The 143,735-nt window shown below is 42.5% G+C and overlaps 7 protein-coding genes, 2 long non-coding RNA genes and 4 other non-coding genes across 19 annotated transcripts; 7 read left to right on the top strand and 6 right to left on the bottom strand.

Annotated features, from left to right (window-relative positions):
- The first annotated feature begins 637 nt into the window (after nucleotides 1-637).
- trnar-acg (transfer RNA arginine (anticodon ACG)) lies at nucleotides 638-710 on the top strand. The gene has a single exon. It is a non-coding gene; the product is annotated as a tRNA-Arg (tRNA).
- A 6,561-nt stretch (nucleotides 711-7,271) lies between these two features.
- LOC125718551 (U6 spliceosomal RNA) lies at nucleotides 7,272-7,378 on the bottom strand. Its single transcript, XR_007384851.1, has one exon. It is a non-coding gene; the product is annotated as a U6 spliceosomal RNA (small nuclear RNA).
- A 2,103-nt stretch (nucleotides 7,379-9,481) lies between these two features.
- On the top strand, nucleotides 9,482-9,554 carry trnar-acg (transfer RNA arginine (anticodon ACG)). The gene has a single exon. It is a non-coding gene; the product is annotated as a tRNA-Arg (tRNA).
- LOC125717754 (uncharacterized) lies at nucleotides 9,540-12,987 on the top strand. The gene is made up of 2 exons (XR_007384606.1): nucleotides 9,540-9,864; nucleotides 12,350-12,987. It is a non-coding gene; the product is annotated as an uncharacterized LOC125717754 (long non-coding RNA).
- Nucleotides 9,641-9,712, top strand: trnae-uuc (transfer RNA glutamic acid (anticodon UUC)). The gene has a single exon. It is a non-coding gene; the product is annotated as a tRNA-Glu (tRNA).
- Nucleotides 12,988-14,221: 1,234 nt separating the features above from the next.
- Nucleotides 14,222-28,487, bottom strand: rhot2 (ras homolog family member T2). The gene is made up of 19 exons (XM_048990988.1): nucleotides 28,275-28,487; nucleotides 27,600-27,658; nucleotides 26,411-26,492; nucleotides 25,569-25,612; nucleotides 24,167-24,220; nucleotides 22,680-22,732; nucleotides 22,333-22,441; nucleotides 21,738-21,839; nucleotides 21,294-21,392; nucleotides 19,823-19,931; nucleotides 18,699-18,819; nucleotides 18,460-18,544; nucleotides 18,215-18,360; nucleotides 17,944-18,044; nucleotides 17,075-17,205; nucleotides 16,299-16,379; nucleotides 16,100-16,219; nucleotides 15,344-15,543; nucleotides 14,222-15,144 (listed from the first exon to the last, which is right to left on the bottom strand). Exons 1-19 carry the CDS (start codon nucleotides 28,309-28,311, stop codon nucleotides 15,027-15,029), a joined length of 1,851 nt encoding a protein of 616 aa, XP_048846945.1. The 5' UTR covers nucleotides 28,312-28,487; the 3' UTR covers nucleotides 14,222-15,026.
- Nucleotides 28,488-33,092: 4,605 nt separating this feature from the next.
- nlrc3 (NLR family, CARD domain containing 3) lies at nucleotides 33,093-52,703 on the bottom strand. Of its 5 annotated transcripts, none has more exons than XM_048990983.1 (20): nucleotides 52,235-52,703; nucleotides 52,092-52,149; nucleotides 47,398-47,565; nucleotides 46,599-46,859; nucleotides 44,618-46,352; nucleotides 43,539-43,625; nucleotides 41,035-41,118; nucleotides 40,833-40,916; nucleotides 40,534-40,617; nucleotides 39,386-39,469; nucleotides 38,992-39,075; nucleotides 38,800-38,883; nucleotides 38,610-38,693; nucleotides 36,596-36,679; nucleotides 36,397-36,480; nucleotides 35,290-35,373; nucleotides 34,427-34,510; nucleotides 34,038-34,121; nucleotides 33,692-33,775; nucleotides 33,093-33,340 (listed from the first exon to the last, which is right to left on the bottom strand). In XM_048990983.1, the coding sequence occupies exons 3-20, from the start codon at nucleotides 47,519-47,521 to the stop codon at nucleotides 33,250-33,252; spliced, it is 3,390 nt and encodes a 1,129-aa protein (XP_048846940.1). In that variant the 5' UTR covers nucleotides 47,522-47,565; nucleotides 52,092-52,149; nucleotides 52,235-52,703; the 3' UTR covers nucleotides 33,093-33,249. The 5 variants fall into 5 exon arrangements, 4 of the variants coding, with proteins under 4 accessions (XP_048846940.1, XP_048846941.1, XP_048846939.1 ...); XM_048990984.1 differs by having other exon boundaries at nucleotides 47,398-47,561; XM_048990982.1 differs by having other exon boundaries at nucleotides 52,092-52,703.
- A 12,910-nt stretch (nucleotides 52,704-65,613) lies between these two features.
- On the top strand, nucleotides 65,614-68,907 carry igfals (insulin-like growth factor binding protein, acid labile subunit). Its single transcript, XM_048990989.1, has 2 exons — nucleotides 65,614-65,756; nucleotides 66,337-68,907. The coding sequence occupies exon 2, from the start codon at nucleotides 66,363-66,365 to the stop codon at nucleotides 68,163-68,165; it is 1,803 nt and encodes a 600-aa protein (XP_048846946.1). The 5' UTR covers nucleotides 65,614-65,756; nucleotides 66,337-66,362; the 3' UTR covers nucleotides 68,166-68,907.
- A 2,005-nt stretch (nucleotides 68,908-70,912) lies between these two features.
- Nucleotides 70,913-75,337, top strand: LOC125717755 (uncharacterized). Its single transcript, XR_007384607.1, has 3 exons — nucleotides 70,913-70,975; nucleotides 72,807-72,993; nucleotides 75,115-75,337. It is a non-coding gene; the product is annotated as an uncharacterized LOC125717755 (long non-coding RNA).
- Nucleotides 75,338-75,841: 504 nt separating this feature from the next.
- unkl (unk like zinc finger) lies at nucleotides 75,842-96,261 on the bottom strand. Of its 2 annotated transcripts, XM_048990986.1 has the most exons (16): nucleotides 95,904-96,261; nucleotides 94,845-95,054; nucleotides 89,762-89,938; nucleotides 87,615-87,748; nucleotides 87,398-87,533; nucleotides 86,417-86,534; nucleotides 86,185-86,269; nucleotides 85,626-85,792; nucleotides 84,763-84,951; nucleotides 84,533-84,592; nucleotides 82,900-83,077; nucleotides 82,086-82,178; nucleotides 81,418-81,651; nucleotides 81,101-81,297; nucleotides 80,675-80,932; nucleotides 75,842-80,414 (listed from the first exon to the last, which is right to left on the bottom strand). In XM_048990986.1, exons 1-16 carry the CDS (start codon nucleotides 95,966-95,968, stop codon nucleotides 80,259-80,261), a joined length of 2,457 nt encoding a protein of 818 aa, XP_048846943.1. In that variant the 5' UTR covers nucleotides 95,969-96,261; the 3' UTR covers nucleotides 75,842-80,258. The 2 variants fall into 2 exon arrangements, with proteins under 2 accessions (XP_048846943.1, XP_048846944.1); XM_048990987.1 differs by lacking the exon at nucleotides 84,533-84,592.
- Nucleotides 96,262-96,340: 79 nt separating this feature from the next.
- On the top strand, nucleotides 96,341-98,915 carry LOC125717751 (histone H3.3A-like). Its single transcript, XM_048991002.1, has 4 exons — nucleotides 96,341-96,511; nucleotides 97,509-97,648; nucleotides 97,727-97,880; nucleotides 98,460-98,915. Exons 2-4 carry the CDS (start codon nucleotides 97,521-97,523, stop codon nucleotides 98,586-98,588), a joined length of 411 nt encoding a protein of 136 aa, XP_048846959.1. The 5' UTR covers nucleotides 96,341-96,511; nucleotides 97,509-97,520; the 3' UTR covers nucleotides 98,589-98,915.
- Nucleotides 98,916-109,756: 10,841 nt separating this feature from the next.
- Nucleotides 109,757-116,412, bottom strand: gper1 (G protein-coupled estrogen receptor 1). 2 transcript variants are annotated; one of them, XM_048990995.1, is made up of 2 exons: nucleotides 116,233-116,412; nucleotides 109,757-111,718 (listed from the first exon to the last, which is right to left on the bottom strand). In XM_048990995.1, the coding sequence occupies exon 2, from the start codon at nucleotides 111,325-111,327 to the stop codon at nucleotides 110,218-110,220; it is 1,110 nt and encodes a 369-aa protein (XP_048846952.1). In that variant the 5' UTR covers nucleotides 111,328-111,718; nucleotides 116,233-116,412; the 3' UTR covers nucleotides 109,757-110,217. The 2 variants fall into 2 exon arrangements, with proteins under 2 accessions (XP_048846952.1, XP_048846953.1); XM_048990996.1 differs by lacking the exon at nucleotides 116,233-116,412 and adding an exon at nucleotides 113,296-113,433.
- Nucleotides 116,413-127,315: 10,903 nt separating this feature from the next.
- Nucleotides 127,316-137,034, bottom strand: LOC125717748 (probable G-protein coupled receptor 146). The gene is made up of 2 exons (XM_048990997.1): nucleotides 136,826-137,034; nucleotides 127,316-129,844 (listed from the first exon to the last, which is right to left on the bottom strand). Exon 2 carries the CDS (start codon nucleotides 129,800-129,802, stop codon nucleotides 128,804-128,806), a length of 999 nt encoding a protein of 332 aa, XP_048846954.1. The 5' UTR covers nucleotides 129,803-129,844; nucleotides 136,826-137,034; the 3' UTR covers nucleotides 127,316-128,803.
- Nucleotides 137,035-143,735: the final 6,701 nt, after the last annotated feature.

Genomic DNA, 143,735 nt, shown 5'->3' with positions numbered 1-143,735 from the left:
CTTGACAAAATGAACTTTCCCTATGGAATGACATTTGTTTTGTTCACGAAATGCAATTGTGCAGAAAAAAAAATATCTTACCCGTGGTGAAACAGTCAAAAAAAAAGACCAAGAATACGAGAGATTTTGCTCAAATTTAGCAATTTTTCGGCCATAAATGTGTGCATTGTCTAGGATGATGGATGTGAAGCCAAGAACGTCACCGATGCGAAGGGAATGTCCCTGCTGCCGTGGCCTTCATTCACACCAGCGCATCAGCGGGCAGGCGGGTCCTTATCGCACTGGCCAAACACACGGGATCAGTCGCCTCACATGGCCAATCGGTGGAGACCATTGTAAGACATTTCATTGTAACACTTCTTCACCTGGCCAATAGGTGGCTGAAACATTTGTTGCACTAAAGCCGAAAGGAGGCAACCAGAAGGAACAAAGATGACAGACAGACTCGGGAAGCATTCTGTATTTTCAAACTGTAAAATTTACTTTTAGTTGATTTTCCATCCGTCATTCTCATAAGCATTATTGCTACTTTAAAAGATGACATTTCTTGTGACATTATTTGATACAGAGAGGAAGAAGCTGTTTTTAGCATTTAACCCTTTGCTCTTTGTCTCACTTCCTGAGCTCTTCTCCCAGTGGGCCAGTGGCGCAATGGATAACGCGTCTGACTACGAATTAGAAGATTCTAGGTTCGACTCCTGGCTGGCTCGGCCATGTTTTTCATTTGCTCTGCTGCCGTCTGCTTTAGCCGCTCCATGCTACCAACAGCTTAGCATCCTCGCATCAACTGCAGGCACGGAGCTCACAAGAGGCACGCGGCATTGTGTCCTATATGGTCTAGCGGTTAGAATTCCAGGTTTTCACCCAGCCGGCCTGTGTTCGACTCCCGGTATGGGAATTGCACTTATTGGTGTCTGCGGCCTTATAGCTAATCGTGTCCCTATGCTATGGCAGTAAAAATGCTCTTCCTGAGAAGTCTAACAATCTTGCTGGAAATACTGACGCGTCATTAGATACAACTCAGGTGGACCTCTCACTTGGCTGTCACCTTACACGTATTTTTGCCACACTTTGGTGTCAATTTCTATGACATTTTTAGTATTTTTAAGCCAAGCTAATGAAAAATCTCAGCATCAATTCTCTTCAGTCGTAGGTCGTGGTGTCGAGCCAGGTTACCCCTGAATAACACTGTCCCCGACAATTCAGATCAGACACACAAAATGAAATAAATTACTTGACAAAATGAGCTTTCCCTATGGAATGACATTTGTTTTGTTCACGAAATGCAATTTCTGCAGAAAAAAAATATCTTACCCGTGGTGAAACAGCCAAAATAAAACACCCAGAATACGTGAGATTTTGCTCAAATTTAGCAGTTTTTCGGCCATAAATGTGTGCATTGTCTAGGATGCTGGATGCAAAGCCAAGAACGTCACCGATGCGAAGGGAATGTCCCTGCTGCCGTGGCCTTCATTCACACCAGCGCGTCAGCGGGCGGGTGGGTCCTTGTCGCACTGGCCAACCACACGGGACCAGTTGCCTCACTTGGCCAATCGGTCGAGACCATTGTAAAACATTTCATTGAAACACTTCTTCACCTGGCCAATAGGGGGCTGAAACATTTGTTGCACTAAAACCGAAAGGAGGCAACCAGAAGGAACAAAGATGACAGACAGACTCGGGAAGCATTCTGTATTTTCAAACTGTAAAATTTACTTTTAGTTGATTTTCCATCCGTCATTCTCATAAGCATTATTGCTACTTTAAAAGATGACATTTCTTGTGACATTATTTGATACAGAGAGGAAGAAGCTGTTTTTAAGAAATACCTGAAAATCATCAGAAGTGTGAAATCGACACAAGAAAGATCTGGATGCAAATGCCTTTAATCCTTTGCTCTTTGTGTCACTTGTTGAGCCCCGCACTGGACAGAACTGGAACAATGCAGAGATTATGATAAGGCATATTTTCCAAGCGTCACGTATGTTCCAAGTCTTTCACAGTTTTGTTTTAGTTGACTTTCTATTGATTGTTTTTATATTAATGATTTCAGTTATACCTTGAAGATAAATTTTACTCCTCCTACGGTTTCCTTCTTTTTCAGTGATGTGCGCATCATAATTATGACAGGGATAGAACATGAGTCTAATTTTTCCTGAACAGGTCCATGGAACAAACTTATAGAATTTTCAATAGCGAAATTATCAGAATATTGTAAAGCATGTGTAGAATAATCACTGCTAAATATGGTCTTTGAGGAAATAAAGCATTTGTAGTCAATTATGTAATAAGAGAAACAGGGGAAGCAGGGGGGTATTACTTGAAGCAGGTGTTCTCAGTCAGCTGGATTTACTTAATATGTGCATGTGTACAGCAGAGGAATATGCGTGTGTACAGCACAGGGACATGCGTGTGTACAGCACAGGAACATGCGTGTGTACAGCACAGGAACATGCGTGTGTACAGCAAAGGAATATGTGTGTGTGCACCACAGGAATATGTGTGTGTACAGCACAGGGACATGTGTGTGTGCAGCACAGGAACATGCGTGTGTACAGCAAAGGGATATGTGTGTGTACAGCAGAGGAATATGCGTGTGTACAGCACAGGGACATGCGTGTGTACAGCACAGGAACATGCGTGTGTACAGCAAAGGGATATGTGTGTGTACAGCAAAGGAATATGTGTGTGTGCACCACAGGAATATGTGTGTGTACAGCACAGGGACATGTGTGTGTGCAGCACAGGAACATGCGTGTGTACAGCAAAGGGATATGTGTGTGTACAGCAGAGGAATATGCGTGTGTACAGCACAGGGACATGCGTGTGTACAGCACAGGAACATGCGTGTGTACAGCAAAGGGATATGTGTGTGTACAGCAAAGGAATATGTGTGTGTGCACCACAGGAATATGTGTGTGTACAGCACAGGGACATGCGTGTGTACAGCACAGGGACATGCGTGTGTACAGCAAAGGGACATGCGTGTGTACAGCAAAGGGACATGCGTGTGTGCAGCACAGGGACATGCGTGTGTGCAGAACAGGGAAATGTGTGTGTACAGCACAGGGACATGCGTGTGTGCAGCACAGGAGTATCTTCATGTTGTTCAAATTTTATATTCGTTACTAGAATAGCCAGAAATAGAGAGAAAAAATAAATTTCTATTCGCCACACGCTGTATTAGTGTTATTGCACTAGCTAGCTATCTTAATCATTCAGGAGTTGGATTAAACCATTACAGACCTGTTACATCAGTAAAAAAAAAATACAAATTTATGTTTTCATAGGTACTCAAGATAATTTCATTAATCGTCTCGCCTGTGATAAGCAACAAAATGCCGACTACAGGTCACTCAGATATTCAAAATGAATAAATGAAGTTACAGGTTATGTAGCTGTAGGCCCGCCTCACCTCCGATGGATCAGTCTACGGTAGGATTTCAGCAAGTGTAATGCGCGTCCACGCGAATCAACTCGGGGCCAGAATGATAAAATAAGGTGGTGTGGGGGACAGTATGATCGGCGCACCCTGAATGGCAAGGCTTTTTCAGCTAACCATCTTCACAAACACGATGACCAGCAGCTCCTTAAACAAGAAAACCAACGTTAACAGCGAGGTATAACAGGCCCCACCTTGTTTTAAACTTTTGCTGCGCAACATCTTCATGGCGCCAGGGAGGATGAGTGGCTAATGGGGGTGTGCGGGGAATTACTTTGAACACTTCGGATGCAAAGCCAAGGATGGAATTAATCGGAAAAACTACTATTAAAACAAGGTAAGCCAGCTTTTTATACTTGTATATAAAATTTTGCTGTTTTAGAGACTTAATTGGCGGTGGCGTTGGGAAGGCTGGTGACGTGTCGCCGTCGTTCAGCCGATCAAAACAAGATTTATATCAATTTTCCAAAGGGTCCGAGCTTATAAAATATAAAATAATGTGTTTGACTGGGAACACATCAGCAGTCTTCACACTGCTTTTCATAAGGGAATGTCACGTTGACATGTCTGTCAGCCCTAGTTTAACAACTCGAGTTTGTTTATCCGTGTAATTAAAAAACAGTTTTGTGTTTGGCTGGCATCTCCTAACTATCTGGATTATACCTAGACTATGTTTGGGCATTTTTGTGCAAGTGTTTTAAGCGTTTTATTTCACGAAGGGCCGATCGTTTGTTCTATTTCCATATATGGGGCCCGGTGCTGGCCCTCGCCTTGAAGCACAGTTGTTGTCTAAGTAGTTTAAATTTCTTTGCTTCTGGGGCTATTATTGTTGCAAAATTAGTATAAAATGTGTGCCGAGAGTTGTGTAATGGTATCTCAATTCGTGTGTGCGTTATTAGATTTGTAAATTTGCGTACGAATCTCTAAGTACCTGCTGGGATTTGCGAATGTGTACAACAATCTGCAAATGTGTATTCAGAATCCGCGCAGTCAGATTTGTAATAGTGGATGCGATTGGGTTTCAGTTGTCTGCTCTTTGTTTTATTCTTTCCTTCGGGTTTGTAAACATGTATATATATAAAAAAAAAACTCTGAAAGCGTAATTAGTAAGTTTTTCTTTGAACAAAATGCGCGATAAGGTGACGAAAATGGCCGCTTTGGTTATATATATATATATACCCCAGTTTAGAGTAAACTAAACAGACAAATCTTCACATGCATTTGGATCAAAAATCCCGTGTGAAACGGCAGTTAATCAAGAGGACCGCCTGAATGATATCTGATATATCATCTGATATATCTGATAAGTATCTGTATTTTCAGCAGTGTTAATTTTGTTGACGAAAAATATTCGCCATGGTTATCATCAACGACCTTTATTTTCAGAATAAAAAGAGAGGATAACTAAATAAAAATTATTTCGCGAGGCCTAAGACTGTGACGAAGGGTATTGACACTTTCGTCAACGAATAAAAACGAGACGAAAATGTTTGCCGGAGACGAGATACAATGAGAACTAATGTAGTTCGCATACAGGAGTATTCAACTAAAATTTGAAGTTAGAGAAGTTTTCTTGAAGCAAAGGTCTGGAAGATCATAATGTCTAACTATTTAGTATGATATATATTTAAGTAGCCTATTAGTTGTATGAGCACTGCATCTAATCAATAACTGACTGGCAAATCAATTCAGTACAATTCAAAAAGTTTTCGACAATATTTGTCATGTGACGTAGAACTGAACATATATGTATAAAGTTTTCTCATTTACTAAATAAAAGTAGGGCTGCATTTCAAAATAAGAGAAAATGAATAAAATGTGGAAATTGTGCATGTTTAAATAAAGTGCATCACTTAAGCCGTAAAACCCAAATACCGTCGTGTTTGTGTCATATATGTTAGTGTTCATGGAATTAAGTATTGGTTTCGATAACCCAACAACAGTAATACAACTACAGTCTCGCTTTAATATAAATACATACAAACTTATCACTTCGATCGCTATTAGAGTAGGATATGGGCGGTCATATTATTTCGAAAAGATATAAAACGTGACATGTTTTTCTCATATTAGCTTTATATGTGTCGGAGTAACAACGCAAACGGAATGACGAGCCGTTTCAGGCGAAAACAGCGGATTTTACTTTTTATTCCAAATAAAACGTGGGGTTACCAACTTCAGCCAGGTGGCTGGAGTGAGATTTAAATTTCGAGTTGTCTGCACACAAATGTAACCGTTCTTACCTTGTAAATAGTATGTTTCTGTATTTAACCGTGTAAATTCCCATTTGACGTAGCCAATTTTAGGCTTATAATGGAATATTACCGATTTGCCGTAAGATTTCCTGAATGCGTGAGTGCCAGATGCTTGAGATTTGGCAACCCTGAAAACGTACATTTTTTTTTGTTTCACCTGAGTTGATTTATATAACAAATAACATCACTTTATACAGTTGTTAAAAAGCGGAAACTTCAACGAACATGAAAGCACAAATAAACTACGTCTTCAAATACCCATCCATCCATCCATTTTCCAAACCGCTTATCCTACTGGGTCGCGGGGGGTTCGGAGCCTATCCCGGAAGCAATGGGCACGAGGCAGGGAACAACCCTGGATGGGGGGCCAGCCCATCGCAGGGCACACTCACACACACACACACGCATGCGCACCCACGGGCAATTTAGCAACTCCAATTAGCCACGGAAACCCCACGGGAGAACATGCAAATTCCACGCACAGACTCGAACCCGGGTCCCAGAGGTGTGAGGCAACAGTGCTAACCACCATGCCGCCCCCGTCTTCAAATATTTATTTAAATATTTCCCTTTTAATATTCAGAGAGAACAGGCCTGGTGGCATTATAGCCTACGCATTTTGAAGTGATTTAATTTTGCACTAATGGCACTACAGATTTTACAGTTCTCAGTTTCCGGGGTAAATAAACACAAGTTTGTGTTTCAAATAGGAGAGAAATCTGTGTATTTGTGTACTGCACAGTCAGACCTTAATACCATCCGTTAACATTGCTTTCATTTCATCTTGGTGAATATAGTGACTTTCAGAAATCGAAGGGAAACTTTAAACATTATACTTCGCACTTTTAATTTTAGACGACTAAATCAACTGAAGTTTTAGTCCACTGTAATCATATTTAGTCAACTAAAACTAAAATTATGATTGAAACTAAATGAGCAAATTAGCAAAACTTTTCAGGAAGAGTTTTATGTTTTCTCATTGGAGGCATATTGGAAACTAGCAGGCTGCAGACGTGAAAACCTGCCTTTGCCATACCGGGAGCGGAACCCGGCCCGCCAGGCTACAGGGATGTCTGCTTTCGTCAGCTGGCTGACATGCGATTTTCATTGCGGATAAATCTGCTTTACATGCATGTAAGAGTTTTATTACCTTGTAAACAGTCTGTTGGGTTTGAAAGCTGCCCCAGTGCTTTTGATGTAGCTAATTTGGGGCTTAAAGTGGAAGAATATATATTTACCATAACACTTCTTGCAACGGCGTGAAAGTCGGAAAGCGTGAGTGTCACGCCAAATGCGTGCAAGGTCGCCACCCTGTGGATGAATCAGGAATCGCTGGACTGTATGGAAGCTCCGCGCCTCTAAACACGTGACCCAAAGCGGAAACAATAGAAACGCCTTAGCATCCAGATGTTTGTGTCGATCTCACATTTAAGATGATTTTCAAGTATTTCTTAAAAGGAACTTGTTCCTCTCTGTTTTAAATAAAATCAGAAAGAAAGTCACGTGTTTAGGTCGCAAAAATGCCGATGAGAACGAAGGATGGGAAATCGACTAAAATTAAATGCGGCAGTGTCAAAAATATGGAACGCTTCACGAATTTGCGTGTCATCCTTGCGCAGGGGCCATGCTAATCTTCTCTGTATCGTTCCAATTTTAGTATATGTGCTGCCGAAGCGAGCACGATGATGAAGACCTGTCAAGTTCCTTAAGTACGTCATACCCAGCGACACTTTCCCACTGATGGGTGGTCGCGTACAGCTTTTGCTACTACTATAACATCGATTTCCACTTCAGTTTTACCAGCCACTGATTTTTATGTATCATTTAACACCATTTTACATTACATTTTCCAATAAAATTAATTGTTTTATTATAGGCCTATTGCTTATTCTTTTCATTATTTTCCTCAAGGCAGATCTAATGTGGCTTGGTGACATCTATGCAAATGTACATCCTCTGTAAAGTACCATATTGGGTGACAGGGAAACGAATTCAGTGACGCTTCTCTGTTCACTTCCGGTTTCCGGTTTCGGGTTCATACAATAGGGCTGTAATATGTAGTGGAATAAGCATTTTCATTATTTTCCTCAAGGCAGATCTAATGTGGCTTGGTGACATCTATGCAAATGTAAATCCTCTGTAAAGTACCATATTGGGTGACAGGGAAACGAATTCAGGGACGCTTTTCTGTTCACTTCCGGTTTCCGGTTGGGGGTTCATACAATAGTGGAATATGTAGTGGAATAAGCATTTGATCTTTGAAAAGAAGTAAATCACTGGAGATCGTTCATCCAGCCTGCTTTATTCCCAGAGTGGGGATGCGAAGTGTTACAAAGTGTGTTTGCCACTTTTACATATTGTAAATGTATTTTTTTTTTTGCACTGTTAATTTTATTTCTCTGGAGCACACGTTGCATTTAGTGCGTGCTTTCCCTAATAGAGCGAGAAGAATATTTGTCAGGAAAACGCATGCACAAGTTTCCCAATACTGAGGGCAATTATTGATCCCCAGCACTCTTTATGGCGAGCTGTGAGGAAGTCACCGTCGGCTTGAGTGGTGCTGATCGCTCCCTGCTGGTGTGTGTTGGATTCGGGTGGACCTGTTTTTCAAACATTCTGTTTTTGCTAGCATGAGCATGGAACATATATACGAATATTACATTTCTTTTTGACCTTCAGCAATTTTCCTCTGACTGCTGTCAAAAAGTCCTTTATTTGTCATGTGTATGATGAACCGATTCAGTGATACATTGAAATGCCAAGGTTTATTGACACAGATAAAATGTAAAATATATACAAACAATATAACATAAAAGATCAAAGTCTAAATAGTGCCTCCAAGCCTAAGAAATATGTAGTTACACGGTCGTCTGCTGTTGGCTTCATTGTACCGTAGATAAAAAGACTGGGAAAACAGTTAAATTAACTAGAAACATCGGATTTGACTTTGGAGTTTTTCGTAATGGGGCTGAATGTCATTTCATTTGTTACAGTCAAAGCTCATAGCCACACGAAACCAACACACAAACGTCACTTCGTGCCTTTGTCGGGCATCCAGTACATCAGGCTGAAAAAGATTCAAATTTGAATAACTCCCAGCAACCTACACTGGAGTTGCCTTTATGGATTAATAAAAACATGTAAAAGAATAATAAAAAAAAATCGATAGATTGTTAAATATAAATACGGGATTTGGGTAAATCTTGGGTTAAAATCGACGAGATTTCACTTCCTTTGCCGGTCCCGAGGATGACACGCAAATTCGTGATGCATTCTTTATTCTGCAAATCGCATCTCATAAAAGCCGAGCATTGTTATTCGACACCAAAAGAGCTGGTTTGTGTGATTGGCCAGTGAAAGGGTCAGAAAATGCCTTTTTCCAAGACTGCACGGGATGAATATGTTTTGAAAGCACAAGTACTCCTCAGCTGCTTGCCTTATGTTGACCAGTAGTTTGTTTCTCAACACAGTTTCAGAGTCGATTTTCCAGTTTTTGCATTCTTAGCATAAGCATTATTGCCAATCTCTGTGGTTACAGTTTTTAAATATACTTCCTACCACAGCAAGCCACCAATTTCTACATGCTAGTCGATCTGGCTTTGAGCTTTTAATCTTATTTGTACCATATAAAACGTGACATTCCTTGTGCCATTCTTTGACAGCGGGAGGAACTCGCTGTTTTAAGAAATAAATTCAGCTGAAGTATGAAATTTGGACACTAGATGGTGTTAGAGCATTTCAATTAGTTTGCTCTTTGTGTCACGTGTTGAGCGCCTCACCCAGTGGGCCAGTGGCGCAATGGATAACGCGTCTGACTACGGATCAGAAGATTCTAGGTTCGACTCCTGGCTGGCTCGGCCATGTTTTAGTCTGATGCCGTCTGCGTTATTCGACGGTGACTTCCGCGTATCAACTGCAGTAACGGAGTTTGTGGCTTTGTGTGTCCCATATGGTCTAGCGGTTAGGATTCCTGGTTTTCACCCAGGCGGCCCGGGTTCGACTCCCGGTATGGGAATTGTAGCTTTTGACCTGGAGGAAGCGACTTCAGTCGTAGATAGGGCTGGGTACTGAACCTCATTACTTTTGTGGTGCCGACCGCAATGCTCCATTCCTAGCAGGGATCCAAAAACGTATTTTCTTTCGGTGTGAAATTCCGATAAGCAAACAGTAAGTCTCAGCGTCTGTGAGCTAGTAAGCATGCAGTATAATTCTGTAAAGATCTGCAGTCGCTGGTGCTTGGTTGTCTTACGTAATATGTCATATAGACCGAAGGAAAAAACATGTGCCTAGAGAGAAACTTGTGAACTGGTTCACGTGTGCGTGTTGTTTTTGTTTGTCACGTAGTGTAAAAAATGTCCAAGAAATCAAAAGTAGTGGCTCCTCATGGTTCCAGGCGGCGGCTATTTTTGGAGACAGTGCAACTTAATTTTATAAGCAGGCTCTCGGAGGCACTACTGTGGAGGGGCTTACAGTGATAAACCGATTGCATGGAAGTTACACGGGAGTGCAGAAAAAAAAAGACGGGATAGGTGGTATTATTTTATACCTAAATGAGACTAAATACCTTATGGGATAATGTTACATGTTTTTTTTTTTTTTTATCCTGTGGAAAATTAAATCGATCTGCCCGATTTATTTATGAATTATAAACATGTCTCAAGTCTCACGCATTGACTGAGAGACACACGCATTTCACACGCTCCCGGAAGTAATGGAGCGTGCCCAAGGTGTCCCGTTAAATAGAATGAATGGACGTGGCGCTGGCGTTACGCTCTAAACTCCGCCCCTGACGTAATCTCTCCTTTTAAAGGCGAAGCCGCTTCGCTTCCACTGCGCGGCAGGAGCGACTGCTCTCTGTAACTTCATTTTTCTTACCTTTTAACCTAGGTTTAAGCAGACTGAGAAAAAATAGCATTATTTCTTTATTATGATATGTTACAATCAAACCATAAGTTAAGATGAATAACCTGTGTGGCACCTGTGTGCTTTGGGTTTGCAGTAATATCATTGCTACAGTCTGGCTACTATGCAGGACTGTGTGCTTCAGCAAAGTACCTGAAAAAGAACAGGAACGATATAAATCAACTAAAGCTATAAGTATCTGAGCAATGGGGGATAATTGGCACACCTCCTCATGTGAAGGTACCTTTTTTGTTGATTTCGTCCACGGTGCTACGGTTTTCTTAGTGGCCCTAAAGTGTCTGCTGATGCAACGCTCGTGGAGCGTGTAGATTACGGCCGTGTGTTCCTGCTCGGAGCGGGTGCTGGGGCTGGGGCTCGTAACACAGCAAGGGAAACGTGTGACTCGTCCGGTGTCAAAGCAAGGCTGCGGATGTCTTCATAAATGGAGTAAGCCACTTTGGACTTACAAGCCTGGGAAAGAAAAATGTTTTGAATTTCTTCTGAATTTCATCATACAATAGACATATTGATCCAAACTAATCAACTTCAGTTCCTTAAATTTTCATACTCGTATGAAATATAAGCACAACACAGCTGCTGTGAGTATGTTATCAGTACAACTAGCCGTACAGGCACATAAATGACCTGGTTTACTGCTAACTATTCGCCTGACATTACCTGCAAATCACTGATAATGGATTTTGGTGCTTTCTATACAAGTCAATAAACTGCAAGACATATTTTGCCTGGCAGCCTTTATGAAGCATTGTACAATATTATTTGAACAGAAGAACATAAGAAATGTACATAAGAGGAGGCCATTCGGCCCATCAAACTCATTTGGGGAGAACTAGCATTTGTTTAGAAACTGTTATTAGTGTTCAGGGAAGATGTATTCAGTGGAAGGTTGCACACTTACACTTATTTGTGGCTTGATCTTAAAAATATGTATATACCAGAGTATCTATATTGTGATATATGTCATTATTGAGATGGCATAAAGGGATCTGAGATTTTGGTCATATCGCACATATGTGCTCACAGAAAGCCTTTGTATGCTTTGCTTAATTCTTTTGCAGGTTTATTGGTTTCATAATAAGTCACTTGACAGGCAGTTGACCTTTGCACATATCTACTGCATAGACATTTTTATTGGTGTGTGTGTGTGTGTGTGTATATGTATATATACTTTTTGACTCTGTTCTGTTCTTCCCATTTTGCTATTGATTGCAATTGTAGTAACTGGCTTCGAATTGGATACTAAACACAAATGTCTGGTGTTTCATGTTATTACAAAGGTGTTACTAATTGAAGTGCCCCCAGTGGGACTGCTTAACAGTGAGCTTTTCTTAACTCACAGCAGCCCTTTGAGAGCTATAATTTGGGCTTCGATTTTATTACTACTTAAAACTTGTGTTTTACTTAATGTTTTACTTAAAAGCACTGGTCGTTTTTAATGTGGTAATACTGTTTCTAAACAAATGAATAAAGTCCCTTTTTTAAAAACCAAAATCAGTGTTATAATGTTCTGTGACCGATTTTAATTAAGAAGCCAAATTTGTACAGAATTCAGAGAGCCTATACAACACTTAATGGTTTTTAAAGAATATTAGTGTGATACACTTGAAAATATGTAACATGAACAAAAGGAAACACCTGTCCTTGCTTTATTTCTGCTTGCTTTACTAATTGTGTATGTCGTGTTTAATAATAAACAATATCATATTTTTTCTTTGTTCATTCACTTTAGAGACTGTGAGGACATCGGCATCCGAGACAGCAGAGGACTGAATGCCTGCTTCCGTAGGCATATAAAATGGCAGGTTCTGAAGACAAAGTCCGTCTGCGTTTCAAGGCACCTGTAGCATGTGCCTTAATACTGGATCAACTGGGAAAAGCAGAAGAGGAAGACCCATTGTCACCAAACCTCAAGCGAAGCGGAGACCAAAGCACCCCCCGAGATCAGGTTTGCCCCTGGGAACCACTGGGCCCAGCTCAGCAAAGCCAGACATGCCAACTGATGCCATCATGGTGGGTGTACAAGAAAAAGGAAGTACATCTGCTCGCAGTGCTGTGAGCCTTTGTACCCCGGAAGAAGTTCTCACAGAAATACAATAGAGCATCGTAACTCTTGGGGCTTTATTTTGAATTAATTTGAAGTGTTGTTTGCACTATTTTAATTGACATGCGTATGATTTTTTAGGCTTAACTTTTTATAAATAAATTTGATATTTGGTTTGCTGTTAAATAGTAGCACTAAAACTGGCAATAAAATGAGCATCACGCTGCTTATATTCTGAAGCTGCTTTAACTGTCATTTGAAGAGTTCGTTTTCACCTATAAGTGCATTAATGGTGTGGTGTTTTGAATAAAATTTCAGCTTATGTATTTGATTGTGTTTGTGTTTATTTCATTAGAGATTTTATGTATTGTAGTAATGCTATTATATTTTTATTTCACAAATGAATACTGGAAGTTCAATTGTTTCCATTTGCATAACATTGAAAATATTTTTAAATGATTTTTTTTTTCTCGGAAAGAAGCAAAAAAAAAAAAATTGAGGGGATCATAATTCATGCATGAAGGGGCTAGACCTGGGGTGCCCGACTGCAGTCCTGGAGGGCCGGAGCCCTGGTTAGCTTAGTTCTTTCCCTGTTCCCTGTGTGGTAATTAACACAAGTTGTTGAATCAGGTGTGTTATATGAGGGGAAGCCCAAAAATGTCCAGGACTGGACTTGAAGCTGACTGAAGTCCCTGGGAGTGCCCTGATGCTGCTTTGTGTAGGGAGGGTAAGGTGAGGTCTGTCAGCAGCCGCAGTGCTGGCAGTTAAGGCCAGGTGCTCTGTCTGAAGCTAAGCAGGTTTGAGTCTGGCCAGTGCTTGGATGGGGGCCCAGTTGGCTCTGTGAGGATCTGGGTGTGGTAGAGATCCTTTGTTGTATAGCCTCTTCCAGGTCCTTAGTTAAAGGTTAGTTGGTACCTTTTGGAAAAAGTAATGGTGAGGTCCTGACCAAAATCTGGCCATCTATTTACTCAGGCTACTTGGGGAGGGGGGTTGTCTGGAAGCCTATATACAGTGCGCAGACTACCTGGCAGTGGAGGCCCCACACGCAAGGAACTATGGGGGATTGGAACCCTGATCCCTGGGGGGTGCGAGGCAGTGGTACTAACTGCTGTGCCACCCAACCACCTCCCTCCTACCATCCTCTATATCTAAATGATGAATTTGCTTTTCTTTAGGCTGCAGATGGTGATGGGAGTGATGCCCATTCTCAGTGATCACAGGTGCAATTGCTCAGCAGCTGCAGTTCAGGCCGGACAGTCTGAGTGAAACTAAGCAGGCTGGGGCCTGGCCAGTGTCTGGATGGGAGACCGGTTGGGTTGTTGGTCTGTGTGGATCCCAGTGTGAGGGAGATGCTTTACTGTAAGGCCTCTTTTCTGGTCCTTAAGGATCACCTGGTACCTTCTGGGGAAAAAAATAGGGGTGATGTCCTGACTAAAATCTGGCAACCTATTTACTCAGGCCACACAGTGGTGGTGGCTGTAGGGACTCCCCATTGGTTCTGTCAAACACTTTCGCACTATATAAATGTAACATTCATTCAAGGTACGATATACTGAATCATAATTTAGAAATATATATTTATTTTGAATAGCCAATAGAGAACTTTAGTCTGTGTACAATGGAACAGGACATTCGTCGTTCATATTTTAAACTCCGTTCATTTAAATAAAATTAAATGTTGGAAAAGGGCCCAGGAGACCTATTTCATTAAAACAAGTTTTCTGGTTTTAAGGCTAAACTTATAAAGACATGGATGTCATACCTGCAACAACCTCTTAGAAAATAATGGGAAAATTACAACCAAGATTTAAGAACACAGTTTGTGAGACTATGCTGTGTGTCTGACAGCTCTCACCCAGGGCTCCAAGCGAGCATCCATCAGGTTGCCGTAAGACACGTAACAGAACAGACTTACAACAACGCAATCGTCAAATATGCCGAAATTGACTGAATGCTGAGTAAAACAGATCACTTCTGTACATATCCCAACACACAATTCAACATTCTTTATCATCACGACAATGGACTTCATGGCATGAATATTGCTTCCAGTTTGTGTACCGTGAAGTGAAGAAAAAACCAACTGGAAGCTCTACAGGTCAGCGAACCATGCGTCTGTGACCGGAGGCGATAATCAAATATGAATGCATTTCTTCCTTATTCTGCCTCATGGTAATGTCTGTAAAAACCCATGCGATACCTTTCCGCTAAAGGTTGCCTAGTATTTCCAGCTTTCTACTGTAAGGTCAAAGCAGACAGCAGATGTGAACTAGGGCTGGCTTTGAAGACCACTCCTTCTGGGAAGCTGCCGCCTTGCTTTGCTACGTCCGCTCCTGAGAAGCAGCGCTCGACTTCACGCGGCGTTTTATTTATGCTTGATGAAAGCTCTGTAGAGGGTGATGCCCAGGACTGAAAGAACAGCTGCTCCTAGTGTCACTCTCAGCCAGAACGAGGTGCTTGTCATGTCAGAGCCGTTGAGATGTCTAAGAGAAACGCAAAAAGAGCTAATGAGCCACCAGTCCAAGCGATCCAAATCATATGGGCTATGAGAGGAACCACAGATGCAAGGTCATATTAAAACAATACTCATGTGGAAGGAACCAGACAATGAATAAGAGACATTAGTGGGATTATACAGATACAATCTATTAATAAACAGGTAAATTAAAGAAGCAGGTTTACGGGAACATGGCAGCCCAGGCCAGCTTGGAGTAGACCGGCACGTTCAGCGAGTCCTGGACAATACAGGAGAACGGCAGAGGAGGGGGCAGCCGGTGCCTGTAGCAGAATTCTGAGGGTGAAATTCCCTGCTGCGTGTTCTCAGGGAGGTCCGACTTGGAGGCCACCACCAAGCAGGGAATGCTGGAGTTCATGTAGTGTTCCTAAAGGAGCCGGGGGGGGGGGGGGGGGGGGGGGGGGAAGGGAGACAAATTGCAGTCACATATTTTTATAAAGTTGAGTTTCCCCTTGTGAGGACTGACAAATGGTCCCCACATCATCAAAATAAAAGGCTTTTTATCACATTGTGGAAACAAATTGGTCCCTACAATGTAATATATACATAACCCAAACACACACATGCTGTTGTGTACAGCAGTGAACAGATGAGTTTCAACTGCCGATGTCTGTTATAAAATTCATACATTTTAAATAGTATCTATAAACACCATAAAAGAAATGTTTATGTCTGACAGGAATCATATCCTACAGGGCAAGTGAGGAAGACTCAGATCAGTGAATTCTTTATGCACTGGAATGTTACAATCCCCTGATCATACGGAGCGATTGCTCGTGGGCACGGCTGTTTAGTTCAGCTACGGTTCATTCTGACAGTATGAGTGGTGCCCTTCCAGATATTGATGCTAATTAAGAGGAATTATTCCATCAGTAATAACCAAAACAGAAATGCCACCGAATATAAGCCAGTCAAAGACTCACCTTGTAGATACTGGCGCAGTAGCTGAAGGACTTGGGGTTACTGACGTCGTACATGAAACAGGCCACGTCACACGCAGCATCTGAGGGCTTGAATTCTCTCTCCGCGTTCATCTCGTTCAGCTGCGGAGGCAAGACGCGCTGTGACACTCGCATCTCTCTGGTTCACGCTGTGGCTGATGTTTTCACCAAGTATACCTACGATCAAGTACTTCTCCTGGTTGTTAACGTGGACAGTGCTGATGGTGTAGCAGCAAGAGGCACCTGCATCGCTCGTTTGTCTCTGGGATGCAAACCGAAAACACCAAGAGATGAGAGCAGAAGCACAAAACAGGCAGCAGATACGACCTTTTTGCAGATCACAATTCTGTTGCAGATTTTGAGGTATAATTGATTCAATAATGCGGTTCAGCAGCAATTGGCTTTTTAAAAATGGTCTATATATTCAAAGTGTGTTTGATGCTACAAATCATTTATTCAATGTGCATTTACATCTAGCTAGGGCCTTTTGCTCATCTACTAAATAGCTGATATATGGGTATTATTATGTAATATAATTCCATCAATTTCAAATGCTTTCTGCACTTGGACGCCTCACGTAAGCGTACAGTTTTCCATTTCACAGAAGCAAAATGAACGTAATCACCCTTTTAACAAATTTTATCCACCAAAAATATCTTATCTTTTCCTGTATGTTTGCGTTCTTTTCATTTGTTTCTCCCTAGTTTGCTGAAATTTAATTTTCCATCTTCCTTAAGGGAGAAACTAAACAAGAGATGACATCACTGTATACTGGGCTAAGCTTTCACTTTTCAGTAGAACAAATATGAAACCTTCATGTACAAAACTCGTGGCATTTATGTAGAAGAGAATTACAGTAAAACCAAAATAACAGGCTTTCATTCACTGACCAGAGGAAAGTATAGACAAGCAGACACCCTCTAGCCTGTCACGCTTATGGGAACAGGGGCCGCTCACCGATAAGCCGTGACCCAGGAAGGTCTGCAGGAAGGCAGTCTTGCCTGCACCATGACACCCAAAGACCTTGCAGAGGAACACACTTCTCTGGGTCTGTCCCTTCTCTAGGTCTATGGTCTTCTCCCTCGTCACTGCAGAAGCACAGAGACTAATACATCACCCTAGAAAATCAACTTCAAATAAACATGACTTAACGTTTGACTCAAATGTAAAATGAATTTGGCAAATATTTAAGGCTCTTGACAATAATGATGAATTGAATCTTTCAGTAGCAAAAAGAAATATGTTCATCGTGGTACAGATGCGCCTCTACTTATGAAACTTCAGACACACGAACGAAAAGGACTAAGTCCAAATTGTGTTCACTGGGCTCCCGTTTCCTGTCCATAATTTTTTTCTTCTGAGCGCCAATTCCACCTAGTACGACTTCTGACCACTACTCCCACCGCATATTTTTCAAACAAACATTTATGAAGATTCAGACTCCACATGCTTTTCTTCTGCTTACTGATGCAGTTAATCAATTCCTGCATTCCACCGATTTCTGATTAATGAACACAGAACTTTCTGAAGGCCTGTTAAGGACCAACTATTTCACTGTTCTTTTCCATCTCCAGCTATTTAGCGCTGCAGTATATTCTTTTTGCAGGTTCCAGGCTTTTTCAACTGACAGCTAATGCAGGAAGTCATTAAAAAAAGGCAAAAATATTGAATTCACTTAATACCTTGTTTTTTTATGGAATTATGCAAAATGATGCTTGCGAAAGAATCACTGACCCTTTACCTACTGTAATGACTAATCCATAGGTACTACATACAATTGTAGCAGAATCTTTCATGTGACACATGAGTGAAACAGGAAGAAATACCCATCAATGCTGCAATCTGTGAGTCCTGGTCTGTGAGCACGGGGTAACCAAGGTAACCAAGATATCCCAGACAGCAACGGACATCCAGGTATGCGGTCAGCCTGCAAAAGAGATCCGCCGTAAACACCCTCAAGAAACCAACTAAAAAAGTACAAGCATGAATATACTGATGACTGTCTGAAGATGAAAGGATGTGAAAAGCTAATCATCTAGAATGGTATATTTCTGAAATGGAGCCGGCAGGCAGTTTCAGACATACGTTTCTACTTACATCCACTGACACAAGTAGCCATGTAAGGGTATGTAGCCGTCACTGTTAACAGGGACTGCTGCGTAGACATCGGGACCCCATGGCATGTGGGGACACACAGCGAACAGCTTCTTCAGCTCAGCTGGGGACAGCGCTCTGTCCTTATCCTAGTCAAAGCAAAAGACGAGGACAAGCATCAACCGCGTGACCCGCAGACTGACCTTGTACCAGTTGCGTTTTGCACAGACAGAGATCCGCAGTCGCACCTCGTCGTACTTCTCAAACAACTTCTGCAGGAACTGCTGGCCATGGTGGTTAAGCTCTGTCGTGCAGGCCGGTGGAACATGGAGTCTGGCCCAAAAGGAAGCAGATGCATCTACCGTTATGCAGAGATCTTAGACCTTCGCGCTAATTCATTTCACTGAAGGGAATCTGTGATTTATGCTGCAGTGACCATCACCGAGTCAAAAAAGGTGAACATTTTTAAGCAAGGCGGTAGTCATACTGAGGATAGAGATAGTCATCTGTCAGATCTAACGTGTCGTCATAGCCAAACTTCCTGAGAATGGTCCACGTGGTCTCATGTCGGCCCCTCTGGATGAAAAGCGTGTTGAGGAAGAGGAAGCCTGAGGAGCACAGAGGAGAGGAATGGGTGACAGATCTTTGTCAGCACAGAAAATAGCAGGTAGGTTTGTCACAAAGGATGGAACTTCTGATCACTCAACAATCAACAATAATCTGCCGCGTCAAAAAGCTGCACCCATCTTACATTTAGAAGGAAATCAGCCAAATGCCACACAAATAGGTAGCCATACCATCGCTACTGCTGCTAGCTGTCACATTAACATCACATATTTGGCTAACTTTGGTTACATAGTCTTAGAAGTAATTTTTGAAGTAAACAATCAGTCCCCCCCCCCTCCCACCCAAAAAAAAAAAAAAAAAAGTAGGACAGTTCAATTTACATTAAAACGACCTTACTGTGTCCAGTAAGAGGTGAATTAGGGTTGGGCGATATATCGATTTTATATTTCGCACGCGCAATAATCACCAGGGCTACAGATCAAAGGCGAAGCATTTTTCGATACTATACGGGCATTTATTTACGCCCAATATTTGGTAAGCAGATTAGTAGTACAGCTAAAATATTAATGAGATGCGTTTGTGACACCCAAAACTTAGCAATCTTTATTAAATTCGGTTAGCAGAGCACACCACATCATGCTCTTTGGTATACCTTAGCGCGATTTGCACCGAAATGTTACTGAAGAAAGGAACAGCTCAGCAGCCACGATATCTTTTAAAAGAGGAGATCTTGCGGATAAACAAGGTAAAAAGACATCGGTGGTGTGGTGGCACTTTTTGCAATTTAAAGTCAAGTAACGTTTATTAAACATAAGGATATGCCGAATTTGGTAACATTTGGGTGCCATAAAATGCCTCATTAATATTTTGGCTGTATTGAATCGTCACATTTATCTTTTTTGCACTGTTCTGTAAACCACGCGAGGCACAGACGCGAATTGTAGCACGAAAGACAGAGAACTACACAAGCCCAAGCATTAATTACTGACCTCCTGCAGTTTCTAACCATTCACTGGCACAAACAGCCCCCACTATCTCGCTCACCATTCAGCGTTAGCCCATTGTCCTGAATGCCGTCGCTGGTGTTCTTCCACACCACAGTTTTCACATCCTCCAGGGCTTGGGGTGCCAGGGGGTTCCCAAAACACGACTTCTAATAAGGAAAGACGACAGCAAGGCGAGAGCATTAGGACAGTGATGTTCTGGGGGCAGCCTCTGAGTGTGGGCGTGGCAGACCATCCTATTTCGTTATAAATAGGATTACTCCATACTATTTCGATATAAGAACTACAACCTTCAAGCATAACGGCCACATCTGACGGCTTGGCAGCAGATTGAGATTAGAGATGGATGTGTGCCTGAGCAGGCTGATCGATTATAAATCGGAATGCATGCAAACAACTGACCTACATTTATTACTTTAATGTCACAATAAGTCATAACCGCCAGTGAAACAACCTTGAATAGAACAAAACTCATTAATTTGTGGTTTAGACGTTTCATGTGTCTATGTAAAGGGGTTCCCATTTTACTGAATTACTAAAAATTCCTAAATTTTCTGCATCGACTTCCATCAAAGGACAGACTGCTTAGCCAGAGTTCAAACAATTAACGCCTTCTTCCTAAACTGAACACCGACAGACAAATACCTAATTCATCTGAAATTTTCTGAAGGCAAATGAAATCAGTGTATAAGAACGGGAGAATTAAAAAGGGGGACTTTTTAAGACTTGACATGGATTGTGAGGGAGAGTGGATTTAAAAACACTGTGTTTATTATTCGGATCAACGAAGCGACTAGAGTCAGTGAGCCCATCCAGTACCCCAATGACAAGACGAAAAAGAAAACTAAACAGGCACAAAAGAAGCTACCAGTCACCTCAATGCCTCCTGACACAATTGGGGTATGGCAGACAAAGAGCTGACAAAGTTCTCCTCCATTCAGGAGGGTAAAGGAATAAAAACACTGAACACTGGAAATTAACATCAGTCGGGCTGATGTATCCCAACCTCTGGGAATACTAAGGCATGGAGAAACCTACAAGTCCATGTGTCAAGCATGTTGTGTGCCATTTTCCAATTCGATTCATTCAACTCCAAAGCATTCGGCACAGAAATATAAACATTCATCACACTATGCATGCGGAAATATACGGAAGACAGCAACAGATGGAAACAAAATCCCTTAAGGGCTGAAGTACCAGGTGATAAATGTAGCTGCTAGTGTTCTGATAGTAGTGGCCGTTAGAAGGAGACACGCTCTGCTCTCTGACACAGGCAGAGTAACATTTAAACACCACAGGAACGTCACATGCTGAAGGTTAGTGCTTCCTTCACCATAATGCATCCGGCTTATTACAGTAGCCTGGATGGTCAGCAGGTCTGAATCCATCTGAACTTAAACATACACTACAGATACACCCTCAGATACACCACAACTCATGGAAGCTGAGGGAATCACCGGAGACAAAAAGGCCGTACATCCGATGGGAAGCCAACACCGACCTATTCTTACCTGAAAGCAGTTCAGCTCGTCGTCGCTAAGAATCCCATCATTATCTTGGTCAGATACGATGAATATTCGACTCAGAGCTCGAACACAGCTGGGTCTGAGCTGAAGAAACAGAAAACACGGAGTTCAACTCATTCCCTTTGAGAAAGGGCTCACCCATGCTGAGCAGCCAGAAGAGGCCTGGAAATTCTCCCAAGTCAGCTGGCAGAGCCAAACATCCTGTTTGCGACCTGTTTGAGGTGTATGAGCCATACGAGGCGGCAGCTGGGTCACCCGTTTGAGGTGTATGAGCCGTACGAGGTGGCAGCCGGGTCACCCGTTTGAGGTGTATGAGCCGTACGAGGCGGCAGCCGGGTCACCCGTTTGAGGTGTATGAGCCGTACGAGGTGGCAGCCGGGTCACCTGACTTGCAGTGTATGAGCTGTATGATGGGGCAAGTCTGGTCACCTGTTTGTCTTCAGGGTCATACAGTGGAGCAGTTGGATGCAGCACAGCCTTCTGCGCGTAGTAAAAAAGCTCTGAGATGTTCTTCAAGTTCTTGGCAGAGCACTTGAATGGAAGAAGAGAACACCTTACTCTCACCATTGTTTTATTTTAACTATCATTCTGGTCACCTCTACATTTTTAGTGCAATGACAGAACGGACACTGCTGCAGGTATTAAGGCTGCTAGGTGCCATTCTCAGTTCCAGCACTTTTTGTACACTGGGTCTCTGTTCAATTCATTTCAGTATGACTGAAACTAGTACCCACCCACCCATCCATCCACATCTAAGATCTCTCTAGACCAGGAGTACAACATTTCTTAAAATCAACACCTGAAATTGAGATTTAATCTTAGCTTTTTCCACAGATTTACAGCTTAAGAGCATTAGTTTTACCAAAATGGCTTATTCAAAGCAGGGTAACGCTCAGCCCGTGACCTATACAAGTCTATGCATATGACTGAAGGGCAGGACACACAGCGCACAGATATGGGCCCACAATCAAACCCAGAACCAGAACGCTAACTAATGCACAACAACAACATATGAAGGTCTAACCTCAACACAAGTCTCAATTTCGGAGAATTGGTTCATGATGGGCAAGATGGATTCCATAGAGCTTGCAGAACGCAGGTCTGACTTGTTTCCAACCAAGATAATAGGCATCCTGCAACAACACCATCAGCCGATACAAATACATCATGATGTGTACATGCTATAGCTTTACTAAAATCACCAACATCCAGCAAACAGTTAACAGAACATGCAACAAGTACAACTATATCTGCCTGCCCAATACATTCCTAACTAACCATCTGCCATAAAAGAGCAAGTCAAATTAGTCACTCTCCACAATCTGCAGTTCAGTCACACTGTACAGTGTAGTGCAGTGTAAGACTACTTACTTGCTTCCCTTTTCTGCTTTGCCATTCACTAAAGGGATCCATTTGGTTCGAATCTAGAAGAAAATATTGGTAAAAACTAACTACTTAGAATATTAAGCAGAACAAAGTAATTAATTGACAAATATTTCTGACAGGCTAAAAAAATACTATCCAGTGTACCAAAAATTACACTAAACATAGCCTTAGAAAACAGGATTGTAAAATAAAGTATTTTTATTGTGTAAATCATGTGCCTGTATATAAATGTTACCAAAATTAACACACACAGTGATCTGGTAGCTCTGCAGTATATTTAAGGAATCAACTTTAGGAGATGACACTCATGAAATAGGTGAGAATTAAACATAAATAAATAAAAGATTCAATTAGAGGTTCACCAGAATCCGATAACTTGACATTTTGTTAATGGTGTCAGCGTGTTTCCTGGTACATTAGTTTAATATAATCCCTGTAACACTTGCTATCAATGTTAATATGGCGGAATGGGTAAAGACAGATCTCAACGTTGGAACAATTCATAAATTCAAAACAGAAATTTTACGAAGTAACAAAGAGCAAAGCAGATGGGAGTTTATATACACGTTATTGGGCATGTGAAACACATTACGATTCTTCATGTCCGTAACCAACGAACACAATGTTCTTGTCTCAGCTGGATTCATGTTATTATCCTCAGAAGTAAAAGATATTCAGTGCATGAGCATTTGCTTTTCTCCCATTGCCTTTGGGAAACAATCAGTAACTTATCATCTGCCTGCCAAAAAGCTCCTCCAAGACAAACACATGGATACAATTCATTTCCAGTGGGTTTCCTGCAGGTATTCTGGATTCATTCTGCAGTGTGTGTGTGTGTGTGTGTGTGTGTGTGTGTGTGTCCTGGAAGGCAAGGATCCAACACAGATTACAAGTTTCCCTGCTCAATCAGCTAATTACCAAGATTAGTAGGTGTGTTTGAGCAGACAAATCTGCAAGCTGTGTTGGATTCTGGCCCTCCAGGACCAGACCTTGGGAACACTGTGTATTCCCTACGATAGACTGCAATTCCATCCAGGGTGTAATGCTCACTTGGGCCTCTGCTGCCTGGGACAGGTTCAGCGAATGAATGGGAATATTATACTGACGACTTATTTTTTTTATACAAATCCTGTTACTGGAACACGCTGTATGCTTGCACTCGTTGCTGATGGGCTTTGTGTGGTGGAGATGTTCCAGGGCGCAAACAAAGCAAATCAAGTACAGAAAAGGTATCTTTTACCTTAATATAAAGGAAAGCTACTTTAAAAAAGCGCATGTTAATTTGGGCCAATAACACAGGACACCAGGATCCTTATTCTGTCACCTCAGCCAAGTTCCAGTACTGAAGACTGTGGCAGATTCCAAAGTAACGAACCTGAACTGAGGAACACGACTGTGTTTTATTGGTTAAATTTAATGTAAGCAAAAGAGGCCAATGCCAGCGTATCTGAAGAGCAGCAACCTGACATCACCTTGTCAATGGTGTCCTCCTGGGTGACGTCATACACCACACAAACCACATTGGCCTGAGTGGAAAAAGACAAGTTAGAATCACCATTAGGAATTCCCGTCTGCCAACATTATCCAAGGGGTGTTAGTCTCACAAGAGGCGTCATAAATCTATTAAAAATAACAACAAGAGTTAAGCATTCATCCGCTCATTCCCTGCAACAAGGTCATGTGATACAAAACCAATCCCAAAATGCCAAGCAAATAAAGCATCTCTGTTAATGGTTTTGATCTACTAACAAAAATAATTGCGCATCACAATCAACTGCAAACATCTTCCATTCCCAGGACATTGAGCCGTGAGACAGCAGGGTGGCACAGCGCCAAGCCTTGCTGATTCAAACACCAGAGGATGGCTCTGTCATAATGACGCACTTTAATTGGTCTAGCATATTGTTTCTCCATCCAGTCCTCATGGATCCCCAGACAGTCCACATTTTTCCTTCTTCCCAGGCAGGGAGCAAAAACGGGGACCGTCCGGCAGGCAGGGAGCAAAAACGGGGACCGTCCGGCAGGCAGGGAGCAAAAACGGGGACCGTCCGGCAGGCAGGGAGCAAAAACGGGGACTGTCCGGCAGGCAGGGAGCAAAAACGGGGGCCGTCCGGCAGGCAGGGAGCAAAAACGGGGGCCGTCCGGCAGGCAGGGAGCAAAAACGGGGGCCGTCCGGCAGGCAGGGAGCAAAAACGGGGACCGTCCGGCAGGCAGGGAGCAAAAACGGGGACCGTCCGGCAGGCAGGGAGCAAAAACGGGGACTGTCTGGGGGTCCTCAAGGATCAGGTTGAGAAACACAGCTGTAGTAGAACTGCCATCTCTATTAATGTATAAAACCATCACCTTGGCAATAAAATCATGCAAATGTCAATATATACTTGTTTTATAGTGGAAACATTTAGCAACATTATATTTTATTTCTGTGGGGTAGCACGGTAGTGTAGTAATTAGCACTGTTACCTCACACCTCTGGGACCAGGGCTCGTGTCTCTGTATGATTCCATGTATGTTGAGATTGCATGTTCTCCCTGTGTCATCGGAGGGTTTCCTCTGGGTACTACGTACCCCAGTCCCCCCACCCCCAAATCCTCAATCACGCTGAGGTTAACTGGAGTTAGCAAATTGCCCATAGGTGTGCATGTGTCAGTGAATGGTGTGTGTGTGTGTGTGTGTGTGCCCTGCCTTGTGCCCATAGCCTCAGGGATAGGCTCAGGACTCCCCGCGAGCCTGAACAGGATAAATGGTTTCGGGAAATTAATCTTCTATTTCTGCTTTCTATTTAAAATATAATTCCTTCATATAACAACCTGTCTTCCACCGAAATACAATATAGCACATCAAGTCTTAAAAAACAAAAGGAACTGCCACTATTACCTTAAGGATCTCCTCTTGTAGCACCTCATCACTCTGCTCAGTCTCTGCAAGATGAGAAGAGCCTGCTGTTAGGACAGGCACCGCCCTCGCAGTCTATGCACCCGAGGCAGGTGTCCACAGACAGGCACGTTCACATCAGCAGCCCCCCCTTCCTTCCAGGTCCCCACACTAACCAGTGCAGCGGTTTAGATTTGGCTGCAAGACCAAAGGGGTGGTGTACGACAAAGCGAGTTCACTGGCTCAGCGAGGTTTCCAGAGGTGTACTTCCGAGTTTTGCCTACCATGAATTGTAGCTCAGTTTTAAACCGGGTGTATTGCCTGAGTAATTTGCGCTGCACGCCTAACCTGCTCCCAGCAAGTTTAAGGGTAGGCTTCCAGCTTAAAACAGGCATAAGCCCCACCCTTTCAACAAAAACAAATATACAAACCGCCCGTTCAACAAAAAAAAGTAGGTTATATAAAAGCCGCCCTTTGACTTAATAGTTGGATAGGGCAATACCCACAGATTAGCTCAGTCCACAAATAAATTTAATGTTTTTATCCCAAATCCTGATACCGATATCCTGTGCTAGCATCTTGCGGGTGATAATAAAGTTTGCGGGGAAGGGTGGGTATGACCTACCTTTTTCCTACGGAAGGGTTTGAATCATTCGTTTACAATGTTCACACTGCCGCTTTTACGCAATCACGCACAGACAAACCCAGAGTCAATTTATTGAGTCAACCACCCTCGTAGCACGGTTTAACACTGATTATGAAAATTAGGGTTAGTTAACCTGGCTCTGGTGAGTTAACTCTGAATATCATTAGTAGCGGCTCCACAAGACAAGTCTGTGCTTTACCGGAGTAGTCAACGATATGTGTTGGGACCTTCTCGGGTGTGACATCTGCAGGGATGGTTATCTCTTCAACCCGAAGAGGTACCTAAGGACACCAGAAGTTTAGATCAGCTTTATCATGATATTTTATACTAAGACATTTAAGTCTTGGTATCACCAAATCTTGGTTACTTCCCCTGACCCTGGACTGAAATAGTGACTGAATACAGATGGTCTGCTATGGTGTTCATCCTAACCGTCAACAGACAGAAGCCAAAGAACGGAAACTAATGAGCTGTCACTCACCACCTAGTTTAAACTTGCATCGAAACGTAAATATTTTATTTCCAGCTGATTAAAATAAGCAGTCACAAACAGCACACACTAATCCCACTCTCTTTGGGATATAAACTGTTGGTTGTCTAATCAATACTAAGAAACCAAGGTTATTGGGGAAAGTGAACAAGTTTAACAGACAACAGTCTTAAAATGATTTTTTTATTATTTCACATATAATCGCTTACAAAAGTACCCTGCACTGTTTCCACTGTGAAATCGCATTGCACCACATAAACAGTACTTAGCAAAAAAATAAAAATATAATACTTCTGTGAGACCAAACACTTTGCAAAAGCGGTAAGTTTAACAGTCAGTTCTGGGGGAAGCGATTACTGAAATTATGTTCACATCTCCAAAGAGATGCAATGAGAGGCTACATGGATAGAAGACTGAATCTCCTGTCGCTTAATGGCTACTTCCAGCCAAAAAGCAAGACGGCAGAAAGGAGATACTGAGTTATTGTGGTTTTAAACTGAACAAAACAAGTGACCCTGCAGACCCGAACACCTCAGTACGCAAACACTGCTAAGGGGGAATAACACGTCTAACCTGGCAAAGCATCTGTGCAAGTGGTGAGGATTCTTACAGTCCTCAGAAAGGCTTCTACCAAATATTACATTCGGGATGAAAACTTCAGCGAAAGTTTGCAAAAATTAAACAAGCTTTCAATGACTTCAGTCTTAAAATGATACTTTGACTAACGTATCAAAAAGGCATGCAAAATTCTATTTAATGGGAAAGGTCAGAATATTTCCGCAAGCTGCAGAAATACTAACCTCTCAAATCTATTTTGAATTGTGGAAAAAAAAAGGTAAAACATGATGAGAGAAACTTCAATCATTAAACTGCACATTATGGACGCAGGGGTACGGACCTCCTCGGGAAACTCCTCCCCGACCAGACACAGGATTAGCGACGTCTTCCCAACCTTGGCTGAATTAACAGTGAAGAGATAAAAGGTTAAAACCGATGGTGAAAATGACATGAACAGACTGACAGGTATTACACGGCTTTATATAAAGCATGGCCGAGCTTTCTACGTAGCCAATAAGACAGTTAATATAGCACAATACAGCTCCCAATACCAACGCTTTAATAGGAAGCGTACGTAACAATCGTTATGGTGATACGAGCTTTGCACGCTGGTGTAAATGGCATTTGAACTAAAGCAAGCAGTCTTTCAGTTTTTCAGTACAAAACACGGGTGCATGAGTAGCTACTTCAAAAGTGTTCAAACAGCGTTTTGATTTCGTAAAATCTTTACAGTATAGTTCATCATCTAAACACAAAAAAGTTATGTATTACACACGGCCCCGGCACAACAGCATGGTTATTAGCAAGCTAGAAAAGCATCCAGTCCATTATAAGGCCGGCTGCGGTTTATATCCGCTTATTTACTGACCACTGCCCCGTTAGCTTTAATGGAAAGAAATATACACTCAATTCCTGCTGCATTTCATGTTTAATTTCATTTGAAACACCTTGTTGCATTATTGTCTAGCGCAAAAAAAGTTTCAGGTTAAGACGGGCGCAAAAGCATCGCACTTACGCTCCCCCAAAAGCAAAATCCTGACATCTCGTTTCATGCTTCCAAAAGTCCCCTCCTCGAAATACTCGATTTAAAAAAATAGATTTTAAGTAGCAATAAGCTACATGCGTTTGTATAATATTTTCAGAGCATACGCTTCTCCGTGACCCATCCAAGGAGAATCGCGCTCAAGCCGCTTCCGCTTCCCCGCGCCTGCGCACTGCGACCGCCTCTCGTCATTAACCCCGTACTGCATGGCTGAACTACCACGAGCTTCCAGTAAGACCCAGCTATATTATTGTTAATTCGTTGATATTCCTAATCATTATTATATATTTGATATACCTAAGAGGAGTCGTAGAATTTCCTGGAATATGTCAAAAATAATCGTCTCCTGGTTTCATGCAGCTTTTATTGCGACGCTGCATCGACAAATGGCTTGGTCCGGCGACAGGTGGCCAGTCAGATTTCAACAGTTGTGTCCATAAATCCTATACGAAAACCAGAAGTGGGAAGTCCAGGTCCAGAAAATATAAATCCAGACCAAGGTTTTATTACAACCAACCTGTTGAGCATAAAGAGTTAGAGTCACAGAGTACTCAACTGGTCGGTTGAATCAAAACCTTGGTCTGGATTTATACTTTCTGTACCTGAATTTTCCTCCTTTGAGGAAAACCCATTGTGTATGCTGTGAGTTAGCGTTGGAAAGCACGGTTCAATTTACAGAATCTGTTCGATCAAAATGGTCCAATTGAAATTAAAAACACGCTCATAAACAGGCTTTAACTTTATAAATATAAACGGCTCCAAGATTGATAAAACCTCACAAAATTTGCAAACATATAGCCTAAAAATGCTGTAATTAAAGGATATACCGAAAAGGATTGTTTATTGAATGTCTATTGAAATGTGCCAAACCAATTGAGAAAAACTAAAAAAGGATAAAACAATACCAAAGCCACATCTGTCGTATCTTTTGTTTATTAATATGCAGAATACACAGCCTTTATGTTGTAGTTTATGTTTTGTCTGCCAAAAATCATCACCAAACGCTGCTAGCAGTGGCTCTATTAGCTCTTAAGCAGATTTCTGGTACAAACAGAATCGGTCTCTCGGTGAATTTCGGGTCTTATGAGATTTGCCGAGTAACTGCTGGAACCAAACCCTTCAGGGCGATCATCCTCCAGCGGTCCAGCAGGTGGGAGGCAGCGCCCCCTTCAGGGCGGTCATCCTCCAGAGAAGGCTAGTTTAGCAAGGTTTCTTTAGTCTTACCCATGAGCTTTGGTTATACGAATCGTAGCTCACTTTTAAACGGGGTATACTGCCATTTCGCTGCATGCTTAATCTGGGTCCTGTATCACGAAGCAGGATTTCTTGCTTTGCCGTATAATTTTTTATACGGTAGTTGGACCAATCAAAGAGAAGTCAATATTACCTGACCTAAAAAATGGTTTTTTTTTCAGACTCTCAAAATGCTTTGTACACGGAAATCCTGTGACCGCAGTAAAGTTAGCTTCAAATTCGATGTTCAGTTTTCCTACTGTAATATCCTTCAACAAAAGTCAGGCAGTTTTTAATCGCAGACCTTTGATGTCTATAGGCGCATAGATATTTTTTGCGTTTGAATCCCATTCACTATGTTTGCCGAATCTTGATAATATCCATGAAAAGAGGCGATTTCTGCTGTAATGAGATACTGCTTCAGCATATTAAGTTCATCTTCTTCCCTTGAGTTTGCTTCAGTACTTTTGTGATACGGACCCCAGGTGTGAAATGAGTTTTCTCCCCAGTTAAAGTTTGGGTGTTTCTACTTTATAAGTAACCGTGCCAGCTGTGTCCAGTATCAGTCTTATCAGTGTTTACCTTTGAACTCATAAGTTTCCAGTCAAAAGCCGAAAGGGTCAATTTTTTATGGAAATGAATGAAGTGATATGATAGTGTATCTGTTCATCCTCAGCAAAATTCACCAAGATCAAGCTATAAAATCACAAATCCACAAAAAATATCACGATATGCCTTACAGACTACAAAGGGTGATATGAAACAGCTACATGCTGTCTTGGCTGAGGTCAGTGTCTATGATTTTAGTTAGAAAGTTGTTTGATAACTGAAAGCAGCAATGTGAAAACCACTCATTGAGAAGAGCACAAATGCTCATTTCAGCTTGAATCATCCTTTCTAGAACTGTGAATGAACTTCATCACTGATAAGGCCCTGTTTTATCTGTGGAAAACCAAACACTTCCATATGAGTACCTCATACTAAAAATCAGGTGTTTTAGAGGTTTTGCTGCATCAAAACTTTATGCATTAATTCATTAATTGAACTGTAACAGAGAATCCCATCCCAGACAGCTAGGACCTGAAGATGACCGTTGAAACAGTGTTGCCAACTATTTTCAATGGAAAGTAGGTAAAGTCTGCTGGAAAAGTCGCCAAATGTCGCTAGATGACGTCATCCATATATTTGCATATCAATGACGTAATTACGTCGTATTTGCATTTTGCGTGTTTTCCCTAATCCTTCCTCACGTGTCCAATATAAAACTGTTATCAATTACGTTACATATTCTGTGTCAGACAACACAACGGAACTTCTTAACCAGCAGTTTCATCCTCTGCAATGAAATAATTCCGGTATCCAGATTTATAACTGCGTTGGACAAATCACTACTGTAGGTAAGTTAAAGACAGCATATGTGTTGTGATATTATCAGTTATATTTACAAATAGATATAATTTATGCCACAGAATGCTTTCCTTCTCCTTATTCGTTTGCACATGCGCAGCTCATTCACATCTATGTCAGCTGCCGTGCGGTCACGGGAATATGCTGCTCCTTTCAGTCGGAGCTAGCGCTAACTGATCAGAGCAGACACAGGGAGATGAGTAACTGTACCGGGAAAGCAAGACCTCGCGCTTACGGGACAGTACTGGCGACATTTGGAAAGTTGCTAAGGTTTGTCCAAACGTCGCTAGATTTGTCGCTAGGCGCTTTTTTGAAAAAAAAGTCAAGCGGGTCTGAAAAGTCGCTAAGTTGGCAACACTGCGTTTAAATTGTATGCAGTCTGCTAAAAAGGTGCCCTTACATGGCAAAAAACACATTTTTCCAGTATTAACCAACAATGCAATAAATGGGATTAGGGACAGAAATATAATTTATTAGTAAAATGTGCAAAAAACATTTGGCCAATAAAATATTTTTTTATAATATAAATGTACATATGTTATTCTACAAACAACGAAGCTGTAATTATGTTTAAATAGTCATCTGTCAATTGTTTGCATTTTCCAATGAAATGAATTGACCTTGAGAATGATGCAAACATTCAGTACCTCTGTAACCAATAATTTATGAAAATCTATGCTTGGCATTTCATTATCGCAGTTCATTTTTTTATCTTCATACACATAATCAACTTTTGTCTACTCACTTTTTCATCAAAAAGAAAAGTGAATGTTTCAATAATTGTATTTTTAGTGTAAACATTTTCAACCATGAAAGAAATATTTTCATCAAATATGATGCCTGCACTGTACAGCATGTGAGAGCCGCTTACTCTGCTCACGCAGTTAGTGACATCAGCATTATATAGCAGTGGTACAACCAGGGACGGATTATGGGTTGTGTGGGCCCCCCCCCCCCACCACCACCACCACCACCACCACAATTCAAGGGCCCTTGGCAGCCAAACGCCCTCCCTATAGGGTCAGGGGCCCTTGTAGGCAGAGGATCAAAGAATGTAGGCCCTCTAAAATAGACAAACGAAAATACATTGTTGATAAGCGTTGCAAATTGTTTTGGGCTAGGGGCCCCATGGGCCCCCTGCACCCCAAGGGCCCCTGGGCAGCGGCCCCGCTGGCCCGGTCCATAATCCGTCCCTGGGTACAACTGAGATGTTATTTTCTGTTTCCAAGCTAATGATCTTATGATGATATTATGAGCTGATGACACTTGGATTGGAGGGTTATCCTGAGAAATGATTCTACATGACCATGCTATAAATAAAGCTTGGATCTTTGCAGAATAATGACACACGAACAGCCTTGTTGAAAATGAGTATTTACAGGTGGTGGACAAAATAACATAAAAAAACCCTAAAAATATATTAACACCAAGGACTACGCCCAGCCTTTGCCTCCAGAAGAGCTATAGTGATCCTTCAAATCCTGTCTTGAGCTACGTATGTGGGATTCTAGATCATTGTCCAATAAGGAGCGTCCAAGTCTTAGTCATGAAGAAGGTAGAAATCTACTTTGCACTCTAGAAGATCCAATAAAAGTTCAGTCATGTTTAGCTCTGTCGTAGAAGGCCAAAGAAGACAATTGACATCCTCCTGCTTAGGGGTCCAGGTTTTGTGCTCTGTACCCCTCTTTATACCTCTTTGTGCATTGATCTTGTGTAGAAGCAATTTCCGGATGGCAGCCTGCCGTACATGTCAGGTTCGTGAGGCTCACCGGAATTCACAGTTTTTGTAGATTCGGGATCACAGGCATGTTGATTCAGTTCACCCACAATATTTAAGGTTATGTACGTGTGCAGGTTGGCCTCTGTAGATCCCAGTTAATAGTCTCTTATTGCATTGCAGACTCCCATTTCATAGTGCAGATCGGCTGATCTCTTTAATGGCCAACATAATGTTAACTGGCGTTTAAGCTAATATATCTCAGATTAGTAACTACATTATAATAATTGTGTATTCACTATTTACAGATATAATTTGAAATACTGCACTTGGAGCCAGAATGGAGCTTAATGTTACTGTGTCCGTCAACCAGTGTAGCAGGATGAAAGACGCCATGAAACTTCCCGTCTCCCCGAGACAGACTCTTCAATGTTTAGCTCTTCTGTAAAGGCGAATGTCATAAAGCCACTTCTCCTCACCCTGGGCTTGTTACCTGAGTATCTTACCCTCTGTAACTGCGCAGTGAACCCTAACTGGGCTGCCGAGAGCAGCTTGATCAGCCGTATCGCTCCTGCTGATCTGTAGGACCGTTCAGATCTTCACCACACACTCTGGAGATTTGGTCTTGATGGCGTCCGATATGACCTTAGCCCCTGAATCTCCAATGCGGTTCCCTTGGAGGCTAAAACGGGAATTAAGAGCTGGATATTAGTTGTTGGGAAGCTGTTGAATAATTATAGACAGTAGAGGCCGGCTTGGGTTTTCAATTATAAGTGCAAACCTCACATTAAAATGTATGGGCATGGTACATATATATATGTACATATATACATATATATATATATATATATATATATGGTATATAGTACATCATCCATATTACAGCAACATAAAGAGAGTAACACTGTATTTGATAAATCACAATATGTCAAGTTTTTTTCCCTGTTCGACTAAAATAACATGAATACTCCAGTATACACTACGGGAACAAGATTACCTGAACACAATTCTGAATAAGTGCCCTAAAACTCACTTGATGTAGGTGAGCTGATGGCTTCTGTTTAGGGCTGTGGCGATGAAAATGGCTCCATCCATTCCCAGTGCGTTTTCCTGCAAACTATTCCGACAAAGTCGAATAACTACTATACTTAACTTCTCATATAACTTTTTATTACAGGTTACCAACCTATTCCATTAAATAATGTCATATTGCGTAACTGGCAGTAAGTATAAGCTTCAAATCTTTCGCAATGGAAAAGGGAGCGGCACATTTATGACAGCAATAATTTATGTTTGAGAGTAGCAGTGATAGTCAGAATGAGTATGTGAGGCTAAATACAACATAATGATGAGCTAGAAAGTGAAAAACAAAAGCTCACTTCAGGACCCTCAGACTGCTGTTTGCCTTCAGTGCGTTTGCCAAAGCTTTGGCCCCATCCATTCCTATTGAGTTTCCACGCAGACTGAAATAAAACAAAAAATATATATATTTTTGTACATGATTACAAAACAGTGAAACAAATGGTAAGACACTAATAATTTTCCCTTGAGTGAAAATGTTTTATGAAAAAGTGATAAAATGGTGATTCATGGTGATATGTCCCTACACATAAAAAAATTTGGAAACATCTGTCACCCATGGCAAGATATTTACAGAATGGAAACCATAGAAACCATAACAGCTTTCAGTTTATTCCCACATTATACATAATATAACCTGTGACAGCAAGAAGGCAGGAGACCGAGGGTGCATTAGAAATGGACCTACTCCAGTGTATGCAGAGATCTGTTGGAACAAAGGGCTTCTGCCAAGGCAACGGCTCCTCTTCTGCCTACTGACACACCCTGAAGACTGGCGGGAACACACACACACACTCATAAGCTATCAGGTGAGGGCAAGAACACACACACACACTCATAAGCTATCAGGTGAGGGCAAGAACACACACACACACTCATAAGCTATCAGGTGAGGGCAAGAACACACACACTCATAAGCTATCCGGTGAGGGCAAGAACACACACACACACACTCATAAGCTATCCGGTGAGGGCAAGAACACACACACTCATAAGCTATCAGGTGAGGGCAAGAACACACACACACACTCATAAGCTATCCGGTGATGATAAGAACACACACACACACACTCTTAAGCTATCCGGTGAGGGCAAGAACACACACACACACTCATAAGCTATCCGGTGAGGGCAAGAACACACACACACACTCATAAGCTATCCGGTGAGGGCAAGAACACACACACACACTCATAAGCTATCCGGTGATGGCAAGAACACACACACACATACAGAAACATGCATGTGAAGTTGCTCCCCGGGACGCTGACTGCTAAAAACTAAACACCTAACTGTGACTATGCAAAGTCAGAAATATTAACAGGACCTTACAGGTCTACAGGAGTCATACTGTTGTGTGTGTTTCCTGCGACAGTCCGAACACACACTCTGACTGACTGGCATCTCTATCATGCCCATTTTGTATAACTGAGAGTGAGTGTGTCTCCACATCCCATCCAACATGCTCCCTTGTGCTCCACGCTGCCGGGGTTAGGAGAAGCCGTTAGAAGATGGATGGATGGACAGACGGATAGACTGAGTCATACTCACAACAGTGTTCCGAGAGCTGTGTTTGCTTGTAGGGCTTCCGCCAGCGCGATCATCCCCTCGTCACCGATGGCGTTCTCCTGAAGGCTGTAGCAGCGTGACACAAACAGACATGCTCACACACGAAGGAGCAAAGCGACACAAAGCCCCACTAAACTGCACGCCTCTTATCTGTGAGAGCAGTGTGTTTGCCAGCTCAGCAGATTTACTGGTTTCATAACAAAAGTGCATTGATAAGCGATGTTTAACATATGCGCACTTATCTTTCCCAGAAATAGTTTCTTTTTATTAAGTGTCATAATTTTTTTGACTGACTGTTCTTAGCATTTTACTTTTAATTGCCATAATAGTCACTGGCTCCCAATGGGATACTACACACAAATGTTTGGTGTTTTATGTTATTGTAGAGGTGTTACTAACTAAACAGCACACAATGACACTGCTTATCAATGAAGTTTTTAACTCAGAACAGCTTTCGTAGAACTATAATTTGTGCTTCAATGTATTTCTACTCGAAATGAATGTTTTACTTTAAACTACTGGTTGTCTCTAATATCCATCCATCCATTTTCCAAACCGCTTATCCTAGTGGGTCGTGGGGGGTCCGGAGCCTATCTCGGAAACAATGGGCACGAGGCAGAGAACAACATCATGCACACCTATGGGCAATTTAGCAACTCCAATTAGCCTCAGCATGTTTTTGGACTGCGGGGGGAAACCGGAGTACCCGGAGGAAACCCCACGACGACATGGGGAGAACATGCAAACTCCACACACATGTAACCCAGGCGGAGACTCGAACCCGGGTCCCAGAGGTGTGAGGCGACAGTGCTAACCACTGCACCACCATGCCGCCCCTGTCTCTAATATGATGTATATTTTTGAAAATAAAAGACTAAAATAATGATTTCATGTATGCAACATTAACTTTCTGCATTATTAAAAATGGCAGCAAGCATAATTTTGTATGAAATCGTGGAACCTGATTAAAATCCTATTGTGGGTTCTATAAATGTGGAAAGAATGAAATGAAACTGGTGGGTTGTGAGTGTGATCTGGGGCCCCAGTGTGCGGCTTAGCGGGTTAGACAGGAATCTCAGGTGTACGGACTCCAGAAGCTGCAGGGCCGTGTTGGTCGTCAGGGCTGCAGCCAGGGCTTGTGCAGCTGTAGACCTGATGAAGTTCCACTGAAGGCTACAGGAGGGAAGACAGACAGCCCTGAACATGAAGCTGAACCAGGACGGCAGACGTGCACCAGTCATATATGCATTAGGGTTCTTGTGCGACCCGAGAGCTCATTGTTACTTACTGAAGTGAAGTAAGGGCACAGTTGAACTGCACAGCCTTTGCAATCGCCTTCGCTCCCTCGTCGTGTAACAAGTTTGCCGTCAGACTGGTGGGTAGAACAGGGATAAAGATGGAGCAAGACAGAAGGGACTTTGTAAGCCAGCAAACCGCACTCCATACATTCATCAATACCGTGATTTTTAAGACCGTGTAGTTATTATGGGGCTGTTATTATAGCAAAATTAGTGGCAAATGTGTATGGGGAGCTGTGTGACTGTGTGCGTAATCAGATTTGTAAATGCATGAAAGATTCTGTAAATGCATACTGAGATTTGGCAATGTGTACAGGAGTCTATATACAGTATGTGTATTGGGGATCCGTGTGTAATCAGATTCTTATGAGTAATGAGATTTGCAAGTGTAGTGAGATTTGTATGTGTGTGGACAAATCTGTAAATGCGTACAGAGGTATTAATAACTAAGTATTCTGATACACATTTACAGATTCCTGTACACATTTGAAAATCTCAGTACGTATTTACAAATTCCTTTATATGTTTACAAATCTGATTATGCACACGGATTGAGATACAGTCACACAACTCTCCGCACACATTTGCAAATAATTTTGCTACAATAACAGCCCCGTAGTTATTGTCTTATTCAGTGTTTCCCAACCTGTGGGCTGCAGCCCCCTATTGGGCTCTTAGGGTATTGAAGGTGGGCCAGCACATATAGCTGTGCACTTTGGTAGGTCAATTAAAGAGAAACTTAATAGGAAGCTAAACCCGCCAAGTGGGTTAGCGTGATCGCATAATCGGAAAAGGCTGATGAAACCAATGAAGAGCAAACAAAAATTAAAATGGTAGGGGCAGTAACCCCTTCACATGGTTAGGGGGCGGCAGATCCCCAAAAATGTGAAAATTCGCAAATTAGGCAGATGAGCATGTTTACGACAAAACGTTCAAGACAGCCACCATTAATTTAATTTAATTTAATTTTCTATATAGCGCCAGATCACAACAGAACTCATTTAAGGTCGCCTTTCCTATAGAACAAGTCTATACATTGTCCGATTATTAAACAAACTAAATAGCCTTATGTTATTTTTGTCACATTGTCACGGTCGCGCGTTCACAATTCTCCTCTGCTCTCTGTATCGCGCATGGTGGAGCTCCGCCCCGAGGCGTGCGCACGGACACGTGCGCGCGCACACAGGTGAGGACACTCCCACCAGCGGACAGAGAGCGCGTGTCGAAAAATATGTCGCGTTAACCATCTGAAAAGCTGACAAAAATATCTGCGTTTTTAAACGCTCCCAGGGTGGTGAAGAACTATTACTATTTTAAGCTATCAGCTATCACTTTTAAAGCCTAACAGTTAAGGTATTTGCAGGTCAAGACAAAACATCTGCAATAGGCTGCAAGGAGACCATCTAGCAGCCTGCATGCGGATTTGAATAAATGGTCCAGACGTTTCTGACTCCCCATATCAAGGGGCTCTATGGATGTTCTTCCAGAAGCCCAGGAAGATACAGTGCACCGTTTGTGGATAATTTTCATGAAAAGAAATGTTCTGATGTTTAGTTCAGTTGTTATATTGACTGCTGACATTAAGAGAAACACATGAACACCATGAATACTGTTGGTGTGTCCCCCCCCCCTGCCCAAAGCTGGGGGAAAGGAGCAGAGCCAGCACAGAGCATAATTAATAATTTCTACTTGATTGTGGATTTGGCTGCTCAGTTAACCAGGTTACAGTTTAAGCTAAAATTAAAGTACAGTGCAGATTGTTTTCTGACTTGGAGCGAGCGGTGAGCGATTTCACTGGAAGAAAACTGATCGGAACATAATGGATGAGTGGAAATTCTCATCGCTCTGCTCACATGCTCTGGTTGTTAATAACATGTAAGGAAACCTCAGTGTACGTGTTTTTGGGCTGCAGCTAATTTTTGAATTGTGATTATGGACCGGCGAATGAAAAAGGCTGGCGAACCCTAGTCTGGTGCGTCTGGCATGGAGCAGTCAGACACTTACTCTAGATTCCTGAGTGTGCTGTTTGTCTGTAGGGCCTTAGCAATCTCTTTGGCTCCTTCCACCCCGATGGAGTTCTCACGAAGACTGAAGACCGAGAAAGGAGAGAAAAGTTCAGTTTTTCTAGAAGGAGCTGGATCGGATGGCAGGTCGATTGCATCGATGGCGGGTGTTCTTGTAGTGAGACGCTTACTTTAAATCGGCGAGTCCTCTGTTGACCATGAGAGCCTTGGTGAGGGCTGTCACTCCTTTGTTGCTGATGGAGTTACTCTGTAGGCTGTAAATACAAAGCACAAGGAAATCAGTGGAAACCTTGTGGGGTTTGTCTGAGAACGCAGGCTTCTGTGGTAACACGGGATAAGAGGATTAAAACTTGAGCACTCACTGTAAGGTGATCAGGCTGTGGTTCACCATGAGTGCCTGGGCTAGTGCTTCTGATCCCTTATCGCCAAGCTGGTTGCTGGAGAGGCTGTGGAGAGAACTTCATTTGTCACATGTATCACTTCATCTATATATCTTGCATTTATTTACATAGCAGATGCGTTTGTTCAAAGAAACACGCAAGTGAGAGTTGCGGCCACGGGCTTCATTCGAGGGCCAAACAGTGACCTCACTCTGCCGGACGTGGGGTCTAACCTTCCAGTCTACACAGCTACGTACTTCATTTTGTGAACTGCTAAATCTAATATCAGTCACATGTTTTCTAAAAATGGCGGCTATGGTTTTATCCTCCCGTGATGAAGGTACGCAGTGCGCAGAGCTGGAATGACGACACGTACCTTAATTCCCTTAGAACCTGGTTTTTCTGCAGCGCCCCCGCAAGACTCCTGGCTCCTTCTGAACCGATGGAGTTCTTCTGCAAGCTGGACACATATTGAAAAATGTGTGTGTGTTTGTGTGTGTCTATATAAAATATAAATTCTCTGCCTGTATTATTAGCTTTTTGATCCTTGTAACGATCACACACAGACTGTAGCAGTGCGCAGACAATATTAACTGGAGCGCCGAAGAGTGTTACTGTGTGGAAGAATGGAGGAAAACTCTGACGGGGAGGAGCAAAAGGGAAAGAAAAGTGGCAAGAAAGGGCAGAAAATGTTAAACGTTTAAGGACGTTTCACATTGAGATTGGAAGAAAATATTGCACAATGTAAACATTGTAAAACCGAAGATATCTCAAGATAAAATTGCTCCCTCATACTTGGACAAAATACTAATTTATTCTGTCCGCTCAATTAATCGTAAAAACAATCAATAGAACACTCAATTATAAAAAGAGTGAAACTATATATATATACACACATACACACACTATAGTGACTGTAGGTCTATACAGTGATCTATATAGCGCCTATTGTAGAAGGTACATTCCAGACCCATCAGCGATAGGTGAAAATCCGCGATATAGAAAGACCATATAAATAAACATTTTTGGTATAGTTTAAGCCTTAAAATACTCCTCCCACATGCTTTAAACACATGTAAACTTATTAAAATACACTTTGTAAACACACATTATATGTGGATGTCGGGCTAAGGATGTGAATAACAATAATAATAATATGTAATGTATGTGTAATGTGTATATATATGTATGTATATATATAGATAGATATAAATATAGATATATAGATATATATACACACACACACATTGCAGAGAACTGTGATGTGCTGTGGAAAAATCCGCGATATAGTGGGGACATGAAAGCTGAACCGCGATATAGCGGGATCACTGTAGTACCTTATTACCCAGATTTATATCTTAATTTTTTCATTGGTGTGACCTCAGCAGGTCTTTATGGAATTATTAGAATTATTTGGGGTCAATTGAAGCGTATCACCCACAGCCTTCAGGACTGATCCTGCCGCTGGGGAATGTTCTACAGCTTTGTAGGCAGGTTGCTGGATAGATGTCATGCACCACTTACTGAAGTGTTGTAAGCTTGCGGTTGCAGGACAGCACCTCCGCCATGGCTTTGGCCCCCTCATCCTCGATGACGTTGTTCTGTAGGCTGAAATAAGAAGCATTTCATATTCCTGAAGACCACGGGCAACGCAGAACATGTGCAGACATCTGCCATTGAAAAACATCACAATCGTAGAAAACTAGGCATTTCAGTATTGCTGTAAGGGTGTAGTTGTCATTTATAATACTAAATATCGACAAGGAAAATAAAAAATGCGATTGGGTGGAGAATGCAGCATGTGCCCAGCAGGGGTCACTCACCTGACTGACACCAGGACCTGGTTGTTTTTCAGGGCTTCTGCAAGAGACTTTGCTCCTTTGGGGCCAATGTTGTTGCTGCGAAGACTAAAGTCAACAGCAGCGCCTTAACCTCTGCTTCAGTGACTGCCTCTCAATATGCACTCCACCGCTAAACACCTCCAGAGGAATCGCAAAGGCAGGAAAAAGAGAGTTCTTTACTCACTCGAGAGACGTCAGGCTTCTGTTCACCAGCAGGGATCTGCTAATGGCCTTGGTCCCCTTGTTACTCACAGCGTTTTCTGCTAGGCTACAGAGAAAGTCACATGCATACAAATGGTCAGACGCTATTATAGATACGTGACTGTTGGGTTCCGTCCTTTTTCTAACCAGGATTTTTTAGTAAAATTATTTCTCACCAAGATGAAGGAAAGCATAATCTCACTTGGATCATTGAAGTCAGGATGTCACAAAGCCCCTTATCGTGGAGAAATGGTTTCTGTTTTGGACTACAAATAATTCCCTGTTACTGTAGGTTTGACCTTTGACCCTTGATATTTTTGGATGACCTCCAAAGTTTTATCCTTATATTTTAAGCATTTCTTTGTACTATGTACTATACTTTAGCACTTATTTTAAAATCTGTGTTTCTGTCTCCAGCGTTGTCAGCATTATTATAGTTACAGTAATGCCCCTAACACATATACGAGGGTTCGGGGGGGGGGGGAAGGTCTGGCGAATATAAAAATTTGCAAATAATACTTGGCCCCCCGCCCATAACATTCTGCCAACCTGAATGATAACATCGAAAGTCTATTTATTACCGATCTCTGAACAAACAGTACTGTACTGTACACTTTGCATGTCAAATTACTTTTTTCATTTCCTTTCTAGACATTTCTATACAATTTACAAACCTAATTTAAAATCTAAATTATCCCTGTGAATGTACAAAGGTACTACTGTGTGCACTGGGAGCACTAAGTTTTTGACCCATTATTAAAAATGCAAAATTAAAGGCACTGAAAGGTGTAAAAGTTACTGCCAGCTAAGACTGGTTAGCGAGACAAAGATGTGTGGCGTAGCCAAGCCAAGATTTTTAATATCAAAGATACAGTATCCAGGCCTGTGTGACACTAATATTTATATAAGATTTTATGTGATTCGAATTATTTCCAGTATTGTCTTTGGCGTATTCATCATTAGCGAGTTTCTGCGAACTTTCAGCAAGTTCCAAAAACGTTCCTGTTTAATTGTTCATCAACACCATTGAATGTCAAGTTCATCGAATGTGAAGGCGTTACTGTTTTATTTTTTATAAAATCAATAAATAAAATCAAGAATTGGCACTCTAATTTTTCCAGTGCGTAAAAAGTTTAATGATCACAGAGCAACTCACTTTATCCCCTAGAGCTACTTCAAAATGTAATGAGTCATGCATTCTGAAAAGCCTCTCTGCAAGGCATTGTACTGAGCTGTTACTGTTACACTTGTGGTCGTCCAGTTAGCTTTAATGATTCTGGCCAGTCACCTCTGACCTCCTGCATTAACTGGGTATTTTTACCCACAGAATTGCTGCTAGTATGTTTCCGTTTATTTATTGTTTTTGGGACGCTGCAACTAACCATATCTGGCACCAACAACAACACCATATTTGAAGTCACATAGATAATGCATCTTAGCCATGCTGAACATCTTGGCCGTGAATGTGTGCAGTGTGCATTCGTTCACACAGTCCGGAGGAGCAGGCTGTCCGTGTTAATATGCAAGTGTACTGAGTGTAGATATGCTATAAGACGAGAGGATTCTTCAGTTTTACATTTGAGGGGAAAGATATAGGAACTGTTGTGATTGCTTACTATAGGACACTAAATGAAGATAATGGAGTGTATTCATAAAGAGATATTACACCATTCTATACCAAATCAATCAATCACTTTTATTGACACTGGTACAGTACATGTGAGTGAAATTCTTATGTGCGAGCTTCACAAGCAGTAATGGTGTACAAAATATACAAATACAAAATATAAGAATAAATATGCACATGAATAAATAAGCACATAAATGTACAAAATATGAGTACAAAATATATATGTGTGTGTGTGTGTGTGTATATATATATGTGTGTGGTTGTGATTATGTTTATATTACATTGTGAGGACCAAATGTTCCCCACAATGTGATAAAAACCTGTTATTTCATGTCCCCACAAAAATCTGTGAATGCAATCAAAAAAAATGTTTTGTTTGTTTACTTATGGTTAAGGTTAGGGCTGGGTAAAGTTTAAGACTGTCATACTGGGATTATGGTTTTCCCCATAGAAATGAATGGAGAGTCCCCACAAAGATTTTATAACAAACCTGTGATGTGTGTGTGTGTGTGTGTGTGTGTACGGAATGTCCGTAGATGAATGTTGTGCAGTTACGTGCGGTACGGAGAGCATAAAATGTTCGAAGCGTCGAAAAGTGCCAGGGAAGTGGCTATGAAGTACTGTAGAATCTGTAGGAAATTTAGAAATTCATGTTAAAATCACAAATGCATTTGCATTTGGAATTAACTGATGGAAATCAGAAATGAGTGAGACGGTACAGTGGGAGTGTCTGTGTCATCCACTGTCACTGCTGATGAAAGAAACCTGCTAAGAATTCCAATAACTTACGCTGCTGTTATCTGCTGTAGCAAAGGGCCCCATGGTCAGAAAGGCAGCCCCCCCAAAGAAAGCCTCACCTGATTCTCTGCAGGTGACAGTCCTTTGCACTTAGCAAGCTCCCGAGTAACTCCATGACATCATCTTTAAAATGGTTGTTTTCAAGTCTAAAATACAAATAAGAACAATTAAAGATGAAACCATTTTATAGTAGGAAGAGAGTTTTATAGCAAGAGAAAAAGAATGATATTGTTTATCCATCCATCTTTCGCAGTGTTTATCCTGTGAAGGACTACAGTGGGTCTGGGGCAGGAGTGAAGGTGGATAGAGCAGCAGGCAGGGTGATGCCTGGATGGGACGGCGGCTCATCTCAGAGCACATGCACATACCCACACAAACAGATACACACAGACACACACACACACACAGATACACACAGACACACACACACACACAGATACACAAACACACACACAGAGACAGACAGATACACACAGACAGACACACACAGAGACAGACAGACACACAAACAGATACACACAGACACACACACACACCCACCCACAGATACACAAACACACACAGAGAGACAGACAGACACACACAGAGACAGACAGACACACACAGAGACAGACACATGCACACAAAGCAATGCTTTACGGAAAAGAAATGTTATTCCAAATAGCTGTGGTCCTCCTCACAAAAGTTTATAAATAAATGAGTAACATTTTACTTGATGGGGCACGAATACTTATTAATAACTCAGTTACCACTGAAGAACAAATCACAAACAAAAATAGCAGCTACTTGAGACAAAAGGTGTGACACAATTCATTAATGATCAACAAATATGAGATCAGTATTTCACTTGCGTTAATCATGACTTGTTCCTTCAGTAGTTCCTTTGTTAGTTTATTCAGTAGTTCACAAAGGATTAACAGTCATAGTAACAAATATAGTAATTGCTTGAGATAAAACATGTCTCATGATTCGTTTAAGAGGAAAGAATGGGAGATCAGTATATGACTAGGCCTCAGTTTGTAGTTAATTCATACATAAGTAATAGCATTAGCAACAGTCCATTATTTATGTCCCTCAAATAAACGTAATTTCCCTGCAGATAAATTTCAGTATGACTGCGCTGAAGCATCGATCTTACCTGAGATTGCTGCAGAACAGCAGCTGCGGCAACAGACTCTTAACAACAGAGTAATTAAGGCAGCCAGAAAGGTTGGTTTCTTCGGCGCACTCCTCGGACATCTGCAGGAGGTAGGCGAGGATGGAGCAGGTGCTGGCCGTCAGCTTCCCTGCCAGGCTGCCCGTGCGGAGACCCTCCTCCACGTTGCGTGTTAACTCTGTGTGTTGAAGCTCCTGCAGGCAGTGCACCACGTTGACGGCCCAGAGAGACACCGTGCTACCGCAGCTAAGCAGGCCCTGTAGAAAGGTTATGGCTGGGGCTCGGTAGGCGTTGTTTTCCTCTTTGGCCAGAAGTTGCAGCCCAGACAGAGGCTTAGCTACTAGCGGCGACAGCATGCCTGACAGAAATCGCACAAACATATCCAACTGCCCGTACTCTGACTGCTGCGAGCGCTGCAGGGCACTTTTGAAGTGATTATTGAAGCCAATCTTCGGCCAGGACATGCCGCTCTCTGTGAAGAGGTCAAAAATAGCTCGCTTGGAGGCCGTGTAGTAGAAAGTAGCTGACAGAAACTCCTGCATGGTCAGATGTGTGAAGTTGTAGGCGGTGCAAGTAACGGACTCCTCTTTGATTAAGAGGCGGCTGCAGAGGTGGCTCTGAAGGGAGGGCAGGTCAATGCCGTAAGCCTTCATGTCTTGTTCGTAGAAGGTGTACTTGCGCTTGATTAGCCCATAGAACGCCAACTTCCCCAGACTCCCGATTAGCCGCCGACTGCTTCCGTAGCTCTGCTCTATTTTCTCTCTCTCCTTTGATTCTCCCTCCACAATCATCTTAAGAAAGTAAGAGTACAGCTCAGTCCATGTCCTAGGCAGGCACTCCTGCATCTCACCTTTTATGAGGAAAGCAAGGGTGGAGCCAACAATCCAACATACACAAGGAACATAGCACATAACTAGAAAGATCTTGTTTGCTTTGATGTGGCACCATATCTGGTCAGCTAGACTTCCGTCCTGGAACATGTGAAGAAGAAACTTTTGTATGTCTTTGTGTTTGAGCCCTGGTATCTCAGTCATTCTGTCCACAAGCCCTCCAGGTATCTGAGCTGCAACATTCGGCCTGGATGTCAACCAGATAGAAGCTTCAGGGAAAATGTTCCCGCGAATTATGTTAGTTATCAGATTATCAACTGGGACGTCTTTTTTGGGGTCCGTGCAAGACAGTGCCTCAGAGAAATCCAGTGAACACTTGAACTCATCTAGTCCATCAAAGACCATCAAGACCCTAGTTGTGTCGTTGAAGACGTAACTCATATCTGTCACATGGGGGTAGAACAGCTTAACCAGGCGTTCAGCTGATAGTTTCTCATATGTGTTCAGCTCCCAGAAACTGAAGAGAAAGACAAAAGTCACATCATGGTAGATCTTTCCCGAGTTCCACAGTTGGAGAAACTGGCGTACCAAGGTGGTCTTTCCAATACCAGCCACCCCGACCGTGAGCAAGATGCGCGGGGGCATGCTGACCCGTGTGAGAGGGTTCAGCAGCTTGTCCAGGCACAGCTGCCTGGCATTGTGCCTCCAGCTGCCTTTGGTGACCTCAGTCTGCAGGACGTCATGCTCCTTCTGCTGTAGGTCTGTCAGTCCCTCAACCAGCAGTAAGTTGGAGAACCTGTCTGCGGCCCAGCTCTCCGACAGCAGGCCTGGGCTCCAGCCACCAGAGCGGCTCTGCAAAGCTTCTCCATGCTTCTGCATTATTGGTTCTACACTCGAGCAGAAAAATAGACAGAAATCGCATGAAGATGATTCTTCTTTAACAAACAGGATTATTCTTCTGAGATTATAGGGTACTTTAACAATGCTGCTAAGATACATAGCAGTTCAACTGTGGCCCTATGATCCTATGGAGAACCAAAACATTTCTGACAAAAGCTTTCTTTCTTTAGAAACTACACAGCAAATGACTAGAATTTTAAAATCACAGCCAGAACAGTTTGCCGGTTGCTTACCTTGCAGTGTAATTAGTTCATAGAGCTGGCTATCCGTGTTTTCGATGAACTCCTGCAGCATGTCCGAGCCCTGGGGGCCTCTACTGGCCAAGATGTCGATGACAGCACACAGCTTCTCCTGCAGCTGCCCCACAGACTGAAGCTGCGAGACCTCGTCCTGAGTCAGCAAGGCCAGTTTCTGCATGTGCACCACAAGGCTCTCCAGCAATGGACCGGAGACTGAATGCATCAGCTGCTTCCGATGCTTGTGTATCCAGAGCTCTGAGGCGACACACAGTGCATTTCATCGGTGAAAGCAGCTAAGATCAGGTTTGTTTTTATTGTCATTTATAAAGATAATGTCTTTCAAAATGTTTACACCACAGAAATGAGTGAATGATCTTATACAAAAAAAGCATTGTGAACCTTTATGACTGCTGATTTTTGTGTGTGTATGTGTGTGTGCGTGTGTGTATGTGTCCCTGAATGCATGTGGGTGTGTGTATGCGTGTGTGTGTGTACATGTGTGTGCGTGTCTGTTTGTGTACTGTATGTGTGTGTATCTGTGTGTGCGTATGTGTGTGTGTGTGTATGCGTGTGTGTGTGTATGTGTCCACTTGCGTATGTGTGCGTGTGTGTGTATGTGTCCACTTGCGTATGTGTGTTTGTGTATGTGTATGTGTTCGTGTGTGTGTGGGCACAGAGGCTATCCTATGTAGCACCGGGCAGAGGGACACCCTAGACATTAGCACACACACACACACACACACACACACACAGACAGACAGACAGGAATTCAGATTTTGAAATGCTTGTTTACCCTCCATTTTCATCTTAGTGCGCAGACAGCAGCTCTCAGGCTGCAGGTCTATGTAACAGTCCTCCTCCCATGGTATCCTCTTCCTGCCGTCTGGAACAAAATCTTTCAGAACGTCTCCCGCCATCAAAGCCTATCTCAGACTCTCCCAGGCAGTCCTTTGGCACCTTTCTTAACAACAATAGTGGAAATTTAGTGGCTGATAGTCTACAAAGCATCTCAGAATTTATTAATGATAGTTATATAAATATATATTTAACATACCGATAAGCTCGCTAATGCCAGTGATTCCATTTTGGAGCAGCATGTTAATGTATGTTAGCATATTAATGTATGTTAGCATGGTAATGTATGTTAGCATCTTAATGTCGATACAGTAAAGGGCTTACACCATATTCTACGCCAACTTATATCCGGATATCTGCTGTTTTAAGCTCAGTTTAAGCTTAAACTCTTGTGATAATTAGCTACCAACTGCACCTCCTACCAATGGCAGCTATCTGTGCCACTCCATCCAGAAATTGCATTATAACAATGTTTTCCAACCCAGTCCGCAAAGACATGCCGACAGTCCATGTTTTTGCTTCCTCCCAGCTCTCGTTAGAGATAAAAAAATGTGGACTGCATGGCAGGGAGCTGGGAGGGAGCAAAAACATGGACTATCTGCAGGTTCTTGAGCACCAGGTTGGGAAACAATGTATTATAGGTATACCGGATGCATATCACCAACCACAATTAAAATTACATTTGTCACTGTTTCCACTTGCAGCCATACAGACCTGAACTGTCTTGCATTTTCCCCAGTCCCATCCATTCCCCACTCTAAATTAGTAAATAACATTGTTTAGCTGAGAATTTTATCCAAAGCACTCTACAATTGAGAAAGCAGGGGTAAATAATCACTGAAGCTACAGGGGGTTAGGGGTCTTAACAGCGAAGACACTCTGCTGGCCCTTGGATTTGAACCCACGACCTTCAGATGCAGAGCTGTATACAGATCCCTTAGTGGTATGCACATGAGAGACTTTTATAACATTATTTGTTATAATGTTGTTGATCCCACACATGGTATGAGGTAACCCAGGTGTAACACTGCAGCGCTAGCCACTGCACTACCCTGCCACTATGCCAGTCCCCATGATGTAGTCATATGAGAAATTATCCTCTTAGTTTAAATGCGAACTTGAAAAATTAAAATTCCTTTTCTCAAACACAACACTATTATTAATTAAGCACTATTATAACAGCCTGTCTTATAAAAGCTGGAAAATGTTAGCACCTTTCAGCTCGTGTCAAAGCCACCTCAGATTCTCACATCTCAAAACCACAGCATGCAAGATTTTACAAATTCACGTACATGTCACCCAGTGCAGATATTCAGCGTCTAGCTAGTGTGGATGTGGTCTCGGTATGATGTAGTGCGTGCTTTCCTCTCCAGCAGTGCTCTACATACTGCAGCCCGGCAGCGCAGAGTGAGCTCCTGTCTCCTGGCTTCACATGAAAATAATCCCTATTTTAAATACAGCACTGAGAATGTGATTTATTTCTAACTTTTTTGACCCCTCAGTGTGCAGTGGCTGTTTTATCTGAGTTTGCCCTAACCAAGTCTCAGATTTCATGACTACATGTCTACGTAGACCCTTCTGGATATGAAAACTTCTGCTTTTATATAGATTAATCTTGAGATAGCAATGCTTCTATGACCAGAACAACGTCAGCTGCAGAGTTACCGATTCAAATATTACAGTACATTTATGGTAACTTTTTTTTTTACTGACATTTATGAATATTGTCGAAATAATACTATAGTCACTGTTTGCACAAGTACACATAGATTCTTTATTTTTCTCATATTCTATCCTGCTTGAGACATGCTTAGGTGAGAGTGACTAGTCTGCACACACCTATGGAAAATAATTCATTTTTCAACAAAAATAGCGAGTCTAAGCACACCACGTAGTTATGTAGTATTATAACTTCATGAACAAGCGCAGACATGGAGTGCTGTGGCTGATGAATCGGCCCCCAAAATGGCCTGACCAAAACCCTACAGAGCTGGTCTGCGATGAGTTGGATTGAAGAGTAAGAGCAAGGTAGCCACCTTCTGCTCTTGTGGAAGCTCCCTCTGGGATACCGAGAGGGTTTCCAGGCGGCTACATCGCTAGCTGGCTGGAAGAATGCTAAGAATTTGCAATGCTGTCATCGAAGCATAAGGGGGCTATTTTGAGTAGTCTAAAAGTTGAGAAAATTTTGAGGATGTCGAATATTTTTCATCATCGCCCGTGAAGCCTTTTACTATGAGGTGAATATCAGCTAAAATAGAGAAAACGGTTTAGAGGCCGGTGTTTCCAGACATTTGACTACTACTGTATTGAGTTATCTGCTTGTTTGTTAGTTAATCTATCTATCTATATTAGTTTGTTAGTTAGTTTGTTAGTTAGTTTAAAGCACATTGATAGACTGCAGTACAAATTATATTGTATTAGCCAATGTTTTTAACTTGTCTGTCGACGGAGCCGCGAGAAAAGCACTTACACTTTCCATTTTACAAATCCCGAAGATGGAAATACAGCCCATCCGTTACCCTTTATTCTCTCCAATGCAATTCAGAAATGTTCTGCCACTTTACAAAAACAAATCAAATCCAAACAACCAATAATAACCAGACTAACCCCCAAACCAGCACTCAATATGCCTCACAAAACCAAGGTTGCCCCAACATGCAAAAGCAACAAATAAACAGAAAAAAACCAAAACTTTTAAATGGTCTCACCTAAGGCAGGGTGTTCACATTGCTCCGGGACTATCCAATTCCCAAGTTTTCCCATTCATTGCAATGGGAGTGACCAAATCGTATAACAATGACTTGATATTTCAAATCAAAGGTTGATGTCTTTCTAATCAAAGGCCCTGATCACTTGTTAAAATTGCCATTATTATTTTGGGAATATCATTTGTAACTATGTATTGAAAATGCATATTTAACTTTGGATTTATGTTTGATTTAATGTATATCAGTTGATTGAATAGTTAAACTGCGCTAAAAAGAGAATATATTATGACCTATCATTAACACTTGTGGAGTTAGATTTAACATTGAATTGTGTAACTAAAAATATGTCCTTAAATCTGCCGTTGTTTGTCTTTCCTTATGAAATTGGTTTCACTTATATAAACAAGGTCATCAACAAGTGATTTTCTGCAATTCATTTCTGAAATAGTCTCTCAAAAATAAGTCTCAGAAAACTTTTGGGAAGCTCAGTCAGACCCAAAGAGCTGAGCAGATAATGTCCTGAGATTATGTTTTGTCTTATTTTATATGAAAATATACAGTAAAATGTATTATTTGTTACTGCTCCAATGTCAGTGGAAAATAAAAACTAGACCAGCAGAATATACACCCCCAGTATTTTATTTAGATTCATTCATTGCTATCAAGCTAGACACTGGAAATTCAGGACAACCTTATAGGTCACCTTTTAGTGTCTTTTCAGCAGTCCCCAATTCAGCACTTTGTTCAACGCTTCCAGTCTATAATTTGCATATAATGTGGTAAAATCTATTTCTGCATAAATTGGTATTGTATAATACTGCTATCACTGAGTCTGCTACTACTGAGTCTACTATTACTACTGCTATCACTGAGTTTGCTATCACTGAGTTTGCTATCACTACTGCGATCACTGAGTCTGCTATTACTACTGCTATCACTGGGTCTGCTATCACTGAGTCTGCTACTTCTGAATCTGCTATCACTACTGCTTTCACTAAGTCTGCTATCACTACTGCTGTCACTGAGTCTGCTATTACTACTGCTATCACTGGGTCTGCTAACCCTTAGTCTGCTACTTCTGAATCTGCTATCACTGAGTCTGCTACTTCCGAAACTGCTATCACTACTGCTATCACTGAGTTTGCTATCACTACTGCTATCACCGAGTCTGCTATCACTGAGTCTGCTACTTCCAAATCTGCTATCACTACTGTTATCACTGAGTCTGCTATCACTACTGCTGTCACTGAGTCTGATATCACTACTGCTATCACTGAGTCTGCTATTGCTGAGTCTGCTATCACTACTGTTATCACTGAATCTATTACTACTGCTATCACTGAGCTTGCTATCACTGAGTCTGCTACTACTGAGTCTGCTATCACTACTGCTATCACTGAGTCTGCTACTACTGAGTCTACTATCACTACTGCTATCACTGAGTCCACTATCACTGAGTCTGCTACTTCTGAATCTGCTATCACTACCGCTATCACAGAGTCTGCTATCACTACTGCTATTACTGAGTCAAGGGAATACTAACAAATGAAAACACCCTTCTACTGGTCATATAGACTTTCTCCCTGTTTTCAGTGCTCACCAGCCGTTATTATGACCAAATGCACCCATTAGTCATTTATCTGATCATATGCGTGTGATTCAGAGGTATAACAGAATCATCAATGAGAAACACATAGTCTGCAAAGACAGCTGTATGAATTTACATGTCGATACTTATCTTCCCGCTTCCAAGAACGTTTCTGTATACGTCTCTTACCAACTTAATGTCAACTCGACTCTGTTCAATTGTACGGCATCCATCTATATGAAGCGGACATCATTCTACAGACAGAATTCCATGCTGTAATGGACTCCAGAATGTATCAATCACCTACACACCTTGCAATAGAAAGCTGTAACTCACCCAGATGAACAACAGAGTCATGTTGACCAATCCAGTGGATGACATATGGAGCAGTTTCCTGTTACATATTCAGAGATAATAAAAAGTTTGACTGTTTTATTTCCTTCGAAACAGTTTAATAAACTGTTTTCTGAAAGACTAACCTCTTTCAATGTCTCCCTCTGACACTAGGAAGAGCACCAGTCTATGTTTTGCCTAGATGCAGACCGTAGGAAAGCGTGGCCCACAACGCACAGGCTGCTTCTGTTGCTGAAGCTAAGCCAAAACCTTAGAAAAGGAAAGAACCTTTTTTGAAAGACGGCTCTGCTCCACTCATGCTTCAAAAAGCTACACCTCTTCCTGTGCTTTGGCTGTCTCTCTCTCTTCCTGTGCTGCAGTCCACAGCTTTCAGCTAAAAATGCGCTGCATTTTACCATGTGCTTGCGCAAGCTTATCTTACCCAGAATTTACAGTATGAATGAGTACATGTGCATAAATGTTTGGAAGAAATGATCACCCCAGAACTAGCGCATATTAAACGATCATACTTCCAAACACTTGCAAATGTAACAGAAAGCAAAAACGAAACATCAACAGAGTAGCATATAAAGTACACTGTGAGTAGGTACATAGGACTGCTGTGTCTATGGCAGGAAACAGGAAGTGAATTCACCTCACTCTGAGACAAATGAGCTCCCATGTCTGCTTTATGCAAAGTACGAATCAAGAAACATCAAACTGAATCAATCTGCCTGAGTAAAAGTCAGCAGTAGGTTCAATGGCCAAATACAGACTGTTGATTCTGCTAAATGTAGCCAGTTGAAAAGTAGTCATCTTTTTGTCACTTTTTGTATTTGTTACACAAGAGCACATTACATCTACAGATAGATCTAAGATTGAATCTTAGCCAATGGCATTAGAGCTGTGTAGTAACAGTGCTATGCGCCATGTTGCCACACAGGAAAACATGCGTGTTTAAATGTTAATCATCCTGATTTTCCCACCAGAGTCGCAGAGGCAGCATGACGAGTCTTTGTTCATTGACAGAAAGTCCAGCTCATTCTTGGGCATCCCGAGATACAGCCCCTCCAGCTTGTGAAGGGTCTCCCCTGGGGATTCCCTGGGGGCTGTGCTGAATGGCCTGGGCCTGGAATAGCCTCTCGAGATACAGCCCCTCCAGCTTGTGAAGGGTCTCCCCTGGGGGCTCCCTGAGGATTGTGACAAACGGACTGGGCCTGTAGCAGCATCCCGGGAGCTTTCAAGATCCTTATAAAAAGCCAAAAACAGCTCAGCTGATTCCTCTTTATTTAGGTCCATCCAGGGAGGTTTTCTACAAAACAGGATTTCCTGCTTAGTCAGGATAAATTTTTGAATACAAGGCAGTCTGAGCTAGATGCGCTTTACCTTCCTTCACTTAGATTTAGCTCAGACTACCTTAAATCCGACAAATTACCGGGCGGAGTGAGAAATCCTTGTTGGTGAAACCCAAGCTCAGCACCATGGCACGGACAGTGAGCGGAGTCTCCCTGTGGAGGAACCTCATTTGGGTCACTTGTATCTGTAACCTTATTCCTTCCGTCGTTACACACAGCACATCAACATGGGTAAGGAGAGACAAATCGAGAACAAGCAAAATGGCAAGTGTCACATCCCCTCTTCCCACCTATGAACAAGATCCGTCTCCATAGAATTCTTCTTGCAAGTTTGGTCCTTCTGGGTCACTTTATAGGTAATTTGCTATTAATTTTCCTGCAATTACAATTAGCTATGGAGCTCAATGAAGTGAAGTGTGCAAAAATAAATAAACAAACGTACAAAAATATCGCATATTACATTCAAAGATAGGGGGTGGCATGGTGGTGCAGTGGTTAGCACCTCTGGAACCAGGGTTCGAGTCTCCTCCTGGGTTACATGTGTGTGGAGCTGAAGTGTACTTAATATATTATAACATATTATAAAATATTATAAAACCTGGAAAAAAGTAATTCCGTGATATAACACCATCACCATACATAAACTGAAAAATGCCATGATAATAATTTTAGGTGAAAAAGTCTCCCCCAGCCCCGTAATTGGAAGGTCAGTGGATCAGATCCTGTGTCCATCTATGTGATGATACGGATGTTGGCCTCTGAACCGGCAAAGGTCCCAGGAGAATGTCTGCTCTCGTTCTTTGCTCTAACCTGTGTCTAAGTGGCTCGTGGGAGATTAACATACATGAAAACTAACCAAGCCCAGCATACTTATACAAATGGTTTGGGATTCATGGACAAAATTAGATTTTTATTTACTTTTACATTTTATTTAATGTTTATGATATCTTTTGGGTTGTGACCTTTAAATATGTTTCTGCAAAAGTACGTTATCAGCCTGTTCCCGGTGTTCCTGGTGAGTGGTGAGCATGAGCAGTCCACAGAGATGTTTGTGTTGGGGGGTATTTTCATAACCTTGGCGTTATTTCTATGGCTCTTTATTTGCCCCATGATAAAGAATCCTGTAAACCTGCTGTTGCAGTCATGTGTCACCTGTTGCTATTTCAGCACTTTGTCAGCAGGTGGCCCCGCAACACAAATACACAAGATCGCCTTTCTTCACTGACGTAGTAAAGGTGGCTAGCGTCAGTAATCCAATAATCAAGGTAGTTTACTGATTGAAACCTTCACAACCATTATGTCAGAAAGGCAGCTAATGAGGCCACTGGTATTTTAATGATAGATTTAAATTATATGAAAACATGATGTGCTGTTGACAGCCATGCCCAGGCAATCCCAGTGACATTCCAGTTCAGAGTTTCCTGACCCTGATGAAAAACAGCATGAAGAACAGTTGGGAGCTTCTGGGCATTTTCCATTTTCCATCAGCATTTTAGGATCATAATTTATTAGGCATTTATACTGCAGAATCGAGTGCATGGAAAGAGTTTGGGGAGAGACACACCAAGATAACAGGGGGTGACCCAAACCATTCAACACATCAGGACAGGGAGGTGAAATCTCCTTCAGGCTGACTCACCCTGTCGTGTGGTGGAAGGAACACACTGTAGAACTCCGTGACCCAGAGGTGATGCCCTCTCACCAGGGGGCGCTACTGGAAGCTGCTGGTGCATGAGAGTCTCTAACAGCAGCTGAAGGGGCTGCACTGGCCAGAGGCCTCTGCAGGAGGCTACAGGGGCGGATCCATCTGGAGATTGTATGCTGCTTGCTTGATATGACCTCTGAATTATAAAGCAAGAGTGGTGGTCCCTACTTTAAAAAAAACTGGCACCAGAAGCTGTATCTGTATTGCAGTGTCACACTGCTCAGCTTCCATGGCAAAGAGCACTGGAAAGGAAGCTGTATGTGTATAAGAGTGTCACACTGCTCATCTTCAATGGCAAAGAGCACTGGACAGGAAGCTGTGTGTGTATTGGAATGTCACACTGCTCAGCTTCCATGGCAAAGAGCACTGGACAGGAAGCTGTATGTGTATAAGAGTGTCACACTGCTCAGCTTCCATGGCAAAGAGCACTGGACAGGAAGCTGTATGTGTATAAGAGTGTCACACTGCTCAGCTTCCATGGCAAAGAGCACTGGACAGGAAGCTGCCCGAAAGCTGACCCTTGTACTGAGAAGGAACTGACTAACAGTGGCCAGCTGATGTCCCACACACAGATGTGTGAGGGCTTGTGGGAATATGCTAACACAGACCACATGTTTTATGCAAGAAACAGGAAAGACAAGCATCCAGGAACGCCTCATGTCCTCACACACTCCTGACCTCTGTACAATGACCAGTGCAAGCGATCCCTCCCCCGCCCAGTTCTGAGACTCCATTCCATTATCCTCCCTCTGCCACTGAGGACAAACCAGTGATGAAAACATGCACTACACTGACAGCACTTTCTAATTTTCTTTCTATTATCAAATTTCCTCTATTACAACTTCTGATTCTCTTTCTTAGTGTCTCATTTCCTATTTCTCTCTTCCTCTCCTCTTTTTCTTCCTTTTTTCGTTTCCTTTTCCTTTCCTCTGGTAAGCATTTCCCTTCTGATGAGTATTATCCCTCTGATGAGTATTTCCCTTCTGATGAGTATTTCTATTCTGTTGAGTATTATTCCTCTGGTAAGCATTTCCCTTCTGTTGACTATTATCCCTCTGATGAGTATTTTCTATCTGATGAGTATTATCCCTCTGATGAGTATTTTCTATCTGATGAGTATTATCCCTCTGATGAGTATTTTCTATCTGATGAGTATTATCCCTCTGATGAGTATTTTCTATCTGATGAGTATTACCCTTCTAGCAGAGCTTGACACTTCGTGTAGCATCCGGCTGCTGAAATCTTACCCTGTGTGTCATGTCCATAGTGGTGAGGAGGAGTATAAACCCCAGACGCAGCCTTTGCGCAGGGACACCCCCAAAGGGGACTTCATTAAGGGAACTACAGAGGGGAGCAGGTCCTTACGTGGACCAGCACGCAGCTCATACTCACAACATGCCACAGTTTCAGAATTAGGGAACTCAGGATGGAGCACTTATAAACACTGCTAATGAGGATTCACGAGGGGCAGGTGGGGGCCATAACAATAAACGCATATCAAGGCATGAGAAACAACTGGGATAGATGCCAATGGAAGGCAACAGGAAGGCCAGCAGTGACATCTGCTGGTCAAACAGGAATAGGACGGGGTCGACCCAGACAGATCATGACACTGTGTGACTGACCACCACAGGTGCTTCCATTAGGAATGAGGACAGCAGAGCCCTTTTAATGCCAAACAAGGCAGCACTACGAGGTCCAGGCTGATGAGAAAATCAATTTTCATTTTTTACGCTGGAGACACATTTCACAGGTTTTCATACATCTGCATTTTAATCGGTTTGGTAAAGAATTTTCAGATTCAGCCTTCATTAACACAGGCAGGTGTCTCCATCTGTCTCTTTCGCCACACAACGTGAAGATTGTGCTGTAACAACTGAGACTGGAGATCCTGGTGCAGACATTAGCGGACTGAGAGCCAGAGAAAACTATACAAAGCATGATCAAAAAAACATGGTCAAAGAACAAGCAGGGGTATCAGTGATCTGGAAGAGAACATACAGTAAGACCTGAATCACAACTGTGCTGCAGGGGTCTCTGGGATTTGTGCAAGGCAGGCCGCGGCCAGGGGTCTCTGGGATTTGTGCAAGGCAGGCCGCGGCCAGGGGTCTCTGGGATTTGTGCAAGGCAGGCCATGGCCAGGGGTCTCTGGGATTTGTGCAAGGCAGGCCGCGGCCAGGGGTTTCTGGGATTTGTGCAAGGCAGGCCACGGCCAGGGGTGTCTGGGATTTGTGTAAGGCAGGCCGTGGCCAGGGGTCTCTGGGATTTGTGTAAGGCAGGCCGTGGCCAGGGGTCTCTGGGATTTGTGGAAGGCAGGTCGCGGCCGCTGGGAAGGCAGACTGAATGCATTAATAATAGCAGTGCAAACCTCAGCTACCCTTTTTGAACTGGAAAGAAACCTGAGATAAAAATATGGAAAAAAGATTTGTCCTCACTGTTCACAGACATTTCAAATGGTGTTGAAATTGGTGGATATTATTAAGCAGGCTTGCACTCAGGCTATTTCTACGAGATGTATGGAGTATCTGCAGCTGGTAGCTGGGATGTCGCCTGTTCTTCAGCTGAATGCATCATACATACTGTAGTAAATGTCATAACTGCTGCACCTATTGGAATATATGCAGGCTGGAGAGTATGCTGATAAGAGACTCATTTTAATCAGAAAGTCAGTAAGCTGGTCATTTGATGATGTTTTTGCATACACATTTACCCTGTGCTCCCCTTTGTTCCAGTGAAGTCAGTATATACGCAGTCTGTGGTTTCTGTAAACCCTAAAGGAAGCTTTTCACATCAAGTCTCATGTTTTGTGTATGTTTATGTTTTTTGAAGCGCACTGCCCAAAGAAAACACATATGGTCTTTGTTCTGCAGGCTCAGAAATCTGAGAATATGGGAGAAGTTTATCTGCAGGGAAACCTTTCAAGAGAATCAGCATTTCTGATCCAAGTCATAACTGTTTGAACTGCAGAAAAAAACCACAAAGGAAACTGTGAAGGACGGTGGTTTAATGGGTGGGTAACACCACTGGTAAGAAATTATACAGTGGAACTTGCATTTTATTATGCTGTATTTTACAGGTTCATTGTGTGGAGAAAGTATAAAGTTTGCATGTTCTCCCTATGTTTGATCCCAGGCATCATAGGACACACAGACTGGGGGACACCCTGGACAGGATGCCATTCCATCACAGGGCACAGGGCAGGAGACACCCTGGACAGGATGCCAGTCTGTCACAGGGCACAAGGCAGGGGACACCCTGGAAAAGATACTAGTCCCTCAAAGGGCATAAGGCAGTGGACACCCTGGACGAGATGCCAGTCCATCACAGGGCACATACACGGTTGAAATACTATGAGCAATTTAGAGGCAGTGGGACAGTGTGCAGCTCTGTGAGATAGAATCTCTAAGCGTGCAGCTCTGTGAGATAGACTCTGTGAGCGTGCAGCTCTGTGAGATAGACTCTGTGAGCGTGCAGCTCTGTGAGATAGGACTCTGTGCCTGCTATTAGAACGTTGCTGATTCAAATCCTGTGGTCGGCTAAGTGATTTCAGCACAAGTCCCTTGAGTTAGACTCTCGCTGCTCTGTCAGCTGAATGTTGTTTTGAATAAAAGTGACTGCTAAATAGATGTGAAATTCAGAGATATTAATAAAAACAGTATATCTTTGGACTGCAGGATGTCACCAGAGACCCAGAAGAAGCGTGTGAGCTCCAGGACAGGACATCGGCTAATTAGTTTGAAGCTAATGAGAACAACTCGAAAAGCATACAATGTTATAACACGATCATGGTATGTTTCATCATAAGTGTAAAACCTGAGCAAATTAGCAATCTGTCTAGTTCTCATTTCAGTAGCCATTTGTTTTAAATTCACCATGAAAATCGCTGTGTCAGTTCACCACATGATTTGAAATTTTAAAAGCATACATCTCCAAACAAGCTACCCAAGCTACTTCTTGTGTATATTTTGGTGGATAAGTTTTTCAAAGCACTAGAAAAACATGCATAGAGACAGTCAGTCCCTCAGAACTCAGTAGGGTACTGCCTGTATCCTGTCTGCTCTCAAGTTTGTGGAGCGAGTCTCCGTGGGCAGCCAGTGGAAAATGCGTCAACAGGATATCTGAATTTTCTCTGGCACACAGCAAACTCAGGACCCTCAAATGTTGACTATAATTGATGAGATTTCCTTGCTTTCAGTTCTATTGACTCTATTAAGCATATATGTCTATCAAAGGTGACATGAGGTCATGAACATTCCGGGCCTAGTTCTTAGTGTGGGACCTTGCTGGCCAGCTGCTGTAATGTAAGAGCAGGCCGCTGGGTCCCGTCTGCTTTCCCAGTCACCCAGCTATCCCTTCGAGTCTCTCTTTGTTTGCAGTATGACGTTACCGTTATATCATTGCACTGCTGCCCTCGCTCTGCTCCCCATCTCAGCTTTCAGGTTTTTTGAAGCCGGAGGACAGCTAAATAGCCGCAGACCACCAACTTAGGCAACTGAGAAAATACAGATAAAACAATGTTTAACCTCATGTTCATTAAATTATGTTTTGATAGATGACTGACATCTGAAGGCAAACTAAAGAACAGGAATAAATGGTAAAAGGAATAATGAAGTTTCCCCCTCATCCGAAGTGAATTCCCTCTGACTGCCTAATATCCCTTAACATCCCTATTCCTAAAAGAAAAGCTTTACATAATTAGCAGATGCTTTTGTCCAAAGCGATTTTTGTGCAAAGTTTTTTTAGGGGGTCAGGAAGAAGGATCGGCACCCTGCAGTTATGGTTAAGGGCCTTGTCGAGAGTCCAACAGTAATATGATTACTCTGCGGGGATCTGAACCCACAACCTTCCAAGCTCAAATATATGGTACAATGAACAAAATACACCCAGTCATAGGCTGTTTTGTGGCCGCAGACATTTTGTTAACGTTCGAGGAGAATAGTCAGACTCGCAAAGGGTAACAGGAGGGACACAAGTGTAAAAGATGGCACCTAAAACAAAATCAATTTTCCATTTAAGGTGGAAAAAGTAATGTCGTCTCGCCAGTTTCGGTCGCCACCTAAGACACAGATGTCAGGACTGCAAGAAGAGTCACATAGCCCACAAAAGAAGGAGAAGTCCCATATATCAGACCCACCCCCCAAACAGATCAAAGGCATTCTCATGCTACCTCACAAATACGGGGATGAATGTAACACACACAATCAGGGTGCCAGGTCTTATTAAAAGGCTTGGATTCCTGTCGTCCATAAAATCTATTTTATTTGAAGTGTACCAATCGACTAGCAGTCCAAAGGCATTAATCTTCCTCTAGCAATGACAGGACAAATGTTAGTACTGAATGAAAAACCTTTTGCCACAAATACTAAGCAAGCTTTGATCTCCAGTTTCCTGCAAGGGATGAAATTGCTGCTGAACATCCTATTTTGCTGACTTTCCAGTTTTTCTGCTTGCAGTGGATCAGCAGATACTTTTTACTGGAAGCTCAGTCTTTCCAGGCAGTGCATTGCTTTAGGGTGGAATCTGCACGTAAGCTGAGAATCGCTTTTGCAGTAATCACATTTCGCTAATGGCAAAGAAAGCACAGAAAACTAGAAATACTTCATGATAAAGTACTCAGTGATGATGATGATGATGATGATGATGTGGGGCGACATGGTGGTGCAGTGCTTAGCCCTGTTGCCTCGTGCCTCTGGGACCACCATTTTTATCTCCACCCTGGCTCTATGTGTGCGCACTTTGAGTGCTCCCCCCCACAGTCCAAAAACAGGCTATAGTGAATTGGAGATGCTCAATTCTGCATATGTGTGACTGGTGTGTGAGTGTGCCCTGCGATGGATCGGTGCCCCATCCTGGGTTGTTCCCTAAGTTGTGTCAATAGACTCTGGACGCCAGTGACCATGCATAGGACAAGTGGGCACAGAAAATAGATGGATATTACAATAATAAGCAGGAACTATACACTCACAGCAGACAAGAAGAATCTTGCAGGCAGCGACTTGCTGACCTCTTTGAGTCATTTTGTCTTCCCACATCCTGCAAGCTTTCACCATGGCCAGCCCCAAAACACCCCCAGCCACATTTATTTACATAGCAACAGTTACTAATGTCTGCAGTAGTTGAATAAAGATGCCAGCTGCAAAGGATGCAAGCCAGATGGAAGAGCACATTTTGTATGTGTAATAAAGAATATATGATAAGTACAAGGTCAGCTCTTTACAAAATGGTTAAGGAACTCGACTTCCAAAGAGGGCTGTACAGGTGTACAGGACAGTGGTGCAAAGATAGCTGCTGTGATATTATCAGGAGAGGGTGGCTGTTGAGCTGTTTCTTGAAGGTTAAGATCGAATCTGATGACCAGATGTGATTTGATAACTCCATCCACCATCAAGGAACCATATATGAGAAACGTCTAGAGTGAGACTTAACATGTATTGTGAAAGTAAACAGCATTTTTTAAACCTGTGTTTAATCTCTACACCAAGTTCTGCTAGCAGAGAACCATTTCTTTCAATGCATCTTCCCTTACACTATGGTCAGAGAGAATTCCATTTTTGCTCTTTCCTCTGCAGCACAGATGAAATGTCCAGGAAGCGTCTTTAATGGTTGTGTTCTGGGCATCTGCCAACTGCATGACAGCACTTGCAATACCGACAATCCTAGTGGAACATGTTTTTATCCTGACATGTTTTCCTAGCTGTTTTGAGGTAATGGGCTTTTCTACCTGATGATTTCTTGTGTTTTGCTTTATAGTGCGTCTTGTTACAACTTGTTCAAGATCCCGGTACACAGCTGGAAAAACAGATTTCGGCAAAAGAAATGAAAAGGATATTAAAAGGAACAAGACCCTGAGGTCAACCATAGAAGGTCAGGAACACAAGTTATTAAATATGTATGAAAAACCTGGGGTAGGAAATCCTCTCTGAAGAATCCATTGTTGACAATTCTAATATGCTTTTTTTGTGCTGTGAATTCAAACAACTTGAGATATATTTTGAAAGTCCTCTGTTTATGTTGAATGTGTTTGATTCCAATTTGTTTCTCATGAGTCACTCTGGTCCTACATTCGTAGATGATATATTATATGCATGTATGATTGTTCTCCAAACAGACCATATTCTCGTAGCCTCGCCTTCTCTTCCTTCTCTCCATCCCTGGGTACTCCATGATTGCCTCCATCATAGACCTGAGAGCTCCAGATGGTCGTGAACAAAAAGGCTACTCTGGCAGAAATCACAGGTAATTTCAGGGCTTTTTATGGGAGAAACGTGTCATGACACAGACTGCATTGGGCTGTGCTGCGTATGGAGCTGTGTAGTAACAGATCAGACTCATAGGAGTCCCTTTGTTGGTTTGTACCACACAGGATAGCCTTCTTTCACATGTTGCATTGATGAGTCTTAGCTGCCCAACACCCTCATTAATGGTTTCTCCCTCGTCAGACCCTCTTGGTAGCTACTCCCCATGGCCGACAGTGGTTATTGGTTTCTCCCTCCTTAGACCCTCTAGGTAGCTACTCCCCATGGCCGACAGTGGTTATTGGTTTCTCCCTCCTCAGACCCTCTTGGTAGCTACTCCCCATGGCCGACAGTGGTTATTGGTTTCTCCCTCCTCAGACCCTCTAGGTAGCTACTCCCCATGGCCGACAGTAGTTAATGGTTTCTCCCTCCCCAGAGCCTCTCAAAAGGTACTCACCATGGCTGACTGTGAGCTTCCTACATCAACTATGAGTACTGAATGTTAGCTTACTGTCTAATATTTGCCAGACCTTGACATGCACTGTTTTAATAGTAATTGGTACTTTATTGACCCCATGGGAACATTCTCTTTACGTATCCCCTACCTTGCTCTCTGTAGGTAAGAGTGCGCTGGCTGTGCTATGGGCCTTGCTCAAGCACCCACAGACGTGCTGCGGTTGGGCTTGAACCAGCAAGGTTCTGGTCACAAACACAGAGGCACTGTTACAAGTATTTACCACACAATTTAACCTTTATATCACAAATGTGTACTTGAGTAACAGTTAGTTCAATTCCTGACTATATCGACATTATATAATTTATTATCATTGTTGTTAGATATAATGCTTAGTCTATGTGCAAGATGTAGAAATTAAAATGCACTGAATGTTTTTCCCTATGTAAACCTTATAGGTCTGTATAAATACATTCATGAAATTCCACTTTTTTCAGCAAGCATATTTATATCATTTATATAGGCAGAAAGCATACTTATGTCGCGATTCACTTTGCTTATCCCCTCGACCTCCACGGATCTGCACAGGACAAGTGGGTGTAGGAAATTACGGAATGAATGAATGGACAAAAAAGCACTGTGTTAAACTTAGTAGGAAACATTTATTCTTGAACATTCCCTGTTATTTTTATATAGAGATTTACATGCTGAGATTGCATGCTGAAAGCAGCGTGTGGCTCAGTAGCTTTGCAGTCAGTGCCGGCGGCCAAATGACCGCAGCTCAAACGCCTCGGCCTGCAGATTGATGCCGCCACTGGGCTCTCAGTGAGGCCCCCAGTCGCTCCAGGGCGCCCCCGTGCTGGCTGATCCTGCGCTATGATGCCTGCTTAATTGTCTGTGTGTCTCATGGAGAACAGGAGGGGGCAGGTGAAAAGACAATGTCCCTACAGGGACGTATGAAGTAGCACTATTCCGCTGAGTGTCAATGTTCAGAATTTCTGAAGGTCTTTGGACTCTGGGGCAAGTATTCTAACTGGTTAATGTTTGAAAAAAAATTAAATATCTCAAGATTTAAAAGAAACAAATGTTGTTTGTGAGCAAATATTGATAAATGAATGTGCGTACATCTACTGTGCATATAACCCATATGTCATGCAGAACAATTGCTGATCCAGTTCCAGCTGATTTTGAAATGCATGGGATTATTTAGCTTCTTTATCCAGAACAATGTTTCAAAGTCCAACAAAATCTCCGAAAGCGCGGCCAAAAAGTCAGCGAATGTCATTACAGACTCGCTTCTCTGGACATGGATGAATGTTGGAACTCATTCAGCTCTGCAATTTCCACGGAACAAATCAAGTGAAAGGACTTCATGTAATTCAATACACTAAAAGATTACTGGATTAATTTGTACTTTAAAAATCAATTCAACCTTTTCATTCTTTTCAGACTAAAAATAATGATGCTTTTTTTTACTACAATTTTTTTGTTTTGCAACCTGTTCACAACCCTAAACTTTTCTTTGGAGTTTAATGTAACTATGTTATATATGAAAAAAGCAGACTGATACAGATGAAAGTAAGACAGGCAAATTACTTTCTGTACAGTTTTTCTGTGTAAAGTCGAGGGATACCCTGCTGACTGCAGGAAAATGGATTACTGAAATATGCAAATATTTTGGTTTGCAGAGAATAATCCTTGCCCTCAGAATTAAAGGGGTAGTGAAGTACAATTCATTACAACGAGACATTTGTATCAACACCATCCTTCCAGAATGAAGTCAGAATTTCTATGCAGAATTGCAGGAATCTCAAAAGTACTGAAAGATAGTGAAGTGGAGAATGTGTTATTCCCAATCGCTTCAGAGACAAGGTCGGGCCCTTGAGCAAGGCCCCTAACCCCAATCGCTTTAGAGACATAGTGGGGCCCTAGAGCGAGGTCCCTGACCCCAATCGTTTCAGAAACACAGTGGGGCCCTAGAGCGAGGTCCCTAACCCCAATCTCTTCAGAGACACAGTGGGGCCCTGGAGCGAGGCCCCTAACCCCAATCGCTTCAGAGACACAGTGGGGCCCTAGAGCGAGGCCCCTAACCCCAATCGCTTCAGAGACACAGTGGGGCCCTAGAGCGAGGCCCCTAACCCCAATCGCTTCAGAGACACAGTGGGGCCCTAGAGCGAGGCCCCTAACCCCAATCGCTTCAGAGACACAGTGGGGCCCTAGAGCGAGGTCCCTAACCCCAATCGCTTCAGAGACACAGTGGGGCCCTAGAGCGAGGCCCCTAACCCCAATCGCTTCAGAGACACAGTGGGGCCCTAGAGCGAGGCCCCTAGGCCCAGGTCCAGGCCCGTTCTCTGATCCACACTCATACATTGCTTTAAATAAAGGAGTGTGTTCAGTAAGTGTAATGCAAACGTGGTCTGGAAATTAAACTGGATCTCTTATGTACTACCTATGAACTAGGTAGTACTCTCTGTATACTGGGGGTTGTGAATTGTTGCAATAATATATATGGGAACTGGTAAGTATAAAACCAGTGACTTTAGGTGAAGACTTAATTCTTGTAATTGTTTTTTTTTCATATTTAAATGTTACTGGTCAAAATTGAAAGATCTAATGATGGTTTATTTTATGGTTTTTATGATTTTACTTACAATATAAAAATATATAAGCGTCTGACAGATGCAGCAGCATAGCTGCTGAGACAGAAGTAGCAGCAAACCGTAGAAGGTGCCACCTTCACATGAGGAAGTGAAAAGGTTAACTTTGTAATAACTGTACTTCAGTGGGGTTGGGCTTCGCCTTTTGGCAGGACGGGGACAGAAGGCAGGAGAGTCTGGTATGTTCCTCCTGCACCATCCCAGTCAGTCATTCGCTGCCTGGTCATCTGCTCCAGACTGTGGAAAAGACTTCAAACAACAGGTAAGAAACACGCACAACGTTTTCATGTAAAGGGCTTGTTACTCCTAAATACTTCAGAGACATTTTAGAAGTGCACTTAGTGTTGAGAAATTTTTCATGATGAAGTTCTTTCTTTTATCTTTGTATTTGTAAAAATACAAATAAATATCCAAATAAAAGAACATCAAAGCATAAAATGGTAATTCTTTTGTTATTTGCAGTAAGTGAGCTGTGAGTCTGTAGTACGGCAGAAACGTGTTTGTAGCTGGTGGAAATTTCCTGAATGGGCATATTGGGCATTTTAATTTGTGACCAATTTCTGTTACGCCAAACCTAACAAGCTCTGTGCAAACATGTCATTTGTTAAGATGCGAAGTCCTACCTTTACCATTTTACTATTTTAATAACTTGACTTTAAAGTGTAAAAATCTAACTGTTTATCCTATATATAATAGCTATATAATAGCTAAAGACCTAAAATTTTAGAAAATATGTGTCCTGAAGTGTGACTGTTTCATAAGTATTATTGACTGAGAAAATGAACAGAGCCCTTCATTGCTAGATGATTACTGGTGTGTGATCTTGGTACTTATTGGTGCAGAGCCTGCCCTGCCCCCCCCCGCTGGGATGCCCCCATCTGTACTGCTGCCATTGTGGGCACTCGGAGCGCTCCATGTGCTGCTGACTGGCGCCCTGGAAGGTGGCCCCACCACGGAAAAGCCTATTGCATGTTCCAAGAGCTGCAGTTGCATGCATGATGACTACAGCTCGGACCTCAGCGTGTACTGCAGCGCCCGCAACCTCACGCAGATTCCTGCCGACGTGCCGCCGTCGTCGTGCTCACTGTGGCTCGATGGAAACTTGTTCACCGCTCTGCCTTCTGGGGCCTTCAGGGACCTCAGCGAGCTGGATTTTCTGAATCTGCAAAGCGGCCAGCTGTCCACCGTTGACCCCCAGGCGTTCAGAGGCTTGCGCTCATTGGCATACCTACACCTGGAACGCAACCGACTACGGTACATCCCCGCCCCCCTCTTCCAGAACACCCCCAACTTAGCTTCTCTCAGCCTTCACAACAATCAGCTGTTGCGCATTGAGGAAAGATCGTTCGCTGGCCTCACCAGCATGTGGCTGCTCAATCTTGGCTGGAATTCTCTGGTTGTGCTGCCCGAGAATGTTTTCCAGGACCTGCACAATCTCAGGGAACTGGTACTGGCGGGGAACCGGCTGGCCTACCTGCAGCCACAGCTCTTCCACAACCTGGCTGAACTGAGGGAACTGGACCTCACAGGAAATTCCCTAAAGGTCATCAAGGCCAACATCTTCCTTAAGCTGCCGAAGCTGCAGAAGCTCTACCTGGCCCAAAATCAGATTTCCACTGTGGCCCCCCGAGCGTTTCTTGGCTTGAAGTCCCTGCGCTGGTTAGACCTCACCAACAATCGACTTTACGCCCTTCACGACGAAACATTTCTGGGTCTACACAGTCTCCATGTCCTACGGCTCTCTAACAACTCCATTGTCAGTCTACGGCCAAGAACGTTCCGTGACCTACAGTACCTGGAAGAGTTGCGTCTCAGCCACAACAAGATCCGCATCCTTGGGGAGAGAACATTCGAAGGCCTGGGCCACCTAGAGGTCCTGGAGCTGGAGCACAACCTGGTGTTCGAGGCTCGCATGGGTGCCTTCGCAGGATTATCCCATGTGGCTGTGATAAACCTTTCTGGAAGCTGTTTCCAAAGTCTGCCAGACCAAGTCTTCAAAGGCCTTTCCAAACTCCACAGCCTCCACCTGGACAAGAGTTGCCTCACTAGGGTTACTACCCAAGCATTTATTGGACTAACAGGACTTCGCCGCCTCTTCCTTCAACAAAACAACATTTCCGTGGTGGAGCGCCAAAGTTTTGTGGAGCTTCAGGGCCTCCAACAGCTGGACCTGAGGTACAACAAGCTGGAGACGCTGTCCTCCCATACTTTCTATGGCCTGAAGAACTTGGATTACCTGCTGCTGTCGGGAAACCTGATTGGCCAGATCCCTTTGGAAGCTCTTCATCCGTTGCAGCATCTCTCTTGGTTGGACATCTCTGGTAACCAACTTGAATCTTTGCAAAACGGCACCCTGCAGCTTCTGCCCAGGCTTCGCTACCTGAACCTGAATAACAACGCCCTGATCAACCTTCCAGCAGAGTTTCCCGATGGCCTAGGTCAGCTGTGGTTGTCAGGCAACCGCTGGAGATGCGACTGCAGCATAAAAGCCCTGAGAGGCTACATCCTCAGCAAACCCCATGTGGTGCCCCGGCAAGTGGAGGTCCTGGCAGAGGGGGAGGAGCCTCACACTATGGTCACCGTCTACAACAACATCACCTGCATGAGCCCAGCGACCACAAGCGGCACCGACCTTCGAGACATCACCAGTGAACATTTTCATGACTGCTGAGTCCCTCTAGGGACATTTCAGTCTATGCTGTGGAAAAAATAAACAAGTATATCACATATATATATACATATTTAACTAGATCCTGCAAATCATTCTATTCCTGTTTTTTGTTAATTTTGACTCTCTTCTAAGAGTTTTTTTAAAACCATTCCTGCCTAGTGTTTTTCTGAATTCCAGTCCGCTGGACTGCACTTTTGTTCACTCTCTCTGACCTCAGCTGTTTGCGTTTTATCCATTTCTGCTGCCAAGACAATCAGACACAGGTGAAGATCACTGACCTGCCTTCTTTACAAAATCCAGTTCCAACTAAATGAGGACTTTCAGCTACATTCGCAAAGCAAGCCCATTTCCACTTCATTCAAAAATCCAAAATTACACTGTTACAAAATTCTCTAATTTATATGAATGCTGTTCCAACATAAATTATTGGACACACGCAGTTCCTTCAAAATTTGGGTATTGGTTTATCTTTTTAAACATTGTTTGTTTTTATCTGCTAATGACTGTTACCCAGATTGGGTTGAGCTCCGAATCTATGCACTGGGACCACAAAGCTATAATCACTGTTTCACACTTTTCTGTTTTCTGCATATTTACAGTTACATTTGTGTATTGCTTAGTACCGCATTATTATTACACCATTATTCAGAACAATACTGTAGTGTCATGCATCAGAGTTATTTTCTGTAACAGTCGCCTTCTGTCTATATGACATTAACATAAAATATCCAAATCAAAGGTATTATTTTCTGCGTGTGTGTGTTTTTAATTGTCCTTTAACTTTTCTGCCAGCGCTACTGAAGAGTGAAACATTTACATGCTTTTGTTTAATTTTTTTTTCCTGTTTCACTGAAAGAAACTTGGAATCGAGGTTATGCATGTTCCACTAGGAACGTGAAGAAGACTCTGGCTTTTTCAAAGACGAAGGGAAATATATCAAATCGCACTTTAGGGATTACAGAAAAAATATAAAGACATGATCCTACCCAAGAACCCCCTAGCCCTGTACCCCCCTGAGGGGGGCGGGGGCTCCGGGCCTCCAGTGACCCTGACCAGCGGTTCGAAGATAGAAGGGTATCCAACACGATTCACAAAAACATTTTTTTGCGTATATTTAATCTTTCAGCAAAACAGAAATACATTCACATGTCATTCGACAGTAGCACCTTATTCTGGTCTTTGACTTTTGGCCTTTCGGAGGCTTTGAGGATATTAAAGTCCTTCCACTTATTAGCGGTGGGCATTTTTATCTGCCACGCAGAAAGCGGTTTGCTTCTCTGAAGCTCACATTTCCACTGAGCCGGACCCGCAGCCCTGGCGTGTGACACCACACCGCCATGGTTTGGAACAGAAATTCTCAGGTTAAGTAACGACAAATAAAAAAGCAAATCGATCGAACATCACACTCGCCTCATACAGGTGTCACAAATCTACCAGCAATGAGGTTACATGCAGTACGGACACAGTGAAGGCGATCTTCGGGAGTGGGGCTTGTCGTTTTTCATTTGATAGTCAGGGTGTGGCCAAAAAATCTCCAGGATTTTTTATTTTTTTTAATCCATTTCACCTTCACTCCTCGCGCAGGACACCGGAGAATCTGCGCACTCTGACCACCAAAGAACAGCAAAAATTTGCTATGACAGTCATATGCTATTATTGTTGATTATATATTATTAGGTAACAGAAGTCAAAGATGATAAGAGCTTCTTCTGGACAAACAAACAAAAAACAAAACAAACCTGGGGGGTCCACAGCGTGCAATCAGACAAAACTACTGGCCAATGCAAATGTGTTCAAAGTGGAAAGGTAACCAGTGCAAAGGTTTCAAACGCGTGGCAGACAGCTGGCAGTTAGGAGCAGGTCAGGCTGGGAAAGCGGGAAAGAGGCTCATAATTAATACAAAAAAACAAACTGGTCATTTTCACTGAATCTGCTGTGAAACAGCAGTCTCATTGGGGGCTTTTTAATTAGTAACATCTTTGCAATAACATAGAACACCAAACATTTGTGTTTAGTATCCCATTGGGAGCATGTGAATACAATTGCAATTATTAGCAAAATAGCAAGAACGGATGTAAATGAGTTAGTCAAATATATTATGACAATAAAAAGAAAACGTCTGTGTGATGAAACAATTAAACTTGCAACACTGTTACATGAATGATGCGTGTAACATTAAGATCCTTTCCCTGCCCTGAAAATTAGGCTCGCTGAGAAAAGCTAAACCACTAGAAGATGCTTTGATAAGCAGGGACAAATCAAGTGCTACACACTCTTGGGCGATGGCACATTTGACGTCACAGCGGAAAGACATGGAGCCGATCGGTGGCATGAAATGTAGGTGTTATAGGCAAAAACACGACATGAGCTTTTCAGCTACTAGCATATTAGAAAGAACGATATCCAGTCATATTAAATACATTAAATATCAAATTACGTTAACTTGTTAAAAGACATTCCTGAATGGGACTGGGGCTTATGGGGAGGGGGGTCGTTCTCTTTGGTGCTTCTATACCAGGGGTATTCAACTAAAATTTTAAGAGGTCCAGTTAGAGAAATTTTCCTGAAGCGAGTCTGGAAGATCGTAATGTCTAATTATCTAGTGTGATATATATATTTAAATAGCCTATTAGTTGTTTCAACATTGCATTTAATCAGTACCTGACTGTCAAAGCAAATTAATTCAGTACAATTCAAAAACGTTTCGACAATATTTATCGTCACGTGACATAGAACTTCGGCCAGCTGGCGGAGTGAGATTTTCAATTTGAGTTGTCTGCGCACATATGTAACAGTTACACACTTACCTTGTAAGTAGTCTGCTTTTGTATTTAACTGTGTAAATACACTTCTGACTTAGCTAATTTTAGGTTTAAAATGGAATACTACAGATTTGCCGTAAGATTTTCTGCGCGAGTGTGAATGCGTGAGTGTAATGCCAGATGCTTGCTGAAAACGTACATTTTCTGTTTCACCTGATTTGACTTATATAACAAATAACATCACTTTATACAGTTGTTAAAAAGCAGAAACTTCAACGAACATGAAATCACCAATAAACTATGTTTATATATCCAATATGTTATATAATACAAACTTTGACTTTATACACACGATTTCAGCTTCCGGGTCTGGACTCAGACCGTGGTCCGACTGTTAGTGACCGCTGCACTAGAGTCTAGACTTTTGGGAGGTTATATTCTGAGCGTTACCACTTAGAAACAAGGTGGAAGCTTCTACTGAGTCCAGTTCCCTGGATCTGCAGAGGAAGCACGGAATTATGGCAGGAATTCTAAGAATCTTAACAGACCAACAATGACAAGCACCTTAACTGTGTGTTGCTGACAGAAAGGAACATATCAGAGATAAGCCGGTATGAAGGAATCTGGCCTTTGAGCTTAGGCCACCATCTGACTAACCAAGAACTTCTGCATTGCTGTTCGGTTCTGGAGGTTCTACAGCAATCAGAAAGAACCACATACTTTGGGGAAAAAAAGTCATCAGTCTGCTTAATATCTTGCAAAGTGCTAATGTGAGTATTCAGTATGAAAAGTTATACTTCAGTTCAGCACTACAATAACAGGAGTCACGAAACTGATAAAAACGTACATACCAGAGAGCTAAATTATCATCTGCTTCACTTTTTGATTTTGGGAGCTTTCACTGGGAAATATTTTGCTGGTACCTTATTTTTCTTTTATGATTTTTGGAAGTGAACTGAGAAAAAAAGCTTATCCACGTTTACAAGAAATGGAAGAAACCACAGAGGTGCCATTATTGAAAAGGACTTTAACTTTGCAGCAAGTCACAAAGAGAAACTACAAAGATACATGTAGTGCAGCTTGGGGCAGAAGGCTGGCCCTGGGGGCAGAAGGCCACCACTGGGCCATATCCGGCCTCTGGGGGTATTTTTACATGCCCATGTCATAAAAATAATTACAAAAAAGTGTCAATAACAAGTACAGCCTCTACCGCCATACCAGCAAAAAACATGCCCCCCCCCCAAAAAAAAAGGAACAGATCCTCTATTTCAGCTTTCATGGAACACAAAAATAATAATTAAAAATGGCCCCTGTTGACATGGTGAAGCTCGGATTGGATCCTGCTCTGAAAACAGCAGCACAGGCCGATGTAGAGCCACAGCAGGCTGACAGCCAGCTAGCAGTATGTCCATCTGTAACAGGCCTGACAGTCACTACATCCAAATACACATTTTCCAAGCCACACCAGTCTGCTAGGAGGGTCCAAAAAGGCCAAGGAGTCTGATGTACCTGCAGTTCAGGCACAATCACAGAAACCAAAAGTTAACTCATTCATGGCTGTAGCTTCAAAACCCACGACAACATGGATCCACCGAACCGGGACAACTGGCACCAGCAGAGAGGGGCAGAGTTTACACGTCAAAGCTCATTAATAGGGAAAGACAGTCAACAGGATAGCACTAAATACGAAACTCTGCAAAAGTACAACTGAATCAGCAGCTCTGTGACTCAGCCTCAGAAAAAAACCAGGGCTGTTAAACTGAAAATCTAGGCTAAGCGTACAGATGTGTATCCTGGTGTAAAAAGCAGAAAAGCTGGAACTCTGAGCGATGGAAACTAATATGGTTATATGGGGTTAACCCTGTTTTCCTACATCCAGGCAGGTCTTCTTTGAAGAAAGTGAAAGGACGCTTCCAACATACAATATCTATCCATCGCCAGCTGCTACACATGGGTGGGATCCATAATGACCTGGACGGCCATCTCAAGAGACATCGTCTAATGTATATTCCGGCTAATGAATAAAGCACCATTTTGCAGGACCAGGGGCATCCAGAATATCACAGGTGCTGCTGTTTTGCGTATGATGGTTAACCTACTGGGTGTGAAGCAGAGAATAAGTACCAAAAATAGAGCCTTTCAGATGGGTCCAGCCAACACAGGATAGGTGGAGCCAGTTGACTTTATCACATCATAATCTTACAGTATGTGCAGCCAGGCTTTACTCTCCTCGCTGTGTAGAGCAGTGTTTCCCAACCTTTTTTGAATTGTGTACCCCCTGAGAGATTTTCTCATACCACAAGTACCCCCTTTGTCAAATGTGTTGATGATTCAATAGTTTATGTCTTTTTTTGCTCTTTTCATTGATAAAAGCTGGGTTTGTTATTCATTAAGCAACACATCCCAGATAGATTTTCTTTCTATACCAGGGCACAGCTAATGGAATGGCTGATAATATTTACCCATCATCAGGGAAATTAAATATAAAAATTTTTTCCACGTACCCCCTGTAATGTGCTCGCGTACCACTAGGGGTACGCGTACCCCCGGTTGGGAATCACTGGTGTAGAGGGTTACGCTACTGCTCTGCAGCTTTCTCATCGCTCCCAGATTACTTCCCCACTACCAGTCAGTGTGCAGCCCCATGTCTGCAAAAAACCTCTGTTTTATTACATCCAAGTCTCAGTCGTGTCTGTCATTCAGAGCTGTTGTCTTTTTGGACGGTAGCCTTTTCAAACTCTAGCAGCATGCAGATCGCAGCGAGCTCTCTATTTGAAAAGGGACACCCAGAATTCGCGGCCATTCGTCCTTCCCCAAGCATGGTGCAGCAGAGGCCCAGGTACAGCACTCTGTCTCCAGAGAAAGAGCATGAAGAAGCTGTCGTTTCACTTCTGAGTTCCCGTCGAGGTCCTGCCTGTGAATCAACACTGCAAACATCTATTGGTGGACAAGAATTAGAACATCAAGTGCATTAATCGCTGAATCGTAATTACCTAGATTTCCAATGGTTGTAGGATAATAGCCAGAGCAGGAAGCAATTAAAGATGCAAGTTAAGGAACTGCAAAGGACAGTATGAAAGACAAACAACAGAAAAAATGCTCAGTTCAGCAGCCTGTAACATCAGCCTCTTCCTAGGTGCTCAAATTTTGATATATTTGGCTGATTCTTATTTAGTAGTTTCCAATTTTTGTTGGATATGATGCTCTCTGCCACCTGCTTAGCTTTGTTGGGAAAAGTTGATGTGGGTCATAAATGACTTTGTTTAATTTCAATTGAGAGTGGAGGTCATTTCTTTTATAAACAAAACAAAAACAAAACAGACTATAACATTTTGCATTGCTTTGGTATCCAGTAGATCACCTGTCCAAACATCTCAAGCCATCTGCCTATGAAAGAAATTAATTGCAGCTGCTTTTAAGCATAGGCTGCCATCTAGTGGCCAGGAGAGTAAGTGCCTTGTAGAAAATGCAGTCAACTTGGTTAAATCTTCATTGACTTTATATATGACAATTGTACAACATTTACTGTATTGTAGATTTTATTTGGATTTGTCTTTTACAATAACTTTTTTTGGAATGTTGAATACTGAATGACATGTATTGCTTTACATACAGCTGTTTACAAACCTATTTATAACTTTATTATGCAACTAACAGTAAAATGTTTCTCTACATTCCAGGAAGAGTTCTGACTGGAAGCGTTTTATAGTTTTGCTGTAGTGTGTAGTGACTGCTCAGGAGTGCTGACGTACGGACCAGCTTTGTATGTGATCTGAATGCAGAGCAAAGATACAAAAGATTTTGACAAGAAGATGTGATTTGAAAATGGGCTTTTGTGTTTAGTTTTGAGAGGATAGAAGGCTTCAGGAAATGTTCTTTAGCAAATCATAAAAAGTACAATGTGTAAATAAGTTGAGCAAAGCAGTTCCAAGATCCAAATATGCTATTTTACAGCATATTTAAATAAATTACTTCTACGCTTGTGGCGGGTTGAGCAGCGGAAGACGCATCTCAAATCTGACACATCAGGCAGGAGTAGAAATCTGTGTGGCAACACAGCTAACGCCTTAAAGCTTATCCAGGCTGGTATTCTTCTGGACGCATTGTTGCTGCTTGACGAACCTCTGAACAAACCTGCATTTACACTTTGACTTCCATCTATGGATGACCATGTTCCTGTTTTGCAGATTCTTCCAGCTGGATTTGCATGGAGACCATAAAACACCGGCTGGGTTACAGGATGGCCGACAGCCCCCGTGTTTCTGGAAGGACTGTAGTGAAAATATCACATGTTTTTGCTCTTCCCACTAACATTGATTATGAATTATTTAAGCAATATGTATAGTGGACAGGGGAACAGAATACAAAAAACGGGGTGTTACAAAGCAGAACTAACACTGCCAAAGTACCAGAGCCAGTAACCCCGGAGAGCTAAGCAGGCCACCAATGGTAGCTGCCCTGCAACGAGAGGCCTGCTGTAATTTGGGCAGTGCCCGTATATTACATTGTAATTTTAAGGTGAAAGGCAGTCTTTGCAAACTCCTTCACTAAACCCTAAAGCAGGACCATCATGTAGATCACTATTAACATACCATCTCAATACTGATGACTGAAGCGAGACTCAGTGGGAAGTGAATAAGCGTTTATGCAACACCTGCCGTAACAGAAAGAGACAGCCTGACAAGCTGGGCAATGTGTTTATTACACCTCCCTCCACTCACTTTAAGGGATTCCACAATTTTCCATACAGCTTCTCTCCCCGCAAACAATAAAACGGTCATACAACGTTTACCAGTTGTTTTAGGGCTAAAACAAGCCCAGATACCGTGCCCTCGTGTGGGAATGATGCAAAGCAAACAGTGTGCATGGATGACAAAAAAGGGAAGTGGACCACAATCAACGCGCACACACACATGATCAAAAATTATTTTAATTCCCATAATGATAATAAAAATAATTCCAAGAATTCTGTAAACCATTGCATAAATGCTATAGTGTAAAAATTTGAACGAGTTAACAATTTTAAACATTACACTACAAGTACATGATTATGCATTATAAATACCTATTTTCAAAAGAGCACTAAGAAACCCTAATCATCAGCCTGTTCTAGTCACTCTGCTATTCCATGTGAATGCTTCCATAAATTAAATACAGGTATTTTTCCATATGTATTTAAGGTCTTACTGTTAACAACACGTTACAAATTAATATACTCACAATAATATTTATAGGAATATTTAAACACTAAACAGAATAAGAGTTATTCCATATAGCAATACTTATTTACCAAAATATGGGACATGTATTATAAAGAATGTGTATTTGAATTCTAAGCCAATAAACCTATGAAGTGCAGCTTTAAGTCTGTATGAATGGAACAGCTCACTTTTTTTTTTCTACAGTTATTACCGTAAAACCCTGAGAAAATCCTTTTTGTTCCTCTCAATTTAGCATTAGACTAATAGATACAAACCTGAAAACTGCATTTTTGTCAAATTTATTCATATAATATATCCATTCACAATATTAAGTGCTACATGTTAACAGCAGAACTGCTTCCTAACTAAACCCAACAGCCTATGCAAATTTTGGAACGATACATTCAATATCAGGGTTTACGTAAGAACGCCTTAGGATAGCCACCGCCCCACGGCGAGTATTCTTGGGAACAGATTTATGTTCTTGCTTTTTATAAAAGTGTTTGCTAATACTGCAAATTTTGGGGAAATTCTACAAAATTCAACCAGCTTCATATTTTTTTCCATGTATAAGTCTGCATAAAAATCTGATTCAACAATCATAATACTATTACAAAACATCTGAATGTAAAGTACAGTATGAAACATCTCTCTCGTGACTGATGTAACATAGGACGTCCTAGGCTCCCTACAGAAGCTCACCCTTGGCTTCAGGAGTCTTACTGAAAGCGGTTTCTGGGAGAGATGAATTACATATGAACTTATCCAAACAAACAAATCACAGAACTTAATGTTAGTCAATTCGAAGCAGGAGAACGTACCACCAGTGTACAAAATACTTGCAAGCTGTCACTTTTCAAATGAAGCGACGATGATTTGAATATTGTGTGCATCCCTAAAAATCGATTCATTTTAATGACTATGGATTTGTTTCCTTGAGCCATGAGGCTCTTTGGCTTCACACAGTAAAAGGGGTACAAGGTGTGTTTTTTTTAGACGGATAAAAGTGGCAGTGTGGCCATGATGTGTGGGGTTAAGTAGCATTTCTTAAAGAAACGAAAAAAAAAAACATTACGTGTAACTGCATTATCCAGCAGGTGGTTTAGACAAAAATGAACAGAGGTTGCAGTGACAGAGTTTGTCAAAGCACATCCATGTAAAATGCATGAATATGCATTACAGGATGCATTCTATCGCTGACCTCTCACAAGGGAAACACTACATCATTAATGCATGCAACATTTTCCAGACAATTAAACAACAAATTAACCTAAATTTTATACAGTGTTTAAGAACACATACCTAACAGATACCAGTCAAGTGAACTAAAGCACCTTACAAACCAATTTTACGCTTCAAATTCCTGACTGCATATAAATAGTGAAGAAAGAGTAATATTTAGAACTAAGCCATTAAATGAGTTTAGCAATTAAGAAAGAAATACAAATGGATATTAAATACTATTCCACATGGCCACTTAAATTCATACTGACATTCTCTCCATCTCTCGTTAACAGGCCAAACATGATGCTTTAAGTCTGTGCATTCAGTGCTAATGCACAAACCACAATCTTATGTTTAACAAGAAAGAAAAAGTTGCAACTGTTATGGCATTTACAAATGCACGTTATTAAACAAGGTGCTGGATTTGGTCATTGTTCTTATAGTAAGGGTTCCAACCAGTTCTCAGAATGTTGAAAAGTGTAATTATGTATCACTAATGTCATAAAAAGGAAATGTCTTTGGTACGCCTATGACATGGGCTCACAAAAGTCCATTAATATCGTCAGCAAAAGCAGTTGGTCTAGGCTTTTCTCCTTCATCCAAATCAAACACGACATAATGTGTCAGACTGAAAGCAAATTTTAAATATTTTTATATATACTTTTAAAGGTTTACTAAGATAATTTAATATTGTTTACTAAGTTACAATACTTTGGTTCATTTCAATCCACATTATGCATTAGGTTTTTATTAAAGATTAAAAAACGATCTGGAATTTTTTTACTATTATGTGATATAATTAAATAACCAGAATCATAAGGATACCAAATGAAAAGATTACACACCTGACAATATTGGCTGAGCACAAGTTATTTCAGATCAAAGAAAGTTTGTGTATATTTTCATTATTACTGGATATCAAAATATAACTGAGTTCAATACTGATTTATGTTCTCACCTTTCTCTCTGGAAAGTTTACTTTCCTTTTATAAAATTAAAGCTAGGTTTAAATTAAATCTACCATTAGATCAATCTATATATGTGATATGAAGGGTATGATTTTATGGTGTATTTACACCATTGTTAGTATGAAACAATGTAACTGGAAGTACTAAATTAGACTACTGCTGAAGTGCCTGCAACGAGACCTGTGTGCTTTTTTTCTGCGCATCCATGATATTCTCATTTAAACTGACATGAGAATCTCAATGCAAACATTATGGATTTTAAAAAGTATCCAAATAAATTGTGGAGAAGGGCGGAGCTTAGAAAACCAGCCAATCAGGTATTTGCTATTGTGCAAGCCGATTACACCGTACTTGTGCTCTTTTCTGTATGGTTTATGGAGAAATTAAGAGATTCATAAATTTCAGTCTTCACTCAATTATGAATAACATGTGTGATGTAATCTTTAACAATCATTTTAAAAAAATCATATATATACTGAAATCAGTCATCGCTGTAAATATTAAAAGGACCAAGATACAAAGTCAACCAAAAGAAAAACATAAACACAAATACATTGTTAACACAGTAGTAGGTCATTTCGATTATTTTAACCTAAACACGTTACACTTTGTCATATCTGACAACACAATTTACAGACTGGATGCTATCAATTTCATCCAAAAGGCATTACAGACTCACGTTGTTTCTCTTAAACATTAAAATAACACAAAGGTGTTTTTAAACATGTACACTAATTTGTTTCCTGATCTGCCTCCTACAAAGTTGGGAACGTAAAATGCAAGGATACTGAAGCTGCACCAAAGAAACTCACCATTAAAAAGCACCATTACCCATGGAGATATGTGGGGACAGTTTACATCTGATGTCAGGGCACAGGTGGCAATGTAAGAGTCACCGTCACACAGCCAACATCTCTCAGAAAACTCAAACGATGAACTGAGCTGGTATAAACTATCAAATAAATATAATTTGCAAAGAAAGTATGACTACAAATAATCTGCAGAGTTGCACAAGCTTTAGACTATGTGTAACCATTTTTACTACAATCTTAAATTTCTTTCAGATGCGTAATATTTTCCTATTTCCTGAGGCAAGGCACTTGGGAACGTGTGGCTGATACCTACGCACTGGGCCTCCCCAAAGTGACACAGTCACAGCGTAGCCCAGCACTGCTGTGTGGTGCTGGCTACTCAAAGAACTAACAATTAATCGACCACAAAAACATGGCAATCGACTTGCTAAATGCTTCAGCATGTGTTATGTGCCTTATTGATATCGTAACTGCTGGCTATGCATAAACGCATTAAAAAGTTTGCACTTCTTGATTGGAAAAATGTAAAAATCCTAAGTAATTCAACAATACTATTAATAGCTATTTAGTATATTTTATATATTAAACTAGCAATCTACTAACTATACCCCATGATTTAAGGTTAAGTAAAAAGAAACATTCTATGGTTTCACAGTACACAAACATAAGCTTCATACATTACCATATATAGAAAAACATATAAATCAAAAAACAGAAATAAAAAAAAAACTACAAAAGCAGCTTAAAGCAATATTCTAAAGTAAAATTCCCAAGTCAAAGTGCTTTTACAAAAGGTGAATCCTCTTCAGAAAACTAATATCAGTTGCTGTTTGACTGATACTTTTAGTCTTAATAATGAACAGTCGCCGTGGCTATCAAGGAACCATTTCAAATCGACACTGACCAAAAAGTGGATTCCTTTTGAAACAGCCAAGAGACCAATCAAGAAAAATATTCCTACAGTTACACCCCAAGTATAAGTCAAACAACACTATTTTCTAATAGAACTATCAACTGAATCGTATTATGAATACTGAAAGGACAGAAATGCTGTTTTTCATTGATATATGCATTAGTAGCTCTCCAAAGGATTATACACAGAGACAGTACCTTGAATAGTTCTACATCACCACTTCAGTATCTTCGCCTTACAATATGGACATTCTGTTTTGCTAGGTGCACAGTTCTCACAAAGTACATAATGTTGACAGGGCTGCAGCACTACGCAGCGGTCATGCTTTTGGCAAACTATACATTTCTTTGACTGAAGCTGATATATTACCTGTGTTGAGAAAAGAGAAGTTAGTAGGGGACACATTAAAAAAAAAAAAGAAAAAAGAAAAAAAAAAAAAAGAATGTGAGTTTTCAATGCAGGATTCACATTATGACTTGGGACTTGACTGCATTAACAGATTACTTTGCATTGACGTTGAGACCTCTATGCGTTTAAGCAAATACATTACGGATGCTATTATCATTACCATTTGGCATCGCTATATTAAAGGACGAAAAAAAATCACGCTGGAATCGTGTCACTCTTACCCCATCTACAACGTCTAGGTCTGAGCGCAGTCGGCTCTGCAGGGACTGCAGCTTTGCTAGCGGAAGGCGGTCCAGCTCGCCGTAGCCACGGAGCAGCGGCATGTTTGGAGAGCGGCACAGTGCATCAAAGTCTTCCTGTAGCTCCTTGAGCCTGCGCTCGGCGTCCTCCTGCTTCTTGACGGCCAGCTGCCGCTCGGCCTCGGCCGATTTGGCTTGCTCCTTGGCTTCCTGGGCGTCTTTCTGCCAGGCGTCACAGGCCTGAGACACACGTGCACCTTTAATGACTTGCTCTAATAAAACATGCACGACACTCCCCGTTTACGCCGTTTCAAGGCCCACGTGATCAATCGACGCTTGGCCAAAAGCTTCCCGTTACAGACCAGACATGAAGCCACAGAGACACGGGTCGAGGGCCAGAGCACTGACCTGTCGGACCTGCTGCCAGGCCTCCTCCCAGTGCTTAATCTTCCTCTTCGCCTCATCCAGCTCCCTAAAGAGGCGAGGCAGGTCGGCACTGCCTGTGCTCACCGTGCTGGAGGAGATGCTGCTGAACACCGGTGACGGGCTGGGCGAGAAACTACCACTCACGAAATCCCATATGCTTCCAGGTCCGCCGTTCAGACCTAGTGACACACAACACAGCGGTGTTCATTTCCCCTCCCCCACCTTCATTAGCGTTAGCCGAAAGGCACTAGCATAAGTGTTTTGCGTTAGCCGGAACGCACGTGCAGTCGGGATCTCACCGAGGGAATTCTGGGAAGAGGTGGAGGTCCCCAAGAGACTGTGCTCCACCGCGCTGGACAGGACCTGCGTCTGGCCTTGCTGGGAGGCCACTCCCGGCAGAAGCGACTGGGAGAGGGACTGGGAGAGCGAGCTGAGCGGGGAGGCGGAGAGCGAGGAGGAAGAGTGCAAGGAGGATGAGCGAGCCAGAGAGCCGGGGATGTTGACGGGTGCTGAGCCGCCGAGCAACCTCTGATCTGGAGGGGAAAATTATTCATTTTAAAGGCAAGTTCATAGAAGGCTGCAAGTGAAATTATCCATACATGTCTAAATATATTTACCATCATCAGCAAAGACAATTATAGACAACTGGTATATCACCATTACAATGCATGAGTGAAATGTAAACATATGGCACATCTTCAACGTTTACGTTTAACTTCAATAGAAAGCTAACCCCTACCCCCTCACAAAATCAATGTCTTTCAAAGAAAGATATTATGGCAATAAAGCAATACTATCAAGGTTCAGTAACATCATTAAATACATATTTAAGTTGCTCATTGTATACTTTTCATTCCAATCAAATAAGTCTAAAGCACTTTTAAAACTGAGAATGCCGTATTGCTGCATTTAAACCTAAAAGCATGAATGACAATACGCCCCCAAAACACGAAAGGTTCCCTCTTACTTGTCAATCCAAGCCCATTGTTTTCTTGTTCCTCTAATTCCTTATCAAGTGATGCAACATTAATGTCGCTAAAATTGAGGTCCAGGGCAGAACCTAAAAGTCACAGACATGAACAGAAGAACAAATCCTTCAGCACACATGCGATGCAGCATAAGGACACACAAGTAAACTGCATTTCAGTCAAACCCAAATGAGAATATCTGTAACGGGACTGTGTGAACATATCTGACAATTAATATAAAAACAAAACACAGCGGCAAGCGCACAATTACAGACCACTGATTTCCAACATTTTCTTAAGATCATATCATTCAAAATTTCTAAATATATTGGATGTGATATTGTGGATGACAGTTCTACTGAAATGCTAAATAAGGCCACAGACCTCACAGCGCAAACACAAAGCCTTCAGTGACACGAGCACCCAGATTTACAGCCTCTACATCTGAAATACTGCTGCGTCATCACATTTGTCAAACACATGGCAGCTGCACAGCTATAGAGAGCGTGCCTCTGGATAAGGACAGAGTGTGTCTGACCCAGTGTGGTGCTGGTGACCAGCTCTGAATCCCCGTGCCAGGACATCAGTGCTATGCGACTGGTCATGTGACTGGCAGCCCTGCCCCCAAAGCCGCGCCTTAAGCAGCTTGTCTAGCGTCTGACACGGTCAGCACTGCTGCTCGCTCTCCACTGTCTTTTGTGCTGCCTTATGCCAAGGCCTATTGCCGCAGTATATAAGCTAGACAAGCCGCGGGTAGAGATTAGATGGTGGCAGCCAATACCAGTGCTAATATAAATGGCGCCGGTGACATACCTATGACCGATTCCACGGTGTTACTGCCCGGGTAGAAGGGAGCCGCCTTGGCGTTCATGGTCGATAGCGTGGTGGGTGACGAGCTGTCCGAGCCGATGCTGGACGCCAGGCTGGAGGTAATGCTGGATGTTATGCTAGAGGCCAGGGGGTTCGCCACCGAGAAGACACCCGAGAGGGTCTGCAATGCAGGGAGCAGAGCGCGAATCGGGCCATTAGTCCAACCTCAAAGATCTATCCCGAACAGCTGTGATCACATAAAGAGCTTTCAGACTTCTAGCTATTAAGGATAATGGAACAGAATCATTTTTGTATGGTTATAAAATTATTTAAAAGACTCCCCCTTAAGCTCTGATGATGGCTTATATGCATCCTTATCTGGGGGTAGGTCTGGAAAATTGTATTTTAATTTCAATTACAGTTTCCATGATCAAAACAATATAATCGCGATATAGCGATCACTGTGCCGTATTTCGTTTTGCAGTGATCCCCATTTTGTCTGGGGTTGTAAACCCAGTGCACACCTTTTGGTTTCCTTGTTGGATTACAATTAAGTTTCAAGGAAATATGCTGTAAAAAAGACAAGTTTTTTTTTTTTTAAGGTTCAATAAATGCGCGATATTTCCAACGTCGATGAGTAATTATGTTAAATGATGAGTCTCTCGATATTGACCTGGCAGTATAAATGAAATAACAATATTATCCCTAACACAAGCAATATGTGTAAAGATCAAAAATGACACATGAAAATCCCTAACGAATGTGTGTGCGTGCATGTGTGTGTGTGTGTGTGTGCGTGCATGTGTGTGTGTGTGCGTGCATGTGTGTGTGTGTATGCTCAGCCTGTGCTGTGTGGGTTTCTTCCTGATACCCCGATTTCTTCTCACAGTCCAAAGGCATGTGACTCTAAACTGTCTCCAAAGTATGCAATGGCATTTTTATGGAGTAGGGCAGACTGTAACCAAGGCTGGTTGTGTTTAATCAGTTGACCTATTCTATTCAATTTAGTTCATTTAAACAGGGAGCAATTACGTTTTTACTCAGGAGCAATCTGTGTTAGAGAACTAGGAAAACAAAACACTGATAACCATTAAAGGTAATTTTTTTCACATAGTACCAGTGCTTTTTGGATAAATGAAATAATCCAGTGACAAGGTCCAGTGTCAAAACTTTTTACTACGAGAGGCAACCAAGAAAAATGTAAAGCGTTTTGTTCAGTATGATACGTTTTTAAAAATCCACATTGGTGCAAATGAATATTTTAAAATGATGTTCCTAAAAAAAATGGTTGAGATGTTACCCGTTTGTGAAGGACACATTAACATCATGAAAGTAAGAGCAGGTTCTTCACGCCGGAGTCATGCAGCGCGGACGCCGAAGCACAAATGCTTTACTTATTCACTTAATTGTAGAAGAAGGTTATGCAGAAACCATGTCTTACTCTAAAATTAAGACTCATTTTGGTCATGAGGCAGGTAAAGAGACTGCTTAAAGGCGCATTAAAAATGGGCCGAGTGCCTTTTTGGCCGGACCTCATGGTGCCAGTCCAGGGCTGCTTTGCTGAAGGACACTGTGTTACGCTGAATGCGCGTCAGCCAGCAGCCGCAGCCCAAATGCGTCAACGGCACTCACTCACTTTGTCCTGCTCCATTAGTTTCGGGTTGCTATCCATGGGGTAACCTTTCATATTTTTCGTCTGAAAAACAGACAGTATATATGACCAAACTGCATACAATTTTAAAGTGGGGGGGAAAAAGTTTATTAAGGATGAAAACACTGACTTTTACATATGTGGCCAGACACAATATAATAGTGAGGTACTTACTGGCTGCACTCGTGTAAGCAGTAACAAAGGCTGTTTCGTACCTGATCCTCGCGTTCGAATCCAGGAGCTTTGGGATAGCTGGACGTTGGCGACGACACGCTGGACGCGGTGGACTCTGAACACAAGCTGCCATTGGTGAAGCATTTAGGCCTGCTGATGGCTCCAATGGGAGAGAGCGAGCTGGTACTGCCTGAGCTTGACGTTACGGACGGACTGTTGGAGCACGAAATCTGGAGAGGAGAGGCACACTTTAGAAGCAGAGACAGCTGATCATGCCAGTCTTTTAAAACAGCTTTCAGTGAGGAATCACTGGAAAATTAGTTTTATGAGGTGTATGTCAGTCATAGAAAGTTAATTAAAAACTTAAGGAATACTTGAGGACCATGGTATGAAAGACATTTGTAAACTTCACTGATCCCAGAGGCAAATTCTTGATAGGAGTACCTTTTCATATACAGTGCTTGCTGAGTACATTTACCACCCTCATTCCATTCAATTGGTATATTAGGTATATAAATGCTTTTTTTCTGCAATCATTACCTCCCACACCACCTTTTTAGAAATGGATTGTTTAGTATTATACAATAAAACGGTTTATAGATTTCAAAACATAAACGTCTATAGGTATAATCATGGTCACCATTAAATGCATCAACAATTCCATGCACATTTACATTTGTAAAGTTTACGACTCTTAGGGATAATCCTAGTTATTTTAAGTTTCACTTCTCCTCTTGTAATCCTGATTTCACATTACATACACTACTTCGAAATGAAACAATTTCATTTTCATGTTAAAATTAAAAAAAAAGAACACCCTCCGTTTAGTTTTCTGTTACCTAGAATTTTTTTTAAAGAAAAAGAGAACCAAGGAGACTAAGGCAGTGGAGGAAGTCTCACATACGTTGCCTGGTTGGCTGCTGCTGCTCGACGTGCTGGTGGCCGTGTTAACTGCGGTTCCCCACTCGCTGACGGGACCCTCGGAGTACGGCTGGGAGTCGGCCTTGGCCTGGGACCCCGACTGCATCACCGTGAGTAATGATGTCATCGTCTCCTCCGTGGAGGGAATTCCTGAAGGAGCAGAGACACAAATAAGCAGCCAATCAAATCAAAATAACATTAATCATGTTCAAATACATTAGCTAAGGCATTATCTCATATAATCAATGCTAAAATTCAGCCTAATCGGTTTTATGATGTATATAATTATATATAGGAATGCAATTATAAATGAGGTATTTATATATACAAAATTTTCAAAATAAACTGTCAAAATTATGTTTATTTTTTTAAAAAAGGAACTTAAAATCAACAGAAACTAGCAAACTATTTAAAAAGAGTAAACCTGGTGTTATAACAGCATTTTAAGGCTTAACCAAACATATTTCAGATGCTGCTTAGAATGCGAATAAGCGGACACTGCAGCCCTCAGCACGACAGCCAAACGCTACCCGTGAACTTACTTTCCACATGTGCAAAAGCACAGAACGGCCCCCTGGGACAATAACCAGTTTGCCTCATGTCATTGCACTTTGTGGATTTGTAAATCTAAAAACAAACACAAACATACCGTTAGAACACCGTCACGTGTGACCAGTGCCAGGCAGACGCAGGACAGACGGCATGACTGCCGGGCGACATGCGGGACGCCTTTCTGCGTCAGTGCGGCCGAGTCGCCGTGGGGGCCTTCCTCACCTCGGGGTGGAACTGCTGCTCGGTGCGGGAATGGCAGCACGGGCAGCCGTCTCCGCTCTCACACTTGGATGGCTCCCCCCACTCATCCCCGTGTTTCACGTTTGGACATGGCGTAGACCTGAAGCAGCATCCAAACGGCGTCATTCCAAATCAGGCTTAGCTCTTTGTGTTTACCAGAGTTAAAAATATATAAACATACAAAAATGACAAAACTAGCACACGCCGTCGTACTGTAGCCGTCCACCCTGTAGCCATCACCTTTATCTTACTCATACTCTGCTGTCATAACATCCCCACTGCTGCTATCTGTTTATAGGGTTCACATTGGTGTTTACATCATCCTTTTACTGTATCCTATTGCTGCTATAAGTCAAAAGCAGGAACCTTTATATATTTGGTCTATTTCCGTCATTTTTATGTGTTTCTTCATTGTTGCTACTTGGTACTTGTACTTATCATCACTTAAGTGTTAGGCAGCTGGGGGAGAAACACAAGCGTTTCATTGTATTACAGTATACCCTGTATTTGATACATATGACAATAGATCTTACACAAATACAACAGAATGCATAAAAAGGTCCCAAAGAGATGCCAGAAAGTGAATTTCCTAGAGTGGTAGACAGGGCTGGGCCATATCATACTGCGCATGTGCAATAATCACCAGGGCTTCAGATAACAGGCGAAACATTTGGCCGGGGGCCACCTTTTCGGTGCCATTATATTTACGGCCAGAATATGTTAAGCAGAGCAGTAGTACCGCTGAAGAATTCATAAGGCTTTGTTTGACGCCCAGCCCTAGTGGCAGATGAACTAAACAGTTCCTGAGACCCTGATCAGGATACGGGGTTAGGAGACAGAGGAATGAACTAAACACGTTTTTCAGCAGCATGCAAAACTTAATAAGAATAATGCAAGAATACAGCTCACATATTTAAAGGTTCCATTTAAAAAGAAAACGCTCTGTTTGGCAGCGTGTCTGACCTGTACTTGAACTTGCGTGGATTGCGCCGACGGTCCCGGCTGTTGTGGTAATGGGGACAGGCATAGCCCTGTCGGCACAGGCGAGGGGGCTTGGTGCACTGCTCAGTTTTGTAGTTTGCTAAGACAAAGTTGGTGTCTAGAAAAAGAAAATTAAAAGCTTTAAATTAAGAGCTAAGGAGCTACAAAGTTCATACTCTTTGCCTGAGCAATTCCATACCTTGCCAGCGGGGGTCCTCAGTTAGCATCTTTTCAATCATAGCTTGGCTGGCCAGTACCCCAGGCTGCAAGTCAGGGATACCCTCCCCGGTACCCAGTTGTCCGTTCTGTAGTGCTTCCTGTGCCTGGATCTCTCTGTGAATGCAGTCAGTAGCACAACCTGTAACCAATGCAATTTCTGTAATACCACATTACAATCACTCAGCAGAATGACCAGAGTGTGCCGTATTCATAAGGTCCTGGGCCTGATGTCTAACTTATCCGATTGTTCAATTCGCAAGGCAATACAGCAACCATGCATAAAATTGCCATGCAAATGCCAGACATTCTAATAATGACATAGTCTAATAATGTCAATATAACATTCATTTTAGCAATCTCCCCCGAGCTACACATGAAAAGCAGAGCAGGACCCCCCCCAAATCGGGGACAACGGAACGTTGCTGTTCATCTCCCACAGCAACACTCCCTAATTCCTGGTCTGGGCGTGTTAAGTGTGTTTGAAAACTGATGCTCAACCGCAGGGCAAGAAGTGACAAGCATTTTTAAATCAAACACTCAAAGCACAATGGACACAAGTGAAGCCACAAACGCTGTTCTGGTTTCCATACAGAATTTTTCAAACGGCAAAAGCTAAGACAGCATGTGACAGATTTGGCATTTTTCTTATGCATGAGAAGCTCATGGAAAGGTAATGTTATTTATAAATGAGTGACAAAAAGGCTTCCTGGTTTTCTTACTTTTTTAATTATATTTATATAAATGAGCATATGGTGCTTAATGCCTGCACATTTCTTATTCAGCTATAGAGTCGAAGCTGTGAAAATACACTTGCCAACATGGCACTAACCAACATGTCCCGAGAGGGCATTTTTCTGCAATGACACTACCTATAAGATTAACCATGAGACAGCAGCTCAGCGGTTATACTGTCTCAGTGTTTGGTTATTATTATATCATCGCGATTGGTTATTATATTACAGTGGTGCCTGCATTTGTGAGAATAATTCGTTCCGGAAACATGCTCGTAATCCAAAGCACTCATATATCAAAGCGAATTTTCCCATTAGAAAATATTCATATAAAAATGATTAATACAAAATATAAAGTAAAAACACATAAAACAAATTAACCTGCACTTTATCGCTGGAATCTGTCTTTTTGTGCGAATTTAACAAGGAACCTATCCAATGACAGCCGCTTTTGCCTCCTTTCAGATTTCACAGAAATGTGGACATTGCATTATCGTTAAACAGATTCATCGCTCGCACTGCTACGCCTTTATTCGGGTGGTGATTTTCTACTGAATTTTGAGTATACGAGTGAGGCACGCCAACTGAGACCGAGCATGGGAGACGATTACCCACAATTCCGCAGTGAGAGAGAGAGAAGAACCATCGGCTCAGTTGTGATTACGTGCCGCTAGGCAGACAAAGCATATATGTAATGCTCGTATTGCAAGACCTCGCTCGTTTATCAAGTTAAAACTTATAAAAATTTTTTGCTCGTCTTGCAAAACACTCGCATGTCAAGTTTCTCGCAATCCAAGATTTTACTGTATTTTTAATGGTGAGACAACAGCTCAGCGGTTACACTGTCTCAGTGTTTGGTTATCATCGTATTATTATTATTAATGCCGAGACAATGGCTCAGAGGTTGCTTGATTCCCACCCCTGGCTCTGTGTGCAGGGTTTGCATATTTGGTTGATGAAATAATATATAGGGATAAGTATCTCAGTAATAAATATCAAAGAGAATGCTTAACAGTATCCTATAATTAAGACTGAGAACTCTGACCAAAATTCACAAAAAAAGTCCACACATTCGGTTACCAGCCTCCATAACTGCAAGCAATCTAGATCTAAACATAGGAATGGGGAACCACCAAACTTCCTTATAATATAATATAAAAGAAGAGCTCACTTTGCATGATTCTATTTGCAGCAAGAGCAAGCAGCTATCTGCTGGGGGAATATCAACAGGCAAATTCCTCACCGGCACCAGCAGTCAACTTCATGGTAGCGAGCACTGAGGACAGTGTCATGTTGCCAAAGAAAGTCGCTAAGGGCGAGACATCAGGTCTGCTATACATAAAGATTTCAGGGAACATTTTTAAAGAAGGCATCCATAAAGCGTGAGGGTCAGTACCGGATGTCATACACCGGGGGGCGCAGGTCATGTGGGCCATGAGCAAAGGCGCAGTGCAGGCCGTTCTTCACACAGTGCCCCCTAGCGTCCGTCTCATGGATACATGTGCCGGTCTTGTAGTAGCGCAGATGGTATTTCCTCTCTGTATCGCCAGTTGTTCGGTGTAGGTAGGGACACCTAATAACAGGGACAGACAAAGTTTAATATGTATTATTTATTATTTCAAACAGGAGAACACTGGACAATATAGCATGCATGACAAAATCAGACTATCATAGTAAAGTATGGACCATAAGAAACCTAAATATACACATAATATCAATACGAGAGCAAAGTGAATTATTTTAAAATGTGGTATTTTTAAAGCACAAAAGCCCTTGTAAGTCAGTCATATACTGCAGGCAAGATGTCAGGATTCTTAGACGTGATTCTCAAAGACAGTAAAGACAGGAGATTTACATTTTTGAGATGCTAGAATTTTAAATTTCATAGAATGCATAACTAAAATATTACATTCTTTGGAATGTCTCCAGAAACAAGACAAACTTTACATTGTAAACGAACCAAACCCCTTTTAGTAATGACTTATTTCAGTGTTGAACGTTTAATAATTTATTGTCAGAAATACAGGAGGCAGCACTCTGCGGACCAGCTGCCTCTGATACATGCAAGTTACTGTGTGTGTGTGTGTGTGTGTGTGTGTGTGTGTGTGTGTATGTGAGAGAGAAAGAGAGAGAGAAAACATCCTTATCATCAAGGGTCATGTAATGATTGCCTTTCTAAAGCATGTAGGAGTTCATGACAGTGCAAAGGAGATGCTCAAAGGAGATAGCGGGCGGCTCTTTTTAAAACAAAACTTTTTTGTGTCATTTGCCCTTTAAGTTTGAATAGCAGAATTCAGCTATTTAAAAAGTAATTCACAAGCTGCCACAACAAAGCAAACCAGCTGATGTTACATTATGTTATTTAATGACCTAATTCATTACGAAACTTTGAAATGGTACAAGATAGTTGTACAAGACGTTTGAGACATACACACAGACAACTGCATAACTGAAAACATATTCAGTATAGTTCTGACATTATATACTAATTATGTACTGATAGGTAACCTTCTTACTGGTTAAGCTGAGAAATCCCTGCAGTAGCCATGTTAACCCAGTACACTTGAGAGTTCTTGTATTTCTCTCATGCGTTAATCCACAGTGTCTTACAGTAGCAGGAAGGATTACAGGTCGTCTGATCTCTGGGATGCTTCCCTCATTCCCCATAATGATGAAAGGCAGCCTCGGGAGAGCACTGGGAAATGCCAGAGCTAACCATTACCTACTCCAGTAAGAATACTTCGGATTCATTTTTTTTTCCAGGGTAAAATTACCTTGGTTTGTTCAAGACAAAACAGCTTTGTTTATTGTCTGCTGATTATCTAGAGTGCAGAAAGACTACAGTCACAGTCCATGGCTCAGAAAACATTCGGAATGATTCACTAGACGGCCCAAAAAGCAACAGCCTTACCCGATGCTTCACGTTAGCCTAGCAAGCGACTTTGGCTGGACTCCCAGCTCCAGCGTGATGTGCTTAACACCTCCAAAAGGCAGGCACATCAGTAGCGTATAATAGATACTTTAGAGCTACTGCATTCACACATTTAATTTAATGATAAAAACATTTCTGGCTTTAACCAAACTAGCTGCAAGAGTATTTTCTTCAACAAAGGCCTGTAAGCTTAGAGGCTCTATCAGCAATGACACATCATCCAAGAGCCACACATTTCCTTCGGTACTTCTCTTATTGATTTAAAAAAAAAAAAAATCCACAGACTGAAGAGTGCATCTGGACTATTTTAAGACAGAGACTCCGGTAATGTCATGTAACGTCATGCATTCAACGTGATGCATAAATTGAACACACTGCCATGCAATGGGTTTGAAGCCCCCTTTCTCAGTTTCAGTGTCAGCGTATTTACTCTGCTTTGCCTTGTAGTGCAGCAGAGTCCTTCCAAGTTGAACCAGCCTGCTAAGCAGCACCACTATCCACATGCCTTTATGAGATCATTCCCACTACGATTTACGGTCATCTGCAAAATCCCAGGTATCTTCAGTAACCTCGAAAAATGTTACAAGAAAGTGACATATTCGTATATTGTTACATTACTTCAGATTACCAAGCTTTTTTCCCCAAACATGTACGCATTGCTGGCAGCACTGGCCTTAACGCTTAAGGTGTGCCTAGTCAAACACAGGAATGTAGCTGGGCCGTAATGCATCTCAATGCCCCCATTATTTGTCTACAAAAATGTCTTCTTGGCATCACTTACTTAACGCACACCAAACAGGCCGCTTATTTAGTTTTTTTTTTTTTTTAAAAAAAAAGGTTGACAGCATTTGCAGATACATTTTCAGCATGCTGTAGTAACAGGCTGTGATTGCTGTTAGAGATATGTCCATGCTTCTGTATTAGGCAGCCAGTGTGACCCTGGCCTTGCATGCCCCATATCTGGCATTACATTTTTTGGGATACATATAACATTGTTTGCTAGCCATATCCATGCCTTCCACATCCGCACATTCGACCAGCATTCAAGCACAATTTACAATAGGATTCTGTACAAAGTGGCTACAAAGTTATATGTAAAATACAGCCTCACATCCCTGTGACAGGCTCTCTTACTGAATCCAAGTTCTTCTCTGTTAAAGCAGAAAATACACCCAGAGCTGCCCAAGAGGAACTAAAGACTTAAAAGGATCTGAAAGTCGCTTTTGTAATCATATATCCTTTTGTTATATTCTATACATATCCAAATATCTAACTCATCAGATTCAGGTAAACATGAAAGTTCATAAATAAAATTCCCTAGACATGTCTGGGAAGTTGAAAAGTATTTACACCTCCCTGAGTGAGGAGGATAACTACCACTATTAAATAAAGATTTTAGAAGACAGTCTGCTGTTAAAAGATCTCAGACTGAAAATCTTTTAAATCGTTGTTCCAATTCAGTAAGTGGCAGGGAGAAAAGCAGGAGGGAATAAATCTCTCGACACATGAAGCCAGACACAATTTAGTCTGTTCAACAGATAACCACAGGAACTGTGACAAAGCAATAAAAACGGATTCATAAGTATTGCAAGAGATTATGGGGAAAACTAGCTTAGAGGTTGACAAACCGCACACAAAACCAAACACAATATTGCTAGCAACTCATTCAAACTGCTGTTATTCATCAATCCAGGCAAGCTTGTGAAACACAGTAGCTGGCGAAGAATAGCACTGACATGACAAGATTACCGTGAACGGCATGGTCCAATCTGATTCCCTAGCAACCTTTACCAATGCTTTTATTTCACTTAATCTCCTACAAGATCAATTAGCCCAATAATAATCAAATGGTTCAGCTTCACTGTTAACTCCAACAGAAAGCAACACGATATGTGCAAAGCAAAACTTATTTTAAACAAGCTGACATTTATTGAATTTTGCATCCTCTGACTTGTAACACTTAAAACACTTTTCTTGGCTCCATATAAAATGCTTAAAAAAGAAAAACATACCTTAAATATTCCATGATTTGCACACAGAGGAAACTCAAAAATTAAGAACATATCTACAATATATCAGTCTTCGCAACAAGATCCTGCATGTTATTAAAAGACACTGTATCCCTTTATTGTGGCCACAGACAACAGATTCTGCAATGTTTGCATTTAACTAGGTCAAAGCGTGAGCTCTGAAAATGACACTTAGTGTTTTGATTCTATCACTTATTATATGGATAATTATAGCACTGATCTTGGTGAAAGCTGCAGCCAGACTGTTCTTTACAAAAAGAGAATTGTGAAAAATAACATCAGTCCTATCCAACCATCCATCCATCCACCATAGCTCTTCCAGTAGTTGTACTGAGCCAGCAACACATCCCAGGAAACAGGAGACACTAAGAAACATCTTGAATGAATAGCCAGTCAGAATGGTAGCAGTGTGTTATATAACAAGCCATGATTTACGGTGGATTATCAGTCATCAAGTCTTTAGAAGATTTCATAACCGTGAAACAAATCTGAAGCAACACCATTTCAATATCTGAATGAAGCAGAAATATGGTAACAGTTTTGTATTGCCATTCATGCAAGTGTAAAGGCCTGAGACTTTTTAAACGAATATCCTATATAAAGATCTACCAAGCAAGCTGCTTCAGGCACAGTCTATACCATCAAATGTTAGCAGTCTATCAAACACCAAACAACATTTGATTATGATAAACTCATTTACCAACAGATCCTAAACAGAAGGGAACAGGAGTGGTTAACTCTGGCAAGAATAGTTGGGGAGGCTAATAACAAGGATGAAATACAAGTGCGAACAACTCGCTTTGAGAAAAATAAAGCAGACCGTGGTCACACTATTAATGCCACTAGATCTATTTCTGATCAAGCTGAAAATCTGCCGTGGCTGTTTCTCTGCAGCCACAGTCACATAGCAATGCTCATGCTTGCAAGTAAATCCGGTCACACAAATCCCTACTGGGCTTTAACTGGTACCTTAAACACACTGCATTTACGAATTAGTTATTAACTGGTCAATGGCGTAAACTGGGTGACTGAGTAACTATAAGAAACTTTCCTCACACCCATAGTTAAACAGGCAAAACAATCCTGTAATTCATATGTATGTATGCTTTTGTCCACAGCAATGTACTCAAAGATTAAGAGCAAGATCGATCAGCATTCTGGGGAGAGTAGGGGCCATACTCAAAGGTGTAACACTGATATGGGTAATCTGCTAACCACGGGATTGAAACCCATGAATGTCTGGATAAGGTTACGGATGCCTAAACCCCTGAGCTGCACGCATTATGGTTAAACACTTTTTAATCCACGTGGCAAAGAACGAGTGATTACGTAACAAACCACATGTCTGTCAGAGAACTAGGGGGAAAAACATTTTTGAATCAGAGTGGTATTACACGAACAACATCTGTTGTGCAGTGAAGATTGTAAACAACCTGCCAACAGCGAGATTAGTAGAAAATCCGTTGTCAACTGACGCTTGCAACTGCAGCACCAAATTTCAGCGTCTTTGTACTTACTCGTCGCCATCTGGACACGTGCCTGTAGTTTCGTCGTACTTTGTACAATACACGTCTGGGCTGTAGTTAAAGGTCCCATCCCTCCTCCGAATCGGGCGTCTTCTCCGCTGGTTCAGAAAATGCCAGTGGAAACACGTGAAGGGTCTATGCTGAGTGCACTTGTGTTGCAAAAACAGGGGACATTGCTCCGTCCTGAACTCCTTTAAATAACTGCAGAGAAGAAACCAGCGTTAATACAAATACATCCACCTTTCGTCCCAGTCATACTTTTACTTAAAACACTTTACTTGCAGCGCTTTTTAACATACTGTGACAGTCGATGAAAGAACACCAGACGGGTAGCTTTGCATTTACTCCAGCGTTTATGCTCAGATACCTTGTGATCATATATTTACTGAAACTGCCCAATTCCAGCGTTTCCCACTCTACCCATTACTGAACTGCAGACACTAAAAACTGAGCGAAGGCAGGGTAAGTCAGGACAAACTATTCAAATCACAGTTTCAAACATTTGCAGAAAAAAATGCGTCTTTGCAAATAATGTTATGAATCAGTGAGAGCTGGGTAAAGCCGTTAGCTTAAACACGGCAGCGCGCTATTCAGGTACACATTACGCACTTCACGAGCGTGAAAGCAGCTCAGTGGGCCGCCGCGTACGCAAAGGGGGCGCGCACGGAGCTGCAACACGGGCCGTGGCGGAGACAGAAAAACAAAAATACTAGCGCCACCGTAACTTAACGGTGCCAGGTACGCCACCAGGAAACGAGTCCATGCGCACAATGTCTATGGCGCGCTTCCATTATCAGCCATCTAATCTTTGGCTTTAATCGAGGAATTAAGTTAATTAATTTGACTTGCAGTACACTTAGCAGCATAGCTAAATGTGGCCGTGTAGCTACGTGTATTCGACAGAACTTACTAAAGGGGGGAAAAGCGCCGTTTTTCAAACGCACTTTAGCACTATACTACAAGCCGCTACGATCATGCGAAGCACTGGCACCGCCGCGCAGTTTTTTTCCCATGATGCGTGCGAGTGGTTCTAACGCGGGCTTTACTCACGTATAGTGGGTCGGTTTCTCGGTCTGAGGAGAAGCGCTCGCCGCCGTTTTCGAAACCGACGGCATCTTCGGTCAAAACAATGGAGAGCGCTTGCGCGACGGCGCGCGCCGCTCGCCGCGCATGCGCGAAGGTGCTCTAACACGCTGAAGGGACCGAAGCTGCGAAATACACGCCGGGCACGGCCACGTACAGAATATGTATCCACTGTAAAACAGCTTTTACAGAGTAATCGGCGATGGCAGTAGCCTGCCGAATTAATTGTGCGTAACTGAAACCAGTCCCTTCCTGGCTTACGGTTAAAGACCATCGGCTTGTGATATTTCAGCTACAGTTTCACAATAAACACGACGTCACGAAAGCATGATTTTAATATTTGCAAACAGCAAGAATTTCACATGACGACACGGAGGATGGGCGCAGGGGCGGGGCTTGGCTGAGAAGGGCGTCACTACCAAGACAAATATTCAGTTACGGGGCGATACTTCGGTGAATACTGCTAAAAAAAAGAATTATATATATATATTGTTCATTTTGTGGTCCCTTCCTGATTTTTTTTTTTTTTTATATAAAACACATTTTTAAAGGACACTGGTTATTCTTGATTTGGTGTAAGTATGTTTTTTGTTGTTGATATATAGTATATCTGCTAAGTTGCTGTGGTGAGGTGTGTAAGCCAAATGTTCTTTCCTGGGTGTCCGAAGCAGGGCGGCCGCTTATCGACTTTTCTCCTACCCTTGATGGGCTCCTTACAGTCTTGCATGGCCATGTTTGTCTGGCCGGCTTTCCTCAGGGCGCCATGTTAGATGGCCAAACCGAAAGTGGGACCCTATGGGTCCCTCTTCGGCCCGTAATGGAGGATCGGCCTGGGAATTTGAACAAACCAAACCCATCACCCACCTGGAAAATCAGCACCCCGACATTTGTCAGTTAAATGAGGTTGCTGGAGAGCTAATGAAGCCGCCCGGATGGATGCTACATAACATAAGTGCTTTAAGCAGCTTGGCGGCGTCCAGTGACACCTGGGCTAGGGGAGGAGAAGCCGGACTAAGCCGTTAGCTTTTGGTCGCTGGATCCCAAGTAACCTGGTCGGTATCAGTAATGTTCACCTGGCCATTACTGCGGTAATATTCAGCTAGTTTGACCGCTTTGAAGATCTGTATGAAACCCCGTTTGTTTTTAAAAATCAATTTCCTCTTGTCGATGTGAGTTCAGACCTTTTTTTTTACCAGTACGAAGTTGTTCCTTTTAGTTTCACAGGCAGAGATCAGAGGCGGGTTATTAATTTGATACCGCCATTTTGAGCCTGTGTTTATGTGACAGTAATCTTGTATAGTACGCCTTAACCTACAGGAGACCAGTCGATTTGTTGAGCAATGAAGTAACGAGTGCTTTGTCATTTTCTTTTCTTGTGGGTTTATTACAGTTTTAATAGATATTGGGTCAGCGACGATTACTATACTTCAATTAATGGCGGCCTTTGTATGGAAACTGAATGGGGGGGGGGGGTCCCTTTCAGACTTGGTGTTGTGAATCCCTTCGTGGTTAAATTTGGTTGGATTTTATGATAATAGCCGGTTTGTTGAGAAAGCACACTTCGTCTTTCAGAGGAAAGTCGCCATGGCTCGTACGAAGCAGACTGCCCGAAAGTCCACAGGCGGGAAAGCGCCCAGGAAGCAGCTGGCCACCAAAGCGGCGAGGAAGAGCGCGCCCTCTACCGGCGGCGTGAAGAAGCCGCACCGATACAGGTAGACGCGCCTCAGGCGGCCCTTCTCCATGCCATTGAGTTCTCCTCTGTGACTAATGCTCTCCGTATTTCCCTAAAGGCCAGGCACCGTGGCGCTCAGAGAGATTCGCCGCTACCAGAAGTCCACCGAGTTGCTGATCCGAAAACTGCCTTTCCAGCGGCTGGTTAGGGAAATCGCCCAGGACTTCAAGACTGATCTCAGATTCCAGGGCGCAGCCATCGGTGCTCTGCAGGTGGGAGTTTGTGTCTGGTGCATTAATCAGATTGACTTTTGAAGCTTGGCAGTCTTGGTTGTAATTTCTATATTAAGGGCCTCAGCTGTTTGTTGGGGCAGACTGGTCTGTGGATGATCTCGGGTCTCAACCACTTATTTACTGGCCAAGTTCTGTTCCAGCAACCAGGTCATTCAGTGAAATAGTGGTTAAGTGAAAGTCACAGTAGGCTGTGAACGACTGTGACTCTGCTCACAGCTTAACTTTAGCTTTCCGTACTTGATCCTGTCCTTTCTGAAGTGGACATTTTGAGCAACGGTATTTCCATCACACGCAGTCATCTCCCAGCACGACAACACGAAAGACTCTGAACTAAAATTTGTCTACTTGATTCCTCTGCGAGTAAACATTTTGACTGCTTTTACCTGCCTCAGCTCCCACCTATTTTCCTATATGAGGACAGTGAAAAGTATGTGTAGTTTTCAGGGGTTAACTGGGGTAAGTTCAGAACTGGAATGAGCCTTAGATCTCAGCCCAGTCTAGCTTGGCAGATGATGAATGGCAGCTGGCTTGAATCACTATGTCTGGTTTTTGTTACAGGAAGCCAGTGAAGCGTACCTGGTTGGCTTATTCGAGGACACTAACTTGTGTGCCATCCACGCCAAGAGAGTCACTATCATGCCCAAGGACATCCAACTGGCCCGTCGAATCCGGGGAGAGCGCGCCTAACTCTGGGTGGGGCTTCCACTATGTTCTTACTTTGTAAAAATGTTCTCTACATTTACAGTCACCTCCGTATTTAGACTGTTTTGTATCATGTTAGCAATCAATGGTTTGCATTTTGGAATAGTAGCAGGGTTTTTTTAATGTAAAACATTCCTCCAATGCATTCTCAGGTTTTTAAGATTTATATTGTAAATTGTTATACCTCTGGCTCATTATGGCAAATTGTAAGTAGCTTGTATGCTTTGGGGATTAGGCAGCCAATTAGAAAACATGTAACATCTGTCTTTGTATTGTGGTTATTGGGTTGTAAATAAACTTTCTACTACCTCACCTTGCGATTCTCTAGAATTTCTTCATGTGAACTAGCAGTGCCTTGTGTCTTCATTTCCTTGGGTTGGGGGGTGTATGGTACAGTCACCAAGTAATTGTTTTTAATGACATTGTAAGCTCGGGATTTTATCTTCTTATCGGTACGTGTAACGTGTCAGGTTCGTCTTACCATGATAATCCGTAACGCGTCATCAGCACAGCAGGTATGAGTAAACGGTTTACACTGTATACAATAATAATCATTATTCCTTTTGTTTATAAAGTAATCTATATCACATTAGAAACAACCATTAGTTTTAGGCAAAACATTAATCCAAATTATAGTTCTGAAAGAGTTGTTCTGAGTTAAATTTACTGACAAGCAGTCTCATTGGGGGAATTTTAATTAGTAATATCTTTGTGATAAAACACCAAACATTTGGGATACTAATGGATACTATTAGCCTACTATTAATAGCAAAATGGCAGGAAAAGAACTGAATGGGTAGAAAGTTTTTGTTTGACTTTTATGAAGCTAATACATTTGTGATGTTTTTACAAAATCAAGAAAGCCGCCCCTGACTATAAGCGCTATATTACATCATATTAGAAGCACTAAACCAAAGAATACTTGTAGAATGTAATTATGTTCTTCCTCGCTAGATGGCATCACTAGGTAAGCAGGATTGCCCGAAAACAAGAATAAATGTCTCATGAAACGGCAACCCCCTAGCGGTATTGTGCGGAACTGCGGTGGTTCTTCTTAAAAGTAGAAAATCGAAGCAGATGTTACCCCCTTTGTATGCCTTACAAACCCAATTGCCAGCAGAAAGCTCTCCACCATAGCAAAATCAATTGTGAAAGGAGACACAGATTTTCACAAAACTGTCATTAATTGTTTATCGCTAGAGCATTTACATTTTCGTTCCACTATGCTTACTACTTTGTCACAATGAGCGAAATTAAAGTCGCTTGTGAGGAATCCTCACATCTATCGAAAGGACCATTCTGATTCAGCACTGCTGATTGCTGTACTGTTTATCATGTAGTAATTCTGCAACAAAAAATGCGTATGTGATATTGATGTTTGACGTATTTCATTCTTAATTCGTTTTTATTGACTCAGACAAAACTTGAACAATTAGCATGACGATTCCTGGTACTTGATGCCATCACAATAAACGTTTCCTTGTAATTCCGTTGTGCGGCCTTTTTAGGTGCTGTGCGCTTATTGTTTTAAATCACTGATGACTTGTTTTGCATATCTGATTAACAAGGTGTTTCACTATCGATAACTACTAGTAGTCCGATTAGAGCTTTAAAAACAACCATTTTGGTAACATGTTCATATGCTTACATCTGTAACAGAACCATGCGGCTTGTTTAAATTACTATCTCCTGTTTTCCTGTTTGTCATACTGCGTGTTTTCAAGCAATTAAGTTGCGATGTTAAATATTTTCTTATAAATATGCTGCATATAGCTTCATGAGGGATACAATGGAGAAGATGCTGTGTGTGGGACAATGAGGACACAACAGAGCAGAATCTCTAGCATACAAAGTAAATAGCAAGTACAATACAAAACAGATACTGGTGTCACACAGGCAGAGTGACTCAGGGCAGAAATGCAATAAATGAAAAAAAAAGAACCCGAAACATTTACTGTAAAATTAACAATTGAGTTCCAGTCAATTGAGTGCGGGAAGCAGGCATGGTCTCGCTTTGGATGGAGACAGGCTGGACATTGCCCCGTTCTTCCTGATCAAATAAGAGGAGTCCTCCGATCTTTCAGTCCAGTCTGTGTTTATCTGTTGCCTTCGATACTGATCTCTGTCTGTTCCTTCAAAGGGAACTCGCCAATTCCAAAGGTCACCTCTGTCCATCTTTGCAGCATAAAGATTATATAGCAGTCATCACATCTCTGACTTTCTCTTCATCTCCATTGTAGGTGAAAGGCAGATGAATGTTTACCATATGAGGAATCTCTGCAGCCTTGACTCGCACGCCTTCCCAGTCACCTGTAGCACCCGTCCACAGATCTTCTTCAGCCCAGCATTTAAATTTACAAATGCAATCATAGGCTATTGAATAATACAACTGACTTTCTGTTCTTTGTCTGTATTCCTACCTCTGCTATTTCTTTCAATCTTTTTAATTACTCTTCTAAAGGAGGCAGTGAATCAGACCACTGCTTACTCCAGTGACATGGCAGTGATTCAGGATATATGCACCTATTATCAGGGTATTGAAGCTGACAGTCAGGATATGTTCTAGAATAACAACCTTCGTCACATATACAAATGACATTTTGTATGTCTGTCATACATATTGGTCACCAAAATTAAACCTTGTTTTGGGCAGTGAATGTGTCAGCTGACAGAAGCTGCAGTTCTTAGAGTTGATTCAGTTGCTATGGTTACAACATCCAAGATGGAGCAAAGTAGTCTAGAGAGACTGAGCAACCTGAGACAGGGAGCAAGCGAATGTCACATTTGAGATCCTTCGACACAGGGACTGTAAAACGTGAGAATGCACAGTCATACAGTGTTTGCAAGCATTAGCGACGAAGAGTTTTTAACCCTGTTCTACTATCTGTGGACATGTTTTTGGTTTGAAAGATGCTCTACAACATTCTGGCAAATTTTCCAGCCATTCAACCCCGTCTTTCAGAAGATTAGCTGTGAGAAAATGCTTTACTACCTTGGCTATTAATTGGGCCATTATGAGAAGCCCTGGGCGTTGAAAGCCTGTGATTTACCTTGATTTCAAGAACCCTTTGCTGAACTTGAAACCCTAGAGAATAATGGATGCATGTGCGATGCCTTCTGTACCACTGAATTTCATAAAATACCCTGTGATTTCATGTGGGAAAAAAAAGCTTGGTATGCTTGGTAAAGTAAAATGTAAATGTTCAACCAGCCTTGTTGTACATACAGTATATGTTAAGGCCACTGGTGCTTTTTGTGCTTTAATGATAACCCTGGACATCCAATACCCAGAATACCAGTTTGTGAGTGATTGTCATTCTCATTCTCACAGTTCAGCAGCATCATCTGGGCCTCTCAGATAGCAGGTTCTTCTGGTTGCATGTCTCTGTCTCTGCGTATTAATCTCACCAACATCTACATGAAATGCACTCCACTGTGCCGTTGGCCACGCCCACCTTTGACACCCTCCCGGTCCTAGCTGCACATGCTACACTCCTCATCTACTCACAGTAGCTACTTGTAGCTCCTTTCGGCCATCGGTCCTCAACGCGCTGTCACTTGTCGCCACATCTTTATATCCCGAGTCGCATGCAGTCCAGTTCTTTGCCGAGCTATCCCCAGGGAGAGCACTGCATCTCTTGGATCCTGCAATAAACGTCATTGGTGAAAGATACCGTCCATGTATCTTCAAGGGAGAAATGAATGTCATTATCTCTGCAGAATGGTGGAGTTCATGTCTGGATCTTATGAACAGCTAATACAAAAAATAAATCAGCATGTACAAGATCTAGAGCAGAGCTGACATTGTCCCCAGTTTCCTCATTTTTCCTGTTTTTTGTACAATACTTATTTCCCAGGCTGGGATGCCTCAGCTGGAATAACAGTCGACGGTTTTCCCTCTTGCATCGTTCCCAGGCCGCACCTCTCCTGCGCCCTGCTGCTTTTTCCACAAATAGTGATCAGAGCTTCACCGCATGCTGACCATGTCTCGCCCTACGGTCACCCAGCGCACATTTTAATCCACTCCAGAGGCAACCGCTGAATTGTCCTCCCCTCAACACAGACCAGTCACCAGTCATCGTTTTAGCAAAGAAAGCAACTGCCTGAATTCATGGTGATGGTGTGTGGCTCTGGGTGAGGATGCTGTGTCTGTGAAGGTTGTGGGTTCTAATCCCATGCCTACCATAATGACATCACAACTAGGCCCCTGTGATGGGCCTCTTAATCTGCTCTAGGGCAGCTGCCTAACCCTGTTCTTTGATCCTTAATCATATGTCGCATATATACATTCAGGGAGATTCAACACTTTGAATCGAGTAAATTTTGTGATGTTCATGCAAGTATCTCGATGATCCACTAATACTGGTGCTTTTAAAATGCAGTTGTTTTTAAGAGCCTCTACACACTTTATCTTCATGTCACCAGCACCAACGCTATGTGATGTCACATTTTATGGTTATGTTCTCGACCATTTAACAATATTTCAGAAACTATAAACCATTCAACTGTAGTCCAAGAGCTAGTCCAACATGTAAACGAATCATGACATATAAAAACTGCTTTTTATTTCACACACACACACACACACACACACACACACACACACACACACACACACACACACACACACACACACACATATATATATATATATATATATGTGTGTGTGTGTCTGTCTGTCTGTGTGTCTGTGTATGTATATATGTTCTGACTAATATATTGCATAATGCGCCTAGACTTATTTGATGTTTCAGTAAAACCTTTTAACCTGTTGTACACTCCTTGGATTTAAATGTTTATTTCTTGCTCTCACATGAAATTTCATTTTTTTTTTGTTTTGCTGGTGCTGCATTTTGAAAATAAAGACAGAAGGTCAGCTGGATGAAGGTGAGATGATGTGAAGGATAACACACTTCTCACATGTCATCCCTGACATAAGTTTGCTGATACAGGAGAAAATGAGACTGTTTTATCTTGTATCTGGAATAACATGGAACAAAGCACCCGCTGCTCGGCTGCTTTGCTTTGTTTGCAGGTTGCTGCTCCCCAGTGTACTCTGCTAGAGTACTTGCGTGCCTGGGGGGTGCAGTATCTGTGTCTGCTGGAAACTGACAGCATGCTGGCAATAGGCAATAGGCCGGAGCAGCCATGACATCCCAGCCTCCTTAAAGTATGTGTCATTCTGTACGGCAGAAAAATGCTAATTTTGCTACAGTGAAACATAGCTTGGGCGGCATGGTGGTGCAGTGGTTAGCACTGTTGCCTCACACCTCTGGGACCCGGGTTCGAGTCTCCGCCTGGGTTACATATGGAGTTTGCATGTTCTCCCCATGTCGTCGTGGGGTTTCCTCTGGGTACTCCGGTTTCCCCCCACAGTCCAAAAACATGCTGAGGCTAATTGGACTTGCTAAATTGCCCGTAGGTATGCATGCGTGTGTGTGAATGGTGTATGAGTGTGCCCTGTGATGGGCTGGTCCCCCATCCTGGGTTGTTCCCTGCCTCGTGCCCATTGCTTCCCGGATAGGCTCCGGACCCCCCGCGACCCAGTAGGATAAGCGGTTTGGAAAATGGATGGATGGATGGAACAGGAGGCTTAATGGGTGTGCAAGTATAAAGCCTGGTATAAAGCCTGGTATAAAGCATAGTATAAAGCATGATAGTAAGCATGGTATAAAGCCTGGTATAAAGCATGATATAAAGCATGGTATAAAGCATGATAGTAAGCATGCTATAAAGCCTGGTATAAAGCCTGGTACAAAGACTGGTATAAATCATGGTGTAAAGCATTATAGTAAGCATGGTATAAAGCATGGTAGTAAGCATGCTATAAAGCCTGGTATAAAGCATGATAGTAAGCATGCTATATAACCTGGTATAAAGCATGATATAAAGCATGGCATAAAGCATGGTATAAAGCATGATATAAAGCCTGGTATAAGGCATGATAGTAAGCATGCTATGAAGCCTGGTATAAAGCATGATAGTAAGCATGGTATAAAGCCTGGCATAAAGCCTGGTATAAAGCATGGTATAAAGCCTGATATAAAGCATGATAATCTTGCAAATGTGTCTTATCGTGACTCCATTACTGACCTATTTCAGACTTCTGACATTTCACTTATGGAGGCCGGATAGCTGAGTGACTGCCAATGTGTTCCAGTCAAAGTGTCAGGTAAGTTTAATCAGACATGAAGTAATTCTAGTTCCTCACTGTCTGTCTGCTGTGTATCTAAGTACATTAGGAAACCAGAACTAACTGGAATGACTGCATACAGTCATTGGGGTCTGTCACTCATTCCTTTCTCTCGAGGGTCCGACGCAAGCCAATGTCTGCTGTGTGTATACTGAGAATTCTGCTTGTGGAATAATTTATTTTGTTGCTTTGATAGGATTACAGACTTCCCCATTATAAGATTAAGTAAAGACACTCAATACTTTAGTGAAATAACCTGACATTGCAAACATGCATTATCATCAGAGCCATTAGAGGTTTGTCCCAATTGTCTATGGAATTCTTACTTATTGCGAAAATCTATCCAGTCTTCTCCAGCCACACAATACAGGGTTGTGGGGGGTATTGTGAGAATAAATTATCAAAATAATTTGATAAAAAAAAACAGGATAACATGTATTTTGAACATAAATGCTGGTCCAGTGAAATGAATCTTGAAACATCCAAAATATATATTTCCTAGATACTATACAGTGTATGAAACAATAGTTGCTGGACTCAGTGGTATCATAATAAAAATTATACTAAATTATGTTAAAATTTGGCATTCATTCAATCAGTTTTTCGTTTGGTAATATACTATGTCATTTCAAGGTATAAAAATTCACAGATGTTGTACACATCAGTTCCACACAAGAATGGAGAAATGGTCCATCAGCCTATCTTTCTCTCCATTTAAACATTCAGCATGCATGCTCAAACCATACACTGCGATCAAAAGGCTTCTCGGTAATCTGACAGGAATCTCTCAGGCTATAGGGATTTAGTGTCATTTGTACTTTTTGGACTTAAACTAACAATTTGCCAAGAAAGGCAGGTGTTGGTCTCTCAGGCATCAAATTTCTGCTCCGCAGTCAGACACAAAGGTTCTGACATCACCATATCGAGCCCCCCCCCCCCCCCCCCAGCATCTCCACACCCAGCTTTACCTTAGCATGCTGTGGAGAGGGGGCAGCAAACAGAAAATAATAATAAAAACAACAGAAAACAAGCCTCAACACCCAGCACGTTCATGGGTCTTACCTCCCAGGCTGTTCTCCAGAAACAATGGGGGCTTTTTCCTTTCTATTCTTGAGCTTTCATCTCCTTCGAAAAAGTCCAGCTCACATGCTTTCCCCCCAGAAAAGATCACAGGCCCAGAGCCAAAAATCCAGTCTTTCTCTCTGTTAGCTAGGCTGGCTGGTACATGTGACAGCCACTTACCACAGATAAGTGATAATTATCTGGGTAATAGTGCCCAGTACCGGACCGATCTAAATGAAATAGGACTATATCTGATAGCATAACCGTCAGGATACAGTCCATAGTTACTGTACTCTCCATGCAAATAATGTTTCAGCCTGCAAATGTGTATTTGTATATGCATGCAGAAAATTGTCTTTCTTGTGTAAATTCTGTATTGGGAACATTGACTGGTAAATCAGATCAAACGTTAACAATGTAGCAGAGTTCAAAGCATGAAAAGTGTCACTAAATGCAAATTGAGTTTTAGTAATACGATACTATAGGTTTCTGCCTGCGAGAGTAGATCGAGCCGCATGTGGACAGGATCTGTATTTGCAGGAATTCTGTTTCCAGGGCAACATAGATTGGGTAGATGGGAGTGACAAGAGACAACAAACTCACAGGAAAAGAAAACTGCCATTTAAGGGGGGACCACAAAGAAAATACCCCCCCCCCTCCCCGAGATCACTGCTGGCCATTTCCCCCCAAATCCACATAATCTATTCATCAGCGTTCCATAAATATTCATCTAGCACACTTCTGTGGGAAGTCATAAGTCTATTCTAGGAGCCACGGTTCCAGGAGCCACGGTTCTAGGAGACACGGTTCTAGGAGACACGGTGCATGCTGGACTGAATCTTACCCTCACATAGTACACGCTGATACATGTGCTTCGACGCAGGCTGATGATAACTTGCTGCTCACATAATCATGGAAATATGGCGGATTATGTCGATTAGTTTCCCCTTGCTGATAAAAAAAAATCATGTAGTGTAAGTAACTTTGTGCCTCTAAATTTCCCTCTGAGCATAAGTTTGTGAGTGTGTGCCCTGTGATGGGCTGACATCCTACATAGAGTTTCTCCTGCCAGGTGCTCTGTGCCTGGGATAAGTAGCAGGTTCATCTGAACACTGTGCTTTTGGAAAATAGATGGACATTTGAAAGTTATTTATAGAAATGAAAGTGTAATAAATACTCTCAGTGACAAAAAAAGTAAAGCATCCAGACAGAATTGTGAAAATGTAATGAAAAATGAAGTGAAAGGTCATGTGACTGTATGATAATGATTATAATATTAGACCAAACAAACAACAGAGTTGGCAGTATGGGCACACTGCTGGTCCCATGCCCCCCCCCCCCCCCAGGCCTGGATACGTGAGGCGATACAGTGCGGAAGGGAGTCATACAGCCGTTGTATCCTCTCCTGTGGCAAGTCGGCCCACAGCTGTTGTAATTGGCCCTCAAGATCCTGCAGATTGGTACTGGGTCTGACGTCCAAGCTGATCCCACACGTTCGATTGGGGAAAGATCAGGGGACGTGGCTGGCCATGGGAGGACCTCAACATTATGCAGGCGGTCCATAGACACACGTGCCCTGTGTGGACAGGTGTTGTGCCAGCTCCATGCAAATTCAGTCATTTACATACCCATCGCTGGTCTGCACGTGTACCAAGTCACATCCAAACCGGACCATTACTTCTGGGTGCTCAATGAGTCTATGTAAAGCAGGGGTGGTCAATCTTAGCCAGAAAGAGCTGCTGTTTATGCGGGTTTTTGCAGCAACTCCCTAATTAGATCACTAATTAGAGGACTTATTGGGTTTGGACCTAAAGGTAATCCCAAAAACCTGCATACACAAAGGCCCTTTGCGGATAAGATTGGCCGCCCTTGGTATGAAGTAAAAAATATAAAGTAAAAGTAAAAGACATCCAAGACCCTGAGCAGAAGAAGTGGTTGGATGAAGGATGGATGGATGAATGGATGGATGAATGGTTGGATGGATATTGCACCTGAATAGAAAGTGAAAAACCAAGTATGTCCGTATGTAGAAAGTTGAAACAGTAAAAACACACAGTCCTACTGGAACCGTGACAACCAAAGACACACATGTCAAAGCAAAGAGAATATGCAGCCGCAGAAAAGCTAGATGCTGCTTTCAGTAGCGAATAACATTATTTTGTAACACTCCTAATACTAAGCATGTCTTAGCGTCGGTGGAATGTTAATGCTGTTCAACATTAACCTAGAAACCTTTGTGATGTACTTGATACCCCAACCTATGTGGAGAGGCGACTCCAGCTTTGTTCATATTTTTATGTATAGCTTTAATATAATATAATATAATATTATATTATATTTATCCACTATGTACAATGCTATCTGTAAAGACACTATTATAGAAAATCATATGGTAACGTCTGGGAAAGTAAATATTTCACAACATTTTGCAGTTTTTTTAAAGCACTAGAAGGCTGCAAAACCAAAAAAGCAATGTATTCTTTTAAGTTTCAAAATTGATCAAACTTGTAAAATAAAATCATATCATAAAAACATAGATTTTCTATCTCATTTCTGCTCGAACGAAAAGTTAAAACAAACCACCGGCACGGTTCAGAGACTGTTTCATGTCTGTCGTTTATTATGCGGTAATTCAGCAGGAATGGAACAGGCATAAATAACAGCCGTATTGCTGTTCGCATTCATATTCAAATCCAGTTTGTCTGTCAAACGGCCTACTGTCTGCCTATTGGTCAGGCTGCTTTCAAATATGCCGTCGTCAGTGTTATTTGCTAAGCCTGACTTGGGAAAAAAAAGATAAAAAATAATTTGTTCTTATCAAATGGTTTTCAAGCAGAAGCAGCGCATTCTGCAAACACGACAACGCTGAAAAGTGCCTTATTGAAACATCTGAGAATATAAAATTCAATAAATCATGAAATTTGTTTTTATTCATCTTTGGAAAAACATTTAAATACTACATTCATATTTAAGGCCAGGTAGCAAACTAACTGTATCTAGAGACAAACAGGTCATGCTGTTGACATAAAGAGGCACACATATTAATTTCACTTGTTTTCTGTGTTAATGTAAGTTTTGTGCATTTTTGCTATGATAGATTTGGTGTGTTTGTAGAGGATCTTCATACTCATTCTGTGTTGTTTTTCCTCCATTTAAAAGGCGAGTCATTTAAATCCTGCTCCCCTGCACCTTCGTCCTCCTCATGAGGTCTCTGTCCCACAACCAGTCATGCCAATGGTTACTTACATTGTGACTAATGCATTCTGGGAAAAATAATCTACATGCTTCTACTGACGTGTATCTTTATGTTTTTCCATGATAAAAGCATCAGTATGCTTTGGGTAACCGAGTACAGCTACATTTCGTCATAGTACAGGTTACTTATGACAGTATTTATGAAGGTTATACTTGCAAATGACCACATTTATTTCTTCTATAATAAATAGATTAAAATTAAAATTAAACACTTAATTGGGATCAATGTTCAATAGAAAAAAAATTAAATATGAAAATAACAATAAATAAATAATAAACAAGCTATTGTTATTATCATTGTGCTGAATACACATTATTATTATTATTATTATTGTGCGTGACTATTTTCAGGGTCCTGGGCAATTACGGTATGTGTGTTGTCATTTAAAGTACCATGTATTGATATACATTCTTTTTTAAACCGCTCATTTATATGTTGAAGAACTTTGTACTTCTTGGTCTATGTTGTGTTGCAGTTAAAGCATTTTTTGTTACATAACAGTCAATGTAAGACATATGAAAACTGTATTGGGCTCCCATTTGTATCTGACAGGGATCCCATTTACTCACATTTATATCCTGCCAGTAGAGACAAAGTTTGAGTAAATAGTAGAAGATCAGCAATAACCCTTTCAAAGAACAATTTATTACCAAAGCTGTTTATTGTCTTCAGAACAAAAGATATTTGCTGCATACTGATAAGCAGGACAAATAAAAATAATGATAATAAAAAACCTCTAACTTTGAGTGGAAATTAGAACTTGTTATCAAAGTTTTCATTGCAGTAAATTGCTTTTGCTTACCTACACAGTGCAGTATGATTGCATTGGTAAAATGAAACTACAAGTCCTTCGATTTCTGTTCTATTTTGTTCCTTTGTTCCTGTTTTTTTCCCTCAAAACCCCCTTTTGCTGTATAAACCCAGTTCCTGAAAATCAAACCCAATTCATGGTTCTTGGCTTGTCCTATTAATTCATATACATGTCTTATAAAAACTGAGAAAAGCGTAGTTTGGATCATTCACAAGTGTCGGACTTTGATGCTCTAAAAAGGATCTTGCCGGCTTCATGCGGCGCTCTCTTGCCTTAGCTCCACAGCGTCCCGCTAAACCTCCGAGACCTCGCTTCTAACAGGAATGCGTAAATCCAGAGTGTGCTGGCAGAAGCGGTAGAACATGGACCAGCTGGCCTTCTGTTTTATGAAGAGCCGCAGTTTGTCTCGGAAGGTCTCCCCCAGGAAGCTGTAGATGATGGGGTTGAGGCAACTGTTGGAGAAGGCAGCCAGGTTGACGACGTGGCCGGTGAGGGGATAGTCATGCCAGAGGGTGACAGCACTACGACGCAGGGGGTCGGCGGTGCCCTGCAACAGCTGGATGCTGATGAACACATTCTCAGGGAGCCAGCAGATGAAGAAGACGAGGACGACGACTACAATCATGCGCAGGGCCTTCTGTCTGCGAGGCCAGAGACCTCGGTGCTTCTGTGCCCGCATGAGGATGCGCACGATCAGGGAATAGCACAGCCCAATGATGGAGAAGGGTACCAGGAATCCGATGGTCACTTCAAGCCACTGGATCTCAAAGACGTTCGCAAAGCAAAAGTGCACCTCTCCCGTGTGCTGAGTCTGCACTATGGTGAAGGGCAGCAGTGTGGCTAGAAGGGAAGCCATCCAGATGAGGCTACAGCTGACCTTAGCGTGCTGCATTGTCCTTAGAGGGCAGCGGCTCATGGTGCTAGCCAGGGCCACATAGCGGTCAAAGCTCATCCATGTCAGGAAGAAGATGCTGCTGTACATGTTGACCTGAAGGAAGAGGGACATAAAGGTGCAGAGGATAGCAATGTCGTAGTACTTCTCATTCAGGTTGAAGACCTCGATCAGGGAGTCTGCCACTAGGATGAGGTCGGCCACGGCCAGATTTACGAAGTACAGGTCTGGGATGGTCATTTTGTCCCGGTGATTTAGGTTAACCACTAGGATAAGTATATTACCGATGAAGCCGATGGGAAAGAGGAAGATGGTGTACAGGCAAGAGAGGAACAGGCTGATGATGTAGAACTGGTACGTGTCGGAAGTCTTTGCCAAACCAGTTGTATTGAAGCTCGAGGAAGCGTTCAGTTTCTCAGTGTTATTCTCGTGAATCTGAATGAGAGACGATGGCCACGCTTCCATGCTGATCATTTCTTGGGCTTGCATGCCCTGAATGGCAGGTAGCATGTCCGGTAGCTGCCGCTACATCTTGCCGCTATGAAAAACCCCAGTCCTATAGCTAAACAGGGTTTCTCATCTAAGCGGTGTTCACATTATTGAATTATTTATACCTCTGCTTTGTTTATCAGTTAATCAATCTCTTAATTAGCCTACAGCCCATCACTTGATAGAAAATGAGTTGGACAAAGCAATCCAGAAAGAAGGACATCTAGGGTTTAATAATGCCGCTCTTATCTGTAAGGACTCACATGACCTGTATGATGTCCTCAGGTACTCTTTTCCTTCATTTGGACACCTTGCTCTCTGCGAGTCCCACTACGAGCGCTGGCTTCTTCAGGCTCGGCCATTAGCATTTTAATTCAGAGCCACAGCTGCTGATGTTAGTGTGACACCTGAGCTGAAAAGGAAATAGGAGCAAAAGGTCATTATCTAAAAAGTCTATTAGGTGCCTTTGTGTACGTTTGCAAATATCTGGAAGCTTTTGTTGCCCCTTGAGGTACCTTCAGTGTATAATTTCAGGTAACAGGCCTCCTATAACATATTATATTCTAGTGTTAAGTGAACAGCGTAATGAGGTGGAGCTTCTAGCACTGTGGTACTGCTGGTTTATCTCCTGTAGTCTGAGGGTACAGGGCTCAGGTGAGGGAATCACACCTGACTCACGTGGCAATATGAGTATTTATACGCCAGACCTAACCTTACATTCAAGGGCATTACTTTGGGTTGAACATTCGTGTGTGTGTGTGTGTGTGTGTGGGGGGGGGTTTCTCCATCCATTTCGTGATAATTTGGGGGGGGGGGAGCATTCTATTGGCTGGTTTTGATTTTTTGAGGGAATTACAACCCCCTAACATTTGTTATTTACGCCCATGCTTACATTCTATCATAAATAATCTACGGTTTCATTGAAGCCTCTCAGTCACACACAGATTAAAATAAAAGAAGGTCACATTTATTTATAAATTTCGTATAATCGATAGAATTACACTAAATTCCAGGTACGTGGTGGGGGGGCGGGGATGATAGGTTTCTTACATCCAGTTATTTGTCCAGTTATATATCTTATTATTTCAGCTACATGATGGTAAGGTGACTGTCAGTTTTAAAATGCAAGGCGGGAGCTTAAACAGATGCATTGAACAGTGCTGCTGAAATCCTCTTTCAATCCCGCGTCACACCTAAATACGCTTTTTAAATGACATGAGGGTTAGAACCTCATTAAGTGTTACGATTAATTACATTTGCATGCCTTGTCGGAGTTCAAACACATGTATAAAAAGACAATATAACAGTGACTAAACCATTTTATCTTCAGCTTTCTATGTGACTCTACAATGTCCGAAGTAACATCTCGCTTTACCATAATAGATGTCGCTTATTTATTTATTTTTTTAATCACCAAAGATATCAGTCAATAAAAGGAATGAATTAGTCAGAAATAAATCGTTTCTGGATCCTTTAAGAATTATATCCTACCCGCTCCCATTACAGATAGCTCATGTTTAACTTTTTATACGAAGTTTTTCCAGTTCACTTATGAAGAATTTAATCATAACTATATTCGGTACCCGTCGGTTATTAATTGTAGTTATTCCACAGTATTTTGCTGTATTTTCCTTACATTGTAAGGAATAGTGTTTGAAACAGTTTCGATCGAACGAATGTTTACGGATTTTAGAGAAATAATGTCATTGCCCATGTCCTTTTTGTTTATTAACAACTTTTATTGGTTATGGTAACGACGCGTGATCTCGTGTATCTATAATTACTCCTTTTTGTTTAAACAGGTAATATTAATAAACTTTATTAAGTCTATTCCCTGTAAACGAGTTTTACAAAACGTTTAGTCAGAATTTTCTAAAACCTTCTACAGCCTTTATAAGGAATTTGTCGTCTGTAGCCTGAAAGGCAATATGAAGCATTTAATTCGCGTGATAATAACAGCGATCCACAAAGCTGCCCTATTCGCCCTACCTGCGTCTAGTTCCTCTGTCCCGTCAAATTTCCACCCATTTCACGTCTTCGCAAATCCGCACTAACTACAGCGCCCAGTGAGGGAAAAAAGTGCAGGACTGCAATACTTTGCAAAGTCATCCCATCAGTGTTTACGGAGCGTGCAGTTCAGTGGGGATAACAAAAAGGAGAAAGACATACAAAACAAAGCATATCAGCAGTTTTAAGGCTAATGGCATCTTTCAGATGCGGGACTGAATGTGTAGCGCAGAGCTAAACCACAGCTTTTAAGGGAGGTCAGTGAAGGGTAATCGCAGTCATGTTTGCAATGACACGCGTGCATTTTTTCCACTATTGTGGAATTCGTTTACACGTGTGTGTGTGTGTGTGTATGTGTGTGTGTGTGTGTGTGCATTACTAGGAAATCTATTTTAAGCAAATTGGGTTTCCTAATACAATTACTGAATCCTTACTGAGTGTGTGTATATATATATATATATATATATATATATCCCCACAGTCCAAAAACATGCTGAGGCTAATTGGACCTGCTAAATTGCCCATAGGTGTGCATGTGTGAGTGAATGGTGTGTGAGTGTGCCCTGCGATGGGCTGGCCCCCCATCCTGGGTTGTTCCCTGCCTCGTGCCCATTGCTTCCGGGATAGGCTCCGGACCCCCCGCGACCCAGTAGGATAAGCGGTTTGGAATATGGATGGATGGATGGAAGGAGATATAGCTAGTACGTACACCCACAATCACCCCCTGTGACAAGGCAGAGAGGCTAGCACGTACACCCACAATCACCCCCTGTGACGAGGCAGAGAGGCTAGGACGTACACCCACAATCACCCCCTGTGATGAGGCAGAGAGGCTAGCACGCACACCCACAATCACACCCTGTGATGAGGCAGAGAGGCTAGGACGTACACCTACAATCACCCCCTGTGACGAGGCAGAGAGGCTAGCACATACACCCACAATCACACCCTGTGACGAGGCAGAGAGGCTAGCACGTACACCCACAATCACCCCCTGTGATGAGGCAGAGAGGCTAGCACGTACACCCACAATCACACCCTGTGACGAGGCAGAGAGGCTAGCACGTACACCCACAATCACCCCCTGTGACGAGGCAGAGAGGCTAGCACGTACACCCACAATCACCCCCTGTGACGAGGCAGAGAGGCTAGCACGTACACCCACAATCACCCCCTGTAACGAGGCAGAGAGGCTAGCACGTACACCCACAATCACCCCCTGTGACGAGGCAGAGAGGCTAGCACATACACCCACAATCACCCCCTGTGACGAGGCAGAGAGGCTAGCACATACACCCACAATCACCCCCTGTGACGAGGCAGAGAGGCTAGCACATACACCCACAATCACCCCGTGTGACGAGGCAGAGAGGCTAGCACATACACCCACAATCACCCCCTGTGACGAGGCAGAGAGGCTAGCACATACACCCACAATCACCCCGTGTGATGAGGCAGAGAGGCTAGCACGCTTCAACTGTATGTTTTTGGACTGCAAGAAGAAAATGACCTGTGCAGACAGACTGAGGAAAGCGTAGGAACAGAAACCAGCAGACTTGTGGACCAGTACTTATCAGCATCCACAGGAAGCGTGTCACTTGACATTTTTCTAAGTAGGCTTTGAATTTAGCAATGAAACTTGCTCTCAAAAGGGCACTTCAGATTAAAATTATAGACTAGGCTGGACTACATTAACTTTGGTAGATGGCTAGATGACCCATACATAGTAAGAAAAACGGAAGACTAGTTTAAAATGTTTACATTTACTCTACTTTAATGAATCTATTTGAGTGATTTCCAACCATTTGTCTTCTATCTACGATAACCAGTTCAGGGTTACTGGCTAAAGCACAGTACATCACACATTTCTAATCCTAAATTATTTCACGTGATTGAATGTGGGTTGATGTCTTTCACAGTTTTGTTTTACAAGAAGCCTAAATGTGAGCAATTATGGCGATTCTTTGTCAGAAGCATTGCCCTTCGCTCAGAAATGTCCAGTCTTTATTAAATAAGATTACAGTGAAGGTTATGTGGACTTACGGAAGGAACCCAGCTACCAGTGTGAGATCGCTGATGGTCAAGGCAATTCTAAATAGTTTAAGCTCAACTCAAAGGCCATATCTAGGTAGCCTGCACCTGACATTCTCATTGTCTTAAATATGATGCATTAGTAATATATTAAAAATGTACAGCCTGTTGGCCATATGAGTTGCCACAATGTATCTGATAGATTCTTTACAAAAGTCTTAGGAGATACGTGGTACTCATGATGGCAGAATGGAACCATCTAGGTTCAACTGGAACACCAACCTCACTGGAGAGGTAGGTGTTGAAACTTGTTACCTTGGTCGGTTTTTAAAAGCAGCATTGACATACATGCTACTGATGTAACATTTCACTGCTCAATTGTCATTTTGTTTTTTTGTCATTTTTATTATTTGTTTTTTTTATATTACTAGTCAAAGATCTAAAAGCTCAGTTTAGGAAATATTTAAACTGTCTGAATTGAAGAAAATAGTGCATAAATATTGCATGTAATATTAAGGTGTAACCCAGTAATAATCCTCATACCTAAATACACTGAAGAAACTCATTCACCTATTGCCTGAAAATAAACTACATGGTTACTTGACAAGAATCTCTAATATATGTTAACAGTCAAATTCTGTTTTCAGGAATTAAGAATGCCATTGTTTCACTCTTTTATTTTCTTTAAGCAAAATGCTTTCCTGTGCTTTGTATCGTATTCACCAATAGGGATATTTCACCAAAAATGAACACGGAACATGAAGCCTGAGAAAATTTCTTTTGCTTGGCTTACAGCAGTACGCTCAAGGACAGACGTAAATCTATAGAATTGCTCTTTAAACGAATGAAAACGTAGCCCCTGTTTCACCTGTAAAATGGTACACTTACTTCCGTGAAGACGGCCTGTGGTTCTCCGTGCTCCATCTTGTTGTCAAAGTCAGTGACCAGCACCTGATTTGTAATCCCCACGTCCAGAAGAGCCATGCATGCTGCTGAGGTCCATTCCCTATCGCCCCCTACTGTTCAGCACAGCCCAGCAACACAGGTCCATCCAGTAGTAACTGACCACAAAGCTCTCCTTTGCTCCTGCGTTTGTGACACTGCCTGTTCGCACCCCGGTGCCTCCTCCTCCTCCTCCTCCTCCTCTTCGCTTGTCCCTCCTTTCTTCATCCCTGCAAACTGGCACTTTCATCATCGCAAACTGTGTTAGCAGGGAGGCTTGCAGCCTGAGGGACTGCTCACCAATCAAGGGAAAATCCGGGAAGATTTTGTTATGAAATGAACATTGGACAGGCTCATGTTTACATTTTATTCATATACATACAGAGGAAATTTATTTTTTTAAATATAGAGTAAATATAAGCAGTCCTGTACATTTTTTTAAGATTAATTATATAAATTGTAGTGTTTCCTCAATTATAATTTCCATGTTAATGTATGAGTTTATTTGCATAGACACAATGTGATAATTAATGGAATCTTAATGAATATTAATGAAGAATATTTAACAAGGACAGAACCGTTAAATGCTTTTTGTTAGAAAATATACACTGTTATCTTTATAAATATTTCAAAGCAGTCAAGATTCTCTGGAAAGAGATTTTCCTGTCCAGAAAAGCATTTTGATTAAACAAAATTCAGTATCCATTCTTCAATTTGACACTAATTAATAATATGAACAACATTTTAAAAAATAATAAAGGTTCCACAAGTTAAATAATAAAATAAATAAATAAAATAAAGTGTATTATCTATGTTCCGAAAGCCCAATGGTAAATGACATTTTCATTTTTCAGTTTCTAGTCCTTCATTATATATATATATATGTCACTGATTAGGCAGTGGGAGCTTTTATGAGAGCCAGAAGCAGTGAGCTTTATGCATTGGGAGCTTTCATGCCAGTCAGAAGCAGTGAGCTATATGCACTGGGAGCTTTTATGAGAGCCAGAAGCAGTGAGCTTTATGCACTGGGAGCTTTCATGCCAGTCAGAAGTAGTGAGCTATATGCACTGGGAGCTTTCATGCTTGTCAGAAGCAGTGAGCTATATGCAATGGGAGCTTTCGTGCTTGTCAGAAGCAGTGAGCTATATGCACTGGGAGCTTTCGTGCCAGTCAGAAGCAGTGAGCTATATGCACTGGGAGCTTTCGTGCCAGTCAGAAGCAGTGAGCTATATGCACTGGGAGCTTTCGTGCTTGTCAGAAGCAGTGAGCTATATGCACTGGGAGCTTTCATGCCAGCCAGAAGCAGTGAGCTTTATGCACTGGGAGCTTTCATGCCAGTCAGAATCAGTGAGCTATATGCACTGGGAGCTTTCATGCTTGTCAGAAGCAGTGAGCTATATGCACTGGGAGCTTTCGTGCTTGTCAGAAGCAGTGAGCTATATGCACTGGGAGCTTTCATGCCAGCCAGAAGCAGTGAGCTTTATGTACTGGGAGCTTTCATGCCAGTCAGAATCAGTGAGCTATATGCACTGGGAGCTTTCATGCTTGTCAGAAGTACTGAGCTTTATGCACTGGGAGCTTTCGTGCCAGCCATAAGCAGTGAGCTTCATGCACTGGGAGCTCTTATTATATTTTATTATAGTATGTATAATGTATTACAAGCATGCTGTCAAGAAGTCTTGCCCAATATTGGAAAAAAACATCATGCTCTTATTCCTGTATAAAACCTGCTGCACTGCATAAAGTAGGCTGCTGCGTGGCTGAACGGGTGGTTGTCCCTTCTAGGTTTCCCTTTTGTTGTGGGCTCAAAGTCAGTGGCTAGTCTCAACTATGTTTAGTTAATATTTATGATTTTGGTTTATTCCTGATGCCCTGCAATGGGTTGGCACCCCACGGCGGGTTATTCCCTGCTTTGCACCCTACTATGGCACCCATAGCCTCTGGGATAGGCTTTGGACCCCCCATGACCCTGAATAGGACAATGGATGAATGCATAGCTGTGTCGTATTTTCTGTACAGTTCCTTGTTTGCCCTGTTTGTAGCGATGTTCTCTACCCGAGTTTCCACTCTTCCCTGGTGTTTGAACCTTTTGGTATTTGTTAATTGCCCTCAACAGTTCAATGCTCCTAGTCAGTGTTTAACTGCACACACCTGTCTCTCATTTGCCATGTGATCTGTGAATAGGCTACTTATTGAATCGCTCGCCTCAGTTATAGTGTTTTGGTTTCTACCTGCTTTATTTTCACCCCTTGTGGTTCCTTTGTTTTCTGGTTTTCCATTTGTGTTTGATTTTTTTTTTAAAAAAAAACCTGTTTCCTGAGAGCTGCATCATGGATTATCCATCTGCCACGTTCCGTACTTTAACAGAGAATCTGGTAAATAATAAAACATAATCCCAGGAATATTGTACAGGTCTGTGGTTCTCAAACTGTGGGGAATTAGATAATTTTCTGAATATTCTATTAAAAAATTGATATATTCTTTTCTCTCCCCAGCCTCCCTGCTCAGAAAATTTTACTGGTAGGCAGTCCAATAGCCTTTCAGTGAAAATTAAATCATGTCACTTAGCCCAAGTCCTAGTCAGTGGTGGCACATGAAGGAACAGCTACAGAACTGGTGTCCCTGATTACAATGAGACGCACAAAGTTTAGCTTTGAACAAGGATTTTTTGGAGAGGTGGGAAGAGTGTGGGCTGTCTAAATACATATATGATGTCTGGACGGTACACTGGGGTGAATCATCCCATGAACCCAGGGGGGATAGGCTCAGACCCTCCCAGTCAGAACTGTGGTCCTGGTGGCCCTCTGGTCTGCTCAGGGGTGAGGGAGGTGGGGGATGGGGCTGGTTAAGGATGGGGTCTCCTCAGTAAAATTTGTGGGAGATCCCTTAGTAAATTTTGCAGCGGTCCCCCTGCTGTGATGGGCCTGGGGCGTGGCGTATGCCCCCCCACCTCCTCTGCTACGGGGCCTGTCCTCAGACTGGTAGAGCTTTCCCACCTTGAAATATGGGAATGGCAAAACAAACACTTTGATCACATGTAATCTTGTGTTTTATTGTACTGCCGTCGTCATATTAGGAGAACAAAGGTTTGCATGAGGCATTAATACAACATTCTGCATTTGTCATGACAGACCACATGTCACGAGCATAGATTACATGACATGTAGTTATAGCACGTTTATGTTATAATGGCATTAGGACACATTAGGCTGAGTGCTGACAGATCTCAGGATGCACTCCAGTCCTGCCGTTAAACCGCAGACAGACCCTCGCATTCTAATTGTGACATTACAGCAGTTCCGGCAGCTGAGCCCCCTCGGTCGGGGGGCTAAGGGGGCATCGTAATTAATGAAAGACACCCAGGGGGCTCTGCTAATGCAAAGCACAGAAACCATGCACATGTGCCTGGGCACTGCGAAGAATGGCGGATTCATGCCTACCGAAAGCCTTCAAAGAGAAAGCCAACATAAGGACTGCTGATGGCTTCTGTGTCGCTCCTGTGGGCCGTGATGCGAGCGCGTGTGCTTTCCTTCCCGGACATCTTTAACGCAATAATGTTCAGCTACTGGCAAAAAGCACAAATGCTACAGATTGCTTTTTACACATTTCTATCTGTCCATTTGTCCAGTTTTCTTAGATTCTTTCTGCTGTTCTTAAAACACCTAATTTTGTCCCCCCTTTGCTAAATAACAAACCCACTGCCAGTTATAGGGGTAATGTCTGCTTTGGGTCGACCTAACATTGTAATTAAAATACATTTCCCCTACACATCTGCAATGGCATTAGCAGACTTATAATAATTCCATAGATGTATAGATGTAGCTGTTCTACCAAAAATGTATGTAGGGCAAACAGGATGCAGGTACTGTCCTGTAATTTATTTTTCTAGAACTTAGAAGCAGTGTGGCTAACAGCCAATGATAACAACAGGAATGTGCTAGAAGCATAGAAATTAGATAGATAGATAGATAGATAGATAGATAGATAGATAGATAGATAGATAGATAGATAGATAGATAGATAGATAGATAGATAGTGAATTTGTGTAACTTCTATCCACCAAACCAACAGATAAATTAGAATCTGTGGTAGTTAAAATCACGTTCCCTGCAATATCACAACTACAGGGTGTTCAGAAGTTAGGGGAACAGGAACCTACACTGTGACTTTTTTTGGTATCGCTAGAAATATAAGCCTGGAAAGAATGGAATATTATTTAAACGCCTGCTGGGAATTTCACATTTATTCATATTCATATTTATCTCAAGGCTGCGATGTAGGTAAAAAGAAGCTGAATGAACTAATACTGGACTGAAATGATTTTATGTCTCAAGACGCAGATTAAGAACATATACATGCAAAATATAAATGGCTAAGAAATGACTAAATAGGAAATCTGACCGAAATACGATAGAGCAACTGGATGCGACCGTTTGTCATATTTTATATTTAGTTAATACTTGCTTAAAAAAACGCATTACATTCAGATCTACAAAACGATATTTTACATGCATAAATGTCTGTGAATTAATAAGGATAATCACATTTTTAATCTATACTGTAGGGCTTAATGTTACCATTTGCACATTCTGTTAAGAACAGGCAACAATGTATTATCCACACTAATCAGCCTTTTCCCTGGGCATGAAAAATTATCCGTATCACTTACATTGAAAAATATGTCAGGCCAGGATGAGAAAACATGTGAATTGTACAATTACGTACCTGTATATGCCAATATTCCTCATGAAAAAGTTCTGATCTCTGTGATAAGTTGTATTATTATAGAACGCGATGAATGTTCTCGCCCTGCAGGCATAGTAGTAACCATAGAAACGTCACTGACGGCGACATCTTCTCTGTCGGTTGGTATTATCTTTCTATTTTGCAGAATACTGAACTTTTTCCCTTAAAGAAACAAAGGGGGGGGGGGGGGGGGGGGGGAATGCAGCTTCTACATTCTGCTGCCCTCTGGTTGTATTTTTGTGACGGGCAATTGGCTGAACAAATAAGTATAATTCAGGCCCAGGTTAGCTACCACTCAACCTCACCTAAGCCAACTTTCGAGGCAAGTATGCTGAATACACTGTGCTAAAATGGCCGGTATGCCTATACATACTGTTATAATCACGTCTTATACTTAAATCCACCAACCGCATTACATGGATAAAAATATATTTTACATACGCTCCTTTAAAACTCTAGATGGTGTGAAAGGACAGTCATAGTTGCAAAGTATCACACCGCCGAGTGATAACCAATCATGCGTATTCATTCCGTCTCTGATAGCTACTTATGCAGAACAGGGTTCTGGTGTAATATGTAGAGTATTTTTGTTACTTAATTGAATACATATTGTCCCATTTGTTCTAAGAAGCTATTCTGTGTACAAAATAGGGCCAACAGGATTGAAGCACAAACTTAGTACTTCGTTATGGAACAACTGAATCCCCACGTTCATTTCCGCCACTAGATGGAGCCCTGCAATTGTATTTGCTGACCGAAATAACATCGTGATATGAGCCGGAGTGTCCTGGAAAAGAACAGACGTGAAATCTGACGGAACACATGTTTGGGCGAACCTGCTGTTTGACGTGTTCTGCTAATGTGGTTGCAGGAAAGAAGCGACAGCAGCTCTCTCACTACCTGGAGTTCTGATTTAATTCGCCTGAAATCAAAACAAATGACTGTTTTGGATTATTGTGCATCATCTGTCACAACGTGAAAAATAAAAATAATATTCGACTAAATGAATTAATCAGACTTTGCTTACTCAGCTGTGGTAAATGCATACTCAAACATAGATGTGCACTATTTTTTTGTAATTATTAACATTCAACATTAACATGAATTGCAGTACTGTAAACATTGCCAGTTTCTTACCGAAATTACCTGCCACTTATTTCCTAAATGAAATGGGCTATTACTGGACATGCCTGTGCAATGAATAAATTAATTAATACAACAAACAATTATGGGAAAATTAATAGCATTCAGATGATTCAAAGGTTAATATTAGATCAGATTGGTCAGAAATGTGTGTGTCTGGGGGGGGGGGGGGGGCTTTTGTTATGTCGCCTTAACTTTCAAAACATTTCTCGATAAAAGCCATTTAAGGCATGACGAATGCTTTTAACTGTAAACAACATCAGAAGGTACATCTCACCAATTTAGATGTTATAGTGAAGGGAGTTCAGCCATGTAGGTAGAGAATTTAATATGTTTACAATTTATAAACTTAGGTACCTTCAGTGAAAACAAAATGTACAATTTGTAAAAATGAATAAGGAGAGATCGTGATGCAGAGACCTGCCTAGGTCTGACCTTTCGGGATGGAACACAGGCCTCCAAGGGACGGGCTGTGAGGCAGAGACCTGTTCAGGTCTGACCTTTTGGGATGGAATACAGGCCTCCGGGGGAGGGGCTGTGAGGCAGAGACCGAGGGGGGGAGGGGGGTTGTTTTCCATGCACTTCACAAAGTAAACACGCTCTTGAGCTGGGCCTTGCGGCTCTCAGCAGGATTATGGTGATGGGAATGGGCTAAAGGAACAAAGCTGTGTCTGCACACTGCAGCATTACAGGCTTCCTGCTGATATGTTCTGGTATCGGCTACAAATATTGTATGGCACACATATTATGAACTCAGCTCCACTGCAAATAAAAATCGAAACGTGTTTTTGCACGAGATTCACCATGCTTGAAAGCTAAAATGTATTTCATTACTCCAGTGGTGTGGAACACTGACCTTCTGCTATTGTGAACAAATGAATTTATTCCAACAGACAAATGATCATGGTAGAAAAAGAGAAACGTGCCTACATGAAAAAATTTCAGATTTCCTTTTGAAAGAATTACATTGAAATATATTTCATTTTATAATGTTCTGACAATATCAGGAAATGCCTTAGGGTTCCTGTAAGCAAAAAACACAGCGTGGCTCTTTATATGGTGAATCCCTGACAGGAAGCCGTCAGCCTGATCATCGTCGTTTTTGTTGTTGCGTGCGTTAATTAAAAGCTACAGTGCACCGGTGTGGCTGCTCTTGCCTCATAATTGCTTAAGCCGCAGGTGCTGTATTCACATGGCGGATCTGAGCAGCTACTGAACAATGGTGCAAATCACCAGTTTCTGAATCACATGGCCTTGTTTCCCAGAGACCTTCGACTCCACTATTGTGAAGCCAACGGTCACAATTTTCGTTAATTATGCCTCCAGTTCAGGTCACGCTAAAATAAAACACAAATATAATGTAATATAATTGCTAAGAGACATTAATCGTGCTTAAATAGAAGCATTTCAGTTTACAGAGATAATCATATATCATTAACTCTGTTGTCTGTGTGAGGGTGTGTGTGTGTCTCTGTGTGTGTGGAGAGCTTGTATGTTGTGTGGGTTTTCTTCTCCAGTCCAAAACCGTGCAGCTGAGTAAATTTGTATCTCTAAATTGCCTGTAATGTGTGTATGCCTTGCATTGGACTAGCATCCCATCCAGGGTGTCCCCTGCCCTTTGTCCTGTGATGGACTGACATCCAGTCCAGGCTATATTCCTGCCTGGGATAGACTCTGGGCCCCGATGATTCTAACCAGGATAAGCTTGTAAGATGCTGGAAGATGAATGGATAGATGGGTGCACTACAGAACACATATTTGGTATTATTTCTATGAAACATTGTTACTGTTAACAAGCTCAGGATATTTCATGTCTGCTTCTCCAGCTGCCTAAAAGGTAACCAGGCACCCAACAGCCATGACTGGAAGCCTGATGGGAAGGGTGCTCAAGATCAGGAGGGGGATCCGCGTAAACGTTGGAGCTCTAAACGAAAGGGTGCTCGGGATCAGGAGGGGGATCCGCGTAAACGTTGGAGCTCTAAGCGAAAGGGTGTTCGGGATCAGGAGGGGGATCCGCGTAAACGTTGGAGCTCTAAACGAAAGGGTGTTCGGGATCAGGAGGGGGATCCGCGTAAACGTTGGAGCTCTAAACGAAAGGGTGTTCGGGATCAGGAGGGGGATCCGCGTAAACGTTGGAGCTCTAAACGAAAGGGTGCTCAAGATCAGGAGGGGGATCCGCGTAAACGATGGAGCTCTAAACGAAAGGGTGCTCGGGATCAGGAGGGGGATCCGCGTAAACGATGGAGCTCTAAACGAAAGGGTGCTCGGGATCAGGAGGGGGATCCGCGTAAACGATGGAGCTCTAAACGAAAGGGTGCTCGGGATCAGGAGGGGGATCCGCGTAAACGATGGAGCTCTAAACGAAAGGGTGTTCGGGATCAGGAGGGGGATCCGCGTAAACGTTGGAGCTCTAAACGAAAGGGTGTTCGGGATCAGGAGGGGGATCCGCGTAAACAATGGAGCTCTAAGCGAAAGGGTGCTCGGGATCAGGAGGGGGATCCGCGTAAACGATGGAGCTCTAAGCGAAAGGGTGCTCGGGATCAGGAGGGGGATCCGCATAAACGTTGGAGCTCTAAACGAAAGGGTGTTCGGGATCAGGAGGGGGATCCACATAAACGATGGAGCTCTAAGCGAAAGGGTGTTCGGGATCAGGAGGGGGATCCACATAAACGATGGAGCTCTAAGCGAAAGGGTGCTCGGAATCAGGAGGGGGATCCACATAAATGATGGAGCTCTAAGCGAAAGGGTGCTCGGGATCAGGAGGGGGATCCACGTAAACGATGGAGCTCTAAGCGAAAGGGTGTTCGGGATCAGGAGGGGGATCCACATAAACGATGGAGCTCTAAGCGAAAGGGTGTTCGGGATCAGGAGGGGGATCCACATAAACGATGGAGCTCTAAGCGAAAGGGTGCTCGGAATCAGGAGGGGGATCCACATAAACGATGGAGCTCTAAGCGAAAGGGTGCTCGGAATCAGGAGGGGGATCCACATAAATGATGGAGCTCTAAGCGAAAGGGTGCTCGGGATCAGGAGGGGGATCCACGTAAACGATGGAGCTCTAAGCGAAAGGGTGTTTGGGATCAGGAGGGGGATCCACATAAACGATGGAGCTCTAAGCGAAAGGGTGCTCGGAATCAGGAGGGGGATCCACATAAACGATGGAGCTCTAAGCGAAAGGGTGCTCGGAATCAGGAGGGGGATCCACATAAATGATGGAGCTCTAAGCGAAAGGGTGCTCGGGATCAGGAGGGGGATCCGCGTAAACGATGGAGCTCTAAACGAAAGGGTGCTCGGGATCAGGAGGGGGATCCGCGTAAACGATGGAGCTCTAAGCGAAAGGGTGTTCGGGATCAGGAGGGGGATCCGCATAAACGTTGGAGCTCTAAACGAAAGGGTGTTCGGGATCAGGAGGGGGATCCGTATAAACATTGGAGCTCTAAGCTATCTAGTGACCCCTGTAGGCTGCAAAATCCTTCCTGAAACCAGAGCCTGGGTGATCGAAGACCACGTGACCCGATGGTCCTGCTTCTCTGCGTCTGACCACCATTTTTATGAGGAGCCCAGCACTGATCCATGGACCTTTTCATGTTTCATTGTATAACCATCCGATTAAACACCAGCCTCCCTGCACTGCTCTCTGTGAAGGATCCATTATCTAGTGTGTTTAATTTCAGGCCACATATTTATGTTATTCGGAATTAAAAATCTGTGACAGTTAGTGTCACTCAGTGATCCATCTTATGAATGGAAATCCAAACATGCATTCGGGACCATGTGACTCGTGTCACGGATTTCCGTTCTTTGGTACGTCTGTTTATATATTCGCCTTCGAAATCTGACTGTAATAAGTATCTGCAATAGCTTGGCAACACGTTTCAAAACAGACAAAACCTGAATACTAAACCATGTGAGTAAAACTGAAACGTTAAGGGCATAGGAGCGAGTTTGATATTGGAGGACACAACTCAGTAGAGTTGGGGGAGAAATGAAGCCAAATTAAATACTGAGGGTATACAGGCCTCCCCGCCCTCCCAGATTCCTATGACCCTGAACGCATATGAAAGTTTTGAAGCTGATAAGAAAAAAAATATTTTTTCCCATCAATTCTTTTTGTTGTAATTTCCCCATCAGTCTGATCTCAGATCAGCCAGAAAGAATATTCATACTTTCGTGGCCTTGATCCTGAGACCTGCACGAGCTAATTAAACAGTGCACTGGCAGCGGGTAGCAAGCGAGTCAAACAGGTAGGTTATGAGTACATCTTGTTAGGCAGCTCTGATTCCTGCAGAAAAAAACAGCACATTCCCTGGAACAAAGCTAAGACCAGAACTATGTACAGAGCAAACACTTGGAAATATAGGGAGGAGATCTTTGCTCACATCAATAAGCGTTTGTACTGTAGGTAAGGAGGGAGCGCTTACAAGAACGGCTGTTATTGTTTCACCCTATCTGTACCATCTACACATATCGTTAGCATTGTTCTGCTAAGTTCCATGACCTTATAGTAGGAGTGAACCCCCCCCCCCCCCCCAGAATGCCAGCAAATACTGACATTTCAGCAGGATGGGGGGACTGTGGCTGGGAGTCAGGTGGCGTGCGGTGAGGTTTGGGCGGGTGACACAGGGCCGGCTCTACCCCATGTAAACATCTGCTGTTTGTGCCGAATGCCTGCACCTTCGGGACCTTATTTAATGTAAACATAAAGCCTTTCTACAGGCATGTTCAGTTATTTCTGGCTAGAGGAAACATAACCAGAAAATCACACCCCTTCAGGGAAAAACCACCCGCAGCATGTCTTCCGCTATAATCGGAACGCTGACTCAGAGAGGTGCAGAGCCCGGCAGCAGCCCCGGAGAGAGGGGGCATTTTCCCGGAGTACCACTGTCTGCTAACTCTGCACTAGAGCGAATAGGCAATGAGGGCAAATCGTTCTCTGACATAATTACCGCTGTGGTTCTGGCACTTTTACAAGTATTTTAATTTAAACTTAAAAATATGCTTGCCACCAGTTATACAAATACTGCGTTAAAGTGGAAAAAAAGGATTCGCATGACAAGACAAGTCAGGGAAGGAAATACACTGAGGGCTGTTTCCATCATGGAAAGTCAAAAACAATGTCTTTAAGATTGAGGAAAACAGATTGGAATAATATTGATGTTTTATTGGTTGATCAGTCTTTGACTCAACATATGTAATTTAGGTTATGTATCTAAATATATCTCTGAAAACAATACTGTAAATTTATCTCAAAATACACTATATATAATTTAAGCACAGACATACATAAGTTCATACATAAAGCTGTTTACATTTTAAAATAACCTTTGAAAATGTCAATATACCTGTATTAAATTAAATATAACACTTAAGCAATATTAAAATAGTTTAAAATCAAACTCTTGTTGTAGGATAACTTTCAGTGGATCCACGCTCAGTTAACTTTCCCAGTCTTTCCCGTGGATCGTGAACAAAGCTGATACCAACACGCTGGTGTCTCGTTCATAATTCCGTTCCTTTTCACCCCGCTACTAAACATACCCCTGCACAGACATGTTCAAATGTCAAAGCGTAGGGCTGTAATATCTGAAACAGTGCAACGGGGCCCAATGTCAGGATACATGTGGGGCTGTAATCAAATGGACTTTGATCTCACTTGAAACAATGATTAACAAGACCCTTCCTGCAAGCTCTCAATAAAACTCAAACGATTTAAAACATGTGTGTTTATACATGTCTGCTGTTTTATGTGGGTTTTTATGTACTGCCTGGCCTACATTCAGCCATGGCAGGTGATTGATTCCCTTAGCATCCGAAGGAGGGACCTGGGGCCTGGTCTCAGTTTGCTGTGCGACTTCCAGGCTTTACACTCACGCCGCAGATCATCCTGAGCCGGATACAGAGACTGAACACTTTCTGCAGGGCTTGCATCGTGATACTGGGAAGTTCCATTTTACTGGTGTGGCTGTGGAGCAGATTCGCCATCTTTTAGCAGGAGAGACCGCAGATAGGCCTGCATCTAAGAGGCCCACCTTCCCGGCCGTGCATAGTGACACCGTTCAGAACTCATAAGGAACACAAACAAATATTATTATGACAACTGTGACCCCCCCAGGCTCCCCCACGCACAGTGCTCCCCCCACCGGGAATCTACGGCATCGCCGCTTAACACAACACTATAATAATTTAATAACACAATCATAATTTGATCATGTTTTATGTAATGCCCACTGGAAACTGCAGTGTTAGTTTTACAGTAATATACAAAATGTAATATACATTGTGTACTTGGAAAAGGCAGTGTGCAAAAAAACGTATTTATTTTTGTTGCCAGTGGCTTTGAGGACCACAGAGAGAAGTCTGTGGTTTAATCTTGGACTAACATCTCAAGACAAAAACAAAAGAAATAAAAATTAAATATACAAAATATAATAATTGTTAATTAAATTAATGTTAACTTCATAAGAAGCGCTAGTGCTCTCAAACAGCAAAAAGCACCTCTCATTAAAACCCGGGCAGGGGGGGGCTCTTTTAATAAAATGTAACAGCCTCAGGTCCATGTTTTCACCGCGCATGCAACAGTAGAATCACCATGGTAACAGGAAGGGGTGACATGGGGCATGGTTGTTGCTCACAAGACCACCTGCTGCACCCCCGGGTGTTCGTGGGTACATGTGCGCTCTCCGCACGGCAGCCTCTTCAGCAGCCTCTGAAGCTTGAGTGAAAAGGTCCTGCTCATCTGCCTGTAAAGTAACGGCGTGGCAAAGCTGCTGGAGAAAGCCAGCAGGACAGACAGACCTCTGAGGAAGTTGAAAGCTACGACTGGCCTTGTGACGTAGGTCCCCTGCACCCTGGAGATAGTGTGGACCAGCAAGATTAGGTAGTAGGGCGTCCACAGCACAAACTGCATTGACACGGCAGCGAGGAGCAACCGGTATACAGAGGGATCCAGCCTCCCCAGATCCTGGTCCAGATGTGTGGGCTGTTTACGGATGCGAAGGATGAGGACAAGAGCATAGGAGGCGGCGGCGGCCGGAACGACGTAACCAATCAGCAGCATTATGGTGTCGGCCACCTCCTTGTTCTGCATTTTCGAGCACTCGACGATCTTAGTGGAGACGTGGTTGCAGACGTAAAAAAGCAGGGACGAGAAGCTGGTGAGGATAGCACCGCCCCAGAGGAAGCCGCACACATGCTTGGTGTTGTAGACGCTGGACATGTATGTGCGTGGCAGGGCGCGCTCGATGTAACAGTCCAGGCTGAGCAGAGTCGCGGAGTACATGATCACCAGAGACGAGATGTTGAAGAGGATGAGCAGCGTGACGTAAACCTCGTCGCTGTAGCGCCACAGGGGCCAACGGGAGAACTCGGGCCCCAGGAGCTGCAGGGGCCCCACTAGGCCCAGTACCAGGCTGGCCATGGCCATGTTGACGAAGTAGACGTCGGGCATGGTCATCGAGGCCTTGTTGGAGAGGTTCACGGCCACCACCAGCGCGTTGTAGCAGAATCCCAGAGGGAAGAAAACGAAAAGGTAGGTGAAGGTAAAAACAGACAAGGAGAGGCCCAACCGATGGCAGAGCTGGAGGTCCGCTGTGCCGTCTGTGCCATTGGCAAACATGCAGCTCCACATAGCGGCCGCCCCTCAGGCTGCGGGTCCAGGCGCCTGATCCAGCTGCAGAAGGAGAAGAAGGTCAAACATGTGGTTTGCAGCGATCAGCACAGTATACCTTCTGGACTGTAAGCACACTGCAGGGTGGTGTGGACCTGCAGGACAAACTCATTCATGGATATATAAACAGACGGTAAAGGCTGGTCTATACTTCTCCGCATGTGTACTAATGGACAAGTCTGCTCAAATGTTTATGACGCGTTTGACGTCATCGTGCACCTCTGCGGACGAACGCCTGCTGCACCCCAAATTTGTGTCCGTGTCCGGAGCTGTGCGTGCACCGCCGCACGGACACACTGTACGTGATCAATTCGCTAGCTTCCGCTTCAAATGCCAGCATGGCCCCCGGCAGACAGAAAGGCAGACAGTGAGACGGTCCCCACTGGACGGTAAGATGGCCCCCGGCAGACAGGAAGGCAGACAGTAAGATGGCCCCCAGTGAACGGTAAGACGGCCCCCGGCAGACCTGCACAGCATTCACCATGGATCCAGTTTGGCAGATTCTACCAAAATGCATTTTTGGGGGCCAAGGCAAGGAGGAGAAGTGATTTTAAAAGCGATTCAATAAGGACCTATTTTAAGACGCCCTTTCCATGTCCACCTACTGATGGCTGAATTACGCCTGAGACCTTGTATCACTAAGTTTGTGCTGAATGCAAGTCAAAACAAACCATGATAGAAAGGAATGATTATATTTGTGTACTTTTGGACAGATATATGCATCTTTAAAATTATTAGTAACAGCAACAAATATTTGTTATGGTATTTATTCACATAATGGCTTACTGTTCTTTTGCCATATTTGAAAAACAGAATGATGTCCAGTACTGCATATCAATCACCGCAGAAGACTATCTGAGCTACTCAGCTGAGGATGCAAGAAACTATATTACCTAGCACTCAGGCACAGACTAAGGTACCAATGCAGGGGACACATAAATCATTTAATAAAGAGACTGCATAAAGGGCAACGAAACCAGCAACAAGGTCCAAAATCTCATTATTGGTGCAGTTTTCAAAGTAAAAGTTCTTAAGCATTTAATGCCTCAAGATACAGATGCAAGATACACAACTTATCGTCTGCAGGGGAACCCACCTGACTGTCTGCAGGGGAACCCACCTGACTGTCTGCAGGGGAACCCACCTGACTGTCTGCAGGGGAACCCACCTGACTGTCTGCAGGGGAACACACCTGACCGTCTGCAGGGGAACACACCTGACCGTCTGCAGGGGAACACACCTGACCGTCTGCAAGGGAACACACCTGACCGTCTGCAGGGGAACACACCTGACTGTCTGCAGGGGAACACACCTGACTGTCTGCAGGGGAACCCACCTGACTGTCTGCAAGGGAACGTGCTTGACTATCTGCAGGGGAACCCACAAGACTGTATGCAGGGGAACACGCCTGACCGTCTGCAGAGGAACGTGCTTGACTGTCTGCAGGGGAATGCATGATACTGACTGCAGGGGAACGTGTCTGACCGACTGCAGGGGAACATGCCTGCCCGTCTACAGGGGATTGTGCCTGATCATCTGTAAGGGAACGTGCTTGATTGTCTACAGGGGAACGCGCTTGATCGTCTGCAGTGAAACGCACATGACAGTCTGCAGGGGGACACACCAGACTGACTGCAGTATCATAGATACCAATAACCGGCTCTGAAATATTCAAGCGAGATTTGCCAGTCGTGAAACTCACCGGAAATGATTAGTGGAACGTCGTCATGGTTACATTGTTATTCTTTTAATCCTGTATAATAGAAAAGATCGATCTGCTGGCTAGATTTAAAAATGAATTAAAACCATGCTGTAGACATGCTGCAACTTTGAAACCTCTTTTAAATGTAGTTGTCACCCATCCCGTATTTCACTATGACGTCCCATTTTGAACCAATATGGAACGCTATTTTTCCCCATACGCTTTGGCTGTGCAATCGATCACTTCACTTAGGAACCCGCGGTGGGGAGTGGGGGTGGTAGCATGCTGTCACGGCATGACATGACGCAAGTGGGAAAAGGAGTGGATCATCCAATAGTAGTTCTGAAACCAAAGGAGTTCATTAACAAAAATGGAACACGACGGGGAAGGCACCACATAAATGGAAAAATTACAGGGAAAAACAACAGGGGAACCTAAGACACTAATGACAACAGAACCAGGGAAACAGAACTAACCAGGACTAACGACAAGGAACCACAAGGAAACAATGTCAGGAAACAAGGCAACACCCGGAGCAAGAACAGGCAAGGGAACAAAGCAACCAACACATAGGAGCAAGAACAGGCAAGGGAACAAAGCAACCAACACAGGAGCAAGAACAGGCAAGGGAACAAGCAACCAACACAGGAGCAAGAACAAGCAAGGGAACAAAGCAACCAACACAGGAGCATAGCACAATGATCAACTGAGGAAAAGGACACTAAAAGGGGGGCAGGTATGGCACATGAGACAATTAACCAACAGCAAGGGCACAGGGAAAACAAGCAACAGCTGGGGTAACTTACACTAATGAACACAGGACTAGGAGCTCTACACTGAAATGAAGGAGCACTAGTCTCGCACTGGGAATTACTGCACTAAGAATAATTAACATACAACCAAAATACAAACGGGACCAGAAGTGACCAGACACAAGCAGGGCAAACGTAAGACCAGGAAACCAAAACAGAACATAACAGGGTAAACAGAAAACTAATTAATGCTAATAACAGATGGTTCTGGCTTGAGCCCTCAAACCCACGACCATACAGTTAACAATGTCTGGGCTGCACACTCAACCCCTCTGTGCGATGTAGCGGTCCAGGGAGCCAGGAAAACACATCAGGGACTTCGGACTAAGACAACGGAGGGAACAGGATGGCCAGCAACACCTGCTGGCTAGACGGGGACTGAACACATAGGACAGAGATGGACAATACGACAGAGAGGGGAAGGCGGAATAACCTGCAATTCTTGCTGGCCAAATAGGGAAAGGTCACAGAGGGTGGGGGAAGGTCACAGAGGGCAGGGTCAGACAGGTGCTGACCCTTCAAATTGAAAGTATAAGTACTACTTTTAAGTGGTGAATGTGCTGAGAAATCCCTCATCATCATCCCCAGAAAAAGGATGATCGTCCTACGCAGTCATCTCCATTATTTTAGTAGCTATATTGTTAGCTCTGGAGGGGGTGACACCTCTGGGAGCTGGATTCGAGTCTCTGCCAAGGCTCCATATGTGTGTCGTTTGCATGTTCTCATGTCATCATGGGGTTTCCTCCGATTTCCCCACAGTCCAAAAACATTCTGAGCTTAACTGGAGCTCCCAAATTGCCTGTAGGTGTGCACGTGCGAGTGTGCACGTGTGAGTGTGCACGTGCGAGCGTGCCCTGTGATGGTTGTTCCTTGCCTTGTGCCCACAGCCTCCAAGTTGGGCTTTGGACCCCCTGTCACCCTAAATACAATAAGCAGTTACTGAAAATGGATAGATGGATCATTAGCTCTGACGCTATAATCTTTGAACATTATCTAAAGTTTAAGATCAGGCAAGACTAATACACAAGACTGACACCGATATTGTGATTTTTAATGAATACTGGGTCCTACCAATATGTTTTCTAATATATTGTGCATCTTTAGTGATGTATATGCAAAACATACATATGAAAGCCACACATGAAATTCTGATAAAAGTAAGGACATTTATAGTTGATATCTTTTTGTAATAATCTGGGATTTGAGTGTCTAAACCCCGCAAATTACTTAAGAATAATAACTAAAATTTGTCTGAGATCAAATACATGGCTGAAATTAAAGATAACTTTATTATGCCAGAAGAAAGTTACTTGCTAATTTCATTTGAATACAATGCAATTTACACTTGAATTATGGAGGCCTTGCTGTTGCATAAACCCATGAAACAAAATGTGCAAAATCTAGATATAAGAAAAGTCTCTGAACGCCCCCTTGCATACCTTGCTTTCACATATAATGATGTAATGCACCCAGTCCCCAGAAGATTATTCAGCTGAAAACAGCCTTTCCAGGTGAGCAGTTTTCTCACTGCATTTGTAAAAGGTTGATATTGTAACAGGTGAAAGGCACTGTACATAGTGAGGCCTGGTTACTCCTTTGTTTTCGCACCACACCCTCCTAACCAGGTCCCGGGTCTCTTATCTCCTGCGCAGAACCGTGACCTGAGTGGAAACGATGAGGTCCATTCAGCGCTACGAGCAGGAGGACCTCAGCCGGCAAACGGCTACAGTTTGGTGACCGTCTGGAATCTTCTGCTCATCAATCATGTCACTTGTTCAGTAGACTGTACTGCAACTTTGCATTCTAGTGAGACAAAACAGACATTCCACATTCTTGGGAATGGTTATTATATTTAAAAATACAAAACACTGATTTGATATATTGGTACATTGCACTATAACCTACACTTTACAGTCGACGTTCCACGTACTGTTCAACTGAGCAAAAAAAAAACGATCTACAGGCCAATGTACAGGTGAAAAATGGTGGATTTCATTTCATACTACAAAGGTAGTAGATATCTGATACTATATCATGGCAGCAAGACTTCCTCGAATGTGCAGAAGCATTGTCGTTTTGCTGGGTGTTCAAAGTTCAGCAGTGTTGCTTGCTTACTTCTTAACCTTTTGAAATATCTGAAACAATCGAACTCTGTAAGCGTGGTATTCCACCCATTCAATGAGCAATAGCAGATTTATGGCTAAAAAAAATCTGAGAGAAGAGGTGTGTCCGTGGTGATACAGGAGGCGGCACTCTGCAAGTTCAGTGAACATGAATCTTTTCTTACATTAGCCTTGCATGTCAGAAGTCCAGGTATCAAAGCATGCTTAGATATGGTTTATTTACAGCATAAGGCAGATTTCAGGAAAGAGTACCTGCCTTTAAAATAATTACTTGACAACAAACAAGCATTCAAAGCTAAACGAGCAATGTTTTTAAAAGAGTTACTTAAATTATACACATATTTAATGTATATAAACATTTATTATTATTATTATTACAAAGAATTTAACTGTATATACATCCTGTTTATTTGCAAACTTTTCAGCTGAAGAAAAACTACTATTCTGATTGTACAGTATGTCATTTCAAGCAACCACTCAGTGTTCAATGCCGAAACAATCATACAAACAGTGTAAATCAAGGTACAGCTATAATGTTATACGGCTATATGTTAAAACAGTCAGGTCTGCGGTGCTTTGTCTGCATACCTCATTTTACAAACTTCCCTGCTATTTTAAATACCCATACACACCCATACGTCATTATACCGTTACACCCAATAAATCAAATTAAACATCAACACATTGCCGATATTCGTTAATGTGTCACGTTGAAACTATGAAAAGCCGCGTGTACACATTGTAATAACTCAAATAACAGGTATGTATCATCAGAATTTTTTATTACATGTTAGTTTCTTTTTAAACAGCTCATGGAGGTGTTTCATCTTACACGAAGTAATCTGCTGCATGCCGTTTTAAAACTAAAGTTAAACCTTTTCAAAACATTCAATTAAATAGTGACCATTCTTTTGTTATTGTTCATTTTTAGGTTTCAAATCCATGTTTCACTAACACTATCGGATTACACGGTTTGGATATACGTCCGGCTCTGAATGTCAATAAATATGAAGAAAGCTAATCATAGTAAAACATCCTGACCCTGAATATGTTTTTAGGGACAGTCAGTTGAGAGATGACCATGGACACGCTCTGATATGATTCTTAGCAGAAGTACGCTTACTTTACTCTAAACACACACTGTAGCATCATGTATGGTTCCACAAATTTGTACTCCTTCACCAAAAACATGCAAATGACCCTCCTTTCTGTCGCCAAAAAATGCCATTGGACAACCAGTTGTCTACATGCCTGTCACTGCAGTGGAGGTCACGGCTTCCTTTGGCTACCAGAAGATAAGAATCATGCTGACGAAATGATCACGTTACGCCGTTTTTTCGCGACCACCCTGCCCTCTGAAATAGCCTCATATAGTAGGACACAATAAACCTGAACATCGCACATGGCTAAGTAGGATGCTGCTGTTGTACCTGTGTGAGGGAATCTATCCTGAATTTTGAACATTTAAGCAAGAACGTGTTGCTGAAATTGCCTTTATGTGGTATTTTGCGTTCTCAAAGGATAAAAGTTTATGTATAGTGCCTCATTAATTTAAAAACAATTCAGTCATTCCAGTAAAATAAAACACGCTAAAAAAAAGAATTAATGAAAAAGGGAAGTAGGTAATTTGTTCTAACAATGACGGTAGTACACTGTCAATTCGTAACATTAGGTTCATCAAAAGGTCATTGTGGAGAAGTAATATTGTTATTTATGTAACTGATATACAGTGAAATAATATTTCATAACAAACGACTGTAGATTCATTGCAAAACAATGTACGTTTCTTTTTTTCCTAGAATAACAACCTAACATATTATGCGGAATTGCTTTGGGGCGTTTTTAAAACTTGTTGATTCTAAGCTTTAGTTTAGTGTCAATCAATTTCAAACGTTTTCTTATATCTTGTTGGTATGTCGAGATGTTTAGGAGTTAAAATAACAAGAAAACTGCAAATATATGTATCTGAGACCAAAGACGTCCCTGGTTCAGAATACACAGTTAACAAATACATGATCTTCAAAAAGGCTGCAGACAGATTAACCAGGATATTTTAAAACGATCTTTTCCAGGGTTAAAGCCCATATTGGCAAATGCAACCTGTTAAGCCGCGCAGTCCATCAGGTGAACTTTACATAGACGATATTTAGACATAGATCCGTTTATTGGTGCCTCAGTATGTTTCAGCATGCGGGGTAGCGCATTCAGAAGCAGCATGCATAAGGAATGTGACAGCTTACTATGTCTCCAGCGAACACATGCACAAAAAGACCCAGCCTGAAGATCCTTAGACCGGTTCAGTTCAAGGCGCAGAAACTGTCAGTGGGAAGCGGTGTGTTAAACTCACCTGAGAAAAACGAGTCTCCCCGAGATGCTTAGAAACATTAAGGATCCTCGGACATTATTGACTGCATCTCCATTACTCTCGATGTCCACGATGTGGGGCAAACGGCAGAGATCCCACCCTGTTGACTGTACCGATGAGAAATGGTGATCCGCCCGCCGTCCCATAACAGAAGTTTCGCTTCTCGCCCAGGCGGAGCGGCGCTGGCTGAGCACATGCCGCCCTCCCCCCACCGCCTCTCCGGCAGCCGCATTGGCTGGCTGCCTGGGCTCCCTCACACAGCATGGGGCGGCGGTGGATGGTAGGGACTTTTTGCAGCCAGACAAATAAACAAACAAACACAAATTATATAACACGATTGACGCGTTAGAGAATAAGCTTTTCACAGTTTCCGCAGTTTTCCACATGTCGGGAAGTATTAGGTTTGTATGTGGCATTAAAATCATGATTCCTCATTAAATCTTGAGAGAAACGTACCTTATCCCCTCAGACAAGATTTAACTATTTGGTTAGTAGTGGGTGGATTGTGCTTGGTTGTAATAGTTCTGTGAAAAGGATTGGTATTTTATACCACACTAAAAACAAGGTTTAATTACAAGAAGTGTATTTTGTTGATGAATTTTGCACATTATAAATGTACTCATCTCTAGTGTTTGGGGGTCTGTATTAAGCATGCCAACTTATTTAGATGATTTCTTAGTTATAAAATAAGTCGAGTGTTTAAGGTTATATACCACAAACATTAATAATATAAATTTATCTGCCTTAATAAGCTAGCATTGATTTTGGAAACTATATGCGTAGCACTGGGGATGGAGTGTGCAGGAAAGATGCAGGTCAGGTGCTGTGTAGTAATGTCCGTCCTCAGAGAAGCAAGAGCCGATGAACGGGATGAGCCCAGGTGGATCAGACCTTCGCGATGGACACTGGTCTTGGAAGCGTGTGACGTTGTCTCACTGCTGGCAGTAATGTACGAGACAAAAAGGCATTTTTGGCTCCGCAGTAAACAGGTACGTCCAGGTGGATGTGGGGTCTGGAACCAATCTGCGTGACTGGGGTGGAGTCTCTCCTGCTTTGGTTAGTTCCCCATAGAATAAAGTCTCAGGTGGGTGTGGGAATACTCACAAGCCTCTGAGTAACAGAAGCTGTGCAACTGTGGTGTTTCCCAGCGGCAACGTCAATGAGACAATGAGAAGATATGTGTGTGTGTGTGTGTGTGTGTGTGGTGTGTCTGTATGCACCAAACATTAGGCTGTAGTATGAGCTGTTGTAAAGAATGGGGGTGACTTCCTCATGAGGGTCCTCCCTGGCTCTTCTGGCTGGGTTCAGGTTCACATGGGGAGTGATGGAATGGAGAGGTCTGATATGGAAGAATGACCTCACATATTCCTTACAATAGGGAAGCACACTTGTAATTGAAAGATTTCTGGTTCGAATACATGACCAGCAAGGGACCACTGAGGTATCCTGAGTAAGGTACTGCCCCCAAGCACTGCTACCCCGGGTGCTGAATTAGCTGCCCCCTGCTGTGTCACATATGGGTTAAATGCAGAGGACACATTTCGTTGTTGTGCACTGTGTGCCCTGGTGTGTCAACAATGACAACTGATCACTAAATTCTAAACTGTTATTTAACCATTGCGGTCTGTCAGGGGCTTTGTCGCTGTCTGCTGGTGGCTGCCTCGCTGTCTGCTGGGGGCTGCGTCGCTATCTGCTGGGGGCTGCCTCTCTGTCTGTTAGGGACCACGTTACTGTCAGCTGGGGGCCGCCTCTCTGTCTGCTGGGGGCCGCCTCTATGTCTGTTGGGGGCTGCGTCGCTATCTGCTGGGGGCCGCCTCTGTGTCTGTTGGGGGCTGCGTCGCTCTCTGCTGGGGGTCGCACCGCTGTCTGCTGGGGGCCGCCTCGCTGTCTGTCAGGGGCCACCTTCCTGACCCTGATGTGCATGAATGGTTGAAAGACTACTGGAGGGATGTACCTTACTGGGTTGGTGCCTGATTTTGTGCTGTTCTCTGCCTCGTGTCCGTAGCTTGTGGAATAGGCTCCAGACTGATGTGGATAGGTCAAGTGATTTTGGAAAATGGCTGGATGGATTTGCTGGTCAGCCTTCATCTCTATCCATGTCTATGGCCATAAGTTGTGTGGGGAAACCTTGGAGTGTCCGACTCACTCTCCATAGTTGGTTTTGGAGATACTGGTTCAATAGAAGTCGTCATTTGAAGGCACCCAATGAAGCTCATTCCACCGCATAGGTACCAAATCACGGAAGAGCCTAGATGCATGTCTTCCTTGGTCCCAGTTAAAGCACATTGGAAAAAGCCACTGAGGTTTTAGTTACCTGTTTAGTTAGTAACCAATCTTCATTTTGCCACTGTTTAGGATTAAATGTTAATCCCACACACTGCAGTGTTCATTCAGCTCAGTAGAGGGAATGGTCGCAGCTGGTATATATGTGCTTGGTATATGTACTTGTTCATCCTTGTTTCATTTGTTATACCGGGTTATTTCCTTTACAAGCCCGTTAATGTCATTCCCGGAAATGCTGGGGTATGCTGTGCTTTTTAAGTTCATAACTGCACTGGATCGCTAAAGTGGAATCACACTGGAGGTCACCTGGAACTGCTTTCTGTGTTACAGGGTAACTGGGGCATTTCAGATGGGGGTAGCTCTGGGTTAGTCTCCCCGCAGGTTCTCTGCAAGTCTGATGGTATGACTGACAAAAGGTCGCCGCTCCTAGTTTCCTGTAAATCTGGCTGAGAAAAGGACAATGTTGGACTGATTGGTAAACAGAATATAAGAAACAAAGAAATAGAAGAAATAAATCATCTCCATCCTCAGAAACCTAGAATTTTTTTACTTTTACAGAAATCCGGTTAACTCCCAAGTTTTTCAAGCGGGAGAATACATTGATTTTTAATGATAAAAATGATTTTACAGTGATATCACCCAGTCGGATTCCAAGTACTTATCTAGTAGAGGGTCACTGGGGTGAAGTGGAACCTGTCCCAGAGAGGACGGGACAGGGGCAACTGTAGGACGTGTTAAATAGGGTGGCATGGGGGGGGGGGCAACTATGAGATGGGGGGGGGGGGCATGGGATATCAATTTAATTTCAAGTCAATTGAAGTGCCCATGTCTCTCCTGGAGAGAAATATCAGCGGATACTGGAGCTGTCATCTTCTGGCGTCGTGCTCAAGGCATCGGGACAAACACTTTAGTGAGAAGTGGGCTCTGTGTGTGGTCTCTGAAGCGGGATCAGACCTGTGCTGGCTTGTGTTCAAGCCTTGTGTGCTGAGGAATGCCCTGCCTTTGCTCCACGCTGGCATCACCATGTCTGGCCGTCTGTTTACTTATCATAAAAGATAATGTACTGCCACGCGCTCCACATGCTCTCGCCATGTGCCTTGGGACAACTGCGCACACATAAAACACATAAAGAGGCTGAGGACGTATTAACATCTGTAAGACAATGCTAAGGATTTTCTATGAGTCTGTTGTGGCCAGTGCCATACTCTACGCTGTTGCATGCTGGGGCAGCAGGCTGAGGGTAGCGGATGCCAACAGACTCAACAAACTGATTCACAAGGCCGGTAACATTGTGGGGATGGAGCTGGACTCTCTTAAGGTGCTGTCGGAGAGGCGGATGATGTCCAAGCTAAGGACAATGCTAGACAATTTCTCCCACCCACTCCATGACGTGCTGGCCAGTCACAGGAGCACGTTCAGTGAGAGGCTAAGATTACCCAAAATGCACCACTGAACGGCACAGGAAATCATTCCTGCCTGTGGCAATCTGTCTGTACAACATCTCCACATAAGCACGAGCATCACAGTACACTTCACTTCAAAGTATACACCTCATCTCAACCCCATGTATAGGTCATTTATGTAACATATTAGAATATTGTTTGTGTATCGTTTATATAATATATTATTACATATAATATTATTTGTATATTGAGTTCCATTTGTAATTTGGCCCATTTGTATCTTTGGTTATTGTAATATTTGTCCATTTGTAAATTTGAAATTGTAAATTTTTATTATTTGTTATTGTATTTAACTTGTTACTTATCTTCTTACTGTCCGGAAGCAACTGAACCCACATAATATCCTTAGGGATCAATAAAGTAGTCTGAATCTGAATACATACACGCGCACACACACACACACACACACACACATACACACACACGCACATGTAGGGTATACATATCCTTATGGTGCCCGCTCATTCACTTCTATGGAAAAAAATGCTAACGCTAACTATGACAACCTTAACCCCCACCCTGCCCTAACCATAACCATAAGTAAAATAAAAATAGAGTTTTAGATATTTATCACGTTATGGGGACATTGTGTCCCCATAAGGATAGGTATACCTGCTCGCACACACACACACACACACACACACTCTTAAATCTTACATAAGCAGGACATACACACTTGCACACACACATACACGTATACACATATATTGTATTATATTGTATAATATGTATTATATATATGTGTGTATGTATATATATATCTGCGCGCACACACACACACACACACGTATTATAATCTGTAATAATTTTGCTGGTCAGTCCCCCCTGGATTGTCTACTTGTACTGACAGCTCTCCCCCCCCCCCCCCCCCCCCGCCCCCACCAGAGAAGGTAGTCTGCCCCTGGGAAGATGGCTGCATGCTGTATGTATATTATATGTCTGATCATTGATATCATCGTTTACTGTTTGGCAGAAGATTGTAGGATAACAATTAAGGTTAGTCATTGTGCCCAAGGCTATTACAACAGCAGCTGTCTAGGTCACATCCTTAGCAGCTCTGACTCATCTATCTACTACCCAGGGTCACGGGAAAGCTGCGGACTATTGCAGGCGACAGTGGGCACACGGCTGATAAAACTGTTGTAATCATACTATAATAATGCCTGATCCGCAATGAGTAATATGAGTAATATTACTATGAGAAATGCACACCTACTATGTATACTACAGATATTGCTTGAATTCATACTGCTCATTATTAATTTTACGGTATTTTTACTTTTTCTTTGTCTCTCCTTTACTAATCAGTATAACTTTAATATTTTGTAGGAAAATAATATACCTGACCGAGACCTAAAGCGCGTTTGTCAAACAAAGGGCAATACAGCGATATTTGAGAAGGTCTGAGTGATTTATTCTACGTGAAGCATCTGGCGGCAGAATTTGTTGATACAGCGAAAAGGCTTCAGCGGGCAGCATTTCAGAAGCAGTGGAAAGTCCGTGATCTAAACTCAAAAGACAAAAGAGAGTTAATTCCTCGATGGCCAACAAGCCTTAATCAAAAAGGGCTATTTAAGGGCTATTTAAGGGAAAGAAAGGAACAGCTGCCGCTGCCCTATAATCAGGCGCAGATCCTGCGGAAACAACTACTTCCTTCTTATTTGTTTCTCTGCCAGCTTGGTTTTTCTCACCATATTGTCGGGCTCCACGGATGCAGATGAAACAGAGCAGGCCGAGTAGAAGACATCGGGTGTGAGATTGACGGATCGAACAGCTTATTTATACTTTTAAAGGTGAAAAAAACACAGAAGTGAATGTCCTTAATATAAATGCTGAAAGCTTGAGTTATGGGACATCGTTTATACATCAGAGTCAAACATCTTCTGAATGCGTGTCAGTGGCTCAATTAAAAAATGGCCACAGCTTATTAAATGAGTTGCTCCTGTATGTCTCTCTATAGTAGTTTTCTTTTTTCTTTTCTTCAGTCTTGTGTTAACCCCTCTGCTGAAGCGGTCAGTTGGCTGAATCGGTGTCTATTTAGGACAGCTCCTAGTGCTGAACCATTATTTTGGCGGGCCGGAATAGTCCAGAAACCGTTTGACAATTCGGTTCTGACTTTTCCCATTCTTACCCTGGGTTCTGTCTCTTAGATGAGCTAAATAAATCCTGCCAGTGAGATTCAAGGAAGCTCAGAACAGCACTGTTTGCTGTCACCCTTTGAAAAACCTGTTTTTTTTTTTTCATGACAGGGAGCAGATGCATGAGACACAGAGAATGAGGGTGGAAAAGGGGAATTTTGCTGCTGCCCTCATAAAAAAAAAAAAAAAAAAAAAAACAGGTAGGCGAGCCGAGCAAAACTTGCCAAAGTCATCATGTAACCAAAAATAACAAACTGGAAACCCAGGAGTGCTTGGCCATTGCTCCTCGTCTCTCTCTCTCTCCCTCATTTGTATCCTAAACCAGCATTGCCAACCCGGTCAACTGGGACCTCTAGATGGTCCACATTTCTGCTCCCCCTGGCCAGGCATTCCACATTTCCCTGTGGAGAAGCAAAACCGCGGACTGTCAGCTGGTCCCTGAAGATTGGTTTGAGAGACAGTATCCTAAACAATAAACAACAGGTGAGAAGGGGGGGGGGGGCTTGGTTCCCTGACACCCCTCCTCTCCTGAAACATCTACGCCCTCCTCCCACTAAAGGTCAATCAGATCTACCAGGGACCAAATACAGGAGGACATATTTGCTCAGGCACATGGAATAAAGGTCAGAGCAGAGAAGGTTCCATAAAATCTGAATGACTTTGCATGTTTCTAAGTCACCTGTTTCTGAACAGACTATGCTATAGGAAGCTGCTTGTAAGACGGTCATCCCAGCCTTCCTCTTCTTTCTTTGCAATCACACGAAATACTGCTAAGTAATGATGTGGTACTTTAAGGTTGCGTGCCTAGAAAGCACATGATCACTGGATGAGAGTGCATTCTCCTGTAAAAGCTACCCTTCCTCAATGCAATATATTTTCTGCTTTAATCCCCAAATAATTGCAAGAAGTTTCTCCTCCTCTACATACCCCTTTCTGTTCTTTAATAAGAACGAATGAACCTGTGAGGTGAGCATCGCTAAGGACTTGTGGACGCCATAGCTAACAAAT

This window comes from Brienomyrus brachyistius, chromosome 22, assembly GCF_023856365.1.
Source record: "Brienomyrus brachyistius isolate T26 chromosome 22, BBRACH_0.4, whole genome shotgun sequence".
Taxonomy (NCBI): Eukaryota; Metazoa; Chordata; class Actinopteri; order Osteoglossiformes; family Mormyridae; genus Brienomyrus; species Brienomyrus brachyistius.
This window is presented reverse-complemented; position numbering and strand designations above follow the sequence as displayed.

Bases quoted from the DNA above. Each gene is read 5' to 3' on its own strand.
- rhot2 (XM_048990988.1), bottom strand. From the start codon at position 28,311: ATGAAACGAGATGTCAGGATTTTGCTTTTGGGGGAGC. The intron at 25,613-26,410 runs GTAAAGCACAGA...CTCATCTTGCAG, and splicing joins ACATATCGTTGACTACTCCG to AGACTGAGCAGAGTGATGAG. The intron at 18,361-18,459 runs GTGCGACTGCGG...TGCTTTGACTAG, and splicing joins TGTTTGAGAAGTACGACGAG to GATAAGGACAGAGCGCTGTC.
- LOC125717751 (XM_048991002.1), top strand. From the start codon at position 97,521: ATGGCTCGTACGAAGCAGACTGCCCGAAAGTCCACAGGCGGGAAAGCG. The intron at 97,649-97,726 runs GTAGACGCGCCT...ATTTCCCTAAAG, and splicing joins AAGAAGCCGCACCGATACAG to GCCAGGCACCGTGGCGCTCA. The intron at 97,881-98,459 runs GTGGGAGTTTGT...TTTTTGTTACAG, and splicing joins CAGCCATCGGTGCTCTGCAG to GAAGCCAGTGAAGCGTACCT.
- LOC125717748 (XM_048990997.1), bottom strand. From the start codon at position 129,802: ATGTGGAGCTGCATGTTTGCCAATGGCACAGACGGCACAGCGGACCTC.
- gper1 (XM_048990995.1), bottom strand. From the start codon at position 111,327: ATGCTACCTGCCATTCAGGGCATGCAAGCCCAAGAAATGATCAGCATG.
- unkl (XM_048990986.1), bottom strand. From the start codon at position 95,968: ATGCCGTCGGTTTCGAAAACGGCGGCGAGCGCTTCTCCTCAGACCGAG. The intron at 85,793-86,184 runs GTAAGTTCACGG...CTGCTCCTTCAG, and splicing joins TGCTTTTGCACATGTGGAAA to GAATTCCCTCCACGGAGGAG. The intron at 80,415-80,674 runs GTAAGAGTGACA...TTCTCAACACAG, and splicing joins ACCTAGACGTTGTAGATGGG to GTAATATATCAGCTTCAGTC.
- igfals (XM_048990989.1), top strand. From the start codon at position 66,363: ATGCCCCCATCTGTACTGCTGCCATTGTGGGCACTCGGAGCGCTCCAT.
- nlrc3 (XM_048990982.1), bottom strand. From the start codon at position 47,521: ATGGCGGGAGACGTTCTGAAAGATTTTGTTCCAGACGGCAGGAAGAGG. The intron at 41,119-43,538 runs GTGAGGCTTTCT...CTTTCTCTGTAG, and splicing joins TGTCACCTGCAGAGAATCAG to CCTAGCAGAAAACGCTGTGA. The intron at 33,341-33,691 runs GTGAGTTTTAGG...TTCCCGTTTTAG, and splicing joins CATCAGCTCACCTACATCAA to CCTCCAAGGGAACCGCATTG.